A 144,179-nucleotide genomic window follows, 5' to 3' on the forward strand; every position below is an offset into this window, starting at 1 on the left:
TAACTAGAAAGATTTGTATGAACTGATAGAGTGGTGTGGGCAGAACTTAATGTTTATTGATTGTTATGTGTAAATTACTGAATATATACATATATATATATATATATATATAGTAAGAATTCATTACAGATGTAAACCTGATACAATTTGTGGGACTGGGAATTTATTTTAATTGGGAAAGAATTTAGCAGTCCTTTGGGTGATAGGCCTAACTTAACAGGAAGAAGAGATGCACCTGTCTAGAGAGAAGTGAATAAGTTTTTCTGCCTTATTTTAGGAAGACTATTCTCATTTTCCTCTCAATAAAATCGCCAAAGGAAAAAGTTATGTTTATTTTTTTGGTTGCTATTTTTTTGGTTATTTCTTTTTTGGTTGCTGCTAAGGAGATGGAGATGGCATAAATATGATAAGCTATTTGATGAACAAATTTTGTAAGCCAATCTAGGACCTGCATGGAAATAGCATGCCTGGGAGTCAATATGAAAAAAGACAAAGTTGAAGCATATGAAGACACAGACTGAGTGAAGTCTCTACTGAAATCCTTAGCCTCTGGATACAACGACTAAATCCATGATTTCATTATGGAGTCATGAGTTTGGAAGAGTCTGAGAATACTTGGGAGAAAAAGTGGAAGGATGCTGTGATGGTATGGAAATGTGACTGATATTTTTCTTGAATTAATATTCATTTAATATTCATATCCTAATTAAATATTTACTCTTTCAGTGTTATTCATTCCTTGGATCTGTCAGCTCGGTGAGCAATGTCTTAATGAGCAGAAGTTCACAGATTTCAAACTGGGTAGAGGAAAGTAAGCCAAGATCCCAAGGTCTGATCCAGCATGGAAGATGCCTGGTTTGTTATACAAGATTACACAGAAAAGGGTCATGTACCTGCAAGGACCATATCTCTCCTCCCTTCCTCTAGGATGAATTAATAATCTCCTTGGCTTGACCATTTTTATGATTATGCATTAACTGGTGAGTGAATGAATGTAAATTCACCTAAACCACCTCTACCTAGAAAGCCCTAGATTTTGCTTTAGCTACCATTCAGTCATCTCTACTCGGTTCTATACTATTTGTACTGCCACTGCAAAACTGGTCAAATCAAGCAGTAAGCATTTAAGGATCTACTATATGCCAAGTACTGTTCTAAGCACTGGGGTGGGGGAAGTGGGGGATTGTACAAAAAGAGGCAAAAGACAGTCCCAGCCCTCAAGGAGCTTACAATCTAATGGGATACACCAGATGCAAATATACACAAACTATGTACAGGATAAAAAGAAAATAATTAAAAGAGGGAAGGCACTTGGATAAAGAGAGGTTGGGAAAGGCTTCCTGTAGAATAGATGATGGGGCTTTCTCCAAGACTTGAAGGAAGCAAGGAATCTAGTAGACAAAAATAAGGAGGCATGGGGGGCTGTCAAAGAAAACACCCAAAGCCTAGAGATAAATTGTTTTATTAATTTCCATTGTCACCATATTAAAGAGAACATGTCAAGGAGTAGGGCATAAGAAGACTTCCACAGTATGCCCAGAACTCTGATATTTTCTTCCTGTTTTTCTGGGAAGATTCATCAAATCAATACTCTTAGTGCTCTTCTCACCATTCTTGTGAGTCCCTAAACCAAAATTCTCTTTCCTCATGACCTGCCTCATATATTTGCTATTTTTCTATTACAATATAAGCTCCTTGAGGGGAAGGGCTGTTTCACTCATACATTTTATCCCCAGGATCTAGTCCACATTATAAAGATGGAGTATGAAAAGAATGCCTGGAATGGTGTCTGTCACTGTAGAGAGCCTAGAAAGCCTGCTGCCAGGAGAATTGGAGAGGAGAGATTGCAGAGGATATCCAAATGTTCTGTATCTGGGTCCTAAACTGCTAAATATATATATATATATATATATATATATATATATATATATATATATAAATAAGAGGCATGCAAAATGTCTTATCAGTTTCAATTCCAGTATTTTCTTTTTGGATTCATTTGGTGACTCCTGATGAGAAACCATGATGACCTGGAGAGTTTCAAAAGATCAGGAGAGCAACCCAGGGGAATCCAGAAGTGAGCATCCAGCCAGCACAGATAGCCTGGATATCATAAGGGGTAATGAGGAACCCATAGGAGTGACATTCAGGCCCCCAGTTCTGTTGTAGCTCAGTTCCTCATCTGACTATTATGATGCATCTAGACATAAATTTGGTGAGACCAATGTTATATAAAAATAGAGCTAAGTCTGGACCTACTCCTCCAAAGACTCAGTTTATGTAGGAGAGAGTATGCCTTGGAGATATGGGGATAATATTTGTATATTGGTTCTTCTTGTATCTTTAAAGTAAATACTTTTTAACAGATGGTAAGTGGCTAAATGAATTTTTAATTCCCAAGTAATTTTTCATTCATTATTCATTTAGCCAAGGGAGATGCCACAAAGCAGAGAAAACCTTATTGGTAGCACTACTGTGATCATGTTCTTGGGTTTAGAGATGATCTTTCCCCCTGGGCATCCACAAGATCTTTGAGGTTTAGCACAGCCAGACAAACCAAGTCCAGACACAGTGCAGATATCTGAGGGGAAAGAATTCAAATCTTGACTTCACCACTAAAATCACACCCCTCCATCTCAAATTTCCCATATATAGAAGAACTTTTTAGTTATTCATCTCACAGTGCTATTCCAAAGGAAAAGGAAAAAAAAAGGAAAAAAAAATAGTAGCTGCTTGCATCTCTGGAGCACTTTCTAGTTAAAAAAAAAGTTCTCTTACAACAACTCAAAGGTAACCCAAGGAACATAAGCTTTATTGACCTTGTTTTTCAGCAAAGCAAATTGAAACCCAGAGAGTGATGAAGGAATTTGTTGAAAGCAAAAGAGCTTTATGGCTGGGGAAGCTAAGTTGCTCAGTGGTTAGAGAGCCAGGCATGGAGGTGGGATGTCCTGAGTTCAAAGCCTTAGATACCTCCTAGTTGTGTGACCCTGGGCAAGTCACTTGACCCTGAATGCCTAGCCCTTATCTCTCTTCTGCTTTGGAATCAATACACAGTATTGACAACAACACTCCAAAAAAAAAAAATCAGAGCTATATGGCTGAACTGGAACTCAGATCTACATCTTTTGATAATTTAGGGTTTGTTTATTTGGTTTTTAGTTTGTTTTGCTAATTTAATTAAATCCAACAAGTGGCAAGATATACAACTACAGTGGATAGAGCTCTGGGCTCAGAGTTAGGAAGACGCAACTTCTTGATGGAATACTACTGTGCCGAAATGAATAATGAACTAGAGGAATTCCATGTGAACTGGAATGAGCTCCAGGAATTGATGCAGAGTGAAAGGAGCAGAACCAGAAGAATATTGTACACAGAGACTGATACATTGTGGCACATTTGAATGTAATGGATTTCTCTACTAGCAGCAATGCAATGATCCAGGACAATTGTGAGGGACTTATGAGAAAGAACACTATCCACATCCAGATAAAGAACTGTGGGAGTAGAAACACAGAAGAAAAACAACTGCTTGATCATATAGTTTGAAGGGTATATGATTGGGGATGTAGACGCTAAATGATCACTCTTGTGCAAATATTAATAATATGGATATAGGTCTTGATCAATGACACATGTAAAACCCAGTGGAATTGTTCATTGGCTATGGGGGTGGGAGGAAGGGAGGGAAGGAACCCAAATCATGGAATCATGGAAAAATATTCTACGTTAGTTAATTAAATAAAAATTTTCAATTAAAAAAAAAAGAAAGACCAAACTTGTCCTTAGACAAGTACTAGCTGTGTGATCTTGGGCAAATCACTTAACCATTGTCTGCCTCAGTCTCTTCATTTGTAAAATGAGGATAATAATAGCATCTATCTCCCAGGATTGTTTCAAGGACTACATGAGATAATATTTATAAAGCTCTCTGCCCACTTTAAAGTGATTGCTATGATGATAATGAAGATGATGATTGACAATGAAAAACCCCAAAGATGCAAAGAGGAAATGAAAAACAGTTCTGTCCTCAAGGAATCTGTGTTGTTCTGGGGTGACATTAAACTACCCACAATGGTCCAAATTCATACTCATCCAATAAAAATTACATAGGAAATAGAAAAGTTTACTCACGTTAAACTCTCAGACTCTCTGAACCAGCGGAAGGAATCTGTACTTCTCAAGCTACATGAACTAAAGGTCTTCTTTGAGTCTAGCCTATCTTCAGAGTCAGTGTCATCAAAGCTGGTCCTTCTAGCAAGCAGTTTTAGAGAGGACATGATGGCTGTGGAAACAGATTATGATATATGTTTCTGTAGTGCTTTATGATATACAAAGTGCTCTTGGTACAATAAACTTTTGCAGTAGGCAGTACAAATATATTATCCCCATGTTACAGATAACAAAATTGGGGCACAGAAAGGAAATGACTTGCCCAAAGTCACTCAATAAGTGGCAGAACTGAAATTTCTGTATCCCATTGGCTGTACCCCAAGATTAATCTTTATAGGGAGTATCAAGGATCGATGATCTCTTTAATATTCAATGGAATTGGTCAGGGACATGGAATTTGTGAAGCAGATATTCATTACTCAAGTTTTTTTGTATTCTCTGAGTCCATGTTCTCAGGCAACTAGTAACAATTTAGCCCACAAGCCTTACTGATGGCACTCACAATCCAAGGGAACAGAGGGGAAAAACCACTTGACAACTCTGGACCCCAGAAGTCACTTTGATCTGCTGTGAAGTGTTTCATATAACACCGGAATCTTCCTTCTCCTCTGTCTCTTTTCTCCTTCCTCATCCTCAAGTCATCCATTCTACAATTGCTTGAGTATATGGTACAGTCCCTAATAAATGGCAACCTAGGTTCTCAGGGTCTCCATGTTCTCATCTGCTTGCTACAGTCAATCTTAGCGAAGAAAAGAATTTGTTACCTTCCTCAAGGCTATTTGTAGCAAGGGCTATCTTCCTTGCCTACCTGCTCTGCCTTCTTGTCTGTGACAATAAATACCTTTCAACTATTATTTTTTTTTAACTCCAGGGGCTCTCTGGCTGTTGTTCTGGAGATAATTATTAAAAGAGAGGAGCAGTGGAAATAGAGGAGGAGCCTTGTAGAGACAGTCATGAAGCTTTGGTGGATAGGCAGAACCTACTAGGATTGCTCCCACAGGAACTCTTCTTCAAAGGTTTAATAAGATTCAGCTTACCTCATGTATATGTATGTATTCTCCCTCCCAGGCTCCTGGCTACTCCTAACACTTTTCTAGGAACTCAGTCCTGATTGGACTGGGGGAGTCCAGATGCCTGGCCTCTTGCCCAGACTCTAAGTGATCTGGACTGAATCACACTTGTCTGCCTCACAGTGGCCTTCCATCTCTAGGGAGAGAAGAACACTGGGCCACCTCACAATGACCATTGCCCTAGCCAATAGGGCCGTGAGATCCTGGATGAAAAAGATAAACTCAAATAAAGGAAGAAGAATTTCCTGCATAGTAGTCCTTTAATCTTCATCATTTGCCATTCTGCTTCCCCAAGCTTTATAGCAACATGGCCTCATAGGCTTTAAAGACAAAAGAGACCCTAGACATCATCTAATTTGACCCCCATGCATGTGGTGATCTCTGGATACAAGGACAGATGTGATACAGTCCCCATTCCCAAGATGTTAAAGGCATGCACACGTATAACTGTGATGGTTTTGTTGCTTAGTCATTTTTAGTCATGTCCAACTCTTTGTAAACCCATTTGGAGTTTTCATGGCAAAGATAAGGAATAGTTTGCCATTTCCTTCTCCAGGTGATTTTTTAATAGATGAGAAACTGAGGCAAACAAGGTCAGGTGACTTGCACAGAGTCACACAGCTAGGAAGTATCTGGGGCCAGTTTTGAACTCAGGTCTTTCTGACTTCAGGGCCAGTTCTTAATCCACTGTACCATCTAGCTGCCCAACTGTGAAGGCATGCAATTTAATGAAACCAAAACTTTGAGAAGCTTGAGGAAAAATTTCAAATCAAAATCACTTTTACCCAATGTGTCAGAGAAGGCTTCAATCATATGAATTGAGTTTTTAAGGAAAAGCACATCCATGGACTAGAGTATGTTTCAGGTTATTGAAGACAGTGTTAATAAGGACACAGGGCTAGAAGTGGGTAGGAAGAGAATAGGGTTCATTCTCTCTATCTCCTCCAAAGTCAAATACAAAAATCCTTTGTTTGGTTTTTAAAGTCCTTTATAACCTACCCACCCAAGCCCAATCTCCAATCTTTCAGTTTTCTTTTTTTTTCTTTAAACCTTTGCTTTCTATTTTAGAATTGCTTGATTCCAAGGCAGAAGAGTGGCAAGGGCTAGGTAACTGGGGTTAAACGACTTGCCCAGGGTCACACAGAAAGTATTTGAGGCCACATTTGAACCCAGGACCTCCCATCTTTAGGCCTGGCTCTCTATCCACTGAACAACCTAAATGTTCCTTTCCAGTCTCCTTACACCTTATTCCCCATCAAGTACTCTTTGAGCCAGTGACATGGGCCTCCTGGCTATTCCACAAAACACTTGGCTCTGGGCATTTTCTCTTACTGTCCATTCCATTGTGCCTCACCTCTTCATCTCTGCCTCTGGGCTTCCCTGGTTTCCTTTAAGTTTCAACTAAAATCCCATCTTCTACAGGAAGCCTATCCCAACCCCTCTTAATTTGAATACCTTCATTCTAATTATTTCCTGTTTATTCTCTACATGCCTGTTTGTTCACTTACTGTCTCTCTCATTAGACTGGGAGCTTCTGAATGGTAGGGACTGTCTTTTACCTCTTTGTATCCCTGTTGCTTGGCAAAGCACCTCATACATAGTAAGCTCACTAAATGTTTACTGATGACTGACTGAAAGTAGTCTTTCTGGATTAACATTTAGAGTACTTGATGGGGAATAATATGAAACATAGCTAGAAGGGTGGTTTGGGGTCCGGTATATAGGTCCTTGAATATCTGAATTAGGGTGTTTGGAAAGTACTTCATAAGTAGTAAACCACCATAAAAAGGGATATATTGTTTTTATTAAGATTTCTGCTCCCTCTACTCCATGTTTAATAAACACAGAGGTAAACTTGAGAGTTGAGGTCCCAATGCTTTAGGAAACAGAGTCTTTTCCCTTTCTTGGTCTTTTAATGTTTATGACACCAAAACAGCAATTGATATGGGCATTGTACCCCCAGAAGCTCAGGCAAACTATTATCAGTGAAATTCCCTTGCTCCCTTACATCCTCGTGACTCCTAGCCTAAAGCATCTAATGATCCCTATAAGACCCTGAGATGATTGTCCTCCTTTGATCCTCCTTTAGATTTAAGATGGACAGAGAGATGCACCTCCAGGCTACACCTCAATTCTATCAGGCTACATCTAAGCCATCTGTCTGTTCCCTAAAACTAAAGAATCTCTTATGAGGTTCATTCCCTATGTCTTATAAAAATTAAATTAGTGTCTAGTAATAAAAATATTATATTTTAAGAGGTTTATTAAAGATTATTAGAAATGAAGGAATAAAGAAAATACACCATGTGCCCAGGGCAGATTAGCCCATTCAAAGTTTACTTAACACATCATTGCAATGGCCAAGCAGCAGAGAGTGGCAGGTGTTATTGCCAGTTAAATACTAATTGTGATCTCGCCCAGGTGGAGACTCAGGTGAAATTATAGGGAAGTTCCCCCCAAAGGATCATGCAAACACAATCAACTTAAAGATTGCAATAATTTGTGGATAAAAGGAAAAGAGAACAAAACCAATGATTGCTAGGTGCATTGACAAAAAAACCAGTTAGGGGACAGTTCCCTTTGGCATAAGAGTATACAGACAAAACAATTGCATTTAAACCCCACACAGTTCAAATCACCACAACCTAAAGTTCCCTCTGGATCTTCTCATGCAGCTTGTGGTCTGTGGAGGCATCTTCATGGTGTCTTCTCCAGACAGTTCAGTTTCTGGATTTGGAGAGGTATCATGTTTCTTAACCTAAAATTACTCTCAAAAGGAATTGAAACTTTGCAATTTAAAATAATAATCATTTTTACATACCCCCCCTGAAGAGGGTGATTGAAAAACAAGGATCATTTAGGGATGGATGGCTGAGTTATGAGGTATATGAATCAATTGGCAAGAGAAAGAAAAAAACATCAAAAAAATCCAAGTGAAAAAGATAATTTCTGGATGAAAAATAGACTATCAAAGTCTTATGTGTAAAAATTCTAAGTATAGGAAAATAAATCTATAACAGGTCCTTGAATCAGGGCCCAATTAAAATGATATAAGCAATGAAGCATTTACCCATTCAGTAGCCAGGACTACAGAAAGTTGCCACACTATGAAAGACAGAAAAGGGACTAGATTATAGGAGCCAGGTAGGAGCCAAATTTGAGATACTTGTCTATAAGAATTTTCACAAAAGAGTGTGGATATAAGGAAGGCCTATGTCTTAACATATGTCAACCTCAAGTCTCATACTAAGTTTCAGTCCTTTGTATTGGCTTAGAAGTGCATCAATCCTTCCTGGATTGGTTTCTTCTTATTTTTTTGACCTGTATGCTCTTTTGGCACTATTCAGGTTAAGTCTGTGCTCCTTTTTTGTATGTTCTTGTCCTGGAATCTGACAGAATCATTAAGCAAAGCCCCATAAAAAATTTTTTTAATAATTAGTTGCATCATTTTTACAGTCTCAAGCTTTTTGGGTATGTATTGACATTATAGCAAATATATTTTAAACTTGTATTATTGCTAAATCAAAAAGTTAAAGAAAATCTTAATACTGGTGACATGAGCTTCAAATATAAAAAGGAGAGAAAAAAAGGATGAAATAGTATATTGCACATGGAAGAAAAATATGATAATAAAAGAATTTTAAAATTCAAAAATATAGCTTATAATCATTGACACACTGTGTCAGCTAAGGAAATATAGAATACAAGGTTTTTCACCAAAAATGAGATCCATTTCCTCTTCATACCTGGTCATGACCCACTGTGCAAGCAAATGAATTTCACAAGGTAACAGTTTTTCATAAAGAACAGCAGTAGAACATGTAATGAAAATTCAAAAGGTATCAAAATCCCCAAAATTCACAATAGCCCAGTTAATTACAATAGCAAACAAACCCACTAGCATATTTTATATAAGTTGTTGTATGAAATTTAAAGAACCTATGAACTGATGGATATTTGTCACAATTTTTACAGACATAGCAAATCTTTCAACCTTGGCAAACATATTTTTAAACAAAATAAAACTTATTTGGGTCTAGAACGTCATCAAGAAATCTAGATTGTTCTGGTGAAAGTAAAGTGAGCTGAAGAGTTATAAATGAGAGATGCTCCTCTTTTGGGAGTCATCCAGAGGCACAATGCCCTGGGATTAACTTCCTAGCTCTTTTGGTATGAGACTGTGATGTCCCATCCATTCACATTTTTATAAATGTGGGAGGTGGGGATTATAATTATGTTTCACTTCAACTACTAAAATGGACCTTATCTCCTGTTAGAGGCAGGAAAAATGATCAGAGTTGTTGAAAAAAATCTAAAAGTTGTGTCTAAAAGACCCCTTAAAATCAATTTGAGATATTTAGCTCACTAAATTTTCCAAAGGTTGTTATACAATTGTAACCAGTTTTTATGAAGTGCATTCATCCTCTATGTGACAATTTACAAAGTCAAAATAGAAAAGGCTGTTTTTTATATATGGGCTTATTCAATAATATATGTTCAGTATAGTTATAGGGGAAAAGCAACAGAATATAACAGTAGTTAAAACCCAGTACATTAAAACAATTCAGTGTAACAGAATAGTATTGAATGCATTAATATATGAACTTAAAACCAACAAAATTAAATCTTAAACAAAACAATCAGCAAAATGCAATAAAACACAGAGATTTTTATAAAACATTGGAGTCTGAAAAGCCTTAAAAATATAACCTCCATTCTTTTTAAAATTCATTTTGTTGTTGTTGTTTTTATCCATTGAGATACCATTTGTCAGAACTATGGATTTGGTTCCAAGGCAGAAGATTGGTAAGGGGTAGGCAATGGGGGTCAAGTGACTTGCCCAGGGTCACACAACTAGGAAGTGTCTGAGGCCAGATTTGAACACAGGACGTCCTCATTCCCCTCCCACCCTGCCATGTGGAGGCTAATTGTAGCTTAAGGAAAGAAACCCCTGTCTTTACCAGCTGGTTTGTGATTCCGAAGACACATGGGCAGCTACCAGCAGTCTGGGGCTGGAGCTGAACCTGGGGTGGTCTGGGTCGGAGGGGCCGGGGTGGGAGAGTGATCTGGGTCAAGCAGGTCTAGTGGATGGCTGGAGGCAATCCTGGATAGCAGGAGGTGGGAGCAGGCAGGAACAGACAACAGACAGGCAGGGCCGAGACCAGGTGAGTGATCTTGGTCAAAAAGGTCAGGAGGAGCGAGCTGAATCAAGAGAAGCTTGCAAGGGTGGGTGGGTGGAACAAAAAGCCTTTGCAAGAGAAACATTGCTTAAAAAAAATTATCTAGGCTATTTTAAAAAAATTGAGAAGTTCTCATCCAATCTTGTGGTTGCCAAAACTGTAAAAATTAAATTAGTCTCTAGTAATAAAAATTTTATATTTTAAGAGGTTTATTAAAGATTATTAGAAATCAAGGAATAAAGAAAATACACCATGTGCCCAGGGCTGATTAGCCCATTCAAAGTTTACTTAACACATCATTGCAATGGCCAAGCAGCAGAGAGTGGTAGGTGTTACTGTCAGTTAAATACTAATTGTGATCTCACCCAAGTGGAGACTCAGGTGAGATTATAGGGAATTCTGGGAAATACCAAGGGCTTTGGGGATTGAAGTCTGGGGTTCAAATCTCCATTTTTACAGTCTCCAGGCAGACCCCAGTCAGATCACCACACCCCTGACTGAATGCCTATGGGTTTACCACTCTAGAGTCCTGTCCACACCATGTCACAGCATCTGTTGTAAAGAGTATAAAAATCCCCAGAACTGATGTCGTCTGGGGATAGCTTTTCTATCCATGCTGTCCTCCCAAGGAGCATCCTGCCACCTTGCTGTTCCACCTGTACCATCCTCCTGGCCATTCTCAACATTACTCTCTAAATTAATACATTTTTATTTTTATTTTTAAGCTAAGTTTTGGAGTCTTGCATTCTTGTAAAAGGTATGGTGCACCTCTTCACCCCCATAACACAATGATATTGCAACATACTTGAGACAGGTTCAATATTGGACTCACTAGTCTATAAGCATAGAGTCCCTTGTCTTCTTCATCTTTTTAATCAGGACATGTCTGTCTTGTCCTCATGATACTTCTATCCTTCACCATTCTTTTGTAGTGTTCTCCAACCAGGTATGGAAATGCGGAAGACCAGTTAAAAGAAGGATAAAATAATTCTATGATCTCTACCTCACCTCAATGAAGGTGCAACTGATGTTCTAATGGTGTGACTGAAGTTGTTGCTAAAATTCCTGCAGGTTTCCTATCAATTTGTTACTGAGTATAGGTACAGTAGAGTGCTGGTGAATGTTTACCAACCAGATTAAATTTCATTTGCAGAATGTGACAAGGAAATCACTTTTAAAAGACTGATATATATTAATTTAAGGTCGCCAAGGAATTCAGCTATGTAATTCCTTAATGAAAACTCAAGTCAGCCGTCAACCTTTTATGGAGTTTTAATTACAAACAGGAGGAGAAAGGAATTAGAGATAGAGAGATAGAGGGAGAGAGAAAGGGGAGAGAAGGGAATAGGGCTTAAATACCCCTTCTGTTTAGGCTGGGCCAAAAGGCCCAAGCCCTTAGATAGCTGGGGCAATGAAAGGAGATCAGTCCCTATTACTCACGTGACCAAAAATGGAGAAACAGTCTCCGGGGCCCCCACCTTCAGCTTCCTTCAGCGCAAGCTTCTCAGAGCACACCGCAACCACTCCGACAAACTCCTCAACCCCCCTCCTCGAGTCTCCAGACCCCCCTATCCTTAAGGAAACCATCCAAGTTCCCTCCCCTCAGTCCTCACATCTACCAATCACCTGTCCATCAATTTCCCTGTGCCAATGGAGGCTCTAGCTTAACCCAGGACCGCCCAGAGGTCTCTGGCTTTGCACATGTCTGTTGAAGGTCATATTTTCAAATAATTAAATCTTTGATCCTTTGCTACAGCCCTTTCTAAATCCTGTTAACCTGAGTAGGGTAGAGATTGGAATAATTAAATTTTGATCTAGGCTGCAGCCCTTCCTCAATCCTGTTAGGACTGAATAGGGTGGAGATTGATTCCAAGTATCTCCATTGTATCAATTCTAAAATCAATCATGACTCAAAGAAATTCCTGTTCTATGCTTAAGCATAGGTCAAAATCCTTTCCATTGTTCAGCAAAAGGTTTCTGTCCTAAAGTAATCTTAAGAAGTGAGGAGAAGGAACATCCCATGCCAATGGGGTTCACATTCCAATAGTCAAGACCCACTATCAATAGGAAATTTTTCAAGTATGAAATTTCCCAGTGGTTAAATTTCCAACATTTATAAGTCTAAGAAATTTTGAGGTTTACAAGAATTAGTAAGTTCTCCATCACTGTCTTAAATCTTAAGTAATCAATAAAACTAAGAAGTTCTGATGTGTATCTTTGCCAATTTTTGAATTAAGTTATCACACTAAAATTTTAACAAATGGCTCACAAGCTGGTTTGAGCTGGCCCCAGTTAGTCAGTTGATACACTTATTGTTCCCTGTCTAGGGAGAGACAATACAAGGAGAGAAAGTGACCAGAAACAGAAGCTTCTGGGGTCATTGGAATGGTGAGTTGATCAGTTGGGCAGCCAGTCAACATATTCTGTCTCAAAAACAAAGAAAATATGGTAGTATTGATTTGATGACTGAGCCCAGAACAAAGTGGAAAGTTTAGGGAGTGGTGGGGTGGGATGGTATGGGGTAAAGGGACAGAGGGAAAGGAAGAAGGGAAAGGCAGAGAAATGGCAGAGCAGATAACAAGATAGAGGAAGTGGACATCTGGATGGCATACAAAATTGTGATGTAGTGGAAGGGGTACCAGATTTTAACCCAGAGGCCTGGGATTTAATCCTGACTCTAGTTCCTATTATTCATGAGAGTTTCAGTTTTCTCAACTATAAAATGTACCACAAGCTAATAGATTTAGAGCTAAAAAGAAATGCAGAGGCCATCTGGGGAGCTCTCCTCATTTTATATGTAAGCAAACTGATGTCCAGGGAAATTAGTTAACTTGCCCCTTAAGGCACATAGGTAATAAGTGTTAGAGATGGGATTTGAACCCAGGCCCTCTGACTCTAGAACTAGTGCTTTCTACTACATTACACAGTTTATCCTCATAGGATTTTTATGAGAAACCAATGAAAAAGTGCTGGTTAAACACTTGGAAACCTAACAGTGCCATAAGTGGGATTTATCTGCTTTGATATTTTGTTTGTTCATCCCTGTCTTCTTTTCTTTCAAATGTGTTTTCAATCAAAGTGACCACTTCTCTCCACCAAGCCAAATTAAAACTGCTTCATGCCTTAGTCGACAAATCCTCATGAGTTTCTGTAGCCAAAGTACTTTCTTTTCTTAGAGAAATTGGTCTTTAGAGAGAAAACACTTGAACCACTCCCTTTGTCCTTAATTCAGGCCACCATTGAATACTTAACTCAAAGTCTTTTTGAGGTTAGTAAAAAATTGGGAAGATGGCATCATAGAGGCAGCGAAAGTTCAGACCTCTGAAAATTCTTACTTACCGATTATAAACTAAATGCTCCTAAGGGACTGAAAATCAAATCTAACAACAAGCCAGAGCCAAGGAACCTACCTGCTGGACTCAACTTAAAAGGTACACCCCCAAAGCTAGAATTTGAGAACACTAGGGTTTAAGGAGAAGGAAGAAGGAAGGTCCCAGGACCCCGCCCCCACTTAGAGCACTAAGCCTCCAGCGGCAGCTAGAAACTCTGGGCAGGCAAGGGTGCTGATCTGGAGGGAGTAGCTTGCAGGCAAAGCTGCACCAGGCTCAGAGTGTTAAATACAGGTGGTGGGAAATCAGTTAGAGAAGAAGTGCAGAGCACAGAGCAGGCAGCCTAGTTGCAGCAGCAGAGACACTCTATATTACCCCCCCCCCCAAGGTTTTGGCCTCAGGGCACATCCAGCTCAACCCAGCTGGACTTAATCCCATCAAAGATTTCAGAGGGCAGGGAAGCTCAAGCTCCAACATCCCTCCCTCACAGACTGTGCTGAGAGATTTGCTGACTAACCTCCAAGGGTGAAGGCTGACAGAAAAGTCCAAAACCACAAAAAAATGAGAGGAGCAAGAGTGCAGGCAACTGCAAGGAATAAATAAGGGGATAAATATGAGCAAACAACAGAAAAAGAAAAAAGAAATTACAATTGACAGCTTGTATACAGGCAATGAACAAAGAGCAAAAGAAACAGAGGATGAGGGAACACCAAGCCAAAAAAAAAAAAAAAACAGAAACCCCAGCAAATTGGATACAGGCTTTGGAAGAACTCAAACTACAATTCAAAACACAATTAAGAGGGGCTGAAGACCGCTAGGAAAAGAACTTTAAGAGCGAGATAAGTCATCTGGAAACAGAAAGCAGTGTCTTGAAAGCTAAAATTAATCAGCTAGAAAATGAAGCAAAGGAGATGAAAGATGAGGCAAAGAAAATTAAAGATGAGGCAGAAAAGATGAAAGATGACCTCCAAAGAAAATCAGACCAGGAGAAGGATGACTAAAAAGCCAGGGAATAAATCCAGTCTTTAAAATCCAGAATAGAACAACTAGAAGCAAGTGATTTCACAAGGCACCAGGACACTATAAAACAAAATCAAAAGAATGAAAAAAATTGAGGAAAATGTGAAGCACCTCATTCACAAAACAGAAGATTTAGAAAATCATTCCAAGAGAGACAACTAAAGAATCATTTGTCTACCAGAAGACCATGGCAAAAGAAAAAGCCTGGATATCATACTACAGGAAATTATCTAAGAAAACTGCCCCAATATTCTGGAACAAGAGGGAAAAGTGGAAATTGAAAGAATCCACAGATCACTTCCTATACTTAATTCCCAACTGACAACATCCAGGAATGTTATAGCCAAATTCAAGAACTATCTTGAAAAAATATTACAAGCCTTTAAGAAGAAGTCATTCAGATACCATGGAACCACAGTGAGGATAACACAGGATCTGGCTGCATCTACACTGAAGGAACAAAAGGCATGGAATATGATATTCCAGAAAGCAAGGGAACTAGGTCTACAACCAAGAATCAACCACCCAGCAAAACTGACTATTCTTATGGGGAAAAGTATGGTCATTTAACAAAATAGAAGAATTCCAAGCATTTGTAAAGAAAAGACCAGACCTGAACATAAAATCTGATGGCCAAGCACAGAACTCAAGAGAATCATCAAAAGGTAATTAAGAAAGAGGGGAAAAAAGAAAAACAAAACCAAAAAAAAACAAACTAAAAAACTTTTTTTAAGACATCCAATAAGTTAAAATGATATGTATTCCTATAAGAAAAGAGGTCATTGGTAACTCTTAAAAAATGTTATCACCTGGGCAGCTAGAAGAATTACACTTAGAGGGAACAGTGACAAACTGTATAGGATGAAATGCCAAGACATAAATATGTACATAGATATATGTATGCATAAATACATATATATATGTGTATATGCATATATATACAACTAGAGCTAAAAATTAGGTTAATACTAAAAGAAATGGGAAAAGAAACAAAAGAGGGTAAATTTATATGTCACAAAGAAGCTCATGGTGGGAGGGGGGGAGCATCAATACACTGGAAGGATAAAGAGTTTAGAGACAGGAAATACTCAACACTTACATGCATTGAAATTGATCCAAAGAGGGAAGAACAATCCAATCCATTGGGGCAGAGAATAGATTTGTGCCCTATATGGAAGTAGAAGGGTAACAAATGGACTGGTGGGGGGGGAAACAGTACAAGGGAGGGAGAGAGTGGGGGGTAGTTTTAAAAAGACTGCAAAGAAAATAATGGGGGGGAATAAGAAGGGAGGGGTATAGAAAGGGAAGTAAAATAAGGACGGGAATTAGGGAGACTGGTTAAAAACAAAACATTACTATAGAAGGAAATAGTGAAAGAAGAAAAGGCAGGACTAGGAGTGGGAATCAAAATGCTGGGAAATACACAGCTGGTAATCATAACTCTGAATGTAAATGGAATTAACTCACCCATAAAACACAAACAAATAGCAGAGTGGATTAGAAACCAAAACCTAACCATATGCTATCTACAAGAGACACACATGAGGAAGGTAGACATGCATAGGGTAAAAGTAAGAGGATGGAGCTAAATCTATTGGGTATCAACTGATAAAAAGAAGGCAGGAGTCACAATCATGATATCTGACAAAGCCAAAGTAAAAATAGATCTAGTTAAAAGAGATAGGGAAGGTAATTATATCCTGATAAAAGGCAGTATAGACAATGAGGAAATATCAGTTCTCCTCATGTATGTACCAAATGGCATAGCATCCAAATTTCTAAAGGAGAAACTAGTGGAGCTCAAGGATACAATAGATAGAAAAACTATACTAGTAGGGGACCTGAACCTTTCCTCTATTAGCACTAGATAAATCAAACCAAAAAATAAATAAGAAAGAGGTAAGAGAAGTGAATGAAATCTTAGAAAAATTAGTTAGTAGATATGTGGAGAAAAATAAATAGGAACAAAAAGAATACACCTTCTTTTCAGCAGCACATGGTACATTCACAAAGATTGACCATGTACTAGGGCATAAAAACATTGCAAACAAGTGCAAAAGAGCAGAAATATTAAATGCAACCTTCTCAGATCACAATGCAATGAAAATAATAATTAGTAAGGGTACATGGAGAGGCAAATCAAAAGTTAATTAGAAATTAAACAATACGGTTCTCCAGAATCAGTTAGTTAAAGAACAAATTATAGAAACAATTAATAATTTCATTGAAGAAAATGACAATGATGAGACATCCTTTCAAAATCTATGGGATGCAGTCAAAGCAGTACTCAGGTGGAAATTTATATATCCTTGAGTTCATATATTAACAAATTAGAGAGGGCAGAGGTTAATGAATTGGGCATGCAAATTAAAAGACTAGAAAGCAAACAAATTAAAAATCCTCAGATGAAGACTAAATTAGAGATCCTAAAAATCAAAAGAGAAATTAGTAAAATTGAACATCAAAGAACTATTGATTTAATAAATAAGACTAGAAGCTGGTACTTTGAACAAATGAAATAGACAAAGTACTGGTCAATCTCATTTAAAAAAGGAAAGAAGAAAACCAAATTGACAGTATACAAGATGAAAAGGGAGACCTCACCTCTAATGAAGAGGAAATTAAGGCAATCATTAAAAACTATGCCTAATTATATGATAATAAATATGGCAATCTAGGTGATATGGATGAATATTTACAAAAATATAAATTTTCTAGATTAACAGAGGAAGAAATAGACTACCTAAACAACTCTATATCAGAAAAAGAAATTGAACAAGCCATCAAAGAACTCCCTAAGAAAAAATTGGTCAAGCTTACACTCACTTGGCATGGCCTTTCAGAATCCCAGAGCATTCTCAAGGCATAATGATTATAGTAGAACCCTGAGGATGGTGTCCAAATTTCCTCCTTCCTAAAAATAGTAGCTTATGTTTCTAAAGCAATTGAAGGCTTCAGACAATTTCTGCCAACCACAACCCTGAGAAGTAGATAGTGTAAGTATTCTTTTTCTCATCTTAAAGATCAGAAAACTGAGGCTCAAATTGATTATGCAATACATTCAAGATTATCAATAGCAAGGTATAAGGCCTGTTCTTAGCACTCCAGTCATATTAGCAAATATCTACCTAAGAAGGGAAGAGACAGATGGATTCAGTTAATCAGTCTGATACTTTAGTTCAGCTTTGGGGAAGGAACTAGGAATTTGTTTAGCCTAGAGAAAAGGATGTGATTGAACTTTTCAAGTGAGGGAGGAGGTGATAAGGTACACTGGAAGGATTGCTGATCTGTGTTCAGAAGACCTAAATTAAAACCTCTCTTCTTATGTTATATATCCTATCTATACCTTTTGCAAACCACTTCAGCTAATTGGGACTCAGTTTCCTTATCTGTAAGATGAAGCCTTGAGTTTGTCATAATGGCACAAACCTGTAATACTTGCTACTGAGGAGGCGGAGGCTGTGGATTAACTGAGTTTAGGAGTGCTGAATTGCAGTGGGCTAAAATAAATCTCCTGCACCTATAAGATAGTTTGGAACAAGATGGAGGTGGGGTGGAGGACGGGCATTAAGCTGCCTGAGGAGGGGCAAAAAGAAATAGATCAGGCCAAAATGGATCAGTGATGGAGTTGGGGCCATGAATGGCCATTGCAGTCCCAATCTGGACAAGCTAGAGCTTCGAAAACAACAACAACAACCCATAAATAAACAAATAAATGAATGAAATTAAGAGGATGATTTAGATCAGTAATGTCAACTATGAGGCCTATGGGAAGCCTTTGGCCTGCAATACTCCCAGGCTGGCCTGAATAAGATTTAAATGTAATTGGGAAATTTTTAAAAAGTTTATTTTTTTCTCAATTATGTATAAACAGAATTTTTAAACATTGTTTTTTTATAAAAAATTTTGACTTCCAAATTCTCTTCCTTCATCTCCTCCCTATTCCTTGAGACAGCAAGCAATTGACATAGATTATACAAATGCAATTATGGAAAATGAATTATCATATAAGTTTTGTCATGAAAGAAAACATAGACCAAACACACACACACACACACACACACACACACACACACACACACACACACAAATAAAGAAAAGGAAAAATAGCCTGCTTTGATTTATATTCAGACTCTATCAGTTCTCTGGAGGGAGATAGCATTTTCATCCTAAATCCTTCAGAACAGTCCTGGATCATTGATTTGCTGAGAATAGCTAAGTCATTTACCATTGATTATCATACAATATCACTGTTATTATGTACAATGATCTCATGGTTCTGCTCACTTTATGTTCATGTAGGTCTTTCCAGGCTTCTGAAATCATGTGCTCATTATTTCTTATAGCAAAGAATATTCCATCCAAATCATATTCCACAACTTGTTCAGTCATTCCCCAATTGCTAGATATCCCCTCAATTTCTAATTCTTTGCTACCTCAAAAAGAGCTACTATAAATATTTTTGTCCTTTTCCTTTTAAAAAAAATTTCTTTGGCATTCAGACCTACTAGTGGTACTACTAGACTACAAAGGGTATGCATAGATTAATAGAACTTATATCAAACAATTTACTGCCTCAGAGTGTGGCATTTAAAAGAGTTGAAGATATAAATTGTAGTAGATATAAGAGTGGGTGAGTAAATTGTGACCACAGAAAATATGTTTTCACTACAGTGTCTTGTTTTAAATCAAATATAAGGTGGTCGCCAGGGAAATATTCCCAATTATGAATATACCCAAGTCAACTGGGTTTTATAGAGAATTTAATTAATAATACAATGAGGAATCAAAGAAAGAGAGAGAGAGAAAAAGGAAATAAATGAGAAAAGAATAGGCCAGCCCAGGCAGCCCTGGCCAACCCAGGCCTAAGCCCTAAAAGAAAAGATCAGTCAGTCCTTAATCAGTCACCATAAGATCTGTTCAAGCGAGGATTCAGGGGGACAGAGTCTCCCCAGAGGGAGTTCCAGCCAGAGTCAGCCTCCCTTGAGAGACCTCCTTAGAGATTGTCCTTCTCTCAACAACCTCCTTAGAGACTATCTTTTGAGAGCTCCAGAGATCCCTGTTTTTCAGCTTTTCCTTTCCTTATAAAGGGAAATTTTCCTTTGTCACCTGCCCTAAATTCTTACATCTACCAATCACAGTAGACGTTTTTTGAAGGACAGACCATTCTTAGTCCACACCTAAGAAGGTGTGGATTTTTGAGTAATTCACACCAGGAAAGCTCTGAGTAAGTTTCCCAGTTCTTTGTTCCTTGTAAATTCACAAGTTGCCTGACCTTTATAGGTACTTATCAACCTTTTGTATTAGTCTTAAAAATAGGCATGACTTAAGTATGGGTTTAAGTACTTTTCATTGTTCAGCAAGGAGTTTTTTCCCCTAAAGCAGGCTTAAGTACAGGTGGAGTGGAGGTCTCGCATTTCTGATCTAAGTAGAGTTCTCACTGTCCAAATGGGGAATGGTCCCAATAGGGAATTGTCCCAATGGAGAATTCCCCAATGGGGAATTTTTTAACATTCACAAGTCTGAGAAATTTCAAGATTCACAAGAGAGGGATGGGAAAGGGAGAAAAACGGGTTCTTAAAATGGCAGAAAAAATGCCAAAATTTTTTTCTATATGTAACTGAAAAAATGAATATTTTAAAAAAGTACATATAGTTTTATAGAATTGAGAAACATTTAAAAAAATAAAAAATTCAATGGAATATAGAACATGTATTTTTACAAGTCAATATGTAGCTGCAGGGATCCCCATCTATGGTTTAGTAGTTTCCTTTCTAGGTGAATTTGGCACTCCTGGAGTAGATGGCTTTGAAGGACTCGTCCAGTTCTAGATCTCTACTCCTAAGTATTTGAAGGGCTCTCTTGTAAAAGAGATAGATTTGTCTTGCTTGGCTCCAGAGGGTAGAAGTAGGAAGTTGTAAGGAGTTAAATTTTGGTTTGATACAAAGAAGTTCCTGACAGAATTTTCAAAACGTAGGATGGGTTGACTAAGCCTATTAGCAAAAGCTTGAGGTCCACTTTATGAGAATTATTCAATTTCTTATTTTCCTCCCTATTTTGTATCAGATGATCTTAGATGTTCCTTCCAACTCTGAAATTCTGACTTAAAACTAAGCCTTAGCAGCTAAAGCCAGAATTTCAGAGTTGGAAAGGTCATCTGTCCACTACACCATGTTGCCCCTTTACTGTGAACTCAAGGGCAAACACCATGTTTTTATTATTCATTGATTTGCATATGTTCACTAAATGTCCAAATGAACAATTCTATAAATACTTTCCTCAGGTATCCTTTCTCCAAGTTTCACCTGTTCCTCAAAACTCACTATCCTCTTTCTGTCCATTGTGGATTACCCAGCCACATCCTATCACTTGATTCTTCATCCCCATGTCTCACATATCTCCACTTCTCTCCCCTCTCCTTCCCTCTTATCCTGGTGTTTATCTCCAGAAGCCTGGATTCCTGAAGTAGCTGACTAAGTAGTTTCCTAACCCCTAGACCATTTATCCAAGCCATTATGGATCCTCCTTTTATCCTATCACTTTCCTGTTCAAATCAGTGTAAATAATGCTTCATTGCTTGTAGGATAAAGTTCAAGCTTTTCAGCTTGGCATTCAAATCTTAAGGAAACCAGCTACCTTCCAGTCATTCTTCCCACTCATTCATTCCTGTCCTCACTGAGTACTTCATAGAATCAATGATATGGAAAAGATCTTAGAAATAATGAATGAACAAATGATGAGGGGTCAGCTTCTGAATTTACTAGGCATTTAACTATATTCCATGCATCATACTAAGAGTGGGGTATCTAAAGATTAAAAATAGTCACTACTCTCAAAGAACTTACATTCTTAAAAAGGAAGCTAACCCATAAAAGAAATGTTGGCTAATGAAAGGCAAATGAAGCCATAAAGCATCTTAATTAATCTCTTTATTTTTTAGAGGAGGAAAAAGAGAATAAAGGTGACTTATCCAAGGTCATTCTGTGATGAGTTAACAGAACTGGACCTAAAACTCAGGTTTTCTGACTCCTATGTCTGGTCCATCTTGTTGCTTCTCATCAACCATTCTGCAACCTTAGCTTTCAGCTGCAGCTAGGCTAATCTTACCAAATTTAAGCATTGTGTACTGAACCTCTTCAGTAATTTTTCAATTGTGCTGAATTCTTCATGACCCCATTTGGGATTTTTTTGGGTAAAGATACTGGAGTGGCTTGCCATTTCCTTCTCCAGCTCATTTTATAAATGAGGAAACTGAGTCAAACAGGTTGAAGTATCTTGCCCAGGAACACCCAGCTAGTAAATGTCTGAAGCCAGATTTGAACTTGGAAATATGGGTCTTCCTGACTCCAAGTCCAGCATTCTAGCCACTGAACCATCTAGCTGCCTGTGATGTGCCCCTATCCTAGCCTTTGCTTGTATTGTTTGTACGCCTGGAATGACTTTTGCCTAAATTCTGTGCCAATTCCACTACCACTCATCCTCTAGGATTCCTCTCTTTGGTGAAGCATTTTTTGACCACTGTCATCCTTAACCATTTTCCCTGTCTTTGGAATCTTAAAGCTCCTGCCATCTATATCACTCTTTGCAATTTAGCTTATTCTGCCAAGGCAGAACATTTATCCCTGGACATTTAATTTCTTCAATGTGGGGAAAATCTCAGAGTAGAACTTTGTCTTAAATCTTGTTCCTTAGAAGCACTGAAAGGCTAAGTTGTTGGCCCATAGTCACTTCTAGTCAGCATCAGAGGTATTGCTGACTCCAAGGCCGGCCCTCTACCTCCCATGCTACACTGGACATCCAGTATCTAACTACACATATATTCTATCACCCCAACTGAACTATAAACTCCTGGAGGGTAGGGACCATGTCCTGGACTTCACTGCCTCCTTTGATTGGGAGATTAGTTGGTAGATAAGAGAAAATTAGGGATGGCATAGTGACTGCAAAGTATATGGCTGAGGACACGTGAGCTGGCTGGGTGAGTTTAAGCCTAGATCTTAGACTATCTCTTCTTCTTTATTTCCTGGGTATAACAGCAATCCAAGGTTAATATTTTCAGCCTTGAAGGCAGACATCTGAGTCTGAAAGGTTGAGAGCTCCTGGGTCCTGTTGATGCCAGGATTAGATACTAGGTTGATGGATAAGAGAAAATTACTTGGTTTTGGGAAAGCCTTGGATAAAAGCATCCATATCTATCTTTCTCTTCCTTGGAAACAAGATTGATTTCCCAATTCATCTGATAAGTTGGTTCTTCTTTCACTTTAAATTAAATTCCTACTTACTCTATCCATCCATTTCTAGATATCAGGAATCCTGGTGGCATCTTTTAAAGTCCAGTGTAAATGCCACCTCTTCAATGAAGCTTCTTTTCCCCCTTAATTCCATGTCTGGTCCCATAGCATTTTGTAATCTTCTTGAGCACTGGAATACTCATTAATATTACACTGAAACTCAAAGCTAGCAGAGACCTGGGTGGGCATCTACACCAACCCCTACTTGAGCTTATAATAGTAGATTGAATGTTGGAGTTGGAGTCAGTCCACTCAGATTGCACTGCACTCACCTGTTCCTTGTATGACTGTTCAATTAACAATTTTTCAGAGCCTCATTCTAAATTGCTGGTAAGAGTACTTGTGTTGGGGTTTGAATTGGAACATACCTCATGGAGACACATGGGGATGGGCCTCTAGGTCTTGGTAACTTCCAGTGATGTATATGACTCAGCGCTAAAGGGCTTGTCACTTTGCCAAGATAAAACAAATCAGGGGTTGTCTCTTGATTCCTGCCCCTGAAGTGAGGGAGTGTGAATCTTAAAAACTGCTCAGACTGTACTTTAGAAGATTTGGTTAAGCTATTCCCCTATTGTAACAATGGAGGTACTTAATCAGGAATGTATTGAGAACTTTTAAAATTACTCCACCCTGCTCAGACAGTGCCTTAGGGGAAGATAAAGTTGTAAACTCCTGATTGAACAATGAAAGTCCCCAACTCATACTTATAGTAAAGCTAGAACCTTAAGCTAGGTCTATTTTTAGATCTAATACAAAAAGGTGCTAAGTACCTATAAAGGTTAAATTAATCACTAAAAGGTCAAGCAACTTACAAAGCAACTTACAAGCTTAACAAAAGAGGTGTGAAGTTTTAGTCTACCCAGAGAAGGTAGGAACTAAAGAAGATAGAAACTGAGAATGGGCAGTCCTAGGAAAAAGCATCTACTGTGATTGGTACACGTGAAAGTTTGGGGGAGGTGACATAAGAGAAAAATCTCTTTAAAAGGAAGCAAAGGAACAAGTTCAGGGCAATTGAATTCAGTTACAATTTGAATTCAGTTTGGAGGCTAATTTCAGTTTGGAGTGGAAGAACACAGCTTGAAGACGATCTTGTGAGGAGTGATAAAGACTGACTCATTCTCCCTTAAGCTCAACCCTAGGCCTAGGCCCTTTCCTACTACTTGGCTACTCTCTCTCTCTTTCTCTCTCTCTCTCCTTCCCTTAATTCCTTCATTTATATTAATTAAAATCTCCATAAAAACCAGCTGACTTGGATATTTTCATATTTGGGAATTTTCCCAGGATGACCACTTATTTTTTATTTAAATCAAGACACTAAAAATTATCTTTACAGTTTGGCCAAAACCTTTACAGTTTTGGCAATTCACAGTCTTGGAAACTCACATTTTTGTGGTTACAGGAGGCTGTCAAAGTTGTAGCAGAAAGGCTACTCAGTGGATCTTAAAGAGAGTAACTCTGCTCTCTCATGTTCTTGATCTCCATCTCTCGCTTCCTCTCCCTCCCCTCCTGCTTCCATTTCTCCCCATTTTCTTTCTGTCTCCCTTCCCCCTTCTTCCCTTCTCCTTTCCATCCCTCCTCCCTCCCTTTCTCTCTTCCCTCTCCTTTCCCTGTTCTCTCTTTTTCCTTCTCTCCATCTCCCTCTCTCTCTCTCCTCTATCTGAGGGATAGACCAGACTATCTCCCACTCCAGTAACATGGTGGCTGCAAAGTACCTGGCCAAGGGAACATGAACTAGCTAGGTGAGGTTAAGCCTGGGTCTTGGGCTATCTTTTCCTGTTTCTTTCCTAGAAATAGGTGACTGAGCAGCAATCCAAGATGAATATTTTCTGCCTTGAAGACAGACTTTTGAGTCTGAAAGGATGAGAGCTCCTGGATCCTGTTGGTGCCAACAGCACTTCAGATAACACCCTGCCAACTACTTCAGTATTTCTTGGAGTTGGTCCACAAGAGAAGGGTGAGCCCAACCCTGACTGAGCTTGCCAAAAGACATACACCTTGAGGGTATCACTTAAACAGTGCAGATATAAGGTAAATGTGAAATGTTGATTTAGCAGCCCCACAATCTACTTTATGTTTTGAAATTTTAAATCTCAACATCCTAGGAAAGTATTAACAGTACTTATGTTATTGATGCTAGCCCAAGTTTTTGTAAATGGAGCACTGGTGAGTTTCTTGTGTTAACCACTTCTTGTGTGGAGAAAATAAATGGCTGTCCTTTAACCTGATTTTCTTTGTACACTGAGTACCTTTCTTCCTTTTGGGAAGGTCCTAGAAACATGAGCCAAAATGAAATTTTAAGTGATTTTCTCAAGGCCCTGGGGGTAGATGCATAAAGAGTCAAGGGGTTCTACAAACTGATCTTTCTCTCTTCAGATTCACCTCCTACCAGGACTCATTTCAGTTAGCAAACATAAAACCCAGTGCAGAGCCAAGGACCCCATAGCAGGGAGAGGGTGTCAGAGTACCCTTCCCCCTTTCCCTCAAAGTAATGCTATTTCTCTAGTCACACTTCTTATATTGTGGGGGAAATGCTTTGTAAGCCTTAAAGCAGTGATGGCAAACCTTTTAGAGGCTGAATGCCTAAATTGCACCCTCATGCTATATTTGAGCAGCCCCATTACCCCAGACAAGGGAGGGAGGAGGTGCTCCCTTTGGGCTACTGGGCAGAGGGGTGGGTGATGTGAGGAATGTTCTCAGGTATGGTAGAGGAGGGAAAGGGAGCAGCCCCCTCTGGCACAAGTGCCATAGGTTTGTCAACATGGCTTAAAGTGATCTGCAACTGGAAGTTATAATGAATTCTCCTTTGAAGCATGTACTCCTGACAAATGACCAGCCAACTGCTCTTGAAGACTTCTTATGATGAGGGATTCTCTGCTTTGAGGCATCTGATTTCTCTTTTTTAATTGTTTGAGTTATAAGAAAGTTTTCCTTTCTATTGTGGTCAAACCTTTCTTCTTTCTTCTTTTCCTCTGGGTCCAACCAGAATGAACACAATTCTTTTCAGAAATGAGTCTTTCAACTGTGAGAGTAGAATCACACCAGAAAAACAACTGCTTGACCACATGGTTGGATGGGGATATGATTGGCAATGTAGACTCTAAATGATCACCCTAGTACAAATATCAATAATATGGAAATGGGTCTTGATCAATGACACATGTAAAACCCAGTGAATTTGCTCATTAGCTATGGGAGGGGAGGGAAAGAACATGATTCATGTAACCATGGGAAAATATTCTAAAAAAATAAATAAGCTTATAAAAAATAAAGAAATGAGTCGTTCATGTAATTGGAGATAATTATTGTGTCTCCCTCCTCTAACCATGAGTTGTTTTTTTTTTAAATAAACATTATTTTATTTGGTCATTTCCAAACATTATTCATTGGAAACAAAAATCATTTTCTTTTCCTTCCCCCCTCCCACCACCTCTCTCATAGCTGACACATGATTCCATTGGGTATCACATGTGTTCTTGACTCAAACCCATTTCCATGTTGTTGGTATTTGCATTAGAGTGTTCATTTAGAGTCTCTCCTCAGACATGTCCCCTCAACCACTGTAGTCAAGCAGTTGCTTTTCCTCGTTGTTTTTACTCCCACAGTTTATCCTCTGCTTGTTAACCATGAGTTTTATCAGTGTGTGTTGATGATTTTTCTACTAGTAGATTAGCTCCATAAGGGCAAGCACCATGCCTTATTTTTATTTCTTTCCCAGTGATTCACATAGTGCATTGTATGTAGTAAGTGTTAATGATATTGTTGAATTTACCCCAACTCCAAAAGGTTCTCACAAAAAAGACTAGATCTTTTTCTCACTCCTTAGCCCCTGCTCATTTGTAGGTGCTTCCTTTGTCTACTAGGAGTCATTGTGGAACCCTGGCCCACACTGGGTTACAAATCCCTCTCTAAAAAAGGAAAAGAAAAACCCAAAGACAAGCAAATGTTAGTAGTTACTAGACTTTAATGCTAGTAACTTACATGTAATTGAAGAGATGGTCAAAGGTTCTTCTGTGCAAGAGAGGAGAACAAGAACACTATGATAGCTAAATCTGAAATCTTCCCTGGTGCCTAATGAGTAAGTACTCTGCACACACACAGCGAACAATAAATGTGTCTGGAATGAATTCCAGTCTTTGCTATTGTGAGCTGTTTCAGACTCCAACTTTTCCTCCCAAACACTAATAGATATGTCTTTATTCTTCAGATTAGCCTGCTAATCTTAAAAAAATAAGAAATTTTTCACTTAGTCTGTGACTAACTATAGTCAGGAGATATAAGAGGAGAGGACTACCCTTCTCCTCCAACATCCTTTGTCTAAGAGCCCTCAGGCCTTTTTAATTTTCTAGTACCAGCTTCCATCTTCCTTCTCCAGAGCCCTCTGCTATAGCAGGGAGCCCCTCTTCCTTCCTCAAATATTTGTAATATAGTGAAAAGAGCACTGGATTGGTGGTTGGGGATCCTGGGTTACAGTTCCAACTGTGAACAGGGCAAATCCATTCCTATCTCGATGTCTACATTTTCCTCTTTTGCAAAATGAGGGTGCTGGACTAAATAGTCTCTAAGATCCCTTTTCACTCTGAAATCCTAAACTTCTGATGCATAAGATGGGAATGACCTTATCATTGTGTGGCCAGAGACCCAATTTATGGCCTCGGCTAACTCAGGTTCCAGTTTTATGTAGGCCTCTTCCTCTCTCTTGCTTCATTTCAGTTTCTTAATTTTCTTCATTTCAAGATGATTGATTCTCCCTGGCATGTGCCCACTTCTTAAAAGTGCATCTGCTCTGATGCAAAGTCCAAGTGTATTTTAGAGTCTAGAACTCTTGGTTGAGTATAAATATTTCACAATTCAGCTTGTCTTTGAGGAACAAGGTAGATTTAGGTTGTTATTTCCTGAGCTCCAGGGACAAGGAGTCACACTCCAGATAGGCTACATCTAGAGTTTCAATATCACTTTGTATTCAGACAGTTCATGGATGGAAAGTACATGTCAGCCTTGTTGGGTCATCCTTACATGATAGGCAGCAGCTAGTGGAAACCTTTAGCTGAGATTTTCCAACAAGTTAGAAACAAAGCCAAGAGAAAATTACTCATGCCTTGAGGCCCTACTTTGGAGGGCTCCCAAAGTAAGTGAATGCTGAGGGGGAAGAAAAGGAATGGTAATAGGTCATATTTTTAAAGCACTATATAATTTACAAAGTGCTCTCCACATATACATATATACACACATGTATATTGCCTCATTTGAGTCTCTCAATAATCCTCTAAGTAAAAGCAATATCCTCATTTTACAGATGAAGAAACTGAGGCTCAAAGAGTTTAGGTGACTTGCCCAGTCATCAAGAACCCAGGTTTTCCATTTCCAGACCCAGTACTCTTTCTACCATACCACAGTTGGCTTAGTCCTGGAAACAGTGAGTTCACCTTCCACAGGGAGTGGAGGGATGAGGAGAGACAGGGAAGATGTTCCACTTGGAAGCAGATCACTGTACAAAGGAACTGGTGATGTTGGCAAAGGTGTGAGAAACAGGGGGCTGGGTCAGCTCATAGATTGATTGGTAGGTCCCCACCACAAACCCAATGAAGCCTAGGACACTGATCAGTATGTCCTTAATGATGGTGATAGGACTCATGCCCTCTGAGTAAAAGGTGATGATTTCCAGGAGTGGAGGTATGATCAGAGCCAGGGCACTGCTGCTCATGGAGCCCACTAGGGCTATTACCAGGTCTAGCCTGGGGACAAGGATGGCCAAAACACCTGTGAAAGAAAAGACATTCGTGAGCAATCTGAAATGGATGGCATAACTGGTATTTTTGTTGTTGGTGAGCTATTTAGTGATGTCTGACTCTTCATGACTCCATGAACTAACACAGCATGCCAGAATCTTCTGTCTTCCACTGTCTCCCTAAGTATGTCCAAGCTCATGTTTGTTGCTTCTATGATACCATCTATCCATCTCTTTCTCTGCCATCCCCTTCTCTTTTTGCCTTCATTCAGTCCTGAAATCAGGGTCTCTTTCAGTGAGTCATATTTTCTCATCATGGGGCCAAATTATTTAAGCTTCAGCTTCAGTGTTTGACTTTCCAATGAATAGTCTGAAATGATTTCTTTAAGTATTGGTATGATCATGTCCATTTTTCAAGCGTAGAAATGGAGGCAAAGGATTTTAAGCAACATCCTTTAAAAGGTAACCTCATAAAGGAGTGACAGAGCTAAACTTCAAAAGAGGGTCCATAGATCCAGAGTCTTAGCACTACATCAAGAGTTCTTAAGGTCTTTCCTAATAGGTAATTCAGCATAGGCCGCCTTTTAATGGGAGCAACTTTCAATTCTTCAAAAGATCTGTGCTTTTGTCAATGTATTTATGAACTCATAATCACAATTACAAATCAAAATCTCTCTCGAGTGAAAAGTAGAGATTTTCACAAGTTGCTATACTTAGCTGGGCTGGTTTCCTGAGACCTTTCCCTGAGCCCATACTTAAAACTTTTCCATTGTTGGTGTGTTTGTGTGTGCATACAAGATAAATTTTATGACATAAAATTACTCCAAATGACAGTGAGTTGGAGTTCTTGCTCCTGGGGCCTTGCCTTTGGTTGAGGGGAGTCTAGAGAACCCTCTCTAAGGGGGAAGAAATTCATAGGTTCCAGACCTAAGGGAGGTCCCTCTTTTCCCCTAGCCCTGGCCCAGACAGAGATCTCCTCTTGCACCATCATCCCACTGAGGAAGAGTCATTCCAAAGAGATACCTTGACCAAGGTGCCCATCTTCCTGTGCGTCTGGATTACCAGCCTGGGGAGCTTGGGTCAGATGAGAAAGGCTGGGTGCCCTCCAGAAATCTATCCAGGTTGCAGGAGCTGCAAGAGTCTACACTCTGTTGGCCCAACCTTGGAGAACCCAGGGTCATCTTCACATTGAGATAAGGCCCTAGGGGAGGACTTTAGTGGTAGAGTACATTTGAAAGCCTCTGTAAACTTCCAATTGCCATTTAAATCCCAGTGGGTTATCAAAACAAGCTCAGTGAGTCTCTTTCACAACCTTGTCATGAGACATTATAGGAGAGGACATTTCTCTAGCTCTTTCTTTTGTGAAGTGATCTGAATATTTAGAGCTAGGAAAATGGAGATTATTAGCTCTCACAATAAAAAAGAGTGTGCCAGGCACTATATTAAGCACTTTACAAATATTATCTCATTTGATTTTAACAACAAATCTGAAAGGTGGGTGCTGTTACTGCCCCCATTTTGCAATTGAGAAAACTGAGGCAGTTAAGTGACTTACTCAGGGTCATACAGCTAGTAAGTGTCTGAGGTCAAATTTGAACTCAGGTCTTCCTGATGTTAGCCCCATGCTCTGTGCACCATGGTGCCTCCAAGCTGCCACAGGGGTGAAGTGATCTGCCTAAAGTCATAGTAAGTAGCAAAACCAAGAATAAAACCAAAGTGTCCTGACATTTAGTTCAAGGTTCTTTTTACTCTACTTCTAATCACAAGCTTGCTGAGTGGTGCCAGTGAACTTGAGGATTCCTCCTCTCATACCATGGTCTAGACCCTGACCATCTCCCAGTTGTTGGGTGCTCAAGTATCACATCAAAATCAAGTCATACTGATTCTGGAGGATCTGGGCTCAAATCTGATCTCAGATACCTCCTCCCTGGACTAGCCACTTAACCTCAATTGTCTAGCCTTTACCACTTTCTGCCTTGGAACTGATATTTAGTGTCAAGACAGAAGGTAAGAGTTTTTAAAAATAAAAATCAAGTAATCTTGCTTTCTACTCACATGTCACAGAGACCAGGGCTGTGCGGATGAACAAGTCTACTGCCAGATTCCAGCTCTTTGGCACATGGGACACAGCAAAAGGGATGATGATCTCTGCTGGGACGTAGAACTGCAGGGCGTAGGTGAAAAAGATTCCAAGGGAATAGAGCAGCTTGACGGACTGATATAACCTGTTGACAGAACCCAACTAATTGATCAGCTTGTCTGGGAAAATCTACCTAAAATCTTAGCTCTTAGCACCAAAGTAAATGCAAAGTATGGCATAGAAAGAAGGGATTGAACTCAACGTGGTAAATCAGAAGTCACCATGTTGGTTGAAGAAGTTCATGTATGTTTTCTTCTTCTAAACTTTCTACTTCCTTACAAGTCAATACTGGATCACACTGAACCAAGCAGCCAGAAATCTGTGCAAGATTACTGTAATAATGGTCAATAATCGGGCAACTAGGTGGCACAGTGGAGAGAGTGCCAAGCCTGGAGTCAGGAGGACCTGGGTTCAAATTTGACTACAGACATTTCCTGGCTGTGTGATCTGGGAAAAGTCACTTAACCCCAATTGCCTACTCCTTACCCTTCTGTCTTACTTAATAACAGAAAGTAAGGGTTTTTAAAATAGTTTTAAAAAATAGCAAAAGCAACAACTGACTTTTCAGTTGGCAGAGCATTTTACATACACTATCTCATTTGAACCTAACAATAGTTGTGAAGAAGGTATTGCAGTTATCATCATCCCCATTTCAGAGAGGTGGAAACTGGGACTTAAAAGACATTAACTGGCTTATCTGTGTCAGAGGCAGATTTAGTTCCAAGTTGGAGAATTATAGCTGGAAGAGATCTTGGAAAAAATCCAATTCATATCCCCTTCATTCCACAGATGAAGAAACTGAGACCTACGAAATTTAAATGGCTTGCATTTGACACAAATAGTGTCAGGGGCAGGACTGCAGGTCTCTGTAAATGTGGAGACATAGATATGGGCCGTGAGTTGGTCACGCTATCAGGACTAGCAGTCACCTGTGACCACTGACTTTGGGCTAGTTCCCAGAACTGGATCTAAGAAAATGCTCTGAAGCTCCCTGTGTCTATCAGCAAAAGGAACAACTATGTATAATGTTGCAATATAAATGGGCTTGTCATAAGTGAATCAGAGAATTGCCAAATGTTAGAACAGGGCTTCTAAACTTGGGATCTGCGACATGGTTTTTAAAATATTTTGATAACTCTATTTCCATATAGTTGGTTCCCTTCTTAATCTTATGTATTTTATGCATTTAAAAACTACCCCCAAAATAAATAATAATCTTAATATTAACTTTTCTAGACTTTGCATTTTTCCCATCACTGAATACAGTAATCAGTTCATGATAGAAAGAATAACTTCCATGATAGTGTACAAAGTGCTTTATATCCATTATTCCATTTTATACTAAAAACTCTCTCAGGCTGTGTGATCCTGGGCAAGTCACTTAACCCCAACTGCTTAGCCCTTACTGGTCTTCTGCCTTGAAACCAAAATTTAGTATCAATTCTAAGACAGAAGGCAAGATTTAAAAAGACAAAAACAGAAAAGACTATCAGGAAGATAATGGTTATTATCCCCATTTTACAGATGAGGAAAGAAAGGCAGAGAAAGAGGTAAATAATAAAGAGGTAAAGAAAGTAAATGGCTATCAATTTGTGGTAGAGAATTCTTTCTGTTCCATCAGAATTGTCCCTTCCCAAGCCTACATGCATGGATTCCTGCCTCCGCAAACCATAAACGTACCAGCAATTGGGTAAGTTGAGAGTTATGCTAGCTTGTATGTCATCTCCAAATTTCAAGTAGCCCAGGCATCCCAGGCTGATGTAGAGAAGGGTAATTATGGTCATCCCCAAATACAAGATGAATGGGAATTGCTCGCTCTTCTTCATTTTGTTTTCTAGGGGAAGAACCTGTTAGAAAGGAAGCCAAGGAAGGACAAAAAGAGAAGTGTTAGTCACCAGCAAAGAAGATAACGCCATCATCCCCAAAAGGACTTCTTTTCCACTTCTACTCTGTCTTCCCTTTTCTTCCTTGCAACTCTGCTCTGGGCAAACTCATCTTCTTGTTTTGTGAGCCTGCAATGGGTTTTAGCATAGAAAAGCACATTTCAATGCAGTCATTAATTCCATCAAGATGGTTGGTTGTTCCCTCTCTCCAGATTGTCTCTTGTGGGCTAGTCTTCATGAATTGCCCTGGCCAAAAAATGGATCCCCATTTGTGGATCTCTGATGGTGATCCCTTCTGCCAAGAAGCTTCATTGGTCCTTGCGTGACAGATTTAAGAATCCATCCCTAAGCTCCTCCTTGTCAACGTGGAATCTAGAAGTCCCCAAACTTGTGGCCTAGAAAGATTTAGGGATCCTCATTTATTTAGCTCGGAGGTAGAAACCCTAGGTTTGACCTGCTCACATGAGAGTTCCTCCCTGAGGGAAAGTCCTACTTCACAGATCTCAGACTAACAATAGACTTTAAGATGTTAAGTATCTCTTTTGTCCCAATGGTTTCTCCCCTAAGGCCAAAGTCCTTTGCAGTGGCCCAGCCCTGGGCTGGATCTTTCCCTTTTTTGTCCATTGTAAAGCATCAGTCCCTCACTGTTATTCCTGTGTAGGACTCCTCATTTCCCTTTATTCTAATTGTAAAGTCAATCAACTGTCCCTCTCATCCTCAGCCCCCACGTTTCACCTAGAAAGGTATTTAAGCTCCCCAACTTTAATGGCTCTTTGGAATTGTCCAATCTAGCATGGTTGGCTTTCCTAGGGGTCAGTGACCAGAGCGACCAGAGTTCAATCCTCAGGCTCTGTGTAGTCCTGTGGTGTGGCCTACTATTGCACTGAACCCTTTCCCCTTGATTAAAGAGTAATTTTGACTATTTAATAGTTCTGTGTTTTTCCCAGACAACATCCTCAACACTTTTCCAGCTAGCTGGGAACTGTCAGAGCTTGTACCTCACTGGGATTGCTTTTGAGAAGTTGGTTGTACCATTACAACAGGATGTGATGCCACACCTTCTACTAATCAAAATCTTGGGTGGATAACTTAGTAATGGTTAGCAAAAAGGCTTAGAACACAGCCAAAGCACCCAAATGTTGCTAATGAGTAACAAGATAAAAAGTGATGGAGAGCATTTTATTTATTAAGCACTACTATGCTAAGTACTTTACAAATATGATCTCATTTGAACCTCATAACAATCCTGGGAGGTAGGTGCCATTTTTATTTCCATCTTACAGATCAGAAAACCAAGACAAACTGAGGTAAATGAGACTTACCAGAGTCACACAAGTAGAAAGTGCCTGAAGCAGAATTTGAACTCTGACTTCAGGTCCAGTACATTAATCTACTGGCCAATAGCTCCTTCTATTCATATAAATGTTTTTTAAGGTTTGCAAAACACTTTAAAAATATTGTTTCATATGATCCTCACAACATCTCTGGGAGGTAGGTGTTATTTTTATTCCCATCAAACAGATGAGAAAACAGAGGCAACAAGAGGTTGGGTGGCTTATCCAAGGTCATGAAGCTAGTGTCTGTTGCAATATTTGAACTCTGGCTTCAGGTCTAATTCTGAACCACATAGCATGTGACTAAACTGGTAATCTGATTCCTCCCTTTGAAATCTCACTTTTCCGTATAAATAGTCCTTGACTATCCCATAGATCACCCCTGAAGCCTGAGGACCTGATGAATCTGAAAAGGTCAGAAATTAATCTTATCTAAAATATGTATATTCCCCCAGTGCTTAAAAGAAGTGGAACATCATTGAAAAATTTTACTTTGCTAAGGCAATGATCAGAATAGGAAAGTCACAAAAATGTCCATTTCAAATTCAAAGACTTGAATTCAAATCCTTATCCTGCCAATAAATAGAATCTCAATTCCTCTGACTTTTTTTTCTCATTTGTGAAATTGCTATCACATTCATACAATCTACCTCCTAGGGTCATTATAAGGATTAAATGAAATAATATCTGATGAAGGGGCAACTAGGTGAAAGAATGGATAGAGTCCTGGGTCTGGAGTTAGAAAGAACTGAATTCAAGTCTAGTTTAATATACTTTCCTGCTATGTGACCTTGGGCAAGTCACTTAACCTCTGTTTGCCTTAATCCACTGGAAAAGGAAATGGCAAACCACACTGGTATTTTTGCTAAGAAAACCCTACATGGATATAATGGTCCACCAGGTCATGAAGAGTCAGACATCATTTAATGACCAAACAGCAACATGTTAAAGTGCTTTGTGATCTATAAAATACTATTAGGAGGGCAACTAGATGGCTCAGTAGATTGAGAGCCAGGCCTGGAGACAAGAGGTCCTGGATCTAAATTTTGCCTCAGATACTTCCTAGTTATGTGACCCTGGGCAAGTCACTTAACCCCAATTGCCTAGCTCCCCCAGGGCTACTCTGAAAAATCCTAGTCAGCCACTTGGGAAAATGGGGCTACTTATCTCTTATCTCATCTTATCTTAAGAGTCCTATGAGGAGTCATAAAGGAGCCAGGGTGCAGACCTAGAGGCTGTTAAACCCCAAATCCATTCTTATCCTAATAAGTCAGAGGACTATGATGTTGGCTAGCTGTGGGGCCCTGGGGCAGATATCATCCTCTCTTTCTGGATCTCAGTTTCCCTATTATATAAAATGAGGGTTTTAGAGAAGATAGCCTATGGAAGACTAATAACACCTAATACTAAACCCCCTTTCCATTCTAAGATTATCTGATACTAGTTATAGATATATAGTTATACCTGGGGTTGGCAGATAGATGAAGGATTGGACTTCATCTACTTACTACACAGTAGAGTCAAGAAATCAGAAAGGGGTTTTGTGGCCCCGCATTCAATTCTTTTTTTTTTAATTGAAAATTAAATTTAATTAATTAAATGTTCTCCTGGTTCTGCTTCTATCACTCTGCATCAGTTCCTGGAGGTAATTCCAGTTCCCATGGACTTCCTCCACTTTATTATTCCCTTTAGCACAATAGTATTCCATCACCAACATATACCACAATTTGCTCAGCCATTCTCCAATTGAAGGGCATTCCCTCATTTTCCAATTTTTGGCCACCGCAAAGAGAGCAGCTATGAATATTCTTGTACAAGTCTTTTTCCCCATTATCTCTTTGGGGTACAGACCCAGCAGTGCTATGGCTGGATCAAAGGGCAGATAGTCTTTTATCACCCTTTGGGCATAGTTCCAAATTGCCCTCCAGAATGGCTGGATCAATTCACAACTCCACCAGCAATGAATTAGTGTCCCTACTTTGCCACATCCCCTCCAGCATTCATTACTTTCCATAGCTGTTATGTTAGCCAATCTGCTAGGTGTGAGGTGATACCTCAGAGTTGTTTTGATTTGCATCTCTCTGAATTATAAGAGATTTAGAACACTTCTTCATGTGTTTATTAATGGTTTTGATTTCTTTAACTGAAAATTGCCTATTCATGTCCCTTGCCCATTTATCAATTGGGGAATGGCTTGATTTTTTGTACAATTGATTTAGCTCCTTATATATTTGAGTAATTAGACCTCTGTCAGAGTTTTTTTGTTTTAAAGAATTTTCCCCAATGTTTTGCTTCCCTTCTAATTTTGGTTGCATTGGTCTTGTTTGTACAAAACCTTTTTAAATTTAATGTAATAAAAATTATTAATTTCCTGCATTCAGTTCTTGCCTTTGATGTAAACTTGGAGAGTCACTTTGCTCCAAAGGCCTGTTTTCTCATGTGCAAAATGAGAAGGTTAGATTAGATGGCCTTTACTATCTCTTCTAGTTCAAGAACCATGATCTTTCAGTTAAAGCTATCTAGGGAGGGGAATGAATTGTCAAGAGGTTAAAGATCCTCAGGGATCATACCTTGTTCAAGTAAGAGTTAAATTAAATGGTCTTTGAGATTCCTTCCAACTTTCCAATTCAATGACCCAGGTCCAATTTGTTGAAGTGAATCAATATACTACATACAATCATAACTTATTTTGATGTCAGTTTCCTCAGCTGTAAACTAAGAGGCTTGGGCAAAAAAGCACTAAAGACAGAGATTTTTAGTCTTTTTTTGTATCGTGGCAATTTTGGCAATTCATTGAAATTTTGGATGCCTTCTCACTATAGTATTAGTTGGGTTTTTTTAAAACCCTTACCTTCTGTCTTAGTATCAATTTTAAGACAGTAGAGCAATAAGGGCTGGAAATTAGGGTTAAGTGACTTGCCCAGAGTTATACAACTAGGAAGTGTCTGAGGCCAGATTTGAACCCAGGTCTTCCTGACTCTAGACCTAATGCTCTATCTACTGTGCTACCTAGCTGCTCCCACAATCATGTTACAAAGGAAGAAAATACAATGAAATATAATTATCAGGCTATTTAAAAACCAAGTTCATGAATTCTGGGTTAAGAACTGCACGTCTAAGGTCTCTTCCAGTTCTAAATGTATGAAACAACTTGTTTATGAAACCAAATTCAGTTATGTCTTAAGCCAAAATTTCTGTCTCATGATGGCATTAATCTAGCCCTCCTTGAAAGGCCCAGTCAGAACAATAGTACCATAATAGGTACCCCAAGGTCCTCCCTAAGAGTTCATATATGGTCCCAAGAAGTTTTTATCACTTTAAACCTTACCACACCAATGCTCTCAAATGCAAAAATGGCAGTTCCAAAGAACAAAGGGTAGGTCTTCCAGCTACTTATAAGAGGTAGGTTTTGGGGATCTGGGATATCCTGAAAGATAAAAACATGAGGTTAGGGTAAGAAGCCCTATGGTCTCACAGCAGACAAGTCCAGTGAATGGTCCCCTGAAACCTTAAAAGAAGATAGCTAGAGTTAAGTTCATCTCAATATTGTTCTTAAGCAGTTGGTGGTAGTCTCTCCCCTCTTAGTAAGATTTTATAGTTGCTTATCTCTACACATGTTTGTATCCCCCCATAGAATGGATACTCCTTGAGGTTAGAGATTATTGTATTGATTTATTTTTTCCCTATCCCTGGGACTATGGTTTCTAAGTAGAAGGTGCTTGATGAATGTATGTTGAAATAAATAAAATTATTAAATTCCCAGTCACTAGTCTATTGATTTGTGAAGGAAAGGTTAATAACTTTCTCTGGAAAGTATTGTGTTTTCTTTTGTTTTTTAAACAGACATAAATTAGAACTAGCTAGATAGTCCTAAGCAACAGTGCTAACAGAGGAAGAGATTAGAGAAGAAATGGAAGCAAGACAATCTTCTGGAAATCTCATAGAGCTGTGAAAGTAGCTCAAGTCAGAAAGTTTGAATTCAAATCCTGCCTCAGATACTTACTAACTGTGTGACCCTGGAAAAGTTACTTAACCTCTGTTTGCCTTAATTCACTAGAAAAGAAATGAAAAAACCATTCTGGTATCTTTGATAAGAAAATCAATGGACATTATGATCCCTGGGCTCATGAAGAGTCAGGTATGGCTTAATGACTGAACCACAATATGTTGAAATGCTTTGGTGAATTTTAAAGGATTGAGTTCTCATTTGGGGTGTTGTATAAATGGCACTGAACTAGGGTTCAATAAACCTCAATTTAAGTCCTAGCTCTATCATTTACTACCTATGGTCTTTAGGTGAGTTTCTCGGTCAGTCTGAGCAATGGTTTTTATATTTGTGGTGCAGGTGGAAAATTTGCCACACCTGAGCTACATTCCCAGCATCCTTTTAAGTTACATCCTCATTTTATGTACAGAGGCTTGGGAGATAAATTTGGCTGTGACCCACGCTGTGGGGCTCTTTTTGGGGAGCTTGTGCTTTTGGTAAAGTGCTACAGGTGTGAGTCTCTGGCTCTTTCCTCTGTTCACTTGACTGAAAGAATCCTTTTTCTTTTCCCTCTCTTTTGATTATTATTAAAAATTCTATATATTTTTAAATAGAAATATTTATTCATTTTTACTCTATATTGCAAAATGAAAATGAGACTATTACTTGAACAAAGTGTTTTACAAATTATAGAACACTATGGAAGGTACTTATTATTGTGTTAAATATTATTATCACTTCATCCAGAAATAGTGTTGCTTTACAGAGAGGAAAGTGATCAAGCCAGTAGCATTTTCTTAAGTGGGATTGCCTATGGAAATGATGCATAAATGAAACTTCATTTCCAAATTAATTCTACAGGATAATTTAATACCTGCTATCTCTTAATAGATACAGCTAGGTGGTGAAATGGATAGAGTACTGAGTTTGGAATCAGGAAGATTCATCTTCATAGGTTCAAATCCAACCTCAGACACATACTGTCTGGGTGACCCTGGGCAAGTCATTTAACTCTAAGTGCCTCACTTTCCTCATCCATAAAATAAGTTGGAGAAGGAAATGGCAAACAACTCTCGTATCTCTGCAAAGAAAATCTCCACTGGCCTCACAAAGAGTCAGAAATTATTGAAACAACTCAACAGCAACAAATCTCTTAATACCTATTATCTCTAAATTCACTTCAAGCAAAACATTTATTAATGTGCAAAGTATTATGTTAACCCCTGAGAAACAGTCCCTATCTTCACAGAAATAGAGACTTAATATAGATGTCAATAATTATAAGCTATAATGAAGTAAATTTATTTCAAGTCATTTAAAAAGGGAAATTATGTAAAAAGGGAAAGAATAAAGAATATTAAATATTATGTGTGAGGTAGAGGGACATGGAGAAGAGTAAAATTAAGAAGGCCTTGTATAAGGGTCAGAAAAGTAGCTCAATGAATAGAGAGTCAGGCTTGAAGATGGGAGGTCCTGGGTTCAAATATGGCCTCAGATACTTCTTAGTTTATGTGATCATGGGCAAATAATTTAATTCCCATTACCAACCCTTTACTCCTCTTCTCCCTTGGAACCAATACGTAGTATCATTTCTAAGATAGAAGGTAAAGGTATTTTTTTTTTAAAGGAAGGCCTTGCATAGGATGTGAAACCTGAGCCACGCTTTGAAGGAAATTGGGGATTTCATGAGGGAGAGCAAGTACATTCTAGATAGAAGTTCACTTATGGAAAGGGATGGAGGCAAGTGATGATATCACCTACAGGTAAGAGTCAACAGGTTAGTTTGACTAGAACAGTGAGAGAAAGAATATAATATATATTAAATAAAAAAAAAGACTGGACAGAGTATAGATAGCTTGAAATGGGAGAATGAGGTGATGCTTTAGAGTATGGGAGTAATATGGACAGATTACTAACACAGATTACTGTGTAATATCAATTTGGTGGCTTTGTGAAAGATGGATTGGAGAGATGAAAGGCTAGAAGCAAAGAGTCCAAGTGGGAGTCCATGTACAGGCAATAGTCCAGATGTACAATAATGAGGGCCTGAACTAGATCAATCTGTGTAGGTGGAGAGAAGGAAATGGAGAGAAGGTAGAATCAACAAGATGTGGTAATTGGGTAGATATGTAGAGGGACAGAAAGGATGCTTCCAAGTAGAAACCTACGTGGCTAGTAAGAATGGTATCCAACAGAAAGAGGGAAATTTGAAAGAGGTATGGGTTTGAAGGAACATATGTATTCCATTTTGGACATACTGTGTCCCAGGTGCCATATTAGGGGTAATGTCCAGGAGGCAGATGGCCATCTGGGTCTGGAATTCAAGAGAGAATGGGACTGTACATATAGATGTGGAGTGATCTACATAGATAAATTAATCTGTGGTTTCTAATATAGATAGTCTGGTATAGGAAAGAGAGAAGAAGAATCTGATAGGAGAAAAATCAAGAGTAAGGTCACAGAAACTGAAAAACAAGTCAGTGATCAAGAGTAGGGGCTGGTCAATGCTGCGAAAAACTGCAGAGAAATCATGTAAAATAAACCACCGAGTTAAAGCGACCACTGGAGGGAGCAATTTCAGTCCAATAGTAAAGTCAGGAATATGATCTCAGACTCTGAGAAGTGAGTAAGAGATAAGGAAATGGAGGAAATGAATATAGATGGTCAATTCTAGAAGTTGGATGTGAAAGGGATGGGGAAAAAATGTAATGACAGTTTATGGCAAAGTTTTTTGTTTGAAGGCTATTGTTTTTTAAGGATTGGAGAAGAGACCTTGGCATGCTTGTTGGTGGCAGAGGAACCAATGAATAAGTGGAGGTTGAATATAAAAAAGGAAATAATTGAGAGGATGAGGACCTAAAAGAGATGGATGGGGATGAGATCCAGAGTCTAAGTAGAAGGATTTACCATGGCAAGGACAAAAGCCACTTCTTCAGACTGAGCAAATAAAAAGGGGATTTGGAAAGATGAATGAGAGGACTGATGTGTGAAACAGGAGGAAAGAGGAAGCGTAGGACTCGATTTTCTCAGTAAAATGGAAGCCGAGATCCTTTGTTCAGAGAGAGAGAGAGAGAGAAAGAGAGAGAGAGAGAGAAAGAGAGAGAGAGAGAGAGAGAGAGAGAGAGAGAGAGAGAGAGAGAGAGAGAGAGAGAGAGAGAGAGAGAGAGGAAGAGATAATATATAAGGTTTGATTAGAGAGGTTTGCAGTTACTATAGAGAACGTTGAAGTGGAAACTGAAGAAAGATTGGTGGCTTTCTGTGTAGCAGTGAAGATTGAGATTAGATAATAAATTTTTAGTGCACCTAGTTGGCACAGTTGTATGACTTTTTCTTTAGCACTGTTGAGCAAGATGAGTAGGGAAAACAAATAGTAATGGTAACTCAAGGTTGGATTGTCAAGGTAACCCAAGGTTCAGTCTTGTAAGAGTAAGACCAAGGAACAAACAATTTAATGGGAGTTAATAGTGTATGGCAGAATTGGTCAGCAATAGAATTAAGACTATTGTAACAGAGGAATAGAAGTTATGGTGAAAACAAAAATTGGATTTAGGTGGGATAAGGAAAAGAAATTGAAGGAAAGGATTGCTCAGAAAGAGATAACAGAAGTCTGAATCATGGTGGTAGAATCCTAATGGGTATTGGGTCAGATAAAAGGTATTATCATCTCTTTGTCTTAACTATGGTAAAGATACTGGTCACAGCAGTTGAGATTAATGAGATTGGAGGCCAAGGTATCTAAGGAATTATCAATGAGTATATCTAATTCCTCAAATACTGAGAGAAGAGGTTGGGGTGAACAATATTGATCCAGGTACTGAACTCTTTGAGAAAGGAGGAAGATTTTAAGAAGGATTTGGACAGGACATTAGTTATGTTATAAAGGATGAGTGGCTGCTAAGAAAGAGTCTAGTAGAAGAGTGCTGAGTAAGACATTTCCTTCTCTTCATTCTCCTCATCTTCTTCCTCCTCCTTCTCCCAGAATATTCCCTACTGGAGAAGCAGTGTCTTTTGGAGACAAATAGGTTTCAATTAATGCAAGAAGAAAAAGTGTAAGACAAAGAAAATCAGGAGAAAAGGAGAGTTTTTCAAGCAAAAGAGTCCCAGAAGATGCAATGTTAAGACCACATTAAATGTTTCAGATTCTCACAATCATTTTAGCTATTTATTCTAAAAAGTCATTGTACTAGATAAAAGAGCTTCTAAGAGAAGTAAAGAAAAGATTCTTACTGGTACTTTACCAACCTCAGAAGCTAAATTTCCAGGCCAAGTCTCTTAAACCAAAGTTCTGGAGAAGACTGATTTTCCTTTGCAGGTGAGATATATATCATCAAGATACTTGAATGAGTATCAGGAATTTCTGGGTGGTGGGAGAGACAATGTTGGGGAATGTAGGCCATCCTGGTACTACCATAGACCATCTTTTTTCTGATAGGTCACAGATTTTTACCAAAGATCTTCATTATGATGCCGAATCTAGGCCACATTGCTGTGCACAGGAATATGTTGCTAATGGGGCACTTGATATATAGAGGGCATAAAAAACACAACTCTTTTGTTTAATAAAAGAGTTTTATTTAATAAATTATTTTATTTATTGGGCTGGTTACCTACATGCCACAAGGAGACCCTGAAGTATGAATCTCAAACTATTTCAGAGGAAATGGACTCAGAATCTTTGTTGTGGTTTCTTCTATTGAAATTTTGACCCATAATGTCAGGGAAGTAGGGGATGGGAGTGGGAAGGAGAAAACTAAAGTCTATTCTTTCCCTCATAGTTGAATACCCAATGAGAGCTAAAATAATAACCAATTAAAGCTGACACTAACTGACCCAGTAACAAGGAACATAAGAATTTTAGAAGATATCCATCCCTTCCTTCTGCTCTTCTTGCTTTGGTGTAACAAATGATAAAAGGTCCCAGAGAGCCATCTAAAGATTCCAAGTATGCATTGTTCTTTCTGAAATTCCAGATATTCCCCAAATCTTCACTTTGTAAATAATTGGGAAGGTGAGAATGGAGAGAATTTTAATCTGGAAACCTAGGTGTTAAAGGTCCCATTGAAATTAGGATTCTGGTCTGGATACATACCTGAACAATGTATTGGTAGATGACTACCAGACTGACCAACATACTTATGTTGGCCAACATGGAGAAGATGGACAGGAGTCTGAGGTTGCGGACAAACACCAGTAGCACTACAAAGGGCAGAAAGCTGAGCATGTAGAGTCTTGAGTCCATGGTAGGTGTCAAGGTCACAGTCTCATTGGAATAGCAATTAAGGGTAGTTGTATTGGCTGCTTCTATCACCTGATAAGAAGTACAGAAAGTTATACATCTCACCTAAATAATCCTTTGAGCAGACCAATGGCCTGTTTAAAATACCTCCATGGCTCTCCATTATCTATAGGATAAACTTGGCATTCAAGGTCTTTTATTATCTGGCTCCAACCTACTTTTCTGGATTTGCTCCAGGCAAACTAGACTATCTACTATTTTCCAACAATGACGCATGCTAAAAATACCCTACCAGATATGATTGGGGATGCTGACTTTAAATGATCACTCTATTACAAATATTAATAATATGGAAATAGGTCTTGATCAATGACACATGTAAAACCCAGTGAAATTGCTCATTGGCTATGGGGGAGGGATAGGAGGAGGGGAGGGAAAGAACATGAATCATGTAACCATGGAAAAATATTTTAAATGATTAAATAAAATTTCAAAAATAAACAATAAAAATATGTAGAGAAAAAAATAAAAATAAAGATACTCCTATCTCAATACATCTTTTGAAGTCTAGCTCAAATTTCATCTATTGACCTGTCTAGGAGGACTTCTCTAACCTCTTTAGCATATGGAGTTTTTCTGAACTTCTTTATTATTTGTGGTATTCATTGAGTGATTAATTACATATTGCTTTGTGATATTTAATAATGCCTTGAACTGTTTCTGAACTCTTATGTTGTTTTTGACTTTTCATATTAATATGAACTCAGTTGTAAGCTCCTTCAAGTCAAAGATGGCATTTTATGCTTTTCTGTACTGCCCACTGCCATTCAGGAGGGGCTGAGTCAGAAGCAAATGCTTAAATCAAATCAACAAATGTTGTTGTATGTACTAGGTACTATATACTGAAGTATGTACTATGTAAGAAAAACCAAATAGCCCCTGCTCTCAGGGAGTTACTGCACAGAAATCATATTGTGTCCAACTTGTATTCTTAGTAAATTTGTTGATTGGGTTTAGTGACAGGATTTCTGGATTTTAGGTCAAAGGAGGTAGATTTTAATTCTATCACTCCTGGCACATAAGCAATGACTCTGAAGTCAGAGAGTCTGGGTTTAGATCCCTTATCTGATGCTTGCTATTTGTATGACCTGGAGTAAGTTATTACCAGTCCTGGTCATTTTCCCCTTCCATAAAATGAGAGCATAGATGTAGAGTTGGAAGAGTTCTTAGAGGCCAACTCATTTTACAACTGAGGAATTGAATGAAGGCCACCAAGGTTGAGGTCAAAGTCCATTTAGTGACTTGTGCAAGGTCAGTGTCAGAGAGGATTTGAACCCAAGCCCTCTGATTCCACTATCATCCTCTGTACTATGTTGTCTCTCTTGAAACTATAGACCAAGTAAATGCTAAGGTTCTTTTCAGTTCTTAATCCCATCGTTTATCCAACAACAAAAAGTTGTCAAGGAATCAAGTACAACTTAGGTCCTTTTCATATATCTGCTAATTCTTAGGATCATAAGATTTAAGAGCTGAAAGGAAACTTAGAGATCATCTAGTCTAACCCTGACCTTTTGCAGAATCTGATTTCTAGAAAGGTTAAATGTCATCCAAAGAGATGTGGGTATTTCTGAGAACCAAGAACTTATTGTGTGGTTCCTACTTCACCTTCTTCCTATAACCTCTGTCATCTGTGATCCATAAGCAGCGGAGTTTAGGTTGTAGAGGCCATTGGGGAATGAGAACCACAATGATTTTGCAACATCTTGATGAACTGACCCCATAGAAATGCCCCAACTATGTGGTGGCCTAATATTTGAAAGTCTCCAATCCCTTTGTAAGGATGTAGTAAAGCAGATGATCTCATTCACTGTTGTAACAACTAATTGCCAGCCTTGATTAATAGACTGCAGTTTTGTCTAAACGGACTTCTTTCAAGATTGTAAAAGCTTTTGATCTCTTCCTCTAGTTTCCTGCCCTTGAACAGAATTTTCTTATGATAAGAAATCTTGCCACTTGTATTCCAAATACTTCCCTTTCCTCACTTCACAGATCCTCCTCTTTCTCTATCTTTTCCTTTCTGGTGAAATGTTTTACATTTTTATCTTAAGCAGCCACAGAATGCTTATTGGCTATGTACTCTAAGGGAGCTGAGAGGTTAATAGAAGACAAAACCACACCCTAGGACCCTGAATTTGTCATCAGTTGGAGCAGACCCTTTGACACGCAAACAAATGTCCTATCTTTGGCCAATGTTTGTCCCAAGAGAGGTTTAGAAAACTCTATCAAAGTGGCAAAAATGTTGATTACACTATGGTGCCTATACTTCATTAGTCTCTTTGGGTGGCTATGGTGTAAAAAACAACACAAATATCTATTGTTAAAAGACCTAGAACTAAGGGCAGCTAGGTGGATCCTGGTCTGGAGATGGGAGGTCTTGGGTTCAAATGTGATCTTAGACACTTCCTAGCTGTGTGATTCTGGGCAAGTCATTTAACCCCCACCACCTAGCCCTTACTGCTCTTTTGCCTTGGAATCAATACTTAGCATCAATCCCAAGACAAAAGGTAAGGGTTAAAAAAAAAAAGACCCAGGGCTAATCTTCAGCAGTAAGCAGTACAGCTAAGTAGTACTAGTCTGAGCCTCAGTTTTTTTCACTTTAAAAATGGGAATACTATCATTTATGCCATTTCAAATGCTAATTGTGAGCCTCAAATATAATAATGAATGTCAAATGTTTTATTAACCAAAAAAGTTACATAAAACATCAGCTGTAATTGTTATGAAATAACAATGAAGGTTTTGTCTTACTATTCTCAGAACAGTAACTAATACAATTTTAAAGTGACATAAAGTCCTACAAAAATCGAAAGTATTCACACTAAATTTAAGATATTCCCAAAATTGCATTTTAACTAGTGTTCATTTAAGTAAATATGCCAAAAAGCTCCAGTGAACACTTATATGTGGCCTGAAAGCTTTGAGTCTCCCACCCTTGGTTTAGACCTCTTAAGATTCACTCATCCCAACTCTAAAACTGTAGGTCCCAATCAGCCTACTTTTAGCTTTGACATAGGGCCACACACCAAGATCAAATAAGTGCCTTGGATAGTTGTATGGTGTTAACTTGGTAAGAAATCTAAATCTAAGCAGCTCTGTTTCTGTTTCCTCAAAAGCAGAGCAACAAAATCCTACCTGTTTCAAGTTATCAGCCAGAAAGACAAAATAGACACAGCAAAATCCCAATTGAGTGAGAATCAGGAAAAACCCGACAATGTGCCTAGGAAGAAGGGAGAAAAAAAATCAGCTGCATTAAAAAGCTATCATGTCCATTTAGGGCAAAATTCACCCCAATTCCCTCCACTAAAGCTCTCACCTCTCCAGCCTCCATGATAAGATCATATTACTTTATAAACTATAGTTAGGTATCATTAATAAGGAAAATATTCAATAAGAAAAGACCTGCCAAACATACATTTTTAAGGAAATTGAGTCATATATTCTCAGCTTTGAGTAAGATTCCTTATGATCAGGAGCCACTTCTAGCCCACCATCTCTTCAAAAAAGTGGAATCAGTGAGGTCTATATCTCTGTGCTCAGTATGATTTCTGCCAGATGCCAATGGTCATGCATATGCTTGGCTGGAACTGTGACTGCCCGTTGTCAATTGTTAATATAGCTCTAGCTATCAACCCAGGGAAGGAAGGGTAAAGACTTGAGACAGGAAAACAATGGTTCAAACAAACCCATGGTTGATTTATCACTACACCTTGCATGGAAACAGGCCAGGACCAACCCAATGAGCTTTAAGGGAAACCCTAATGCTGAGTATCTGGTAGTGTTAGCTTTCCCAGTTTCAGATGGGGATTATCTCAGAAGGAAGACCATGGGATTCTGGAGGTAAGATGTGATTTCCTTGTCACAGATGGCTATACCCTCAGAAGTCCTATCTATAGCATTTGGCATTCTTACTTTAACTAGCTTTCTGAGTTTTGACCTCTGGAATACCCTATTGATTGGGACAATGAAGAACAGGGATAACTGGGATTCTTACTAATGGGTCCTCTAGTCTGTAGGCTTCTAGAATAGGTTAGGAGACTAACTGGGACTGGTCAGATTGTGAAGAGTAGGAGCAGTCTCTGAGACCTGATCCCAGGATGTACTAACTACATTCTAACTTCAAGTGTGGCCCTAAAATTTCCCCAGGCTCTACTCTTAGGGAATGACACCTAGACATGATAATGGAAACTTTTGGCTAGGTTGCCACTGACAAATAATTCATCGTTTAGTGGCCAATTCATTGGTAATACACTTCTTTGTTATCCACACTATGTCTTCTACCTGAGGAAGAATCCATCAACCATCCCGTAGAATGTCAATATCCCCACATGTGACCAACCATGCTTTGGTTCCACAGTCATAGCTATTCTGGATTCTTGTCTATAAGATCTGCAGAGCTGGTTTACCATGGCAATGTGAACCTTTGAGAACAAAGGGTTACTTTCTGCCCAATGGCAGAGGCACTGGAATATGGTCCTCTTAACCTGTGTCAGAAGAAATGACTATAGAATTTCTGACCCTGGCTATTTCTTCAGGGGTCCTGCATTATTGGAGTCAGGAACTAGATGTCCCCAATGTATCCCGAGACAAGTAGAAACACTCTAGGGCAGCGGTTCTCAACCTCTCAATTTGTAGCAATGAGAATACATAATGCATATCAGGTATTTACATTCTGAATCATAACTGTAGCAAAGTTACAGTTTTGAAGTAGTCACCAAAATCATTTTTTGGTTTGGGGTCACTGTAACATGAGGAACTGTATTACGGGGTCACAGCATTAGAAAAGTTGAGAACCACTGCTCTAGGGGTTCTAAAGGTTCCACTTACCCTACCTATTCCCTCGGAGGCATGGAGGACACTAGAATAAAAAGATGGTGGCAGGAACCCCTAGAGTCTTCCCTAATTCAGAGTTCTAGAAGTACACATAGGGAAAGACCTTGATTTCCAAGAGGGCTGCCATCTTAAAGCTAATGACTTGTCAGAGATTTCATCACTTGCACAATAGGGAGTTGAATTTGGGGAAGATTACATGGTAGGTAGTTGGGGGAGGGGGAGAAGAAATAGACTTGGAGTCACTGTTATCTTGGGTTTGAATCCTTCTCATACTTACCAGATGCGTGACTATCCCCAAGTCACCTAATCTCTCTAAGCCTCATTTCTTGGGGAATAAAGTATGAACAAAGTATTCACTTTGCATTGCCAATTTCTATACATGCTGGAAGAAGAAAATAAGAGAGTACATAAAAAATGCTTGGTCATAAAATACTTAAAGCTCTATACCAAGGGTATAGTTAGGTTTCTCAGTGGATATAGCTAATGGCTCTAAAGTCAGGATGACCTATGTAGAAATCAAGCCTCAGACACTTACTAGCTTTGTGACCCTGGGGAAATTATTTAATTTCTATTTGCCCTTAGTTTCTTCCTCGGCAAAATCCCTCATAGGGTTGTTCTGAGGATCAAATGAGGTAATATTTGTAAAACACACTTTTCACTTTAAAGCACAATGTAAATGCTAACTATTATAAATGTTTTTATCATTATTTTTATTATTTATTCACTGAAGTATTAATCTAAGGCCTCACAAAAGCAGAATAACAAATCATTTCTTGACTCACTACAATAATGATTTTATGCTTTAGAAAGTAGAAGAATCAATAAGAGAAGAAAATTTTCATTTTTTTTATCTGATCCTCACCAACAGTGAAAAACTGGTTGTTTGGTTTGGGAATTTGAAGAGGGAGAAGTCAATTCTGTCTTAGATTTTGTGACAGAGGAGGGGGCAAGAATCTACAATCTGGCATGCATCCCAGAACTTGGGAGAACAGATTTCAAAGGATTCCCAAAAAGGATATATACCATTGCCTAAAATTCTACAGGACAAATAAGCCTAGAAGGGGGGAAGCTCTTAAGAATGAAATTCTGCAGACACCAAGAGAAACAGTTTCAATGGAGAAAGAAAAAGGCAAGCTAAAGAAAGCTATCACTGTAGATATAAAAAGAACTCTCCAATTAACTTTGATTTTAAAGCTACATGAAGAAGTTGGAAGTATTGGCCAGTAATCAATCAGGAAACATTTTTTAAATACTTACCAAATGCCAGGTACTCAGTATTCATAATGATTGAAATAATGCCTACCCTCAAGAGGCTTATATTTCTAACAAGTAATAGGATGAATATAAAAGCAAAATCTAGTCCAGAGTCAGAAGAGGATTAAAATTCAGAGAGGCTCTTGAGAAGACCAAGGACAACAAAAACCAAAAAGTTTTGCTGCTTTTTTTTTAAACTATCACCTTCTATCTTAGAATCAATACTGTGTACTGGTTCCAAGGCAGAAGAGTGGTAAGGGATAGAAAAGGGAGGGTTAAGAGACTTTCCCAGGATCACACACCTAGGAAGTATCTGAGGTCATATCTGAATCCAGGACCTCTCATCTCTAGGCCTGACTCTCAATCTGCTGAGTCACCAAGTTGCCCCAAAGTTTTGCTTTTTTTTTTAAAAAAAGATATATTGGGGGACAGGTAGGTTGCTCAGTGGATAGAGTCAGGCCTGGAGATGGGAGGTCCTAGGTTCAAATCTTATCTCAGTCACTTAGCTGTATGACCCCAGGACAAGTCACTTAAAACAAATTACCCTTATCTTCCTTCTTAGAAGCAATACTTTGTACGGGTTCCGAGGCAGAGGAAAGAAAAGAGTTAGGCAATGGGGATTAAGTGACTTGCCCAGGGTCACATACCTAGGTAGGTAAATTTGATGCTAAATTTGAATCCAGGACTGGCTATCTCTAGGCTTGGCTCTTAATCTACTAAGCCACCTAGCTGGCCTTGCAATTCACTTAAATTTTTTTTCACTATTTGCCTCAGTTTCCCCATCTGGGGGATAAATATGGGAATAATGAGGTAAATATATAAAAATAATATAAAACAATAAAATAATACATATTATAGGGTATATAATAATATGATAAATATTAATAAAAATAATATATTCAAATAAATGGGGTAAAAATGAGGGATAAAATAATATCTTCTACCTCTAAAGATTGAATAAAATAATTATAATAAAGTACTTAGCATGGTGCCTGCCACATAGTAAGTGCTACATAAATATTGACTATTATTATTAGAGAACAATGTCAGAGCCCACAAATTTAACTAGGAAGGAACCATATGCAACCGACATAAAAAACTTTCATAAATCAAGCATTGAATGCCCACTATTTATGAAATCCAAAGTTAGGTGTTAAGAATGATATACAATTTAAAGACATGATTTCAGGGGCAGCTGGATGGCTCAGTGAGTGGATTGAGAGCCAGGCCTAGAGACAGGAGGTCCTGGGTTCAAATTTGAACTCAGATACTTCTTAGCTGTGTGATTGACACTGGACAAGTCCCTTAGCCCCAATTGCCTAGCCATTACCTTTCTTCTGTCTTAGAACCAATACACAATATTGATTCTAAGAGAGAAGATAAAGGTTAGACATGGTCTCTCCCTTTTTGGAGCTTATAATCTAAGAGTTAGAAAACTCTTCTGTAATTCTCTGTGTTACCAATGTTTTCTCCTGTCAGACTTTTCACAAAGAGCTCAATGAGACCCCAAAGAATTTTTCCCCTGTGTAGACAAGGGAACAATGATCCTCAATACCTTCCCCACAGAGCATGTTTCTGGAGCCAAGAGCAGGGGCTGGTTTTTAGGCCATACATTACTGCATCTCCATAGTCCAAAAAGGGCTTCTGCAACCTGGAGGAAAAGAATGGGCAAAATATCAATTGTCGGCTGACATTTCTGTGGCACAGTAAAGTTTACAAAGTTGTTACTTCACAATAAACCTGAAATAAATAGTGGAAGTATAGTTAGTCCCATTTTTATAGATAACCTTTGATTCTCAGTTTCTTTTCTTTTTTTTTCAGTTAAAAAAGAAAAAAAAACTTTACCCTCTATTTTAAAATCTCTATTGAGTGTTTCTTCCAAGGCAGAAAGGTCATAAGAGCTAAATAGTTTGGGTTAAGGGACTTTCCCAGGGTCACATAGCTAGGAGGGAGAGGAAATGAATCATGTAACCATGGAAAAATAGTTTAAAATAAATAAATTAAGGGAAAAAAAAGCTCAATTTGGGGAAATAGTATGGCCTAGGATTAGACCCTTAAGAGTGATGACTAAACTCAAATCTTCTCACCCAAATTCAATGCCTATAAACTACTTGCATTTTATAATTTAACCTTGTTGCAAGACAAGGGCTTGTAAATTCTAATGTGTTACAGAAAACAGGAAAAGAGAGAACAGGAAAGACTTTTTCTATATTCAATTAAACATGCATTAAACAACCATCATGTGTATCTTTGTTACCTAGCAAGCATAAGAAATGATCCCTAATTTCAAAGGGCTTGCAGTCCTATGAGGCAGGGCATGAAATGTATTCAAGAGGATGTCATACAAGGCAGAAAATGAGAAGGGCAAAGTCAAAATCTAGGCAAAATGTTGCCAGAAAAACTTGCTAGTACATAATCACTTTCAGCCAATCATAGTCAGCTTGGTGGCACAGTGGGTAGAGCCCTTAATCTAAAATCATCTGAATTCAAATTCCGATTTCAGGCACATACTTGCTGTATGACCTGGGGAAATCCCTAACCTTTCAGGGTCTCAGGTTCCTTAGTCATAAAATGGAAAGAATAGTAACACCTAGATTTCTTGTGATGATTAAACGTGATAGTATTTGTAAAGCACTTTGCAAACTTTCAAGCACCATATAAATGCTAGTTAAATAGATATTGGCATATTTGAACCTAGACAGGAAATTCACATATGCATAAATTCTCATTTCAACACAAGGAAAGGAGGTATGTAGAAGGACAAGTGTGGCCCTGGAAGAACTAAGAGGCTTCAATAGGAACTGCCAAGCATTGGCCCATTTCCTGTGTGTCATCTCCATAGAATGAGGGCACCAAGTCCTGGGGTGCTCTAGATGAGCTTTCTCTCCTACTCCTAAAGATTCTGAGACCAAATTAGCTCTGAAGTCATTCACTCAAGTGAATCACAATTCATAAGAACAACAACAAAAAAAGCTGGATTTGTGAAATCACAACTCTATTTGCTCTGCTGATATGGAATTCCCAAGATTTTTGTCCAAGGGCAGCTAGGTGGCTCAGTGGATAGAGAGCCAATCCTAGAGATAGGAGGTCCTGGGTTCAAATTTGGCTTCTGATACTTCCTAGCCTTTTGACTCTGGGCAAATCACTTAGCCCCAATTGTCTAATCCTTGCTACTCTTCTGCCTTGGAACTAATATTTATAACCAATTTTAAGGAAAAAAAAGGTAAGGGTTTAAAAAAAAGATTATGATCTAAGTTTCTTGTAATTTCTATTTAACAAATTGGAAAATAATTAGAAGAATTAAGAGATGGAGCTATGTGGCCAAGTGAGTAGAGGGTTGAGATTGGGGGTAGGCCCAAATTTTGCCTTAGACACTAACTATTTAACTCTTGGCAAATCATGTAGGTCTCTAAGCCTCAGTTTCCTCATCTGTAAAATGGGGGTAATATTAGCAACTATCTCTCAAGGCTGCTTTGAGGAGAAAATGAGAAAATATATGCAAAAGTGCTTTGCAAATCTTAAAGTACTATACAAATGGTAGCTGTTATCATTTTTGTCATTGTTATTATAATTAGCTATTTAAGCTCCTTGCAAGTGGAGACATCATCATTTTTAATACTTATATCCTAGTGCCTGACACAGAGTAAGCACTTAATATTTCTCAAATTGATTGTGGTTTGTTTGAGTGAGATTGGGGGAGAAAGGATCAAATGGAAGGAATGAGTTAAGAGAGATAAAGTCAGGTTGAAGATGGGGAATTTAACAGTGGGGCCAGGGGGAGGAGACTGAAGAAAAGGCTATATACTGATGGGCAATAGGGAGTCACTGAAGATGCATAAGTTGAAGAGGGAAGGTCATTAGATTATCACTTAAGAAAAAGTGGCCATGTGGGAGAGATTTTGTAAGAGTCAAAAGGGAAAATTTTGTCAATATATGTGCTATGTGGGGTGTAGGAAAGTGGAGACTCAAGGATGACAAGGGTTATAGGCTTGAGAGAATAGAAGAATGGTGGTGCTTGAAAAAATTAGGGCAGTTTGGAAGAGGTGGATTTCAGGGGAGAAAGATAATAAATTTCCTTTTGCAAATGCTGAGTTGGAGATATCTCTGTGACATTCAGTTTGTCCCAACAAGCAGTGAGCTATCTGGGACTGAAACTCAGGGAGAGACTGGGATGTACATATAGAACTGGGAGTGATCTGAATAGAAATGATTATTAAACCCATGGAAACTGAAAAGGTCTCCAACAAAGTATATATAAAAAGAAGAAAAGGGGATCCTGGACAGAATTTTAAAAGAAAGCTAATGGTCAGTGACTGTGATGATCCAGCAGAAGAGACTTAGACAGACAGGTAGGAAGACAACCCACCAGGAACAGGATCAGGAAATCCCAGAGAAGAGAGTATTCAGAACGGATTTAGTAGACTATTATGTCAAATACAGCAACGAAGTCAAGTAGGAAGAAAACTGAGAAAATACCATTAGATATGGCGATTACGAGATCCTTGGGGTACAGTTAGGTAGCTCAGTGGATAGAGATTCAGGCCTGGAGATGGGAGGTCCTAGGTTCAAAACTGTGGTCTCAGACACTTCCAGGTTGTATTACCTCGGCCAAGGCATTTAATCCCAATTGCCTAGCCCTTACTTCTCTTCTGCCTTGGAACTGAGCTATTGATTCTAAGATGGAAAGTGAGGGTTAAAAAAAATGATCATTGGTAACTTTGGAGAGAGAAGTTTCATTAGAGTGCTAAAGATGCAAGGATTTTGAATGAAAGGTAAGGAAGTGGAAGCAGTAAAGGTAGACAACTTTTTCTAGGAGTTAGGCAGAGAAAGGAAGGAACCTCAAAGATTTTGTGGGAGATGGTAGCAGAGAGAACATCTGGAGCTGGCAGTGGGGAGCCAGGAACAATGTGAAGGAAGGTACAGTTGATGCTAAAGAGGAAAGAGAGGGATTCAGTGTCATCTGGCAAAAGCTAGGTCTCAATGAAGGCTAGTAGATGGAAGGAACATGAGAGAAAGAGGTCCAGGATGAAGCTGTTCATTATGAAATGGGGATTCCAGAGGGCACAGTGGAAGGGGTTGGCAGCATTGTATTTGAATGTGGATGGAATTTAGAGATAGTTGACTGCTAGTGGGGATACTAATTGAGGAATATACTTGGTGAGAGTTCAATAACTATAGCAGTAACAATGAGTGGCAGATGAATAATAATGCTCAGCATAATGAAGTGTTATTGTCAGGCCAAAGTTAAGTGTGTAGGACACTAGTCACCCTGACTAGGGAGCCTCCAGGAAGGATCTTTATAGGAGGAAAACTGCCAAATAGCATGTGGTTCCATTAGAGGAATCATTGGTTATCATAATTGAAAGGCCATTTATTCTAATGTCTCAATTTACAAATAAGAAATCGGTTGAAAAAGAAAAGTAATTTCCTAAAGGTCACATAGTCAGTGAACAGAAGTTCTGGGATTAGAACTCAGGTCTCTTGGTTCCTGGGCCAGAACTCTATATATGCTGATTCATGGATTCTAAATTTTAGGCTGATTAAATCTACTAGTCTGGCACAATTCTAATAGTAATAGCTGGCATTTATACAGAGTTTTTAAGGTTTGAAAAATACTTTACCAATATTTTAATAAAGCTACTATCTCCATCTTTTGAGGTGAAAAAAAAATGAAGATTCAACTACTAAGTATCAAAGGCAACATTTAAACACAGATCTTCTTAGTCCAAGTCCAGTACTTCTGGAGGGCATGTAGGAATAGAATTCCTTCACAGCAACTAGAGATGAAGTAGGCATAGTTTTGAGAGGGTACATTTGGATACTAGACAGGGATCTAATTTTGTGTTTCTGTTTTTAAAAGTTCTTGAAGTAGGTATGGTACATTTTATTCTATTTGAGAGACAGAAGTGAGATTGTTTCAACTAAGCTCTAGAAGAATCATAAATATGTCATGTTAAAATTAAGTAGACAAATGAAACATGGCTACATCAATGCACACAGTACAGAGAGAAGTAAATGTATCTTACCTTTGGCAGAAGTGGTTAGCACACTTCACCAGGATGCCCATACAGTGCACTGCCACAATGCCCATCACCAACAGACTGAGAGGACCCATCTTTAAGGAAGAGTTTGTGGAGGGAAGGGAAAAGAAAAGGTGATAGTTATTAAAACCATAAGAAGAAGGAATGGCTAACCAAATACTACACTGTTATAGCTTCCTTCAGGAAACAACCATCTGGGTGACCCAGTGAAGGGGGAAATGATGAGGATAAAGAGGAAATCCTATGAAATGGACACTAGTAGCAACTCTAGTTAGGTATTATTTCCTTAAGGGAAAAAAGAGTAATGTGTTAATAACACATTAGTGGAGTACTAAAGACAACCTTTGGCTAGAAGAGACTCAGATTCTAGCCCAAATTCTTCTTTTTGTTTATCCTTTATTTTTATTTTTTTTCTAAACCCTTACCTTCTGTCTTGGAGTCAATACTGTTGTGTACTAGGCAATGGGGGTCAAGTGACTTGCCCAGGGTCACACAACTGGGAAGTGTCTGAGGCCATATTTGAACCTAGAACCTCCCATCTCTAGGCCTGGCTCTCAATCCACTGAGCTACCTCGCTGCCCCCTTGTTTTTCATTTATTAAGTATTTATTTTAGACATAACATTAGGTTAAGTATTGACGTGCAAATAGAAAAGGTAATCTAATCTCTGATCTCAACGAGCTAATATTGCAATGAGGGAGACACCACATGGGATGGATTCAAGGCTCACCACCATTCTAATTGCCCTCCTCTGGACATTCTTCACCTTATTAATGTCTTTCCTAAACTGGTGCCCAATATAGAACTTAAAACCATAGATATGCCCTAATTCTTCTAATTCACTGTATGATCTTCTCTTCTCAGGGCTTTAACTCCATCTGGTTAAAAAAAATGGCAGAAGGGAGGAGGAAGTAGACTAGATAACCATGACCTCTATTGTCTCTTTCAGTTCAGATTCAAAGTGTACCACTTTGGGATAGGTAAGGGATCAACCAAATACACCTTGATTTTTTTTTAACCGAGTTTAATAAAGATTTAATGTTCTGTCTTTCTCCCAAGGTACTCTCTCAGTGTTCAGAAGGGTCTTACCTTTTAGAAGTTCAGTTAAGGAATAAACTTTCTCATCTCATTATTTTAAATGAATGAATGACTAAACAGACAAATAAAAGTGATACCACCCCCACTAATTCTTTGCCAGAGTGATGGGGTATTCCTCCCTCCCACAGTATAGACACCTCTTACCAAGAGCCCTGCATTCTTCACTGCCAGGGGCAGTCCCAGGAGACCTGTGCCAATATTTCCTTTCAACAAGTGAATCAAAGTTTGGAACACTCTGTAGAGAAGAAGACAAAGGAGAGTCAGTGTGGAGGGAGGAGTACCCCATGCTCATTTCCCTGGCTGCCATTTCAACACCTGGTTGGACAAAGCAACAGAACTGGTTTAGGTGGTACCAGGGCAATCTTTGAGCTACATTGTCCTCTCCTGGAATATCCGGAATTTATGATAATTATTACATCGACCGTCCCAGAAGCTCTATCCCCACAACTAGAGCAGAGACAGCCAAAGCTCAGAGAAGAACCATCTTATTGCATTTCAACTTGAAATTCATGTGGAAACAACTTGGAGACAGTAGTCACTTGAGATGAAGGTCCCATGGAGAATCACTGGACAATGGAATTGGCCTGAGGTGAATATCCTAGTAAAGAAATTCTCTTGTGTGTGGCCACATATTAATATGTTTGTGGGTGGGCACCTGAGAAGGAGATTGGAAACTGAGAGAAAATGGGTAAAGGAGAGAGAGAGAGAGAGAGAGAGAGAGAGAGAGAGAGAGAGAGAGAGAGAGAGAGAGCTCAACAAAGGAATGAAGACTCAGAGACAAAGAGTTAAAAAATATGGGCTCCATCATGCTTGCTCCTCTGATGGTATTGAGAGAGAGAGCTGCATGTGTTCCCAAACTTTTACTAAAGAATCATGGGAGGTAGCTAATGAACATGTGGCATGGCATAGGATTTAACATTGGTTCAATTGACAATCATGTAATCATAGAGGAGGAGGTTAATCAAACATGTGACTTGTTAAGGAATGTGGTTTAACAATGAAGTAGCTAGTACCCTGTGTCAGCTAACGCCCTGCCCAGGAATTCTTTTGACCTTTGGACTGAAGATTTAGAAATACAATTATCAATAAGTAACAAGACCATGTGTCTGGTCTAGTATATGTAGTACTTAGGTTACAATATCAATACATCAATAATACTTTCAATATGAGAATATTCCTGGGATGCTCCATCTTGGAAGTTGAAGAGGACTGAGTGACTGAAGGTCTGATGGCTAGACCCACTGTGTAAGCTTAAGACAAAATGAATATAGGGAAATATAGCCTCCATATTCTATGCCATTTACTTTCAGAACTTCATAAATAAGCCATCTTTTCCATCCTGCACCCATAAGCAGATTAATCTTTCTAATGCAAAATCCATGTCATTCTCTTGCTCAGACCTTTCAATGGTATAGCATCGCCTAAGGATGAAGTCCAAATTCCTTAATCTGATGATATTCTAGACCTTCAACAATTTAGCACCATTTGACCTCTTTATCATTACACACACACACACACACACACACACACACACACACACACACCTCTTATATATTCCAGCTAAAGTAGTAAATTAAATTGTTTCCAGATGTATCCTATGCTTTAACATTTCTATTCCCAGCATTCTTCATCCCTAGAATGACTTTCTCTCTATCTTATGCCTCTGTCTGCTAGACATCTACCCACCCATCAAGATCCAATCCAAACACTGTATGATCTATGAAGCGTTCTCTGACTCTCCCTCCTATTCCATTGAAGTGGAACTAGAAATGATTTTTCCCTTCAAGACCACATAGTACTTAGGCACAGATTAGGGCAACATATGTTTTATTCCTTTGTGTGTGTGTGTGTGTGTGTGTGTGTGTGTGTGTGTGTGTGTGTGTGAATTCACCTGGTACAATTTATTTGAGGACAGACTGTGTGTACACATTTATACAATGAATTAATCCATGCTGTATATAGAGAAGGATAAAAAAGAGAGCAAGAGAACAGCAAACAACAGATTACTGGACGGTTTGCAGCCTGGTTCTGCCACTTAACTGTATACCTTGGGCAAATCACCTAATCTTATGAGCTTCAGTTTCCTCCTATGTAAAATGGACATACTATTTGTATGCTTATCCCACAGGGTTGTTATGAGGCTTAAATGAGATATAAATGCTGCTCTTCATGAACCTTAAAGACACTATCTGCCATTATTAATAACAAAAGAAATCTCTAATAGTCTTAGAAGGATTGTGAAAAAAGCAGTGATATCTCTAGGTTGTAGGAGACCAGGGTTACTGAGGCCAGAGAGATAGAGTTCTATATTCCTAGGGTTGGCAGGGATCTTAGAAAGCCATGTAGTACATTATCCATTTCTCAGAAGAAGGGGTCTAACCAGTCAGCCTACAGAAATGATCCCCTATGGAGAAGGAGGCGGAGGGTCCAGCTTTTGTAGACACCAAGGAAAGGGCCTTTAGCTCCCATGCCAGTCCAAACAGAGGGTGATTGGAAAATAACAGTGACTTAACGGCTGCTTTTGACATAGTCTTCTGCAAAGAGTGAAAAATCAAGACCCAGCCTCCTGCCCAAAAGTGGCCCAGATACTTGTGAGTGAGTAGAAATGACTTCTGTTGAGCTTTACTCTAACTTCTCTGTAGTTGGTTACAATGCCAGAATGGCAGGAGCCTTGCGAACACAAAAGAACAAGAGAACCAGCTAGCTCTTAGAACAAGGAATGTCAGGGTTGAAAGGGCTCTTGGAGGTCATCTAATTTACATTTCATTTTACAGATGAGAAAACTAAAGCCCAAGAGTTTACATGACTTGTCTATGGTCATCCAGGTAATAAGAGCAAACATTTGCAACTTGATCTTCTCCAATTCTCTCTCTGACTTAAAATTCAGTGTTCTTTCCTCCAGCAACTATTATGCAGCCAAATGGCTAGAAAGAGGGTGGGGTTTGTCAAAAGTTATGGGAGTTGGAGCAGCTAGGTGGCTCGTGCATTGAAAATCAGGCTTAGAGGCAGGGGGTCCTGGGTTCAAATTTGACCTCATATACTTCTTAGATGTGTGATCTTGAGCAAGTTGCTTAACCCTCACTGCTTAGCCCTTACTGCTCTTCTGCCTTGGAATCAATACTGGGTATTGATTCTAAGAGGAAAGGTAAGGGTTTGAAAAACAAGAAAGAAAGAAAAGTTATAGGAATTTTGTTCCTTCTGTATACACACACATGCATATACTTAGATATAAAATATACATTATAATAATATATAATATATATACATATATGATATAATGATATATAACATAATATATAAATATATTTTTTCTATATACTTTTAAATTTCTATTTAGTATATTTATATTTTATATTTAGGATAGATAGATTGATAGATAGATAGATACACACATACATGAAGTGAAAGGAGAAAGGGGAAGATTGGTGGTGTTCCTAGAAAACACATACTAGGAGCTAGGGACTAGGAGCTAGCTAAGCCTAAAACAAAATTTCAACAAATGTGCCCTTACCACTTGGTTAGTTGGAAAATAAATATCCATCATTTCCCTCCTCACCCTTGGGTAAAGGGAAACTGAAATGGGCTTCATGTGTAAATATAGTGTTTCTGAAGGTGAGGTCGAGAACTTTGTTCATGAGCTAAGAAAATTGATTTGGGGGGCAGCTGAGTGGCTCAGTGGATTGAGAGTCAGGCCTAGAGATGGGAGGTCCTAGGTTCAAATCTGACCTCAGACACTTCCTAGCTGTGTGACTCTGGGCAAGTCACTTGACCCCCATTGCCTAGCCCTTATCATTCTTCTGCCTTGGCTCCAAGACAGAAGGTAAGGATTTAAAAAAAAAGAAAGAAAATTGATTTGTTTTGTCAGGATAGAGGGTCCCTTTATCTCAGCAACCCAGAGCCCCTCTTTATACATCTAAATCCTGGAAGAGCTGAGGATCAATTAATTATTCAGTTTATTAGGTGGGAAGGAGAGTATCAAACACAGACCACCCTAAGCAGATGCCCCTTTTCATTTCCATAGGGAGACATGCTAGCCATAAAACCCCTGAATTCTCAAATGTTGGAGATTGGTTTCTTTTGTAAATAAGAAAGGGTAAATGGGTCACTTTTGAAATGTTTATTTAAGAGCCTGAGAGCTCAAAATAAGCTATTTCTCTTTGGAATACTTAATCTTAAACACTGATCCCAGCCCTCTTCAGCAACAGTTGGAAAAAATCCTGACCTAAAGATGGGGAAACCTACAGTCTTATCCTGGCTGACGGGATCATAAGCTTCCTGTGTGACCTCAGGTAAATCTCTGTTCTTTTCCAGCTCTGTTAAGTGAGGGGATGAACTCAAACAGATGACTTCTGTGGCTCATTCCAATGCTACAAATTGATGATTCTAGGTGACCCCTGTTTAAAGCACACTAGCAATCAAGTGTCACTCTGTCCCAGTTGGGAAATAATGAATTTTTTAAAAAAACCTTTACTTTCTGGCTTGTAAGAGAGAGAAAAGACAGGTAATAGCTTTTGCAAAAGTCTGGTGCAGGACTTTATAGAAGAGGGCTGGCGCATGCACAGAACTAAAAGAGAAACATTTCTAAGATAGAAGAGCAAGGACTAGGTAAACGGGGTTAAGTGACTTGCCCAGGGTCACAGATAAGAAGTTTTGAACCCGGGTCCTTCCACCTCCAGACCTGGCATGCTATCCACTGAGCCACCCAGTTGCCCTGGAGAAATACTTCTCTAGGACAGTACAAGATAACTAAATGTAATCTTGAATCAGGGCTCCCGAATGTGCCTAGTGTCCTTGAATTCTTCTATAACCCCAGGGGCTCTCCTTACAGGTTATCTGAATAGGCAAATGATGAAAAAACAAACTTCTATCTATCAGGCATCAACTCAAACTGTCTCCTTACACAGAGATCTGCATTGGACAATCCTTGGAAGAAAATAAAAAAATTCTTTCCCCAAGGAAAATCCTAACCTTTTGCTTCGGATGCATCCAAGACAGTGTCTTGAAGGGAAGAGAGGCTGCCCAGGAGCTTCAGAGAGAAAGCCTGCCCACTGACATTTGGTAGAATCTCTGCAGTTTTTACCTAATGAGAAGGTGGCTGGGAAGTCAGACCATCTGTAAAGTGGCAATTATAATCGTATTTATCTCCCCTTCCTAATGGGGTTATTTGAGCTATTAGTATTAATGCCAGAAATCCCCAGACTCTCTTGGATGCTCTTGTGGTCCCAAATTCACACAACATTTTTCTCTAGATCAAAAGGTTAACCTGGAGTTCATGAACTCATTTCAAATGTCAAATTAATATGTATTTATTAAATGCCTACTATGTGCCAGGCACTGTACTAAGTGCTAGAGATACAACGAGAGGTAATAAGTAAAAACAGTTCTTGTTCTCAAGGAGCTCATACTCTAATGGGGGGAAATGATTACCCAGAGGAGACACTGAGATTAAGGAGATATGGGAAAGGCTTCTTGTAGAATGCGAGACTCCCTGTTTAAACATTATTTTGAGATGAATTCACAGGCTTCCCGGCCGCCAAAGGGGTCTGCATCCCTCTAAAAAAGGATAAGAATCCCTGGTCTAGGTGGTTTCTTAGAGCAGCCTGGCTTTCTGCTCTACATACACTCAGAGCCTTTTAAGGGCCACACAGACAGAAATAAGTGTACAAAGCAGACCAAACGCTCAGGAGTGAGGCATTCTGATCTTAGCTTTGCAACTAACTTAATCTTTCCATACCTCAATTTTTTCACCTGTCAAATGGGGACAATGTGATATACCCCACTTCAACACTGTCTGCAAAGAACCGGAGGACAGCCCAGAGAATCTTGCAAACCCCAGCTAGAACAGCAACCAGGTCAACAAATAAGAAAGAGAGAAACAGCCACTTACGTTATCCCCTTGCCCTTCCGATAAGAGCCTGGGTCTAAGCCGTTGTTCCCACTTTCGGGGGAGCTCCCATCCCCTGAGCCGTAGTTGTGGTATTCTTTGTTCTGGAGCTTCCAGGTGCTGTCTGGAGAGGTGACAGTGAAGGCCACAGAAGCTTTGTTCTTTAGCTCCAGGTCTCCAATGGGATCTTTATTCAAAGTAGCCATGACTGCAGACTCCAGCAGTGGCTCTTAAAGTACTGATAAAGTGTGGGGAAAGAGTCCAGTATGGAGACAAAGAGGTGCTTCGTGCAGATGGACAATCACAGCCCAACTGATTTGTGTCTTCACAGGCTGTCTTCAGGAGCTTAAATAAGGCCCCGCCCAACTCTCCTGGGCTGACTCCTACTCTCCTTTCCTGAAGAGACCAAATGGAAGTGCCTTTTGATTTCAGATTCTTCCCTGGCTCTAAAGAGGAGAAAACAGAATTCCCTAAACCAATTCCTAAACTAAACGGGACTGAAATCCTTCTGCCCCCAAGCCCAGCTTCCTTACTCTTTGGACACATCCCAAATGACTTTGGTAAGACCAAACCTCCACTTTGCTTCTCTGGAAGCAATCAACGAGGATTTACTGGAGCACCTACTATGTGCTGGGCTCTCTTCTAAGACAAATAAAAAAAGAGAGATGGTCTCTGCCTTGAAGGATCTTACATTTATTCTCTGAGGGGATATACAAAATAGATACAAGATAATTGGGAGATGAATGCCAGCGGGCAAGAAAGAAACAAGAGTTTCCAAGAGAGCCCCAAAGGGTCTTCTTCAAGAGATACTTTCTGACTCTCTCACTTGTTAGTGTTTCCACTCCTGGCAATGCTTTGGTGTTTATTTCACAAAACGTCCTATATTTACATATAGGGTATTACCTTCTAGGAGAAGATAAGATTCTTAAAGGCAGAAACTCCTCTTTTTTATCTTTAGCCCTTCCCTCTAGACCTGGGTTTGAGTCCAGATTCATTAAATAATCATCAAGGAGTTAGCATAGCTTTATACTTATCAGACAGCAGATTAGGCCGATAGAGAGCAGTAAGATATTAGAATTTAAAGTAGATCTTGATGGGAAAAGGCAAGAGTTCCTTTAGCACCTTCATGGGAACCCTGCTTTCTTCCTCACTCATCTGATCCACATTATATGTGAGTCGCCTTCCTTCAGATAATTCTTAGGCCAGATTCCATCCACCTTCTTTCCTAAAATCAAAATGAAAAAAAAAAAAGTGATGGGGAAGGTCTGTCTTTCAAGCTTATTACTTCTGCACCATCAAAAAACATAAGAGAATCTTAGGGGGACAGCTAAGTGGCTCAGTGAATTGAGAACCAGGCCAAGAGATGGGGGTGCCTGGGTTCAAATCTGACTATTGATACCTCCTAGCAACACAGCCTGAGCAAGTCACTTAACCCCATTTGCTTAGCCTTTACCTCTCTTCTGCCTTGGAACTTAGTACTGATTCTAAGACAGAAGATAAGGATTTAAAAAAAGAGAGAGAAAATCCTAGTGCCAGAAAAGAATATCCCATTTAGAACTAGCAGGGTCCTTCGAGATAATTTAGTCCAGGGCTTCATTTTAGAGAGAAGGGAAATGAGACCAAGAAAAATTATATGACCTGGCTAGATTTCCACAGTTAGAAAGTAGCAGATTTGGGACTGTAACCTTAGAGTTCTAATGATTCCCTCTCACTGCTCATTCTGTTATACTATGTTGCCTCCAAATACAACATGGAATGCCAAAATTACAATGGACCTCAATTTATAGATGGATGGGGAAACTGAGGCCCAGAGAGACATTGTGGTATGGTGGTAAAGAGTGATGAACTTGAAATTAGAGTACCTGGATTCAACTCCAGTCTCTTGTACTTATATCCTTGCCTAAATCACTCAACCTCTTTGGGCCTCGATCTGTAAAATGAAGGACTTGGACTTGACATTTTCTAAGTTCTCTTCTAGCTTGAAATTCTATGATCCTATGAAGTGATTTATTCAAGACATTGCAGCCCTTTAATGGCAAAATTGGGATTAGAACCTCAGTTGTTAATTCTTAGTCTGCCAGGATTTAGGGAATTTGGGAGAAGAATGTACAAGTTCATATTTTTCCCACCTATAGAAAAATGGGGTTTCTAAAAGCCATAGACACATAAAAGGCACTCGCCAAGTTGGAGACATTGATTGTTAGCTCTAATGATAACCTGTACAGGAGGTACAAGGACTGGTGTTATCATGTAGATTCCCTTTAGCAAATATTTGCAAGTTCTCAAGGCAATTCAGGGGAATAGTCACTACCTGGTATCTATTTTTTAATTAAAAAAAAAAAAAAGCCCTAACCTTCTATCTTAAAAGAGCAGTAAGGGCTGGGCAATATTGGTTAAGTGACTTGTCTAGGGTCACATAGCTAGGAAGCATCTGAGGCCAGATTTGAACCCAAGTTCTCTAGACTCCAGGCCAGACTCTATCCAATGATCTACCTAGCTGTTCTTCTATCTCTTGTCTATTCCAGTATAGGAAAGGCAATAAGACTAACCTCAGAGAGGAAGGGACCTCCAGAGGTACCAGGGTGTAGAGGAAGGAGCATAGCATTTGGAGTCAGAAGTCCAGGTCTCTAAGCCTGACTTTGATACCAGTTGTTTGACATTCAGCCAATTCCTTCCAGTCTCTGAGCTCACTTTCCTCTGCTGTGAAATGGAGACAACTCTGGCACTCAGCTACTTATCACACAGGTAAGATGTGAGAAAGGTGTTTTGTAAACTGCAAAATTCTATATAAACATGAGCCATTTCTGCATTTAATATTCATGAAGAGAGATACTAGGTTTACTAGTGAGGAGGAAGTAGATGATTGCATTATTTGGGGATGCCTGATTCCTGGTCTAACCAAGATAAAATATTCTCCCCAAATACATTCCCGGATATACCACACCCAGAGGTTTACTAATGGCATTTGCCACAGTAATTGCTATCCTCTTGAATTCACTAAGGAGGTGTATGATTTTTCTGTATTTCCAGTAGGCTCCAACATACTTACAGCTTGACAGGGCTGGTTGAGAAGTTTGTTTGTTTTTTCCCCCTCCCGTTTCCTGCCCTCCTGGACTGGTCCCGAGTCCACTGTTTAGGAAAAACAGGAAGACTAAGAGCTCATACAGGGCTATAACTCTGGGCCCCCAACTACAAATTTCATTAGGGTCCCTTCCTGTCAATAGCCATACTCATTCTTCAGTTCCACTTCTGGTTTCAGTTCTGATTCTCTAGACCTGTCCAGGCTTCAGTTTCATTCTCACTGTGGAAGGTCTCTCTGCCCAGGGGTCCCTTCCTTTGATTAGTTAATCCACAGAGATTCCATTTGGAGGAAATGCCTAGGCCACAGTCATTCCTCTCCCAGCTCTGCTCTTGACTCTTCAGACTTCCTCCTCCAACTCTCTTCTCATCTTTTCTTTCTCTCTGTCTCCTTATGCTTCTCTGCTGTCTTTTAAATGTTGTTATCCCCCATTAGAATATAAGCTCCTTGAGAACAGACACTATCTTTGTTTGTTCATATTTGCATTAATTCCCAAATGCTCAGCACAGTGCCAGCACATACTATTAATGCTTCTTGACTTAACTTGAATTGCTTTTTCCAGTCATCTCTCCCTATCCTTCAACTCTCTGGAGTTCTGGAACCCCAATTACTCCCAGACCCTTCCATGTCTGGTTTCCTCTTACTGAAGTCAGTACCCAGTTGGAGCCTGGAAGAGATTTTCTACTTTAATTTCACCCATACCTTATGCTCTGCCCCAGATTATCCAACTGTTTCAGGCCCTCTCAGCAGTGTTCAGTAGTCACAGGTAGCTGGAGAGTCACAGGGCCTGGGATCTGGGAACAAAAGTAGGATGTCTAAAGCGCTTGGCCCTTCACTATGACCTTGAGATTGAGCAGTTGCTCAATGTCTCTGGACAAGGTCAAAAGTACTTCTGTCAACCAAACCTGGGGCCATTTCCTTCTTCCTGTAGACCGGGGTTAAGGGCAGTCCATCTTGCAGCCTTTCCTATATACACCCATTGGAGATATCTCTCAGAATAAGGCTTCAAATGCCACATTGTCAGGACCCACCACGTCTTGTGCCCTATTAGCCTACCCTAGAAGAACCCAAGTCCCCCTCCATGTCACAATATTACCAGCCTTCTTTTCTATTTTATTTTGGAGTTTATAAAATGATCGTTGAAAGGGGGCAATGTAGTCAATTACATTCTTGAAGGGCAGTACCTTGCATAAATACATTGTGAATGATATAGTGAACAAAATTTGACTAGTAAATCTGAACAATGGGACTTGAACAGGAAGGAGCTCTTGGATGGAGAACACTCCTCTCTCTGTGACTGACCTTTTAGAGATGGGTGGAAGCCATGTTACATCAGTAAATTACTCCTACTCACCAGAGAAAAACCACCCTCTGACATCCTCTAACAACAGGTGCCATCTGGGATGGACTGGTCCCACTTCAGTGAATATTCTGCCAAATATTTAAACAAGATGCCTTCCCTCCCTAGGGTTCGACAGACTTGGCTGCTCTATAAACCCCTACATTTGAGAAGAGCACACTTCCTCACTGGATAATGATTAATGCTAGTAAATTTCTACTTATAGTGAAGACAAATCTGCCACCCTGAAAATTCCTCCTTTTGGTACTGGCTCTGCCCTTAGTCCCAGCAAAATAAGCCTAAAACCTTTTCCACATGAAAACACTTCCAATATCAGAAAACATGAATTATATCTCCCCTGAATCCTTTCTTTTTTTCAAGTGAATTATTCCCAATTGCCTCCAACCAAACTTCATTTGAAATAAAACCAATTTTGAGTCTACTCTCTCATCCCCAATATACCTGAGGTGATATATAATGAGATGGAAATAACCATGGATTTTAAGTCAGGAGACCTGGATTCAAATATTGGTACTTGCACTTATTAGATAATGTGACTCTGAACAAGCCCCATCATAGTGAACATAGAGAAAGAGGAAATGGCCCCTGTGCACATGTGTCCACTGATGGTAGCAATTGGGTCTATCCTAACAGGTTAAGGCACTGGACTTGGAGTCAGAAAGTTTTGAGTTCAAACCCTACTTCATCCATTCATTTATTGTGTGACCCTGGGCAAGTCACTTAACTTCTTTGTGTCTCAGTTTCCCCACATGTAAAATGAGAGGATTGACTAAAGTGGCTTTTAAGACTATGACCTTATACTAATATGCTGACAGAATGGCTGATGCAGGGGTTGGAGGCCTAGTCAGTTTAGTTACACCTGAGTTCCTGAAAATGTGATTTGAGGTATAATGCCTTAGTACAAAAGTAAAAAAAAAAACACATGCAAATATCATTTCTCTACTTTAATCTACTCTACAATCCTTTTTAGGCTCCAAGACAATTGGCTGAAATGATGTTTTGAGTGAGACAGAGGAACCCAAGGGACATAGAAAAGGTTTCTTAATGTTTCATAAATTAGATAACTCATTAAAAGCCTAGCTCTTAGATCCATAAGTGTGAAAGAGATTTTTTTTTGTTCTAGCCCTGCTTTCACAAAGATAAAGTATTATTCCTATTTTACAGATGAGGCAACTGAGATTCACAAAAAGTGCACAAGGACATATGGCTGAGAAGAGGGGAAAAGAGGTGGCAAGCCTAGAATTGAGATCTCTTAACCTCCAGTGTAGTTTCCACCTACCACACCCAAAATATACTGCCAATGTCTAAAATCTTTTCCATCCACTGGAGATCACACAAAGAAGGGACAAAAAGTGGCAACAGTCAAGGAATATCCTCCCTCCTAGGCTAATTTTTGTATTTTTCATCTTTAAGAGTTAGGGTTTCTCTGCCCTCCCCCAGCCAGCACCCCAAACAACTGTTCTCTCTCATCTATTAGTTACCCAGCAGAAAGCTTACCTTATACCTTGATTTCACATGAACAATGAACCCAGAAGGTAAAACAGCATCAGAGTGTCTAGACTCTGTTATTATTTTTTTTTATGAGAAGTCCCCATACTCAAAATGAGAACCCAGACCTTACATGGTTCCTATGGGATGTGACTGGTAGTAGCTGATGGTTTTGAATCTCAATTGTTATTTATTATTTATATAACTTTAGGCAAGTCTCTCCCTTTCTTGAGATCTCAGTTTCTCCATCTATAAAATGATAGGGTTGAACAAAATGGCCTTACAGATTTCTTCTAGTACTAATCCAATGGGAATTTTCACTTCTTAATGCTCTTATCAGTTTTAAGTGGAAAGGGTAGCCTGGTTAACCTGGTACGGTCATGGAGTCTTGAGCTCCTGTTTTGGGATTCTGGTTAAATCTTCCTTCAGAGGGAGGGGAAATATCCACTGATATTTTGCTGAGAAGACTAAGGGCATCTCTTGGCTCATGATTACTGTTAGGGGGAAAAGGGGTTAATTTTTAAAGGGTTGGACTTGATTATTTAAGAGTTTGGCCACCAAGAATTTAATTAATTCCAAAGAGATTTTATTTAAAATTTCATTACAAAATGTAGAAAGAGTGAAGTAAGAAATCAGAGAGAGGATAAGGTAAGCCTAAACACTAAGTAATTTACTCCAGCACCTGGCTCAAAAACTAGGCAGGGGAGGGGGCAGCTGGGTAGCGGGGTAGCTGAGTGGATTGAGAATCAGGCCTAGAGACAGGAGATCCTAGGTTCAAATCTGGCCTCAGACATTTCCCAGCTATTTGACCCTGGGCAAATCACTTAACCCCCATTGCCTAGCCCTTACCACTCTTCTGCCTTGGAACCAATATTGGTTCCAAGACAGAAGGTAAGGGTTTTATTAAAAAACAAACAAACAACAAACAAAAAACTAGGCAGGGGAGTTTTGTCCTAAACGGGATAGGCCTCAGCCCTTGTAGCCAAGACCTGGGGAAGTCTCTTCAGAAAAATTCAGCAGTTAAAGGTCAGCTTTTCACTCACCACATGTCCACCCAGTCAGCAGATCCTTCTGCCCCTCTTCACCAGCCTCAACTCGAAAGCATGAAAAATTCCTCCCATCTCCACTTCCAAAAATGAAGACCCCATCTCATAGGAAGTGACATTTTCTCTTGTTCCTAATTCCATATCTACCAATCACAGTTGATGCTCTGTCCTAGGACTGCCCAGTTAGTCAATTCTGATTCATTACCTACTATCTCACATGTGGGTCACAGACCTCCCACTAAATGATTTAAGTGGGATGTTTATACCTTTGGTGAATAGATCCAACATGGGCAGATCTTCCCACTCAACTTTTAAGTATCGTGTTCACATTTGTGATTGAATCTAAAAATCGGCAGGTCTCCATACTTAACTTTTAAATAGGGTATTTACACTTATGGGGATTAAAATCTAAAAACAGACTTGAGTTACAATTTAAATCTTCACAATCAGGGAAGAGCCAAATCCAATTTTCATACTACTTTAAATAGGAGTAGTTAAATCTCAGCATCAGGGAGATGATTTGATTGCCTGAAACAATTGTGGATAAAATTGCCTCTACTTACTTAATTTAACAATTTAACTACTGTAGATAAAGTCCCCTTTTTAGTCCCTTTTGAACTAGACCAAAAAATGGAGAAAGTACATCTTCCCAGCCAACTGAAGAGATATAGAGATACCAGACAATGGAGACCAAATACCAGATATCAATCAGTGTGAGATTGAATTCTGGGCTCACTATAGGACTCTGGGGCCTAAATAACCTATATAATACCCACTGCACAATACACCCAACAAGTCAGTCCCAAAGCACAGTTAAATCATTTGTTAGATTTAACTTCTAAGCTCCTTGGTTTCCTCATCTGTAAAATGAGGAAGTTGGACCCTTAAGATATATGAGTCCTAGATCAGGAACTTAGTAGCTATGTGACCTAGAAAGAAGGTCATTTAAACTCTAAACATCAGTTTTCCTATTTGTAAAAAGCGATAATAACATCTGCCTTGGCTTCTTAATAGGGTAACGAAATCAAATAATATTTTAGAATCATAGAATCTTAGAATTAGAAAGGATCTCAGAAACTGATCCAATGTTTATACACCAACAGTTGGGCATCAATTTTCACTTGATGGCAATCTTAGTATTTTTTCAGATGACACAAAACCACAAGGAATGGCTAATTGACTGTATGATGAAATAAGGGTCCCAAAAGATAGCAATTTACAATAGAGTTTTGGGTTTTTTTTTAAGATCCTCCCCTTCTGTATTAGTATCGATTCTAATATAACATAATGTATTGTCTCTGTTTTTCTCTTTTAATTAGACCTTTTTTAGCTTTAACTTTGTCTGAGATTATTATTGCTACCCCTCATTTTTTTGGTCATTTGAAGCATAATATATTCTACTCCATTCCTCTATTTTTATTCTATGTGTATCTCTCGTTTTATTTTATTTTAATGTTTTTTTTTTACCCTCGCCTTCCATCTTAGAATCAATACTATGTATTGGTTCCAAGGCAGAAGAGCAGTAACAGCTAATAAATGGGGTTTAAGTAACTTGCTCAGGGTCATACAGCTAGGAAGTGTCTGAGGCCAGATTTGAATCTAGGACTTCTCATCTGTAGCCTGGCTCTCAATCCACTGATCCACAAAGCTGGCCCCTGTGTCTCTAGTTTTAAAAAGTATTTCCTATAAACAGCATATTGTTGGATTTTGGTTTTTAATCCATTCTGCTATATGTTTCCATTTTATGGGTGAATTCATATCATTCACATTCAGAGTTATAAGCATAAGTTGTGTATTTCCCTACATTCTATTTTTCTTCTCTGTTTTTCCTTGTCTCTCTTTTTAACTTCTTCATAAATCAAATTTTCCTCTAACTACTTTCTCCTTAATCCATACCCCTTCTTTAATCCCAACTTTATTTCCTCCTATATTCCTCTAAGATTCTCTCTCTTTTCTCCTCCTCTTACCCTCCTAGTTGCTCATTTATTTACCCTTCTATGAGGCCCTCTCTTATCCCTTTTTTACCCTCTTATTTGTTATGATAAATGGCAACTATTATTCCCTCCCTTGTCTTTCCCCTTGCCCTCTTTTTTCTTTTTTCCCCTTCTTTTCATACTTGGAAATTTTTATTTAATTAGTTAATTTAGAGTATTTTTCTATGGTTACAAGAATCATGTTCTTTCCCTCCCCTCCCATGACCCTCCTCCCATTGACAACATGCAATTTCACTGGGTTTTACATTTGTCATTGATCAAGACCTATTTCCATATTATTAATATTAGAAATAGGGTGAATGATCGTTTAGAGTCTACATCCCCAATCATATCCCCATCGACACATGTGATCAAGCAGTTGCTTTTCTTCTGTTTCTATTCCCACAGTTCTTCCTCTGAATGTGGATAGTATTCTTTCTCATAAATCCCTCAAATTGTTCTGGATCATTGCATTGCTACTAGTAGAGAAGTCCATTACTTTGGATTGTTCCACAGTGTACAAAGTCTCTGTGTACAATGTTCTCCTAGTTCTGCTCCTTTCACTCTGCATCAATTCCTGGAGATCATTCCAGTTCACATGGAATTGCTCCAGTTCATGATTCCTTTTGCCCTCTTTTTTCTTAATCTATATGCCTTTTTAAGATTCTCTTTTTTCATTTTTTATCCCTCACCCTCTTATCTTCTTATAACTTAAGAAAAATGTTGCTCTTCTCTATGCATGTATTATTTCCTCCTTTTCCCAGATCTGATAGGAATAAGACACTAGCATTACTATCCTTCCATCCCCTCTTTTCCTTCATTGTAACATTTCTTTCATTTATGACTCTTTTATATGGGATGATTATTCCAATTCATTCCTTTCCATCCAATTTAATTTTATTTTTTTAACTCAAAATCTATTATATTCAATTCAACCTCAAATCTTCTATCTACAAATGCTCCTTCAAACCTCCCAATTAATGATATCATTCTTAAGGTTTCAACATATTATTTTCCCATATGAGAAGTGCTTCATCTTAATAAACCTCATCTTGAATATTTTGTGTTTTGTTCTAGATACTGTATTAATGAACAGAACACTTAATGGTATTGGGAAGAAGGTAAGAGATAGAGAAAACAAATCATTTAATATCTATATTCTAAAAACTATAGGAAGGCTAAGGATATCTCCTGATCCTGGGTACTTGTCTACTCATTCACACATTATTGAAGATGAGTAATATAGATGATGGCATATTTACTGTGTTATAGTGAAAATTTTACCTTTTAAGATTGTTATAATATTAAACAATGGCCGCCAAGGAATTTACTTATGAAATTCCTAAAATGAAACACTCAAGTCAGAATGGGGTTTATGGAGGTTTAATCACAATGGGAGTAGGGACAAGGAGAGGGAGAGAAGGAGAGAGGAGAAAGGGGAAAGGGGTTACTCAACCTCTGACCAAGACAGAGGGAGTTTAGGCCCAAAGGGCCAAGGTGGAAGGAATCAGTCCTTGACTCACGTGACTGATCTGAAGGGAAGCTGTCTGTGGGCCTCCTCCCTGTCCAAGCTCCTCACATGAACTTGCTTCTAGCCCTGTCCACAGGAAGTGAGCGAATTTCTGAGGCTGCTCTCTCCGTCACTTCCTGTGCCTCACAAGTGCCAATGGTGGCTCAAGCTTGGCTTAGGACAGCCCAGGTGGGCAGTTAGTTATTTCTGATTTGTCATTGACTAGCACATGCCTGTGTAGTGTGGGTGTGCACAATTTTGGGTGCTAGACCAAGATGGAGATTTTAAAATTTACAATTGTCCTTAAATATCAAGTTGTCATCTAGAAGAAAGAACCCAAACTGGTTGTAGAGGGGAAAAAATAGGAATACTATTGTGCTATAAAAAATGGCAAGCAGGATGCTTTCAGAAAATCTGGAAAGATTTTTTTAATTGATGCAAAGTGAAGTAAGCAAAACCAGGGGAACATTGTTCACAGTAATAGCAATATTATATATCAGCTGTGAATGACTTAACTATTCCCAGCTATACAAAGATGAAAGACAATTTTGAAGGACTTAGAAAACAGGCTATCCACTTCCAGAGAAAGAACTAATAGATCTGAATAAAAATTGAAGCATTCTCTTTTTCACTCTATTTTTTGTGGGTTTTTTTGGGGGGAAGGTGTCTATATTTCCATGACTAACATGTTTTGCATGACTGCACATATAAAATCTATGTCAAATTGGCTGTCTTCTTAATAGAGAGTTAAGAAGGGAGGGAGGGAAAATTTTTAGAATTCAACATTTTAAAAAAGAATATTAAAAATTGTTTTTTACATGTAATTGAAAAAATATTTTTTAAAAAACAAAGGGAAAAATTAGAACAACTGGGTGGAATTTATAGGAAAACCTTATTTAAAGATGAGCTTGTTAATAATTAGAACTATTGGAAAATTGAATAGGCTTCCTTTTGAGGTAGTGAATTTTCTTTAAGTGAGAGCAGTCAAGCTTATGTTAGATGACCACTTTTCAGGATTACTGTAAAATGAGAATGCCTACATAGGGTGAGAGGTTGGAATAGATGAGCCTTAAGATTTAATAAGAAGCAGCTGTGTCTCCATGGTTATGTAAACCTTAAAATTTCTTAGACTTATGAATGTTGGAAATTTCCCCATTGGGAAATTTCATACTGGAAAAAATTTCCTACTGATAGTAAGAACTCTATTGGAATGTGAAACCCCTTGGCATGGGAGGATCCTTCTCCTCCCTACTTAAGACTACTTTAGGACAGAAACCTTTTGCTAAACAATGGAAAGGGTTTTGACCTATGCTTAAGCATAGAACAGGAAGTTCTTTGAGTCATGATTGATTTTAGAATTGATACAATAGAGATACTTGGAATGACAGAACCAGGTCTTGGAAAATACAATCTCCACCCTACTTAGAGTAACAGGATTTAGGAAGGACTGCAGCAAAGATCAAGATTTAATTATTTGAGAATATGACCTTCAACAGACATGTGCAAAGCCACAGACCTCTGGGCGGTCCTGGGTTAAACTAGAGCCACCATTGGCACAGGGGAGACATCAACAGTGATTGGTAGATGTGAGAACTGAGGGGAGGGAACATAGATGGTTTCCTTAAAGATAGCAGGGTCTGAGGACAGAGGGAGGAGAGTTTTTTTTGCTCTGAGAGATTTTGCTCTGAGGAGGTTTTGCTCTGAGGAGGTTTTGCTTGGGGAGGTTTTGTTCTGAAAGAGTCTGGAGGTGGAGGCCCCTGAGACTGTTTCTCCGTTTTGGTCACGTGAGTGATAGGGACTGATCTCTTTTCTTTGCCTCAGCTTTCTAAGGGCTTGGGCCTTTGGCCCAGCCTAAGGAGAGGGGGTATTTAAGTCCTATTTCCTTCTCTCCCCTTTCTCTTTCTCTCTCTCTCTGTCTCTGTCTCTCTCTCTCTCTCTCTCTCTCTCTCTCTCTCTCTCTCTCTCTCATACCTTTCTTCCTCCTGTTTGTAATTAAAAACTTCATAAAAGATGGACTGCTGACTTGAGTTTTCATTTAGGAATTACATAGCTGAATTCCTTGGCAACCTTAAATTAATATATATCAGTCTTTTAAAGTGATTTCCATGTCGCAGTTAGGAGGAGGAGATTCAGTCAGGAAGACCCAGTTCAAATCTGGCCTCAGATACTTTCTAGCTGTGTAACCTTGGGCATGTCACTTAACCTCTGATTGCATGATGACAGGATCAGTGTGGTCACAAAGAGTAGGACACAAATAACAAACATCCTATAATTTAGGAAGACAAGGTAAGTATTTCATCCCCCATTTTATAGAGGAGGAAATAGGTTCAGAATTGTTCAGTCATATAGCCAGAAAAACTAGGACTTGGGTCTTCTCCCTAGTCAATCCAATGTTCTTTTCACTACCCTGAAGAAAAAAAAAACCAATGAGTTGCTTTGCTGCCCCCACCCCAGGGCCAATCCCAGTTAATAAGTTCTCTGAAGATGGAGAAAAAGGTTTACCAAATTTGTACATCTCCCCCATAGTAACAGGAAATATTTTCAACTCACTTTTTTTTCCTCAACCTCCCTCATCTTCAGCCCTTAACTGAGGATAAAGTTGTTCTTCCACATCTAGGACTGCTGAGTAATAAATGTTGACAACAAGAACTCCTTAAGTCTCTCCTTCTCTTCCTCCCTTCCACTCCAAGGCCATCCATCCTCACATTCACTTCATCACCCAGTTTCTTCTGATGCAGCGTGATTGCAGTCATAAAAGTCTTACAAACCATTACCTGAAAGAAAAACTTAACAGGGCAATTCTCATTCCAAAAAAGAGAAAATTTTGTTGTCTTAAAAACCAGCCACTTCTAATGTTCCCATTATGTTTAGCCAGAGAATGAGGATGGAATGTTAGAAATCCAATTTTAAAGATTATATAAATACTGTATTTAACCACTTAATAAATTCAAAGTGCTGGGGCAGCTGGGTAGCTCAGTGGATTGAGAGCCAGGCCTACAGACGGGAGGTCCTAGGTTCAAATCTGGCCTCAGACACTTCCCAGCTGTGTGACCCTGGGCAAGTCAACTGACCCCCATTGCCTAGCCCCTACCACTCTTCTGCCTTGGAGCCAATGCACAGTATTGGCTCCAAGGCAGAAGGTAAGGGTTTAAAAAAAAATTTAATTAAAAAAAAATTCAAAGTGCTAAATGTTCACTAGGACAATGACAAGGTCATATCCTGTTATGCATTTTCATTGACAATGGGCAAATCATTAATTCACTGCTAAGCAGCTGAAAGGGATATAACTATGCATAAAACATAGTCTGTGCCCTCAAGAAGTTTACTCTTAGTGAAGGAAATTATTGAGTGGACTTTGATCACAAGGATAGAATGGAAACTCTGGTGCCCCCAGTAGTCAGCAGGAAAATCTAGCAATTGAGGTAATGGATCATGAGGTGGAAGGCAGGCCTGGGTTGCCAGGTAAAGGAAAAAGGAGACAGTTGACTCACTAGGTATGAAGTGTGTCAGTGGATGGAGAGAAAGTTTGATAAACTGAGGCAAGACCAGATTTCAGTCTCTGGACTTCTGTGTTGCTGCTGACTAATGAACCCACATGGCTGCTGTGGAACAGTAAGCTAAATTGAGAAGCTAGAAAAGTAATCTGTCTCTCTCATCTTCCTTCCCTTCTGCTGCCTATCAATTAATCATAATAAAATCATAAAATTTGCAGCCAGCCTCAAATTTTTAATCTAACATTCTAGTAAAGGAAATATAATGTATACATAAATATAGCATATAGTAGAATATAAAGCTTAAGAGACTAGATTGTTAGCTTTTTGAGGTTTTCTTGGCAAAGATATTGTAGTGGTAGGCCATTTCCTTCCCCACCTCATTTTAAAGAGGAGGAACTAAAGCAATCAGGGTTAAGTGACTTGCCTAGGGCCACACAGCAAGAAATATCTGAGGCTAGATTTGGACTCAGGAAGAGGAGTCTTCTTGGCTTTGGACCTAGTACTCTATCCACTGTACCACCTAGTTGCTCACCTGGCACATAGGTGGCACTTAAGAAATGTTGATTAAATGATTTTTTAAGAGGGATATAGAGGGGGCAGATGGGTAATTCAGTGAATTGAGAGCCAGGCCTAGAGACAGGAGGTCCTAGGTTCAAATCTGGCCTCAGACACTTCCTAGCTGTGTGATCCTGGGCAAGTCACTTAACCCCCATTGCCTAGCCCTTACCACTCTTCTGCCTTGGAGCCAATACACAGTATTGACTCCAAGACGGAAGGTAAGGGTTTAAAAAAACCTTTTTTTTAATTTTAAAAAATTTTTAAAAGAGGGATATAGAATATCTCAAGATCGGGGGCAGCTGGGTAGCTCAGTTGATTGAGAATCAGGCCTAGAGACGGGATGTCCTAGGTTCAAATCTGGCCTCAGACACTTCCTAGCTGTGTGACCCTGGGCAAGTCACTTGACCCCCATTGCCTAGCCTTTACCACTCTTCTGCCTTGGAGCCAATAAGACAGAAGGTAAGGGTTTAAAAAAAAAAAGAATATCTCAAGATCAAGTGAAGGAGAGAAAATTTTGAGTTAGAGGGATTCAGATATCACAAATTACTTGCCCAAGTCTCAGAACAAGTTAAGAAGAAAAAGTCCTCCTGCTTGTATGACCCTGGGCAAGTCACTTAATCCCCATTGTCTAGCCCTTACCACTCTTATACCTTGGAACTCATACTTAGTATTGATTCTAAGGTGGAAAGTAAAAAAGAAGAAGAGGAACAAGAGGAACAAGAAGAAGAAAAGGAAGAAGAAGAAGAATTACTTCTAAAATTTGTAGATAACATGAAGCTGGGAGTGATAATGAATATCCTATAGTATAGAATCAGGACAGAATTAAGAAGATCTTAATCTAGAAACATGGGCCAAATCTAATAAAGTGAATTTTAATAGAAGTACATGTAAAGTCTTAAACTGTGATTCAAGAAAACCAAATGTACAAGTACAATATACCTTGATAACAATTTTGTGAAAAATATATGGGGATTAGTGGATTTTAAGCTTATCAGGAATCAAGTGTAACACGACAGGCAAAAACTCTAATGCTAACTCTGATTGTATAAAGAGAGGGTAGGAGGATCTAGTGAGGGAAATAATAGTCCCATTGTCCTAGGACCTGTTCAGGCTAGAATCTAGAAACACAAATCAAAAATACTATGTTCTGTTCTGAGTATCACAGACATTGGCAAATTTGAGCACATTTGGAGAAGGGCAACCACAATAGTGACAGAATTAGAGAACATGATATATAAAGATTAGTTGAAGATAATGGGAATGTTTAGCCTAGAAAAAGAAAATCTAAGTGAGACATTTTAGCTATCTTCAAGATTCAAAAGGGTTTTCTTGTAGAAGAGGGATTAGATAGATGCAAAGTTAGAGAAGCCATAAATTCGTCTAGTAATTTTGGAAAACAATTGGAATTATCCCAGAAAAGTTACCAAAGGGGCAGCTAGATGGCTCAGTGGATAGAGAGCCCAGCTGGGAAACAGAAAGTCCTAGGGTTCAAATGTAACCTTAGACAATTCCTAGTTGTGTAATCCTGAGTAAATTACTTAATCCTAATTACCATCCTTTACCACACTTTTGCCTTGGAACTGATTCTTAGTATTAGTATTAGTATCTCTAAGTATACTTAGTATCAATTCTAAGACAGAGGTGTAAGAGTTTTTTTAAAAAGATTTTTTTTTTAAAGAAAAGTTACCTAATTTGCTAAAAGGAATAATGAACTGGAGGAATTCCATGTGAACTGGAACGACCTCCAGGAACTGATGCAGAGTGAAAGGAGAACCAGGAGAACATTATATACAGAGACTGATACACTGTGGTACAATTGAATATAATAGACATCTCTACTAGCAGCAATGCAATGATCCAGGACAATTCTGAGGGACTTATGAGAAAGAACACTATCAAAATTCAGAGAAAGAACTGTTGGAATTGATACACAGAAGAAAATCAAGAGTTTGATCACATGGTTCAATGAGGATATGATTGGGGATGTAGACTCTAAACGATCACCCCAGTGCAAATATCAATAATATGGAAATAGGTCTTGATCAATGTAACATATAAAACCCAGTGGAATTGCTCATTGGCTATGGGAGGGAGGTCGGAGGAGGGGAGGGAAAGAACAAGATTAATGTAAACATAGAAAAATATTCAAAATTAATTAATTAAATAAATAAACTTAAAAAAAAATAAGTTACCAAACTATATATAAACTTTCTGACCTAACAGTACCAGTTCTAAGCATATACTCCAAGAATATTGCCATGGGCAAGGTCCAGTCTCACTCATGACTCCAGGGGTTCCCGACAGGTGGCAAATGGTCAATCAAGAAAATAACAAAGGGAAGACAGTTATATATTTTTTGACCATGGGCATGCTTTGCACCTGATAGCTGCTCTGCCATCCCCAATCCTGGTGTTTATTTTTATACCCATTTTTTTGGCACACAGATACATTACCTAATACACATATCAAAATAGGGATAATTGGAAAAGTGATACATTAACTTTTAACAAATCACTTGATTAATAATCAATATTCTTGTATTGTGATCACAGATTCTTGACAATAAAGATTTCACACAAGAATGATGATTTTGTTACAGGTGACTTAATTTTCTCATTACCCTGTGAGGAGTTTTGAGCTTACAAACAATCAAGGACATTTACTTATTACTTTTAATAAAAAGAAATAATTAGTTAGAAGTTCTTAAAGACAATTCAACAATCATATCATTGAGGTTGAGAGGTACTCAGAACACAATTCAGATTTAATATTAGACTGATCATTTTTCAGGGTTTACTAGGGAGTTTCTCAAGGGGAAGAATCAAGTTACTGAGGCATGATGAAGCTTGGTGTACCTGCATGTTTTGTATGCGTCTTTATGATTGATTTGTATGCTGGCTTCATGAAAATAAGTTTCTGTCAGTGGGAAAGTTCTGGGCTTGACTTGTAACTACAGTTTTACTGGGAATTATGTACCTAAGTAAAAGTTAACCCAAGGTAGTCTTTTGGGAATGGGTTTGAGAGTCTGATCTTTTGGTGATGTTTTGGAGAAATATAGTACAGGTATTTTGCTCTTGTATTATTCCTTCTGAGGTTAGGGGGAATAGCAGTCATGTCAATTCCATAGGTAAGGGATGTTAATGAGAGGAGTCATGCAAGGGAAATTGAGTGGGCAGTCACATCTTGCCAAGGTCCACTCTGTGGCCTCCTTAGCTACCACTTTGTCAAGACATCGTCGCCTGATGGCTCCCAGCAGAATATCTAATACAGAAAGAAGCCATGTATACAAAAATATTTATAGTAAGACTGTTGTAATAAAAACAAAAATAAAACTGGAAACCAAGTAGGGGCCCATCAATTAAAGAACAACTAAACAAATTGGGATATATGAATGTAATGAACTATTGTTGAATCCATAAAGAATAATGAAGACCAAAAATCCAGAGAAACTGGAAAAGAATTGTATAATACACTGTGAAATGAGCAGAACCAAAAGAACAATTTATTTATGTGGTAGGCACAACACTGAATGATGTTAGTAATTTTTGATGCTGCTTGTTAAGAAATTCTTCATGGTTTTATTTTATAATGAGGCATTGGAACATCTGAGCAAACTGATTACTTGGACTGCACATGTATCTGCTGCTTTATCCTTCATTTCTTTGGGTTATGAGAGAGAAAGAGAGAGAGAGAGAGAGAGAGAGAGAGAGAGAGAGAGAGAGCTCTTTGCATTACTTAGTCTTTCTGAGTCATGCACTAGTATAATAGAAAGTTCTTCTGTCAGATGCAGCTAGTCCAAACCTCATGCACAATACACTCGAGTAAAGATGCTGCATGGTAGGGCTGGGGAGAGGAAGTGATATCAAAAAAAAGAAAGAAACAGTGTGTGTGCCTTGGGAAGAGGAGGTTCACCTGAAGTTATGTAGCATTAACTTTAATATATCATTGGTGTAGACCTGTGAGGAAAATAGTGAGAAATGTGAAAGAATTGAGAGTATTAGGACAGCAAGTAGTTAATTGTGAGAATTGAGTGAACCACACTGACTCCATCTCATGACTTAATTATGGGAGCTAGTTTAGTTTCCTTTCTATTCAATTATGGACCTAATCCAAGTTCTGTCTATGAGATAAGTTTATTCAACTGTAGGAATTGAGAAAAATCCTATAGCATTGTTTGAACCTATCCTTTTGTGGCTGGGAAAATGAACTACTGGTACCTGCTGTTTAGAGTCTTTTAGCCAAGGACCTAGGTTATGTTGACCATAAGCACAGTCAGATCCTAAGACTGATGTAAGAAGATTTCCCATAATTATACATCTCAAGCAACCCATATGTCTTATCTGAAAGCTGACCCCATATGATCAATCAAATAATTTTCCATGCTCCTTTGATTGTTTACAGATACTTGAGGAGGAGTGGGATAATTCTTCTGCATTCAGGGAATTGTACCTGTTCACTCTCCCTCTCCCAACATTGGAAAGTCCTTAACTATTCATCTAATTATAAATCAGATTACTTAATGTTGTATTATTTCCTTTTAATTAATTGGCCTTATTTTATTGTTTTTACTGTATAAAAGACTGTCTTCCCCTGTATTCAGGGCCCAGACTGAAACTGAAGAAAGGGCTTGGTCTCAATTTGTTGGACAACTAGCATGCATTGTATAATAAATTGATATGCTAAAAAAATCAAACCTTCGCTTCCTCAGTCATTCATCTTTTGCTGGTTATAGACACAAGCATCATTGATGTTCTTCAATAGAAATATCTGGTAGAATTCCGTGATAAGGTCTTCATCAGCTTTTAGTTGTCCCATGACCATATTGAGTATATAGCTATCAGAGGTGGGCTGGTAGTCCTGAGCTGTGATACTGTTGTATTTTCTAAAATGGAAAGCTAGACAATTTTTCCACTATGTATAAGTGGAATTTTGAACCCTTGGACTTCATCCCCCCAAAATCCTTCAGTATGTCCCAGAATTCCTCTCCTTTCTTAACCACATTGTATGGTCACATTTATATTTAAGTTTGCTGTTAGATAGGTTTTACTCTAGCTTTTTATTTCAAGTTATTAATAAAACCTTTAAAATATAATACTTTAGTTATTGTATATTAATGTTAAAGCCCACATTTATGGTGACCACGAAGGGACACAAATTCTCAAAATTTTTGAGAGCTAGCCTTGCAGTGAAGATAACTTTTTCAGTGATACTAAGTTTGCCTGGTCTCTGCCCATCACAAGGGCCTGGTGGCGGAGTCTCCCTGTGCTCTCCCAGTCTTGCTACTCCTGCCACCCCCATGCACACCTGTCCAGTATGCTGCTCTGCTCCTTCCTCCTGCTGATATCTCTGATTTGAGTCTCTGCACAGAGGGTGAGATTCCCCAATCCTTTTAAACACCACCCCCCTCCACACTACATATGGGTTTTCCAGTCAGCCCTAGCCAATTTTTCAGCAGAAAAAAAATAAAAAGAAATCACATTATTCAGCCCTAATAGTTTTCAAGCAGATTTTTTTTAAAGCTAACTCTGGGCTCCTGTTTTAGAAGGTTGTTATTCAAGGTTTTTTATAGAGAGGGCAGTTGGTCCAAATCAGTGGATTTAAAGTCATAATTTTGGGGAATAAGCCTAATTTTTTCTCTTGACCCACCAAGGAGTACTCTTTATATCATATGCAAATATGCTATTGTTGTCCCTCACAGTTTTGCCCTTAGAGAAGAGAATATGGAAGAATAGCTCTTAAAAGCCCTTTAGCAAAACAAACAAACAAACAAAAAACGCTAAAAAATGTCTCTTTACCTTCCAGCCAGGATCTCCTTTTGTTTAACTTTTATTTAAGGAGTAAACTTGTTACAAAGCATGGTTCACTCTATGAAAGAGCAGAGCATTACCTATCTTAAGCAGCTCAAAGTTTTGAAGTATCTTTTCTGACTACTGTTCCTGGGTGCACTGGTCCTTGCTCTTAGTTTGAATAATCCTAAAATTCAAAGGGTTTAGATGCATCTTCCTACAAACCTTTGGCATTTGGGCCTCCCAACCTCTACAATACATCCAATTTGAGATTTCTCCATACTATATTCAGGGAAGAATTCTCCCTTACTATGAGGAAATTCAGAGCTCTGACAAACAAAATGTAAATTGATGATAAATACTGGGGGAGGGGAAAAACCTTTAAAAGAGATCTGGAAGTTTATTGCTTGCTAACTATTTTGAGTTTATTCTCCACCTTAATAGTGAATAAGTCTATTGAATTCGTGAAAAGGATTTCGACTACACTGCCTGCCTGTACCTTCTCATTTGCTTATATTATTGTATTTACTCATTGGTTTAAGGTTTAATCTTTTTAAGTTCATATATAATTAATCTAATCAATATTTTATTACATGACTCTTTATTTTGTACCTTTGCTGAAGAACAAAATATCATTGTAAAAGCCCATAAACATCTTGCCCAAAGCCTTGTCACTAGATCCATCGAAGATCACATGTTGTCTTAAAAGCCATTTCTGCTTTTTTACCTTTGTTAATTGTCACATAGATGATGATAGATGAATTTCAACAAAATTGTTTACAATTGTATGCAACCTTTGAAGAATTTAATGAGGTAGAGTCTGCGCACCCGATCTTTTTCTGCTTCTCTTTCTGTTTGTCTCTGTCACCACAGCAGTTACCATGAGGGAGATCATGCCCCTCCAGGCCAGGCAATGCCAGATCAGCACAAAGTTCTGGGAGGTGATCAGTGACAAGCATGGTATTGACCCTACCAGAACTTACCATGGGGAGAGCAACCTGCAGCTGGAGAGGATTCATATCTACTATAATGAAGCAACTGGTGGGAAATATGTGCCCCGGGCAGTTCTGGTCGATCTTGAGCCTGGAACAATGGACTCCGTCCGGTCTGGACCTTTCGGACAGATTTTCAGGCCAGACAACTTTGTCTTCGGCCAGAGTGTTGCTGGAAACAACTGGGCAAAAGGCCACTACACAGAAGGTGCGGAACTGGTTGACTCAGTATTGGATGTTGTAAGAAAAGAAGCTGAAAGTTGTGACTGTCTCCCGGGATTCCAGCTGATGCACTCTCTGGGTGTTGGGACTGGGTCTGGAATGGGTACCCTCTTAATCAGCAAGATCCGGGCAGATAGAATCATGAACACTTTCAGCGTTGTATCCTCCCCCAAGGTATTGGACACTGTAGTAGAACCCTACAATGCAACCCTCTCAGTACACCAGCTTGTAGAAAACACAGATGAAACCTATTGTATTGATAATGAAGCCTTCTACAATATCTGTTTTAGAACCCTGAAACTGACCTCTCCCACATATGGTGATCTGAACCACCGGGTGTCAGCAACCATGAGTGGCGTCACCACCTGCTTATGTTTCCCAGGGCAGCTTAACATTGATTTGAGTAAGCTGGCAGTGAACTTGGTCACCTTTCCCCGTCTGCACTTCTTTATGCCTGGCTTTGCTCCACTAACTATCTGTGGTAGCCAGCAGTACCATGCTTTAACCGTGCCAGAGCTTACCCAGCAGATGTTTGATGCAAAGAACATGATGGCTGCTTGTGACCCATGGCATGGGTGCTATCTTACAGTAGCAGCTGTGTTCAGAGGCCATATATCCATGAAGGAGGTAGATGAGCAAATGCTCAATGTTCAAAATAAGAATAGTAGTTACTTTGTTGAATGGATCCCCAACAATGTGAAAACAGCCATTTGTAACATCCCATCCCGGGGCCTGAAAATGTCTGCCACCTTCATTGGTAACAGTACTGCCATCCAAGAGCTCTTTAAGCACATTTCTGAGCAGTTTACAGCCATGTTTCACAGAAAGGCTTTCTTACACTGGTATACTGGAGAGGGCATGGATGAAATGGAATTCACTGAAGCAGAAAGCAACATGAATGACTTGGTTTCTAAGTATCAGCAGTATCAGGATGCCACAGCTGAGGAGGAGGGAAATTTTGAGGAGACTGAAGAGGAGGTGGAATAAAGCTGTGCATCAGTTACTCTGTAAATGATGTTGAAAGTTATATGAACTCTTTTTATTCACTCACAAACTTGTTTTTCTGATGTTTGTGTCTTGCTGCATTCTGCACTTGCCGTTTTCCTGTTCTTTGACATCAAATGCTGTACAGAAAACACTGTTAAAGCATTTTTCATAGTGAAAAAAAAAACAACAACAAAAAGAATTTAATAAGAATTTAAGTTATAATTTTAAGGGGTCTTCAGAAATAATTTTAGATAATTAGTGGTTTCTAAATGGATGATACACATACACACACACACACATATAATATAGAATGTTGTATATAAAAGGTAGAGAACCAAATAGAAGTTTCTGTCAGGGAAAAAAGCTTTATATAAAACAGGAAGCCAAAAGGAGCTCCTGCATGCATACTCTTCAGTTTAATTTACTTCAACCAGAACAATCTAGATTTTTTAGTGATGTTATAGATCCTGAATAGATTTTCCTCAACAATACAGAGGTTTGGTTTTTCTAGACTCTTCTGACAGTAGTAATAGACTTTGTTAAAAATATCTTTGCCAAGATTGAAAGATTTGCTATATCTGTAAAAACTATAACAAATATCCATTAGTTCATAGGTTTTTTAAAAAGTCATACAGCAACTCATGTGAAACAAAATAGTAGGTTTGCTTCCTATTATCATTAACTGAGCTATTGTGAATTTTGGGGACTTTTGTACTTTCTTTGAATGTGCATCATCTATTATATATTACTGTTTTATTCTGAAAATCATTTGCACTTACACAGTGGTTCATGGCCAACTTTAAAAGGAAATGGATCTCATTTTTTGGTGAGAAACCTTTGTATTCTACCTCTCCCTGGCTGGCACAGTGTCTCAGATTGTTATATATTTTTTATTTTTAAAACTTTTTTATTATTGTTTTTTCCTTGTACATGCAATATAGTATTTGAGTTTTACTTTTTCTCTCCTTTTTTTATTTGAAGCACATGTCAACAGTATTGAGAAGGTTTTCTTCAACTTTTTTGATTTTGCAGTAATATAAGTTTACAATACATTTGCTCTAATGTCAATGCATACCTAAAAAGCTTTAGATTATAAAAATGATGCCATTGATTTTTTTAAAAAGTATGGGACTTTGTTGAATAATTATGGATGATTCCAGAAGAAGGAAACACAAAAAGAATAACTGTGCATTGCTAAAGAAGCACAAAATGCACAATTATATGGCAATAAATGTGACAATCTAGGTGATATGGATGAATATTTACAAAAATATAAATTACCTAGATTAACAGAAGAAGAAATAGAATCCCCAAATAACTCCATATCAGAGGAAGAAATTGAACAAGCCATCAAGGAACTCCCTAAGAAAAAATCCCCAGGACCAGATGGATTCACAAATGAATTCTATCAAACTTTCAAAGAACAACTAATCTCAATATCATACAAACTATTTGACAGAATAAGCAAAGAAGGAGTTTGACCAAATTCCTTTTATGACACAAATATGGTACTGATTCCAAAGATAGGCAGGTCAAAAACAGAGAAAGAAAACTATGGACCAATCTCCTTAATGAACATAGATGCAAAAATCTTAACTAGAATACTAGCAAAAAGACTCCAGCAAGTGATTACTAGGGTTATTCATTATGATCAGGTGGGATTTATACTAGGAATGCAAGGATGGTTTAATATTAGGGAAACCATCCACATAGTTGACCATATCAACAATCAAACCAACATAAATCACATGATTATCTCCATAGATGCCAAAAAAACCTTTGACAGAAGACAACACTCATTCCTATTGAAAACTCTAGAAAGTATATGAATAGAAGGGCCTTTACTAAAAATAATAAACAGTATCTATCTAAAACCATCAGCAAACATCATCTGCAAAGGGGATAAACTAGAAACATTCCCAATAAGATCAGGAGTGAAAGCCCAATATCATCTCTATTATGTAACATTGTACTAGAAACACTAGCAGTAGCAATTGGAGGAGAAAAAGAAATTGAAGGTATTAAAATAGACAATGAGGAGACAAAGCTATCACTCTTTGCAGATGATATGATGGTCTACTTAAAGAATCCTAGAAAATCAACTAAAAAGCTAGTAGAAATAATCAACAACTTTAGCAAAGTTGCAGGATACAAAATAAACCCACATAAATCATCAGCATTTCTATATATTTCAAGAATTAGAAAGAGAAATTCCATTTAAAATCACCCTAGACAATATAAAATAGTTAGGAATCTATCTTCCAAGACAAACACAGGAACTGTATAAACACAACTACAAAACACTCTCCACACAATTAAAACTAGATCTGAAAAATTGGAAAAATATTAATTTCTCATGGGTAGGATGAGCTAACATAATAAAAATTACAATCCTACCCAAACTAATTTACTTATTTAGTGCCATACCCATCAAACTACCAAGAAACTTTTTTTTATTGAATTAGAAAAAATCATAACATAAATTCATTTGGAAGAACAAAAGATCAAGAATATCCAGGGAAATAAAAAAAAAATTGTGAAGGAAGGTGGCCTAGCAGTACCAGATCTTAAAATGTACTATAAAACAATGGTCATCAAAACAATATGGTCCTGGCTAAGAGACAGAAAGGAGGATCAGTAGAATAGACTTGTGGTAAATGACTTCAGCAAGACAGTCTACAATAAACCCAAAGATCCTAGCTTTGGGGACAAAAATTCACTATTTGGCCAAAAGTGCTAGAGAAATTTGAGGATGGAATGGGAGAGATTGGGCTTAGATCAACACCTCACACCCTACACCAAGATAAACTCAGAATGGGTAAATGACTTGAATAAAAAGAAGGAAACTATAAGTAAATTAGGTGAACACAGAATAATATACTTATCAGATCTTTGGGAAAGGAAATATTGTAAGACCAAGCAAGAGTTAGAAAAAATGACAAAATGTAAAATAAATAATTTTGATTACATTAAATTAAAAAGGTTTTGTACAAACAAAGCCAATGCAACCAAATTTAGAAGGGAAGTGTGGAGGAGGCATGCATGCAAGACAAAAGCTGGGGATGGATCATCTGTCATTCTAATGAAACCAGGAAAAGCAGTTGGAGCCAAGCCAATTGCTGCACCAAGCCAAAAGGCTTTTGCTGGCTAGCTGAGGTGAAGGAAAGAAGCTAGTTGTATCCTGGGACTTGAGTTAATCAAATTGGAGGTGACCTGGCTGATTGGCAGAAGAAGAAAGAAGGACCGTGGTTCTTATCTCTCTCTCTCTCTGATTGACTCTATTTCATGCTTGTGACAGAATTGCCATTTCCCTCAATATCCTTCTGTCAACATGGAAATCTAGAGATCCCCAGTTTATTTAGTTTGAGTGTAGAAACCCCAGGTTTTGACCTTGTCACAGGACAGGTTTCCCCCTGAGGGAAGGTCCCTCTTCACCAGACAGTGAACTTCCTGGTAGTTTGGGTGGGAACAGTTAATCTCATCCAATATTAAGCATCCCTTTTGTCCCAATGGTTTCTCCCCCTAGGCTAAGGTCCACTACCAAGGTGGCCCAGCCCTGGGTTTGGTCTTTCCCTTTTGTGTCCATTGTAGGGCATCAGCCCCTCACTATTATTCCTGTCTGGAACTCCTCATTTTCCTTTCTCACCATTGTAAAGTCAATCAATTGTCCCTCTAATCCTAAAGCCCCCAGGTCATCTAGAGTGGTATATAGGTTCCCCAAGTTCGTTTGTTCCTTGGAGTCCATCCTGAGTCGTGGCACTCCCAGGGGCTAGTGACCAGGGCATCTTGACTCTGCAGTCTTGGAAAGCAGCTCTGTTGTCCTATTAGTAGTGCTAACCCCTTTTCCCTTGATTAAAGAGTGATTTTTGACTATTTAATAGTTCTGCGTTTTTTCTAGTTGACACTTCGAATCCTCATTGTAGATAATAGGGAAATCCTACTCCTCTTACCTTCTCCTCCATCCTTGTCCTGTCTTCCCCAAATAAACCCCTTATTTGACAAAGAAGATTAAGAATTATTTTCATTGAAATCTCATAGCTCACGCTGAGTAATTTGAGGGAGAAGAAGAAAGGGGGAGGGAAAGCTGAAAGGCTTCTGAAGAGGGAGGAAAAGGAAGGAGGGTAGGCAAAACTTGACCCATTAGTTATCTAATATACCATCAAATATACACCCTTAAAATATATCTATTACAGATAGGCACCCCTGAAAAGACTGAACTTTTAAAATCCCTAAGGAACAGTAGAAAAGATGTTTAAGCAAATACTCTGTGGAGCTGTTGTACTTGCAGCCATTACTGGATTTTGGGTCTACAATATACTCTACAGCAGAAAAACAAACATGATTTTTGATTCTCTGGATTATATTGGCAACACCACCATGTTTATACTCCAGTTGCCATTTCAGACAGAAACTATACTATGGCAGATTTTGACTTAAGTATACATCATTATTCTGGCAGCCATTCAGACTCTGACTTATTTGAAAAGAATCTTTATATTTGTTATCCCCAAAAAGGCAGAACAGATATTTCTGGTAGATAATAACTTAGAAACTGTTATTAAGAACTTGTTTGAGGAATTGATCAAGGAAAAGGGGTTAGACCATATTAAAGACAAGAACAATGGCCAGGCAGATAGTGCACCCAAAGAAAAAGAAAGAAAGGCAAAGAAATCAAAGATCAATGCACAAGGAAAGGAAAGTGACAAGGACACTAAGTCTGATAGTGAACGAGAAAAAATTTGTCCACTGAAGGAAGTCACCAAGCTTTCAAGTACAACTGGTGTATCACAATCCAAAGTGGATAGGCAGTTTACATCTCAGGAACTTGAATCCCTAAAGAAACATTTTCCAAATTTTATCAGAAGCAACAAATTGGGGGAAAAAATCTTCATAACAAAAACCTTTGACAAAGGTCTAATCACTCAAATTAATAAAGAGCTAAATCAATTGTACAAAAAATCAAGCCATTCCCCAATTGATAAATGGGCAAGGGACATGAATAGGCAATTTTCAGTCAAAGAAATCAAAATTATTTATAAGCACATGAAAAAGGTCTTCTAAATCTCTTATAATCAGAGAAATGCAAATCAAAATAACTCTGAGATACCACCTCACACCCAGCAGATTGGCTAATATGACAGCCAAAGAAAGTAATGAATGCTGGAGGGGATGTGGCAGAATTGGAACATTAATGCATTGCTGGTGGAGTTGTGAATTTACCCAACCATTGTGAAGGGCAATTTCAAAGTATGCCCAAAGGGAACTAAAAGACTTTCTGCCTTTTGATCCAGCCTTAGCACTGCTGGATTTATACCCTAAAGAGATAATAAGGAAAATGACTTGTATAAGAATATTCATAGCTGTATGAATATTCATAGCTTTGTAGTGGCAAAAAATTGGAAAATTAGGGGATGCCCTCCAATTGGAGAATGACTGAACAAACTGTGGTATATGTTGGTGATGGAATACTATTGTGCCCAAAGGAATAATGAACTGGAGGAATTCCATGTGAACTGGAATAACCTCCAGGAATTGATGCAGAGTGAAAGGAGCAGAAGCAGGAATACATTATATAGAGAGACTGATACGCTGTGGTACAATCGAATGTAATGGCCTTCTCCATCAGAGGCAATGCAGTGATCCAGAACAATTCAGAGGGAAATATGAGAAAGAACACTAGCCACATTCAGAGGAAAAACTGTGGGAGTAGAAACACAGAAGAAAAACAACTGCTTGATCACAGGGGCCAACAGGGATATGATTGGGAATGTCGACTCTAAATGATCACCCTAGTGCAAACATCAACAATATGGAAATGGGTTTTGATCAAGGACACATGTAAAACCCAGTGAAATTGTACATCGGCTACGGAAAGTGGTGGGGAGAGGGAAGGGAAACAACATGATTCTTGTAACCAAGGGAAAATATTCTAAATTGATTTTTAAATAAAATATATATTTTTTAAAGGAAGCACAAAGCTACCTGCATAGTGCCTATCAAGCACAAGGTCAAAGAGATCAAATCTCAGTGAAATTTTGAGCCAAGACAAGAGCACTTGAACTTGTTTGGGGTTTGAGGTTGTGACTATTTTGACATATGTTGAAGGCAGGTCTTCCTTGTCCCACATTCTACCAAGTATCCCAATTTGGCTACCATTCTGTTTAGTTTAGTCCCTTTTCTGTCTTTCATACTATGGCAAACTTTCTGTAGTCCTGCCTCTGATTTGGTATGTTTAATCATTTTAAATGGGCCCCGATATAGGACGTGTTATGCATTTATTTTTCTTTACTTAGATTTTTTAGACATAAGAATTTGACATTTTGTATTTCATCCACAAGTTATTTTTTCTTTTATTTGGATTTTTAAATTTCTTTTGCCAATTGATTGATATACCTCATAACTCAGCCATGCATCACTGAGTGATCCCTATGTTTGTTATTATCCACCTCAGGAGCAACTATGTTATTGTTGTAAACTTTGATTTGAATTTGAGCAATTTTAGGAAAAGAAACTTGTTACCTCCCAGAATCCAGAAGGCATCATGAAGATACCTGCAGAAACCACATGCTGCACCAGAAGATCCAGAGTGAACTCTGAGACATGGCGAATTTGAACAATGGGGGGTTGAAAGCATTTATTTTGAATGTATACTCATGCCAAAGGGGACTTCACTCTAATTGGCTTTTTGTCAATGTGTCTAACGATCATTGGTTTTGCTCTTTTTCTCTTTTATTTTCCTTTTATCCACAAATTACTTCAATTTATAACTTAGTTATGTTTCTATGATCCTTTTGGGGAGACTGATCTCCCACATAGGATCACAGGGGGAATGTATGAGTGAAATTTTGAATCCTTGGACTTCATCTCCCAGAAGTCCTTCAATATTTCCCAGAATTCCTCTCCTTTCTCCACCATCTTGCATGGTCATTTTTGTATTTAACTTTGCTGTAACTCCTCCCTCTCCCTCTTCTCTCACAAGTTAGGCAGATTTTACTCTAGCTTTTTATTTTAAGTTATCATTAATAAAACCTTTAAAATATAATACTTTAGTTATTGTACATTAATTTTTTAAACCCACAACTATCACTGCTTTGCCTTGGAATTGCTACCCTTTCCATATAAGGGAAGATGCATTAATATATATTGATCCTCAACCTAGAATTATGCACAAAGAGCTATAAAACTGCATACCTGTTGACTCAGCAATGCCACTATTATATGTATTCCAGAGATTAAAGAGAGGGGGAAAGGATCTCTCTGTACAAAAATATCAGTAGCATCTTCTTGAGGTGGCAAAAAACTGAAACTGAATGGAATACTATTGTGCTAAAAGGAATAATGAACTGGAGGAATTCCATGTGACCTGGAATGACCTCCAGGAATTGATGCAGAGTGAAAGGAGCAGAACCACTAGAACATTATACAGAGACAGATACACTGTGGCACAATCGAATGTAATGGACTTCTCTACTAGCAGCAATGCAATGATCCAGGACAATTCTGAGGGGCTTATGAGAAAGAACAATATCCACATCCAGAGAAAGAAGTGTGGGAGCAGAAACACAGAAGAAAAACAACTGCTTGATCACATGGGTCGATGGGGATATGATTGGGGAAGTAGACTCTAAATGATTACCCTAGTGTAAATATCAATAATATGGAAATAGGTCTTGATCAATAACACATGTAAAAGCCAGTGAAATTGCGTGTTGGCTATGGGAGGGGGAGGGAGGAGGCGAGAGAAAGAATGAAACATGTAATCATGAAAAATTTTTCTTAATCAATGAAATTAAATTAAAAAAAGAAACCTGAAACTGAAAGGATGCCCATCAAGTGGACAATGGATGAACAAGTTGGGGTATATGATTGTGATGGAATACTATTAGAATATTGCCATAAGAAATGTCAAACAAGATGATCACAAAAAACCCTGAAAAGGTTTATGTGAAGTGATACAAAGTGAAATGAATGGAATCAGGAGAATGTTTTACATAGTAACAGCAATAAGGTATGATGATCAACTGTGAATGACTTAACTATTATCCATAAAGCAAGGATCCAGTACAACTTCAAGAGACTCATGACAAAAAAGGATATCTACCATCATAGAAGGAACAGAGTCCAAATGCACATTTGAAACATACCACTCTTCACCTTATTGCCTCCATGAATTTTTAGCTAGTGTAAGCAATATATGTCTTGTTTCACAACATAAGAAACACAGAAATATGTATTAAATGATAATATATGTACAACCATATCATATTATCTGATTTCTGTGGGGAGGGGGAAAGGTAGGAGAGAAAGAGAGTATGAGTTGCAAAATGTTGGGAAATGACTATTAAAAATTATATTGCCATGTCATCTGGAAAAAAAAAACCATATATATGCATATATATATGTTGCTTCTACTTGGGTTCTGTCATTTTCAAATAACTGGTAATAATGTTGTACAAAGCTGGATCCAATCTGCTCCCCAATCAGCTTATTTCCCCTTCTGGATTCTCATCTAGAGATAGAAACTAATGGGCTGGCATGATAGCAGTGGCAACAGCAGATGCTAGCATTTTGATTTATGCCATGACCAGTCTTCCTTCTAGAAGGCTGATGATGAAACATATTCTGCTTCAGGAGAAAGATGGTAGCCTACAGGTCCATGAAGGGACTGAGTGGTGACTCTTCTAGAATGTTATTGTATCTTTTCCTTTTTCAATGTTATATATTGCTACTTATATATATATATATATATATAAAGATATATATATATACATATAAAACTATAAATATTACTTTAAATTGTCTTGAGGCAGAGACCCAAGCCAGTTTGGATATCTTTCTTTCCAAGCTAGAAAGGACTTGGATATAAAACAATGTTAAATAAAAATTCTTTCTGGCAGATGGGTGTAATCACAGAATATATTGTCATATTCATTTTTTCTTGAATGGGCAAATGTCTGAGTGGTAAGAGATAAAGAGGAGAAAGAAGAGAGAGCTCTTGTCAGTGGAAGATTGTGGGGTGATGGCTAGAAGTTAGAGAGGAAAATTTAAACTCAACATAAGGAAAATTTTCCAAATAACTAGATATATCCAAAAATACCTCCTAGAGAAGAAGAATGCTCCCTGTTGCTGTAGGTCTTCAGACAGAGACAGGACAATAATTTGTCAAAGATGCCTGAGAGAATTCCTCACTTGCCCAAGGTCACACAGAAATTATGAGCAGAGGTACGATATGAACTAGGTTCTCCTAATGCCAGAGTGTATATTCCTTTCATCATACCAATATGTTGAATGAATATTCAATAAAACATTATTAAATATCTCATCAGACATTATGATGAAATCACATCGTACCACTGATTGTATTGTCAACACTTCCTTGAAAACAGTGGATCTGGGTTTGAATCCTGTTTCAGATACTCACTGGCTATGTGAACCTGGTAAGTCATTTAACTGCTCTGAACTTCAGTTTTCTCCTCTATAAAATGGAAATAATAGTATCTACATCACAGGACTGAAGTAAAGATTTAATGCAATAATGAACTTATGGTAGCATTTCCTAAACCTTGTTTTTCTCCAATAGGTCGTCAATGTTCTAGCAATATTTCCTCCTCCTACCTCTTGCTCTCCTCTCCAGAAACCTCCATACCTGGAATTCTCCATAATGGAAGTCCTCAATCCTCACGTAGCAAGTATAGTTATCCCTGATCACAAATCAGGAATGATACCAATCAGAGGAACCTGAGTCAGACTCTATTCTCCCTTATGATGCTATCAATTGGGGAATGGCTAAACAAGTTATGGAATATGATTAAGATGGAATAATACTGCCCCATAAGAAATGATGAGGTTAACTATTTTTTTTAATGTACAGAACTACATGAAATTATGAGTAAAAAAGCACAACCAAGAGAGCATCATATACAGCAATGGAAATATTGTTTGAAGAATGAATTGTGTGCACACCCACCTCCAGAGAAAGAACTGATGAATAGAAATAATCAAGACATAGTTTTATATATCTATACATATATCTTTTTTTATCAAATGCTGTCTTCTCTAGGAAAAAAGGGAGATACCTGGGAATTTTAATGTAACATACAAATAAATAAATAACAAATTAAAAAAATAAATTAAATACCTGATTCTCATCAACATCTCTTTCTCTCTGAGCCTATTATCAGGGACAACTTGGGTGTCTTGAAACAAAGAATTGGAGGATTGACCAAGAGGTTGGGCCAGGCTAGGAGGGCACCTTTTGTTTGGATGCTGATCTCCATTCTGTTCTTTCTAGGTCTGATAATCAATCCACTCAAGGGCTGAAACCTTACCAACCTATCATTTATCCCACCTCTGTGTCTAGTTGTATCTTTGTCTTTCAGGTAACAGTGGTTTCCAAGTATTCTTGCTCTATCCTCCCTTCCCAGGCCTTCTCATCCTAACCAAAGTTAAACACCTTCCCTCAAGTGATATTTTAAAAAACCAAAAAACACTTTAAAAAAAGGCAAAGAACTTTTGCTTTGGAATTATTGGTCTATTTGTTTCTCCCAAAGAAATACCTCAGGCTCTCAAAAGAAAAAGCAGATGCAATAAACTAGAACAATGAACATATAAATCATTTTGTAAATCTTAAAGTCTTACATCATCATCATCATCATTATTTTCATTCTTCTTTTCTATTCAAAGGAGTTCAGACTGAAACAATTATCTGGGTCAAGTTGTTGTCCTAGTATTGTTTCTTTATGTTTAGTATCTGGCAGACCATCAGTATTATTTATGAAGCTTTCTTTCCATCTTCTCTCCTTCTCCCTTCCCTCTGGTCACATGGGGTAGACTAAATGGCAAGGACATTCAGAAAAGAAAAAGAAAAGATGGAAGAGGAGAAACAAAGGACTTGGATAATCTCTTAAATGGAAAATCAGTAATTAACTTGCTGAGTTACCTATAATATTTCTTTTTTCCCCCAGTAGGGAAGGCTTCATTTGGTAGAAAACTGTGCTGAAGCTTTGACAAAGGAATCCAAGATCTGAAAAGCACAGGGCAGTTGCAATCTAGTCTCAAATCTTCCACCAGCTGTTTTGTACCCTTGAGGAAATCCCTTGATCTTTCCTTATCTATGGAGTAATCTTAGGAGTAGCTCTCTCTCCTACCCTCTCTTCTCTGGGGTTGGACTAGGAATTTATTAACATCCATAAAAGTCTCTGGGGTTTTAAGGAAAGTACAAAGTATGTTTTTAGCCTAAATATTGACCAACTTTTCACTGTTCCTAAAACTTTAGGAACATCTCCCCAGTGCCCAGGACAGGGTCTAGAGGATGTAGGCATATTAAGGGTAAAGGAAAATCACTAAAGAGAAATAAAATGTTTGCAGGTTAATGCTTAGCCCCTGCCAGTCTCTCAGCATGGCCTGCCATTCCTTTTACTTAATCAACAAGCATTTATTTGAGGGCTTACTATGAACTTGGCACTGTATTAAGCACTGAGGATATAAAGAGAGGCAAACACATTTCCTTTCTCTAAGAACTTATCAATTCTTCATGACCTAGTTCCAATCATAAAGGGGAAGAAAGGGTCCAATTCTCAAGTGACTCTTACTATTAAAACTGGGCTTCTAGTTCACATTTGTGTAGTTTTAGAATTTACAAAGAACTTGCCTCACAATACTCCAATTGGATACTGCAGTGCAAGTATCCTAAGGGAATCTCAGAGATCTTGAAATGACTTGCCCAAGAACATGTGGCTAGTTGCAGAGTCTTCGCAAATATGCTGCTGATCTAAGTTGTGAAAGAGACCATTGCTTACAAGGTCAGCCTTGGTACTGGATTGACCAATGGTCTCTCTAAGCTTTATATTATCCAAATACAATATCACCTCAATATTTAAAGAATATGCAATTTCATCTGTACAAGTACTCTCAGGGATATATTGGAACTGGCTCTTGTGGCTAAAAATTGTTAGATTGTCTGTGAGTGTTTATACTTTGGAAATCAGCAAACTATATATCAGGACTTGAATTTTTTTTTAATAGTCTAGACTCAAGAAAGTGGTGGAGAGGGGATATTAAGTGGCTCAGTGGGTTGAGAGCCAGGCCTAGAAATGGGTAATCCTTCATTCAAATCTGGTCTCAGACTCTTCCTAGCTGTGTGACCCTGGGCAAGTCACTTAACCTTCATTGCTTAACCTTTACTGCTCTTCTGCCTTAGAATGAATACTTAGTTCTAATTCTAAGATGGAAGGCAAGGATTCAAAAAAGAAAGTGGTGGTGAAATTGTTAATAATGTAGATGAAAACATGTATAATCCAGACTGAACCTCTCTTAATTTTAGCTAGGCTAATATTTAAATGACACATAAAGAATGGTCCAGGTTACCTGTGCTATATTTCCTACTGACAATCTGCAGGAAACTGTATCCTTCTGTGTATGGTAAGGATTTTTAATCTAGAGTCTATTGATAGATTTAAAGGGACCCATGAACTACAATGGAAAAAAAAATTTCATAGTTATTTTTGTTGTTTTTCAGTCATGTCTGATACTTCATGATCCCATTTAGGGGTTTCTTGGCAAAGATACTGGAGTGGTTTGCCATTTCCTTCTCTAGATCACTTTATAGATGAGGAAACTCAGGGAAACATTGATTTGCTCAGGGTTGCACAGCTAGTAAGTGTGTGAGGACAGATTTGAACTCAGGAAGATGAATCTTCCTGGCTTCAGGTCCAGGATTCTGTCCACTGTATAATCAGAATTTTGCTCCTCAGAACTCTCTTTCCCAGCTTCCCATGTTCCTTCTCACATTATGTGCTAACTTGGGAGGATATATTTTTGTGTAGTTCCTCCTTTTCTTACTCTATTCCCAGAAATGTGACTGTGGTGGTTGGGGGAGTGCCAGGCAGGAGAATTTTACTCAAGCTTTTTTACTCAGGCTTTTACTTTTGTGCATTTATTTCTTCTACTTCAAGTGATTATTAATAAACTTTATAACATATAATACTTGGAGTTATTGGATGTTAATTTAAATCTTACACCATGAAACCATGTAGTTGTCTCTCTATATTTTTACTAACCTCAGTGACATTTAGCATTCCATCAGCTGTTTAAAAGCATTATTCTGAGGAGTCTCTAGGTTTCCCAGATTGCCAAAGGGGTCCATGATACATAAAGGTTAAGAACCTATGGTGTAGTTTCCAGGTTAAGATGGCCCCAGAGTAGAAGCAGGGCTCTTCCTCTCCTCTCCACCAAACAAGACACAGTGCCTCAAAAGGACAATTCCAAAGTCAGAAGAGCAAAGAAATTCCATGATAGGGCATAACATGGAAGGCAGGCAAAGTTAGGGCATTTCCATGCTAAAAGGGGACAACATTACTCCCACTAAGGGGTGAGCTCATTATCCCTTTCCCACTTGACCTATGGTGCCAGAGTCTGAGCAAGCACAGAACAAACATCTAAGTTCTCAGAGGGAGGCTGGCTGATGTCAACACAGACTTACCCCTAAGAGAAACAAGACTTCTGACCCCAGGAAGCTGAGGAAATGTGGAGATAGGGCATAGAGACTGGGCAGAGAGTGGTGGCTCACAGCAGATGCCAAAGAGATCTGAAAAATAGCTTCTAGGCAAAAACCTCTCTGGCCCTCAATACAGAGCCTTGCCTACACTCCACACCCAGACCTCTGTGGGGCAATCTTTAAGTTCTCAGGTGCTGTACTTGCCCCTAAGAGTAGTGAGACTTGGGTCCCCAGGAGACTGAGGAACTCAGAGCTTGGCTGAAGAGACTGTGAAGGGTTGCCTACAGCAGACACTGCTGAGGACTTGAAAAATATCCTCTGGGCAAAAACCTCTCAGGAGTCCAATACAAAGTATGCCCACATTCCTCACTTAGACTTCTGACCAGGAAGGAACAAGGCAATGACCAATAACTCCCAAGAACTACAATCCACAAACACACACCCACACCCAAACACACACACACACACACACACACACACACACACACACACACACACAAAGAAAATTTTAACCCTTGATAATTTTTATGCAGAAAAAAAATTGAGACTAAAGAGGAGACAGCAGAAGATGACAAACAAGTAAACACACTCAACCCTTCCAAAAAAATGGAAATTGTTCACAAGTGCTTGAAGAGTTCAAATCTGAGATTATGAGAAAGATGGAAGAGATTTGGCAAGAAAAGTGGAGAAATAGTTAAAAAAGAAAGTAACAGTTTAAAAGATGGGATCTCCCACTTGGAAATTGAAGCTCAGAAATCAAATGAAATAATAAGCAAATTGAACAACAGAAATGACATGCTGGAAACTATGAAAAGCAGGATAGATCAAACTAAAAGGGAAATCAAAAGATCTTAGCTGAAAACCAATCATTAAAAACTAGAACTGGGCAAATAGAAGCCAATGATCTCACAAGACAGCAAGAATTAATAAAGCAAAGTCAAAAAATGACAGGTTAGAAGGAATCACAAAATATCTCATTGAGAGACACCTTGAAAATCATAGGCCTACCTGAAAACTTGGAAACAAACAGAAACCTTGACACCATACTTCAAGAAATTATCCAAGAAAATTGCCCTGATATTCTTTAACAAGAGGGCAAAATAGACATTGAAAGAGTCCATATATCACCCTCTACACTAAATTTTCAAAAGGCAACAACCAGAAATTTAATTGTCAAATTCAAGAGTTTCCAATCGAAGGAGAAAATATTACAGGAAGCCAGAAAGAGACAATTAAGATATCAAGGAGAACCAATCAGGATTACATAGGATCTGACAGCCTCCACACTAAAAAACCACAAGGCTTGGAATATAATATTTAGAAAGGCACTAAACAGAAAATTTAATATCAAAGTACAAAAACCAAGAGAAATATAAAAAGATAAATAAAAAGAGAGGGATCTAATTTTTTTCTTTAGGGGCTTCAATAAGTCCAAATTGTTTATATTCATATATGGAAAAATGTTATTTGTAACTCTCAAAAATTGTGTTCACTATTATAGTAGTTGGAAGAATTATTCATAGTTAGAGATTGGGGTACTAAGTGGTTTAAAATGATATGCAAAAAAGGGTGGGGAATAGAAGAAGGCATCAAGAGAAACTTGAAGGAATAAGAAAATTAGGATAATTTATACCACACAAAGAGGCACATGGGAGGGGGAGGGGATGAATAAGATTATAAGAAGAAGAGGAAGAGAGTACTAATAGGTAACACTCAAATGTTACTCTCAGTGGAATCAGTTCCAAGACAGAAGAGCATCTAGATCCATTGTAGTAAGGAATTCTATCTTACCATATAGGGAAGTTGAGAGGGGGAAACTAAAGGGGGGAGTGGGGAAAGGAGTTAAAAAAAGGAGAGAAAGAGAAGGGGGAAAGGAATTTAATAGACACTAAAAAAAGGGCAATAAAATGGAGGACTGGAAAGGGAAGATGGGGAAGGAAGTAATACTAGGGAGGGAGAGTGTGGGGGGTAGCTTAAAAATACCTTAAAGAAAACTAAGAGGGGAATAAGACAGGGGGAGGGAGAAAGGAAAGTAAAATAAGGAAGGGGTTTAGGGGGATTGATTAAAAACAGAACTCTGGTGGAGAAGGAAATAGTGAAAGAAGAAAGGGAAGGCAAGGAGAGAAAGTAAAAAGTTGGGGAATACACAGTTGGTAATCATAACTCTGAATGTGAATGAGATGAACTCACCCAGAAAACAGAAGCAAATAGCAGAGTGGATTAGAAACCAAAATCCTACCATATGTTGTCTACAAGAAACACATATGAGGCAGGGAAGGTAGACACACTGGAGCAAAATCTATTGGGCATAAACTGAGAAAAAGAAGGCAGGAGTCTTAATCGTGGTGTCTGACAAAGAGATAGAGAAAGTAATTACATCATGATAAAAGGCAGTATAGACAATGAGGAAAAATCAGCATTTAACATATATGCACCAAATGGTATAGCATCCAAATTTGTAAAGGAGAAATTGGTGGAGAACAAGGAGGAAATAGATAGTAGAATTATACTAGTGGGAGACCTAAACCTTCCTCTATCAGATCTAGATAAATCAAACCAAAAAATAAATAAGAAAGAGGTAAGAGATATGAATGAAATCTTGGAAAAATTAGAGTTGGTAGATATTTGGAGAAAAATAAATAAGGACAAAAAAGAATATACCTTCTTTTCAGCAGCACATGGTACATTCACAAAGATTGACCATGTACTAGGTCATAGAAACATGGCAAACAAGTGCAAAAGAGCAGAAATAATAAATACAACCTTTTCAGATCATAATACAATAAAATAATAATTAGTAAGGGTACATGGAGAGGCAAATAAAAAATTAATGGGAAATTAAATAATATGATTCTTCAAAATAAGTTAAAGAACAAATCATAGAAACAATAATTTCACTGAAGAAAAGGACAATGATGAGACATCCTTTCAAAATCTATGGGATGCAGCCAAAGTAATTTCTTTTGATTATATTATATCTTTAGAGTTACTTCACACTTCTCTGTTAAGTTCACCTTTTGTTAGTTACTTGACCTTTTTGTGATTAATTTAACCTTTATAGTTACTTAACACCTTTTTGTATTAAGATCGAAAAATAGACTTAGCTTAACGTTCTAGCTTCACTATAAGGTGAGAACTAAGTACCTTCATTGTTCAATCAGGAGATTACAACTTTATCTTCCCCTAAAGTAAGGTTTAAGTAGGGTGGAGCAATTTAAAGTTTACACTAGAATAATAGAAGAAATAGAATCCCTAAATAACGCCATATCAGAAAAAGAAATTGAACAAGCCATCAAGGAACTCCCTAAGAAAAAATCCCCAGGACCAGATGGATTCACAAATGAATTCTATCAAACATTCAAAGAACAACTAATCTCAATATCATACAAACTATTTGACAGAATAAGCAAAGAAGGAGTTTGACCAAATTCCTTTTATGACACAAATATGGTACTGATTCCAAAGACAGGCAGGTCAAAAACAGAGAAAGAAAACTATGGACCAATCTCCTTAATGAACATAGATGCAAAAATCTTAACTAGAATACTAGCAAAAAGACTCCAGCAAGTGATTACTAGGGTTATTCATTATGACCAGGTGGGATTTATACTAGGAATGCAAGGATGGTTTAATATTAGGGAAACCATCCACATAGTTGACCATATCAACAATCAAACCAACATAAATCACATGATTATCTCCATAGATGCCAAAAAAACCTTTGACAGAAGACAACACTCATTCCTATTGAAAACTCTAGAAAGTATATGAATAGAAGGGCCTTTACTAAAAATAATAAACAGTATCTATCTAAAACCATCAGCAAACATCATCTGCAAAGGGGATAAACTAGAAACATTCCCAATAAGATCAGGAGTGAAAGCCCAATATCACCTCTATTATGTAACATTGTACTAGAAACACTAGCAGTAGCAATTGGAGGAGAAAAAGAAATTGAAGGTATTAAAATAGACAATGAGGAGACAAAGCTATCACTCTTTGCAGATGATATGATGGTCTACTTAAAGAATCCTAGAAAATCAACTAAAAAGCTAGTAGAAATAATCAACAACTTTAGCAAAGTTGCAGGATACAAAATAAACCCACATAAATCATCAGCATTTCTATATATTTCCAACACATCTCAGCAGCAAGAATTAGAAAGAGAAATTCCATTTAAAATCACCCTAGACAATATAAAATAGTTAGGAATCTATCTTCCAAGACAAACACAGGAACTGTATAAACACAACTACAAAACACTCTCCACACAATTAAAACTAGATCTAAATAATTGGAAAAACATTAATTTCTCATGGGTAGGATGAGCTAACATAATAAAAATTACAATCCTACCCAAACTAATTTACTTATTTAGTGCCATACCCATCAAACTACCAAGAAACTTTTTTTTTTTACTGAATTAGAAAAATCATAACAAAAATTCATTTGGAAGAACAAAAGAACAAGAATATCCAAAGAAATAATGAAAAAAATGTTAAGGAAGGTGGCCTAGCAGTACCAGATCTTAAAATGTACTATAAAACAATGGTCATCAAAACAATATGGTCCTGGCTAAGAGACAGAAAGGAAGATCAGTAGAATAGACTTGTGGTAAATGACTTCAGCAAGACAGTCTACAATAAACCCAAAGATCCTAGCTTTGGGGACAAAAATTCACTATTTGGCCAAAAGTGCTAGAGAAATTTGAGGATGGAATGGGAGAGACTGGGCTTAGATCAACACCTCACACCCTACACCAAGATAAACTCAGAATGGGTAAATGACTTGAATAAAAAGAAGGAAACTATAAGTAAATTAGGTGAACAGTGGATTGAGAGTCAGGCCTAGAGACGGGAGGTCCTAGGTTCAAATCTGGCCTCAGACACTTCCCAGCTGTGTGACCCTGGGCAAGTCACTTGACCCCCATTGCCTAGCCCTTACCACTCTTCTGCCTTGGAGCCAATACTCAGTGTTGACTCCAAGATGGAAGGTAAGGGTTTTTAAAAAAAAAATAATATACTTATCAGATCTTTGGGAAAGGAAAGGTTATAAGACCAAGCAAGAGTTAGAAAAAATGAGAAAATGTAAAATAAATAATTTTGATTACATTAAATTAAAAAGGTTTTGTACAAAGCCAATGCAACCAAAATTAGAAGGGAAGCAACAAACTGGGAAAAAAATCTTCATTAGAAAAACCTCTGACAAAGGTCTAATTGCTCAAATTTATAAGGAGCTAGATCAATTGTACAAAACATCAAGCCATTCCCAATTGATAAAAGGGCAAGGGACATGCATAGACCATTTTCAGATAAAGAAATCAGAACTATTAATAAGGATATGAAAAAAAATGTTCTAAATCTCTTATAATCAGGAAAATGCAAATAAAAACAACTCTGAGATACCACCTCACACCCAGAAAATTGGCTAACATGACAGCATAGGAAAATAATAAATGTTGGAGGGGATGTGGCAAAATTGGGACACTAATGCATTACTGGTAGAGTTGTGAATTGATCCAACTATTCTGGGGGCAATTTCAAACTATGCTCAAAGGTTGCTGAAAGACTATCTGCCCTTTGATCCAGGCACAGTGATACTGGGTTTATACCCCAAAGAAATAATCAGGAAAAAGACTTGTACAACAATATTCATAGCTGTACATTTTGTGGTGGAAAAAAAAATTGGAAAATGAGGGGATGCCCTTCAATTGGGGAATGGCTGAACAAATTGTAGTATCTGTTGGTGATGGAATACTATTGTGGTAAAAGGAATAATGAACTAGATTCCATGTGAACTGGAATGACCTCTAGGAATTGATGCAGAGTGAAAGGAGCAGAACCAGGTGAACATTGTACATAGAAACAGATATACTGTGGCACAATCTAATGTAATGGACTTCTCTACTAGCAATGATCTAGGACAATTCTGAGGGATTTATGAGAAGGAACATCCAGAGAAAGTGTGGGAGTAGAAACAGAAAAACATAAGATCAATCATTTGGTTTGTTGGGCATATGATTAAGGATGTAGACTTTAATTGGTCACTCGACTGCAAATATTAATAATATGGAAATAGGTCTTGATCAATGACACATGTAAAACACAGTGGAATTGCATGTCAGCTATGGGAGGGGGATGGAGGGAGGAGAGGGAAAGAATATGAATCTTGTAACCATAGAAAAATATTCTAAATTAATTAATTAAATAATTTTTTTTAAAAAAAGAAGAGCCTATGGTGCATAGGGACAGAAGCTTTTTGATTATTATTAATTCTTCTATTCTACTTTATTAAAGGCTTTTTGTTTATTATTTAGTATGTCATATCTCATCTATGAGAGAATACACTGAATGGGAACTTGCAACTTAAGAATTGCTTAGATGATGTCCCAAGGAATACTTAGAACCCTTATTAGCTTTAAGGACATAAAGCCCTGGACTACAAATATATTCCTGATTTTCTAAGATTCTGAGCTTTCTTTCAGTTTTCCCTTTACTATTAATTAGTTTCAGTCATAGCTTTCACATTGTGACTCCATTTGCTGTTTTCTTGGCAAAGATACTGGGGTGGTTTGCTATTCCTTCTCCAGTTCATTTCATAGATGAGGAAACTGTTGCAAACAGGGTTAAGCAACTTGCCCAGGGTCACACAGCTAGTAAATTTCTGAATCCAGATTTGAATTTAGGAAGATGAGTCTTCCTGACTTTAAGCCTGGCACTGTATCCATGACACCACTTGGGCTGGCCTTCAGCTTGTCCTCCTCAAAGGTCATTAATCCATCAGTTATCTCTTCCAATTTAGCCACATCTTTACTGCCCTCTGCTGTTTGCTGCTCAGAAGACCACAGAAACATTTCTCAAACCCAGATTTAATACCATTTTTCATAAAATCACAGAATCTCAGAGTTCAAAGAAATTAGAGATAAATTCAGCCATAAATAATACTCCCTATATAAAATGTCACTGACAAATGATCATCCAGCTTCTTTAAGTAGATTAGTCTCTAGAAGATCTCTTGTGAAGGAAATTTTTCTAAGGCAGCCTATTTTACCTTTGGTCTCTTCTAATTATTAACTTGTTTCCCCTTACATTAAACCTAAATCAGACTCTCTGCAACTTAAAAAAATTATTTATTTTTTAATTTTATTTATAATATTTTTTCATGCTTACATGATTTCTGTTCTTTTCCACCTCTCCTCTCTCCCCCTTCCCATAACCAATGATCAAGTCAACTGGGTTTTACTTGTATCATTGGTCAAGAGCTGTTTCTATGTTATTAATATTTGTAATAGAGTGATTGTTTAGAGTCTACATCTCCAATTATATCCCCATTGAATCATGTGATCAATCATATGTTTTCCTTCTGTGTTTCTACTCCCACAGTTCTTTCTCTGGATGTAGATAGCATTCTTTTTCATAAGTCCCTCAGAATTGTCCTGGATCATTGCATTGTTGCTAGTAGAGAAGTCCATTACATTTGATTGTGCCACAGTATATTCATCTCTGTGTACAGTGCTCTCCTGGTTCTACTCTTTTCACTCTGCATCAATTCTTGGAGGTCATTCCAGTTCACATGGAATTCCTCCAGTTCATTATTCTTTTTAGCATAATAGTATTCCATCACCAACAGATACCACAATTTGTTCAGCTATTCCCCAATTAAAGGCATTCCCTTCTTCCACTACTTCAGGACAGCTTTTATGTTCCCCTCTGTGTATATCTTGTCTTTCCTAGGTTCAGTATTCCCAGTTCCTACAATCACACTTCATAGTTCCTTGCCCATCCATGTCAACCTGTTATGAAAGTGACCCAGCTCATCATGGCATCCTCCCTCAGACTATGACACCTTCAACTCCACAGTCTGGTTTCTAAGAGCCATAAAAAAAAATCAGAACTATCTTACATTCTACTCTTGTGTGAGAATGTACATCTAGATTCACAAACCTAGCATTGATGTCCAGCACTCTGGTAGAGAAGAGATAACACAGGGGATGATGATCTTTGAAGCAACATAGAACTATAGAGTTTAGGTGAAGAAGATCCCAAAACAATGGATACAACAACCTAACACAACCAGTTAATAGAATGAGAATGATCTCACTGGGAAAATCCATTCAAGTCCCTGGAATTTGCCTTGGAAATAAAATGACTACATAAGAGAAAGTGGCAAAAATAAATTAATCACAACATAATCTTGGGTCTTAGTCAGAGATAAATTTAAGAGACCTGATCAATATTAGGAGACCTCAATTATCAGCAATTCTACCACTTTGATCTTAGAGAAATTATTTGGGTTCATTTGAGCTAGTGTAGCCCTTTGGCAAATGTGGTATTTGGGGGTAAAGTGAAATGGGTAAAAAACTTAGAATATCTTAGAACAGCAGTATTTTATAAACTTAAGTGAAAATGATTTAAAGTTTTATTTAGGTTTTACTCATTTTGATGGATATAAGAATTTTAATATAATTTAGTCATTTTGATATATTTCTATAACCCTAAACCTTTTCCCCTTAATACTATATGTATCCCTCAATGCTAACTTCTTTTGAGATATGGAAGCAATTCAAATATATGGCTGAGAACAAGTCATATAGTATAAATAAAAGCAAAAAACATGAGTCAGAAAAAAAACCAAAATAAAACTAAACTAATTAAAAGCAATGCATTTCAAACAAAAAAGAAAAGATACATACTGTCAAAATCATTGCATTTAATTTTTCTGATAAAAGTCTATTATGTAAAATGTATTCCCAATGGACACAAGTTTCTAAGAATAAGACTGATCTATAACATAACTGGTCAAGGGATAGGCAGATTTGAAAAGAAGCAACATAAATTCAAAATTACTAATAATCAGAGATGCATACATTAAAACAACTCTGATATATGAACTTACAGCCATCAAATTGGCAAATTTAGGAAAAGAAGGGAAAAAATAAGTGCTAGTGAAGCTGTTGAAAAATAGATCTGCTAATTCCGTATTGCTGTACCTGCAAATTTATTTAACCTTTTTTGGAAAGTAATATGTAATTATCATTTTTTTAAGTTTTAAAAGGTTATTCAACCTTTTTTGGAAAGTAATATGCAATTATTATTTTTTTTAAGTTTTAAAAGGTTTTTAACCTTGGAAAGTCAGATGAAGGGAGATAATTTGGAACTCAAAATGTAAAAAAACAATAAATGTTAAGAATTCCATATAATAGGGGGAAATAAAATATGATTTAAAAAATGTTGTCACCTTTCATTTCCCTCTAATTTTTAAAGTAATTTAAACCTTGGATCATTTGTAATTCATTGTGGTGGCATGGGCATTATATCCCTAAAACTATAGAAGTGTTTCAGGCAATCTATAAGCAGGGAAATTCCTTTGCTCCCTTACATTCTTATGATTTCTAACCTAAAACATCTGATAACTCCTATAAGACCAACCATGAAAGAATTAACCTTCTTGGATCATCCTTTAGATGGATAGAGAGATACACCTCCTTGATATCATCAAGTTGTATCTCAGACATTCATCTGTCCTCTGAACTATGAGGGTCATCCCCTATGTCCTCAGGCAAACCTTCCTCCTGCCAGTGCCTCACTGCTTACCACTCTAGAGTCACATCTTCACTGTGGCACAAAGTCACAGCTTCATTGTTGTAAAAAGTATAAAGACCCCAGAATTAATGTCATTGAGGAATAGTTTTCCATGTATTCTGTTCTACCTAGGAGGAAGTCTTCCACCTATGCTGTCCTCCTGGCAGATTCAACATTACCTTCTAAATTAATAAATTTCTCTTTTTAGTTTTAAGCTAAGTTTTGGAGTCTTGCATCCTTGCAAAAGGTACCCTTCCTGAGCCACGGAGGTTCACCTTAAGCCCCTCACAACAGTGGTATGTAATATAAAATTCTGGGCTGATCCCAATTCTCTATTAAATTTCCCACTCAATTTTCCCAGTAATACTTTTTGAATTATTTCTGTAGTAATTTGAATTCTATAAGTACTCAACAAAGGGAAAAGATCTTAGACTATAAAAGAAAGGAAATTAAAATTCTATATTCAGCAGAAACTATAGAGGAGAATAGAATAATGTGTTGTGAAAGCAAAGGCATTCAAGAGGCAGCCCTAGGTAACATACCCTACCAACTGAGCCAGATCATTAGCGAAATAAATGGATAGTCAATAAAAAAGTATATGAAGCATTCTTATGAAGAAAGCCAGATATAAGTAGATAATTTGCTTTGCAAACAGTCTAAAAAACAGAAATATAAAAAATAAGTATTCAGAAAAAAGAGATGTCACAGGAAAAGAAAATTAAATACCACAGAAGGAAAAAAAGGGGGGAAGCCCCCTAGAAAGTAAAAGACATTTAGGGAGTTAAAAATCACAACAAAATAACAAAAGAACTAGAGAAATTTCTTTCCAAAAGTTCAGAAGATGAGGGTGAAAGTGGAATGTAATTAAAAAACTGATGATGAAGAAACAGCCATAAAACATTGTGGACTAAACCTTGGAACTTCCTGCCTAGAGGTAAATCATTATTTTTTGTAGGACTAAAGAAGAAGGGAAGGATACATAAAAAGAGAGAGGAGAGGAAAAGAATTGAGAGAAATGTGTGATGTACCCTAATTAAGCCATTGGCAAGCAATGAGGGGAAAAAGAACTCCAGTAGTTTGGGGGGGGGGGGGAAGAAGAGATTACAGGCAAATGATTGCTATGGCAAAGGGAGGGATTAAAATAGAGGCAAAGTAAGGTGGTGCAGTGGATAGAATGCTGGGCTCAGAGACAGAAATACCTACCTTGAGTGCATATCTGACCTCAGATACTGGCTATGTGACTCTGAGCAAGTAATTTAATCCTTTTTGCCTCAATTTCCTCATCTGTAAAATGAGCTGGAGAAAGAAATGACAAATCCCTCCAATATCTCTGCCAAGAAATCCCCAAATGGGGTCACAAAGAGTCAGATATGACTGAACAACAACTAAAAAAGGAGAAAATCTTAATTTGGTGGTTGGAAGGGGATCCCACTGAACAATGCTCCCATATGGAAGAGAGATATTCTATAAAGGGAAATGGGTGGTTTTACAATTGTGTAATTGGAAACCTTGTGCCTTTGAACTACATTTCCCAGGAGCCTGCTGACTTCCTGTCATTATGTGCTGATTTAGACAGGGGGATATGTTGGGTGGAGTTCCTGGTCTTGAGTCTTGGCTTCCTGTCAGAGACTGATGGAGCGTGGAGTTTTTGAACAGGTAGATTAGCCATGGGCACGTGATTTTTATTTTGTTACATTTTTTATTCCTTTATCTATAGTGATCATTAATAAATCTCTTAAAATATAACATTTTAAATTTCAATAATTTTAATTTTTCCAATGATGGCAACCACTGAAGTTGGAGAAAGAATTCTCAAATTTTTAAGCCACGTTTCTCCTATCACGGCTTTTCACCTCTTCCCCCTCCCCAAGAACTCTGAGAAAACCCTGAACACTCTTCAGAGCTACTGTCCTACTCCTGCTGTTTTTTTTTTTCCTTTCCCATTTTTTACAATTTTTTTTTTTACTCCTGGCTGCTTTAGTTTGAGTGACTTAGCCAGGGCCTCTTAGTGGAGGAGAGATAGTCCACTTCTCATGCCCATCTGCTTGAGCCAGCATTCCTTGCTGCTGCCTCTGGCATTATTGCTGCCAATACAGCCTCCTGGGTTGTCCCAGCCATGCACTCCTGATCATTCTGATCCCTCTTGCCCCTGCTGCTGGTTGCTGCCATGGTGTCTTTAGAACACACAAGCTTAGAGTCCTTGATACAGCTGTTAAAAACCAGGGTGTGTTTTCCTTAGGCAATAATTAGCCTCCTAATTCCCTGACCATGTGACAGGGGAAGAAAGCTCCTCCCTAGTGTTTTACTCCAAGGGGGAAGGGGAAGGAAGTGGAATGGCAAGTATGGCCCACTCAGTGAAAGAGCAGTACATTATCTATCTCAAATGGCTCCCAATTTCAGGATGCTTTTTCTTCCTACCATTCCTGGGTGTACTGGTCCTTGCAATTATCTTGCCTGAGATTCAGAGGAGAACTTCATCTCCCTACCACCTCTTTCCATTTGGGCCTGCCCAGGCTCTAAAATACATCCAATTTGGGATTCCTCCACACTATGTTCAGTGAGGAATTCTACCTCATTATGGGACATTCCAGAGGTGTGACAAAAGGAACCTAAATGGATAGGGAAGGAACTCTAAAGAGCCTGGAAGTGAAATTTTTAAGCCCTTTCAGACTCCACTGTTTTATGAAAGTCTCTGTATCTTATTGTATTTTGCTGATGGTCTGCTTTAAAACTTAGTTTTGATATTTAAGTTCACAAATTAATCTGATCAATACTATTCTGTTACACTGAATCATTTTAATCTACTATGTTTTAGCTATTAGATATATATTAGATAATATATATTAGGTATATATTAAATATATATAGATATACATTCCCCTATAATAATACTGAACAAAATATCATTGTAAAAGCCCATAAATGCCCTTTTCTTCCATTTTGCCTTTGTTAAATTGTCACATAGATGATGGATGGACTCCATCAAATTGGTTAACAACCTTTGGAGAATTTAATGAGCTAATTATCTCAAATTGATTTTAAGGGGTCTTCAGACATGATTTTAGATATTTTGTTGTTGTTGTTGTTTTTCCTTCAATAGCTCTGACTAATCATTTACCTGACTCTGAGTTATTTGTAATAAAAGGTAAAGGGTCTATTTAGTAGCTGAAGTGAAGTGCAACTATAATTCCCACCTCCACATTTGTAAAAATATAATGGATGAGGCATATCACAGTCTCATAACAGAGGAGGAGGGAAGCTGTTCTTAGGGCATGGTACCCTCTGGATGGCTCCCAAAAGGGAGCACATCCCATTTGTAACTCTTTAGCTTACTCTACTCTTCCACCAGAACAATCTAGATTTATCAGTGATGTACTAGACCCAAATGGGTTTTTTTTTTCCTAGACTCTTCTGCCAAATTTTGAAACACTGGCAGTAATAAATTTTGTTTAAAATATCTTTATCAAGGTTGAAAGAATTGCTACTCTGATCCTAAAAATTAAGGGAGAAATTAATAAAATCAAAAGTGATAGAACTATTGAGCTAATAAACAAGACTAGAAGCTGGTACTTTGAAAAAAAAAGACAAAATAGACAAAGTTCTGGTCAATCTAATTAAAAAAAGGAAACAAGAAAGGCAAATTAACAGCATCAAGGAGGAAAAGGGGGACCTCACCTCCAACGAAGAGGAAATTAAGGCAATCATTAAAAACTACTTTGCCCAACTATATGGCAATAAATATACCAACCTGGGTGATATGGATGAATATCTACAAAAATATAAATTGCCTAGACTAACAGAAGAAGAAATAGATTTCTTAAGTAATCCCATATCAGAAACAGAAATCCAACAGACCATCAAAGAACTTCTTAAGAAAAAATCCCCAGGGCCTGATGGATTCACAAGTGAATTCTATCAAACATTCAAAGAACAATTAACCCCACTACTATACAAACTATTTGACATAATAAGCAAAGAGGGAGTTCTACCAAATTCCTTTTATGACACAAACATGGTACTGATCCCAAAGCCAGGCAGGTTAAAAACAGAGAAACAAAATTATAGACCAATCTCCCTAATGAATATAGATACAAAAATCTTAAATAGGATACTAGCAAAAAGACTCCAGCAAGTGATCAGAAGGATCATTCACCATGATCAAGTAGGATTCATACCAGGGATGCAGGGCTGGTTCAACATTAGGAAAACCATCCACATAATTGACCACATCAACAAGCAAACTAGCAAGAACCACATGATTATCTCAATAGATGCAGAAAAAGCCTTTGATAAAATACAACACCCATTCCTATTAAAAACACTAGAAAGCATAGGAATAGAAGGGTCATTCCTAAAAATAATAAACAGTATATATCTAAAACCAACAGCTAATATCATCTGCAATGGGGATAAACTAGATGCATTCCCAATAAGATCAGGAGTGAAACAAGGATGCCCATTATCACCTCTACTATTTGACATTGTACTAGAAACACTAGCAGTAGCAATTAGAGAAGATAAAGGAATTGAAGGCATCAAAATAGGCAAGGAGGAGACCAAGTTATCACTCTTTGCGGATGACATGATGGTCTACTTAAAGAATCCTAGAGAATCAACCAAAAAGCTAATTGAAATAATCAACAACTTTAGCAAAGTTGCAGGATACAAAATAAACCCACATAAATCATCAGCTTTTCTATATATCTCCAACACAGCTCAGCAGCAAGAACTAGAAAGAGAAATCCCATTCAAAATCACCTTAGACAAAATAAAATACCTAGGAATCTATCTCCCAAGACAAACACAGGAACTATATGAACACAATTACAAAACACTCGCCACACAACTAAAACTAGACTTGAGCAATTGGAAAAACATTAACTGCTCATGGATAGGACGAGCCAATATAATAAAAATGACCATCCTACCCAAACTTATTTATCTATTTAGTGCCATACCCATTGAACTACCAAAATACTTCTTCACTGATTTAGAAAAAACTATAACAAAGTTCATTTGGAAGAACAAAAGATCAAGGATATCCAGGGAAATAATGAAAAAAAACACACATGATGGGGGCCTTGCAGTCCCTGACCTAAAACTATATTACAAAGCAGCAGTCATCAAAACAATTTGGTACTGGCTAAGAAACAGAAAGGAAGATCAGTGGAATAGACTGGGGGAAAGAGACCTCAGCAAGACAGTATACGATAAACCCAAAGATCCCAGCTTTTGGGACAAAAATCCACTATTCGATAAAAACTGCTGGGAAAATTGGAAGACAGTGTGAGAGAGACTAGGAATAGATCAACACCTCACACCCTACACCAAGATAAATTCAAAATGGGTGAGTGACTTAAACATAAAGAAGGAAACCATAAGTAAACTGGGTAAACATAGAATAGTATACATGTCAGACCTTTGGGAGGGGAAAGGCTTTAAAACCAAGCAAGATATAGAAAGAATCACAAAATGTAAAATAAATAATTTTGACTACATCAAACTAAAAAGCTTTTGTACAAACAAAACCAATATAACTAAAATCAGAAGGGAAACAACAAATTGGGAAAAAATCTTCATAGAAACCTCTGACAAAGGTTTAATTACTCATATTTATAATGAGCTAAATCAATTGTCCAAAAAATCAAGCCATTCTCCAATTGATAAATGGGCAAGGGAAATGGATAGGCAGTTCTCAGATAAAGAAATCAAAACTATTAACAAGCACATGAAGAAGTGTTCTACATCTCTTATAATCAGAGAGATGCAAATCAAAACAACTCTGAGGTATCACCTCACACCTAGCAGATTGGCTAACATAACAGCAAAGGAAAGTAATGAATGCTGGAGGGGATGTGGCAAAATAGGGACATTAATTCATTGCTGGTGGAGCTGTGAAATGATCCAACCATTCTGGAGGGCAATTTGGAACTATGCCCAAAGAGCAACAAAAGAATATCTACCCTTTGACCCAGCCATAGCACTGCTGGGTCTGTACCCCAAAGAGATAATGGACACAAAGACTTGTACAAAAATATTCATAGCTGCGCTCTTTGTGGTGGCCCAAAACTGGAAAACGAGGGGATGCCCATCAATTGGGGAATGGCTGAACAAACTGTGGTATATGTTGGTGATGGAATACTATTGTGCAAAAAGGAATAATAAAGTGGAGAAGTTCCATGGAGACTGGAACAACCTCCAGGAAGTGATGCAGAGCGAGAGGAGCAGAACCAGGAGAACATTGTACACAGAGACTAATACACTGTGGTATAATCGAACGTAATGGACTTCTCCATTAGTGGCGGTATAATGTCCCTGAACAACTTGCAGGGATCCAGGAGAAAAAAACACCATTCATAAGGAAAGGATAAACTATGGGAGTGGAAACGCCGAGAAAAAGCAACTGCCTGAATACAGAGGTTGAGGGGACATGACAGAGGATGGACTCTAAATGAACACTCTAATGCAAATACTATCAACAAAGCAATGGGTTCAAATCAAGAAAACATCTAATGCCCAGTGGACTTACGCGTTGGCTATGGGGGGTGGGGGGGGAGGAAAAGAAAATTATCTATGTCTTTAACGAATAATGCTTGGAAATGATCAAATAAAATATATTAAAAAAAAAAAAAAAAGAAGAGTCGTTCCTAAAAATAATAAACAGTATATATCTAAAACCATCAATTAATATCATCTGCAATGGGGATAAACTAGATGCATTCCCATTAAGATCAGGAGTGAAACAAGGATGCCCATTATCACCTCTATTATTTGACATTGTACTAGAAACACTAGCAGTAGCAGAGAAGAAAAAGAAATTGAAGGCATTAAAATTGGCAATGAGGAGACCAAGTTATCACTCTTTGTGGATGACATGATGGTCTACTTAAAGAATCCTAGAGATTCAACCAAAAAGCTAATCGAAAGAATCAACAACTTTAGCAAAGTTGTAGGATACAAACTAAACCCACATAAGCCATCAGCATTTCTATATATTTCCAACACAGCTCAGCAGCAAGAATTAAAAAGAGAAATCCCATTCAAAATTACCTTAGACAAAATAAAATACTTAGGAATCTATCTCCTGAGACAAATATAGGAACTTTATGAACCCAACTACAAAACACTCTCCACACAACTAAAACTAGACTCAAACAATTGTAAAAATATTAACTGCTCATGGGTAGGACAAGCCAATATAATAAAAATGACCATCCTACCCAAACTCATCTATCTATTCAGTGCCATACCCATGGAACTTCCAAAAAATTTTTTTTACTGATCTAGAAAAAAACATAACAAAGTTCATTTGGAAGAGCAAAGGATCAAGGATATCCAGGGAAATAATGAAAAAAAAAATACAAAGGAAGGGGGCCTTGCAGTCCCAGATCTCAGACTATATTATAAAGCAGCGGTCATCAAAACAATTTGGTACTGGCTAAGAGACAGAAAGGAGGATCAGTGGAATAGACTCGGGGTAAGTGACCTCAGCAAGACAGTCTATGACAAACCCAAAGATCCCAGCTTTTGGGACAAAAATCCACTATTTCATAAAAACTGCTGGGAAAATTGGAGGACAGTGTGGGAAAGATTAGGCTTAGATCAACACCTCACACCCTACACCAAGATAAATTCAAAATGGGTGAATGACTTGAACATAAAGAAGGAAACTATAAGAAAATTAGGTGAACACAGAATAGTATACATGTCAGACCTTTGGGGAGGGAGAGGCTTTAAAACCAAGCAAGACTTAGAAACTGAGTCACAAAATACAAAATAAATAATCTGGAATACATCAAATTAAAAAGGTTTTGTACAAGCAAAAACAATGTAACTAAAATCAGAAGGGAAGCAACAAATTGGGAAACAATCTTCATAAAAACCTCTGACAAAGGTCTAATTACTCAAATTTACAAAGAGCTACATCAATTGTACAAAAAATCAAGCCATTCTCCAATTGATAAATGGGCAAGGGACATGAACAGGTAGTTCTCAGCCAAAGAAATCAAAACTATTAATAAGCACATGAAAAAGTGTTCCACATCTCTTATAGTCAGAGAGATGCAAATCAAAACAACCCTGAGGTATCACCTCACACCTAGCAGATTGGCTAACATGACAGCAAAGGAAAGTAATGAATGCTGGAGGGGATGTGGCAAAGTTGGGACATTAATGCATTGCTGGTGGAGTTGTGAATTGATCCAACCATTCTGAAGGGCAATTTGGAACTATGCCCAAAGGACGATAAAAGACTGTCTGGCCTTTGATCCAGCCATAGCACTGCTGGGTTTGTACCCCAAAGAGACAATAAATAAAAAGACAGGTACAAGAGTATTCATAGCTGCACTCTTTGTGGTGGCCAAAAATTGGAAAATGAGGGGATGCTCTTCAATTGGGGAATGGCTGAACAAATTGTGGTATATGTTGGTGATGGAATACTATTGTGCTAAAAGGAATAATAAAGTAGAGGAATTCCATGGAGACTGGAACGACCTCCAGGAAGTGATGCAGAGTGAAAGGAGCAGAACCAGGAAAACATTATACACAGAGACTGATACACTGTGTTACAATCAAAGGTAATGGACTTCTCCATTAGTGTCATTGCAATGTCCCTGAACAATCTGCAGGGATCTAAAAAACACTATCCACAAGCAGAGTATAAACTATGGGAGTAAAAACACCGATGAAAAGCAACTGCTTGACTACAGGTGGGAAGGGGATACGACTGAGGAGAGACTCTAAATGAACACTCTAATGCAAATACCAACAACATGGAAATGGGTTCGAACCAAGAACACATGTGATACCCAGTGGAATCGTGCGTGAGCTATGGGAGAGGTGGTGGGTAGGGGGAGAGGGGGAGAAAAAGAAAATGATCTTTGTTTCCAATGAATAATGTTTGGAAATGACCAAATAAAATAATGTTTAAAGTGAAAAAAAAAAGAATTGCTACATCTGTAAAAATTGTGACAAATATCCATCAGTTCATAGGTTTTGTTTTTTTTTATGTCATGTTTTATAGTTGTTTTCATGTGGTTACTGTGTTTGTCTTGGCAGATAGATTCCTAACTATTTTATATTGTCTAGGGTGATTTTAAATGGAATTTCACTTTCTAATCCTTGCTGCTGAGATGTGTTGGAAATAAATAAAAATGCTGATGATTTATGTGGGTTTATTTTGTATCCTGCAACTTTGCTAAAGTTGTCGATTATTTCTACTAGCTTTTTAGTTGAATCTCTGGGATTCTTTAAGTAGACCATCATATATCATCTGCAAAGAGTGATAGATTGGTCTCTTCATTGCTTATTTTAATACCTTCAATTCCTTTATCTTCTCTAATTGCTACTGCTAGTGTTTCTAGTACAATGTCAAATAGTAGAGGTGATATTGGGCATCCTTGTTTCACTCCTGATCTTATTGGGAATGCTCCTAGTTTATCCCCATTGTAGATGATTTTTTGCTGATGGTTTTAAATATATACTGTTTATTATTTTTAGGAAAGATCTTTCTGTTCCTATACTTTCTAGTGTTTTCTTTAAGAATGAGTGTTGTATTTTGTCAAAGGCTTTTTCTGCATCTATTGAGAAAATCATGTGCTTTTTGTTGGTTTGCTTGTTGATATAGTTAATTATATGGATGATTTCCCTAATTTTAAACCATTATTGCATTCCTGGTATAAATCCCACCTGATCATGATGAATAACCCCAGTGATCACTTGCTGGAGTCTTTTCTCTAGTATCCTATTTAAGATTTTTGCATCTATGTTCATTAAGGAGATTGGACTATAGTTTTCTTTCTCTGTTTTTGACCTGCTTGGCTTTAGAATTAGTACCATATTTGTATCATAAAAGGAATATGGTAGAATTCCTTTGTTTATTCTTTTCTTTTCTTTTCTTTTTTTTAGTTTTTAAATGTTACTTTATTTGGTCTTTTTCATACATTATTAATTGGAAACAGAAATCGTTTTTTTCCTCCCTCCCCCTTCCACCACCCCTCCCCTAGCTGACGCATGATTCCACTGGATATCACATGTGTCCTTGCTCTGAACCCATTTCCTTGTTGTTGGTATTTGCATTAGGGTGCTCATTTATCATCTCTCCTCAATCATATCCCCTCAACCCCTGTAGTCAAGCAGTTGCCTTTCCTCGGTGTTTTTACTCCCACAGTTTGTCCTCTGCTTAAGGATAGTGTTTTTTTTTTCTCATAGATCCCTGCAGATTGTTCAGGGACCTTCCATTGCCATTAATGGAGAAGTTCAATTATGTTCGATTGTACCGCAGCGTCTCAGTCTCTGTGTACAATGTTTTCCTGGTTCTGCTCCTTTCACTCTGCATCACTTCCTGGAGGTTGTTCCAGTCTCCATGGAATTCCTCCACTTTATTATTCCTTTTAGCACAATAGTATTCTATCACCAACATATACCACAATTAGTTCAGCCATTCCCCAACTGAAGGGCATCCCCTCATTTTCCAATTTTTGGCCACCACAAAGAGCGCAGCTATGAATATTCTTGTACAAGTCTTTTTCCTTATTATCTCTTTGGGGTACAAACCCAGCAGTGCTATGGCTGGATCAAAGGCCAGACAGCCTTTTATTGCCCTTTGGACATAGTTCCAAAATGCCCTCCAGAATGGTTGGATCAATTCACAACTCAACCAGCAATGAATTAATGTCCCCACTTTGCCACATCCCCTCCAGCATTCATTACTTTCCATAGCTGTTATGTTGGCCAATCTGCTAGGTGTGAAGTGATATCTCAGAGTTGTTTTGATTTGCATCTCTCTGATTATAAGAGATTTAGAACACTTTTTCATGTGCTTATTAATAGTTTTGATTTCTTTAACTAAAAACTGCCTATTCATGTCCCTTGCCCATTTTTCAATCGGAGAATGGCTTGATTTTTTTGTACAACTGGTTTAGCTCTTTATAAATTTGAGTAATTAGACCTTTGTCAGAGGTTTTTGTTATGAAGATTGTTTCATAATTTGTTGCTTCCCTTCTAATTTTAGCTACATTGGTTTTATTTGTACAAAAACTTTTTAATTAGATGCAGTCAAAATTATTTATTTTACATTTTGTGACTCTTTCTAAGTCTTGCTTGGTTTTAAAATCTTTCCCTTCCCAAAGGTCTGACATGCATGCTATTCTATGTTCACTATAGTATATTCACTATAAGTAAATTTACTTATAGTTTCCTTCTTTATATTCAATTCATTCACCCATTCTGAGTTTATCTTGGTGTAGGGTGTGAGGTGTTGATCGAAATCCAATCTCTCCCATACTGCCTTCTAATTTTCCCAGCAGTTTTTATGAAATAGTGGATTTTTGTCCCAAAAGCTGGGATCTTTGGGTTTGTTATAGACTGTCTTACTGAGGTCATTTACCCTGAGTCTATTCCACTGATCCTCCTTTCTGTCTCTTAGCCAGTACCAAATTGTATTGATGACCATTGCTTTGTAATATAGTTTGAGATATGGGACTGCAAGGCCACCTTCCTTTGTATTTTTTTTTTCATTGTTGCCCTGGATATCCTTGATCCTTTGTTCTTCCAAATGAACTTTGTTATGTTTTTTTCTAATTCAGTAAAAAAGTGTTTTGGATGTTCAATGGGTATGGCACTAAATAGATAGATAAGTTTGGGTAGGATGGTCATTTTTATTATGTTAGCTCGTCCCGCCCATTAGCAATCAATGTTTTTCCAATTGTTTAGATCTAGTTTTAATTGTGTGGGGAGTGTTTTGTAGTTGTATTCATATAATTTCTTTGTTTGTCTTGGCAGATAGATTCCTAAATATTTTATATTGTCATTGGGTGACTTTAAATGGAATTTATCTTTCTAATTCTTGCTGCTGAACTGGGTTGGAGATATATAGAAATGCTGATGATTTATGTGAGTTTATTTTGTATCCTGCAACTTTGCTAAAGTTGTTGATTATTTCGATTAGCTTTTTGGTTGATTCTCTATTTAAGTAAATCATCATATCATCTGCAAAGAGTGACAGCTTGGTCTCCTCATTGCCAATTTTAATACCTTCAATTTCTTTTTCTTCTCTAATTGCTACTGCTAGTATTTCTAGTACAATATTAAATAATATTTCTAGTTTTTCTAGTACAATTTTTGTATTTCTAGTACAATATTAAATAATAAAGGTGATAATGGGCATCCTTGTTTTACTCTTGATCTTATTGGGAAGGTTTTGAGTATAAAGATTAAAATTTAGGAATATGGGGAGACTGAGGCAGGTAGAAATTCGTTTCTCTCTGCAAAGGGTATTATATTTTTAGAGGTTTATTAAAGGTTAAAGATTAAAGAATATACAAGTAAGAAACATGTGCCTAGGCCAGAGGCCTAGACAAAATAACCTCACATCACGCAAGAGACGCGTCTGCTCCAAAACGGAAATCCAAAAAGAGAGCCCAAAAACCTTTGCCACCAGCTTAAATCCTTCCTCAATCTCAGCCCACCTCAGAATTCCCATGAGATTACAAAGCATTTTGGGGAAGTGGAGCAAAGGCTTGTGGGGATTGTAGTCCTGTATTTGAGTCTATTTTTTACATCCCCAGTTTGATCGTTGTTGGGGAGCAAAGTTTCCCCAAAAAGGATCATGAGAACATAATCAACTTAAGCATTACAATAATTTGAGGATAAGAGAAAGAAAAAAAATTAAACCAATAATTGCTGAAACACATTGACAAAAAGCCAGTTAGGGGGCAGTCCCCTTTGGCATAAAAGTATACATACAAATAAATGTTCAATCAACCATACCCAAAGTTCAATTTTGTGCAACTTGTGGTCTGGAAGCATCTTCATGGTGGCTTCTCCAACAGTTCAGTTCTGGATTCAGAAAGGTAGCATCTTCTTTACCTAAAATTCTTCTCAAAAGGAATTTAAACTTTGCAATTTAAATAATAATTTTTTTTTACATTCCCCCATTAAGAGGGTGATTAAAAAACTGGGATCACTTAGGGATGCATGGCTGAGGTATATGAATCAATTGGCAAGAGATATTAAAAAGATATCAGAAAAATCCAAAAGAAAAGAAAAAATTTCTGGATGAAAATATAGACTATCAAAGTCTTATGTGTAAAAATTCCAAGTAAAAAGAAAAGTAAATCTATAACAGGCCCTTCTATCAGGGTCCAATCAAAATGATCTAAGCAATGATGCATTTACCCAGTCAGTAGCCAGGACTCCAGAAAGTTGCCACACTATGAGAGGCAGAAAAGAAAGGGACCAGATTATAGGAGCCAAGTTTTCGGGGATACTCATCTGTGAGTATCTTCAGAACGAGTGTGGACACAAGGAAAGCCTATGTCTAGCAATGATAAACATAGTAACCTTGAGTCTTCACACTAGGTTCAAGACCTTTGTATTGGCCTAGAAGTGCATCAATCCATCCTGGATTGGCTTTTCTTTGGCTCTGTGCAATGGCTCTTGTGTGTATATCTTGTCCTGGAATCAGACAGAATCATTAAGCAAAGTCTCATAATTTATTTAAATAATTAGTGGCATCGTTTTTATAGTCACAAGCTTTTTAGGGCATGCATTAGCAAATGTATTTCAAACTTGTAGCACTGAAAAGTCAAAAAGTTAAAGAAAATCTTAATGCTGGTGACATGTGCTTCAAATATAAAAAGGAGAGAAAAATAATAAAAAAAAACTGAAAAAGTATATTGCACATGCAAGAAAATATAATAATAAAAGAGCTTTAAAAATTCAAAAATATAGCTTATAATCATTGACACTCTGTCAGCTAAGAAAATATAAAATGCAAGGCTTTCTCACAAAAAATGAGATCCATTTCCTCTTAATATCTGGCCATACTCTACTGTGAGTAGAAGGCAAATGAATTGAACAAGGTTAACAATTTTTCATTTTTTAAAAAATACAGTAGTACAAATATGTAGATATCAAAATCCCCAAAATTCTCAATAGCCCAATTAATTACAATAGAAAACAAACACACTTTCCTATTTCACATAAGTTGTATATGAATTGATGGATATTTGTCACAATTTTTACAAACATAGCAATCTTTCAACCTTGGTAATAAACATATTTTTAAACAAAGTAAAACTCATCTTGGGCTAAGAACATAATCAAGAAATCTATACATCATTCTGGTGGAAGTTAAATAGTGAGCTGAAGAGCATAAATAAAGGGGTGCTCCTTTTTTGGAGACTTTTAGGGATACAAATGCCCTGAGATTAACTGCCCAACTTCCATTCACATATTTAGAAATGCGGGAAGGTTGGGGGTTATAAAATGTATTTCACTTCAGCTACTATTGGCCTTACCTCGTGGTAGGGGCAGGCAAAAATAACCAGATTGTTAAAAAAAAAATTCCAAAAATCATATTTAAAAAACCCTTAAAATCAAATCATTTGAGGTATTTAGCACATTAAAATTTTCCAAGGTTGTTAATACAATTATAACCAGTTCTGAAGTCCATCTATCCTCGGCAAAATAGAAAAAAGCTGTTTTTTTCATATATGGGCTTATTCACAATAATATTTGTTCAATAGTTATAGGGGAAAAACAACAGAATTTTCAAAACTCAGTACATTCAAAATAAATTCAATCAACCTTCAGTTCAAGCAGAATAATATTGAATCCAGTAATATATGAACTTAAAATCACAAAGTTAAACCATAACAAAAAATGCAATAGAATTCAGAGATTTTTATAAACCATTGGAGTCTGAAATGCCTTAGAATATAGCCTTTAGTCTCTTCAAAGTTCCTTGGGTTCTTATCCATTTAAATGTCTATTGTCAGAAGGCAGAGTGGTAAGGGCTAGGCAATGGGGTTCAAGGGACCCGTCCAGGGCCCCACAGCTGGGAAGTATCTGAGGCCAGATTTTAACCCAGGACCGAATGTCTTTATGACTGGCTATTAGTTCGCCAAGCTACCCATTTGACTCCCCAAAGTTGAATCTTTGGGCTGAATCTTTCTTCTGGCATGCAGGTGAAATAAATGAAATTACCAGAACAGTCAAAAGGTATCCTTTTAAACAGTCCATTGTTATTAAGTTTCTGTTTGAAAAATCTGTTTCTTCTCCTCTCCCTTTTCTCTCTCCCCTGCCCTGATACCTCCTCCTGCCCCAGTCCATGTGGAGCTCAGGCCGCCCACGTGGAGTCAATACCCCCATCCACTTGGAGGCTTAGCCTAAGGGAAAATTGTCCATTCTCCTTTCCCTCTCCTCTCTCCCCTCCACCCACATGGCCAATACTGTTACCAGCTGGTCGAAATGAGTCCTGAGTGATCTGCTCCAAGGATCTGGGTGATGAGCTGTCTGGGTTAGAGGCCAGATGGGTGAGAGACAGACCGCCGGGTGGGCAGGGCAGGGGCCAGAGCCAGAGCGCAGACAAACAGGGCTGGGAGCTCAGGCACCAGGTGAGAGGCCAGGAGCAGAACCAGGAGAAGCAGGCAGGCAGAATTTAGCAGCCAGGGGCCAGGTGGGAAGCAAACTCAAGAGGTCTGGATCGGGGACTGAACGCCTGCAGGCAAAAGCGGCTGAGCTATCTAATGGCTGGAACTGAACGAGCAGCAGCTTTGCAAGGGTAAAAAACAAAAACTTGGCCAGAGAGATGTGGCTCAAATTAAAAGCTGAACTAAAGATCAGAAAGAAATCAGAAGATTGAGAGTTTTTTCCCCATTAGGTCAAAAACTGTAAAGATTAAAATTTAGGAATATGGGGAGACTGAGGCAGGTAGAAATTAGTTTCGGCAAGGAGTATTATATTTTTTAGAGGTTTATTAAAGGTTAAAGATTAAAGAATATACAAGTAATAAACATGTGCCTAGGCCAGAGGCCTAGACAAAATAACCTCACATCATGCAAGAGACGCGTCTGCTCCAAAACGGAAGTCCAAAAAGAGAGCCCAAAAACCTTTGCCACCAGCTTAAATTCTTCCTTGATCTCGGCCCACCTCAGAATTCCCGTGAGATTACAAAGCATTTTGAGGAAGTGGAGCAAAGGCTTGTGGGGTTTGTAGTCCTGTATTCGAGTCTATTTTTTACATGAGTTTATCCCCATTGCAGATGATGTTTGCTGATGGTTTTAAATATATACTCTTTATTTATTATTTTTAGGAAAGGCCCTTCTATTCCTATACTTTCTAGTGTTTTCAATAGGTATGAGTGTTGTATTTTATCAAAGGCCTTTTCTGCATCTATTTGGATAATCATGTGATTTTTGTCAGTTTGCTTGTTAATATGGTCAATTATATGGATGCTTTTCCTAATATTGAACCATCCTTGCATTCCTGGTATGAATTCTACCTGATCATAGTGGATAACCCTTGTGATGACTTGCTGGAGTCTTTTTGTTAGTATCTTATTTAAGATTTTTGCATCTATATTCATTAGGGAGATTGGTCTATAGTTTTCTTTCTCTGTTTTTAACCTGCCTGGCTTTGGGATCAGTACCATGTTTCCTTTGTTTATTCTGTCAAATAGTTTGTATAATATTTGGATTGGTTGTTCGTTGAATGTTTGATAGAATTCTTTTATGAATCCAACTGGTTCTGGGGAATTTTTCTTAGGGAGTTCTTTGATGGCTTGTTCAATTTCTTTTTCTGATATGGAATTATTTAGGTATTCTATTTCTTCTTCTGTTAAGCTAGTCAATTTATATTTTCTTAAATATTCATCCATATTACCTATATTGCTATATTATTTCCTTATAATTGGGCAAAGTAGTTTTTAATGATTGTCTTAACTTCCTCTTCATTAGAGGTGAGGTCTCCCTTTTCATCTTTGATACTGTTAATTCCATTTTCTTCTTTCCTTTTTTTTGTTAGATTGATCAGTACTTTGTCTATTTTATTTTTTCCCCCCAAAGTACCAGCTTCTAGTCTTATTTATTAATTTGATAGTTCTTTGACTTTTGACTTTTATTAATTTCTCCTTTAATTTTTAGGACCCCTAATTTAGTTTTCATCTGAAGATTTTTAATTTGTTCACTTTCTAGTTTTTTTTTTATTTGCATGCCTGATTTCTTGACCTCTACTCTCCCTAATTTGTTGATATATGCACTCAAGGTATGAATTTCTCCCTAAGAACTACTTGGTGGCATTCCATAGATTTTGAAAGGATGTCTCATCATTGTCCTTTTTTTCAATGAAATTATTAATTGTTTCTATGATTTGTTCTTTAACTGATTTTGGAGAATCATATTATTTAACTTCCAATTAATTTTTGATTTGCCTCTCTATGTACCCTTACTAATTATTATTTTTATTGTATTATGATCTGAAAAGGTTGTATTTATTATTTCTTCTCTTTTGCACTTGTTTGCCATGTTTCTATGTCCTAGTACATGGTCAATCTTTGTGAATGTACCATGTGCTGCTGAAAAGAAAAGATATTCCTTTTTGTCCTTATTTATTTTTCTCCAAATATCTACTAACTCTAATTTTTCCAAGATTTCATTCATATCTCTTACCTCTTTCTTACTTATTTTTTGGTTTGATTTATCTAGATCTGATAGAGGAAGGTTCAGGTCTCCCACTAATATAGTTTTTCTATCTATTTTCATCCTTGAATTCCACTAGTTTCTCGTTTAGAAATTTGGATGCTATGCCATTTGGTGCATACATGTGGAGTACTGATATTTCCTCATTGTCTATACTGCCTTTTATCAGGATGTAATTATTTTCTCTATATCTTTTAGCAAGATCTATTTTTTCTTCGGCTTTTTCAGATACCATAATTGAGACTCCTACCTTCTTTTTCTCAGTTGATGCCCAATAGATTTTGCTCCACCCTTTTACCTTTACCCTATGTGTGCCTACCTGCCTCATATGTGTCAGTTTGGATCACTGAGGTCCAGAGGTTAGCCCCTTCTTTTGGGGAGAGGTATGACCTCCCCAAATCTGAAGTCCCCATCATTATTGTAGAAACTGATCCAGACCTAATTCTATAGTAACATGATTTATTTGGGTTCAAACAGGGTAGGAGTGTTATGGGTATCAATCAGGGAAGATGGGACTATAAGAAGAAAATTGGCCCTCCAAAGTTTAGGGGTTCAAGCCTTTCCCAGCTTTGATCTCTCTTCTTGTCTGCTGCCATTTGATCCCTACTCCTAAGCTAACTATCTCCAAATATAGGAGTCCAGGAAGAAAATGGGAGAGAGAGAAGTAGAGAGGAAGATCCTTGAAAAAGGATCTCTGTGGATGACTTTCTTCAAAGTCCCAGTCCACAATATCCACTGATAGCTTTTGATTATAGTTATTTGGAGTTGAGTGAGAAGTATCCAGGGGTTCAGGAACAGATAGTTGATCTCCAGAGAGACAGCTTCTTCCCAGTCTAGGAGACCTGCTTCTTCCCACCTGCTCCCAGCTGGAAGAAGTGTGAAGTGAGGTGGTCAGTTGCACTTCTCAGCTTCTCATTCTCTTGTGGATCCTTCAGTTTTTTTCTTTTTGCTCCTCACCCACTCTCTGTTCAGCTGTCTCTGTCAAAGACTGCTCTCTGCTCAAAGTGGACTATCTCTCTTCCTATCTTACAGAGTCCACTGACTTCTGTAATAGATGATATTTGGGTACAACTATCTGTTGATAAGTAGTCTTGGGTGCTTTCCTTTGTTTCCATTCATAGGCTTTCATTCTTAGGGACTGTTATTGATTTCTTCTAGGGCTATTCATGTTGCTGCTCATGACTAGGGCTTTTTTAAAAAATCAGATGTCATTGGTATGTATCTTCATCAATGACATAATCATATTGTTATTTCTAGTGAGGTATCTGAAACTATTAGGTAATATCTTCATGGTATACCCTCCCTGTCTTCCTTCCCCCAGTAGAGATTATTTAAGCTGAAGGCTGAGAGATATGGATAACCTGTTTCAGTTCTCAACTATAACTTGATGGTAAAGTCTTTGATAACAAATTCATCCAATGTGAATCTATGCTTCCATGCATTCTATGTGTTTGTGTCAGTCATAGTTATGAAGTTGGAGTTTTCTGCTACAAGCTTAGGAGTGTTCTTGTTGTTGTTGAATTACTTAGTTGTTCTGCTGGAATATTTTCTCTTCTACCTAAGACTAGTCTTCATTCTCATAAGTTCTTGTGTAGTATTGTGTACTATGGAACTCCAACTAATCTTGGTTTCACTCTCACAGCTTGAATGGTATTTGTCATGTTTTTGAGGTTAGAGAATAGATGTGAAGTTGTATTGTTTTGTTCATCTACCCTGTCTTTTGCTTGTGTAGAGTTAGAAATCTTTCCCTCTATGTCATGTTGTTCTGGGAATAAGTTTAGTACATCTGCATATTCCCCTGCATCATTAGGATGTGTGCCTTCATTCTTTCCCACAGTAGTAGTAGTACATTCATGTTTCTGGATGTGTATCTAAGGTGTCTATTGCTACTGAGTCACTGTACATTTCTTTGATACCTTCTGCCAGCTGTATATTTGGATCAGGTTAACTCTTTTTGATTTAAATTATTTCCTATGAAAACTTCATATGAGGCTATATTCTCATATAAGTTTATCTAGCCAGATTCCCTTCTGCCACTTAGAATGTTGACTTCATGTCTGCCATTTGAATCCTTGGTTGTTCTTTCAGTTACTAAGACTTCCATTGCATTCTTCATTTCAAATTCAACTGTCATGTCACTGCCATTACTTTGAATAGAATTATTATTTTCAAATGTAATGCCAGCTTCATTTTCAGTAAATTTTTTGTCTAAATCAGTCATTGCTGGATGGAAAGTTTCAGCTTCAGGATTCAAAGTAGATGCTTTTTTTCTAAGGGTATCTGTGTCATATATCTCTTTGAAGAATTAACTGAGTTTGGTGGGATGTTATACCATTCTGTGAATGATTTCAAAATATTTACATCTCTAGCAACAGTAACCTGTAGGGAATTGAAATTTTGTTTCTCCATATCTTTCACTAACTACTTCTTGAGTTTTTGTGACTTTGTCTCTCTTTTCCTTTTGCACAATCTAATCCCTGAGCCCAACCTACATTGAAAAAAGTTCTCCAAGAATGTTTGGACTTGATTTGCATTTTTTTTCCTGTGTGGTTACTATACAGCCTTTCTCTAAGTCTCTTATCTCTGTTGCTATTTGAGACATGATGTCTTTAACTTCTGCATCTAGCTATATCGTTTGTCTCTGCCTGTCTCTTGATTTATTGAATTTACTATCACTCACAGATACACTTTTATGTATTGAATTTTCACTATTTCTCAACTGTTTTCTCCTGAGTTTAACAGCAACCTCTTTTACACTATCACTTTTATCTCCATGTACCAAACTACATACATTATAGACCTGGCTTCATAATTCTCTCCTAACCATGTCTGAATATTTAGGTTTGGCTCCTGATTTAATAGCCTGTTGCATCTCCTGTAAATCAGTTGCCTGTTGTGTGGATTTTAGCTTACAATGAGAACAGCAAGTGGAATTTTGCTTTCTGTATGTAGTTTGTGTAGTTTTGTTGTTAATACTTCATATTTATTTTTCAGAAAACAGTCTTTTATCAAGTTTCCTTTCTTATGACAGAAAAAGCATTATCTAGCTTCTCTCTGTACTGTTTTTGGTTTATAAGTAGGTTTTGTGTAAGTCCTAACAGTATTTAGTTTCTTTATTTCCTCAATCTCTTTGCCTCTTAAATTTTTCTCGGTCACCTCTAATTTTTCTTGTTAAATCTTGCATTTGTTTATGTTGTTCTGAATGACTTTCATGAAGGTAAGTTGAGGTTTCATGTAATTTGTTCAGACTCACAGTATCATACTTTGGGAAGTAATGTTTAAAAAATTTTTTCAAGTGAGGTGTGTATCCCTTCAAAAACTGTCTTCTCACATAACTAGTAGATTCCTCACTATTTGCCTCTAAACCCATAATTGATTCAGCCATTTCAGAGAGATGATCTATAAATGAAGTTGGGTGTTCCCATGTATTTTGCATGAGTTTGTCAAACTTTGCCCATGCATTAGGCTTTGAGCAACAGAGCTTAATAGCTTTGAGCAAATCTTCCCTACATTTACTTAAGTAGGTCATGCTTGTGGGATTTGCAAAATCAAAGTCTTCCCTTTGCTCCTCTGTGGGCCAACTAGTCAAATTGTTTTCTGACCTGGTCTTCTCAATGAATTAACGATGCTCATGGGGACTAAATAGTTCAGACAAGAGAAATTCTACATCTTGGAAATCTGGATCAAAGATCCTGAAAGCACGTTTGAATTCTTTCTGAGTCTTACAGGGTTGATTGATAAATTTTGGAACTTGTTTTTTCAGGGAATCAAGCTCCTGGGTTGTGAACTGTCTATGCACTTTTGATTGTAACACACCAGCTGTACTCTATAATTTAGTGACATCTTTTAATGGAAAAATTTTTTCAGGTTCACTATCAGACATAGTGTCCTTGTCACTGTCATTTCCCTTTGCATTAACCTTTGTTTTCTTTGCCTTTCTCTCTTTCTCTTTGGGTGAACTATCTGTCTGGCCATTGTTCTTGTCTGGTCTAGGCCCTTTTACTTGATAAATTCCTCAAACATGTTCTTAATAATATTTTCCAAGTTAGTATCTACCACCATTATCTGTGCTGCCTTTGGGGGAATTACAAATCTATAAATATTCTTCAAATAGGTCAGAGTCTGTAAAGCTGCCAAAGAAATAATGTAAACTTGAGTCAAAATCTGCCATAGTATAGTTTCAGTTTGAAATGGCAACTGGAGTATGAACATGGTGGTGTTGCCAATGTAATCCAGAGAATCAAAAATCATGTTGGTCATATAACATCATCATTATAGAGGATGTTATAGACCCAAAATCCAGTAATGGCTACAAGTACAACAGCTCCACAGAGTATTTTCTTAAACATTTTTTTTTCTGTTTCTTAGGGATTGTAAACTTCAGTATTTTAGGGGTGCCAATCTGTAATAGATGATATCATTTTGCCTACCCTCCTCCCTTTTATACTTCCCTTCCTTCCCTCTTCTTCCCTTCAGTTTCCCCTTTCCCTTTCTTACTCAGCCTTCTTCTAAGTTTCTCAGGGTGTACTATGATGTTTCAGAGGAAATACTCTTTTCTTTATCTCAAGTAAGAGTTTATTGGGGAAAACAGGAAGGATAGAGGATAAGGTAAGAGGGGTGGGATTTCCCTATTATCTATAATAAGTGTTAGGTTGGAGGATATTGAGAGAAATGGCAATTCAGTCACTAGCATGAAACAGAGCCAGCCATATATATATATATAAGAACTACTGTCCTTCTTCTTCTGCCTTCAGATCAGCCAGGTCACCTCCAACTTGATTATCCCCAGGCCCCGAGATAAAACCCAGCTTCTTCCTTCAGTCAGCTAGAAAGCCCAAAAACCTCAAAACCAGTCCAGAAAAAATAGTCACCATTGGTTTGGCTCCAAACTACTTTTCTCGGTCATATTCCAAAAAGAACCTTGATTTGACTGACAGCTGACCCATCTCCAGCTTCTGTCCTTTGCATGCATGCCTCTACCACACTTCCTGTTGTTATGTGCTAAAGTAGACAAGGGTATATATTGGGTGGGGTTCTGGTCTCGGGTCTTAGTTTCCTGTCAGCGACTGTGGTGGAGTGGGGTTTTTGAACAGGTAGATTAACCATGGGCACATGGTTTTTATTTTGTTACCTTTTTTATTCTTTTATTTCTAGTTATCATTAATAAATCTTATAAAATATAATATTTTAATTTTTATACAATGGGTATAATTTTCAGGGCTTTGGTGCTTAGCAGGAACAATATCTCTGAGAGAGTATTGAACCTCCATGGATAGCATTCTGCCTCAGGAGAACAGGTATCAGAGCTTTGGGAGACAACTGATATCGAAAGAATTGGGAAGGTAGGGAGTTAGAGTTTTCATGTTAAATGAAACATAGTTGGGGTGTAATGGGGAAAATGATTTTGGAGAGGACAAGGGATAGGAATTGACTGCATAATTATAATAACAGGAAAATTCTTACCTTGGAACAATATTCTGCAAGAACTGATATTCCTAAAATTATAGACACTAACTAAGGAATAAATAAGAATAAAGGCCATGAATCAAAGAATAAAAGTCTAGAACAGACAAAGGGAAGAGAAATAATGAAGAGAGCAAAGAAAAGAAATCCTTTTTAGAAAAAAACCCAGATGAAATTAAATTTAAAACTAGCAAATGTAAATTGAAGGGAATGATAGTAATGAAGATTTCAATGAACTATTTAACTGATGGGAAAAGAGGGAAGAATTAAGTACCTATGATGTAGGCATGGCAAAATTGGAGTCCAAAGAATTGACAGCTCAGATTGACTCCATGGTGAAGAAATAAACTTTATTATAAAAGAATATAGCAATAGGGTAGCTAGCAAAAGAAGAAGCAAACACATAAGGGAGGTAAGTAAGGTAAAGTAATGGGGAGGAGAAAAAAGTGGGGAAGGGTTTTCAAGAATGCTTTAAATCTTGATTAGTTACTAAGGAAGGAGTCACTTGTTTGGGTGGTTATTGTCCTGTTGTCCCCAAGAAACTGATGTCATTTTACCCATGGCCCATTTTGTTCTGCATGACTTTACCCAGGATTCACTTTGTTTGTTTTGCATATTTGGGGAATCAATTACCCATTGTACTCAAAATTACAAAGCTTCCAGCACGAACTTCCTTTGCATATGCTTGGTCTATTTCAGTTGACCATTTTTGTTTCTTTAGTACCCTTTCTACTTCCCTGTGTAACACATCAGAGATTAAGATATCAGAATCAAAATGTGGTAATTATACTCTCACTGATGGAAAAAAGAGATACTTATAGAAACTTTTAAAGATCTTTTCCATTTTTTTTTGTTGTCTTCCTTTCAGTTTCAACTTTTAAAAATTCCTGGAATGATCTAGCTTGTGTAGTTTTTTTGTTTTCACCATAGTTTTTGCTTTTACTTTTCTTTTATGAGGTGATATTACTCATATTTTTCCATCATTCTTTTCTATAATATATATTTTAAAACCCTTTCCTTTAGTCTTAGTATCAATTTTAAGACAGAAAAATGGCAAGGACTAGGCAATTAGGGTTAAGTGACTTGCTATAGGTCACACATTTAGAAAGTGTCTGAAGCAGATTTGAACCCAAGTCCTCCTGATTCTAGGGCTGGTGCTTTGTCTATTGTACTATCTAGCTGCCCACTGTAAAAATTAAAATGAATCTCAATAATAAAATATTATATTTTAGGAGGTTTATTAATGATCATTAGAAATCAAGGAATAAAGAGGACATAAAATAAAGACCATATGCCCATGGCTGACCAATCCATTTAAAATTCCCTTGCTTAGCTTACCACCACCATCAATATCAATGTCACCATGCCAAAGAGAGAGGGGCAGGACCATCCACTCAATATTTATCCCCTACCTACAGGAAGTACATAATGACAGGAAGTCAGTGGGCTCCCAGGAAATGTAGGTTTTTTTTAGGGTAAAAGATTTTCAATTATACATTTTCCCCTGAGATCCATGGAAGAGTAGTCTCTCCAATGTATCTTGTAAACATAACCAACTTTGAAATTACAATAATTTAGAGATAAAAGGAAAAGGGAACAAAACCAATGATTGCTAGGCACATTGACAAAAATCCAGTTAGTGGGCAGTCCCCTTCAGCACAAGAGTATAAATACAAAACAAATGCGTTCAACCCCACATGGTTCAAATCACCACATCCCAAAGTTCACTCTGGATCTTCTGGTGCAGTGTGTGATCTGTGGAGGCATCTTCATGGTGCCTCCTCCAAACAGTTTACTTTCTGGATTTGGAGAGGTCGCATGTTTCTTAACCTGAAATTATTCTCAAAAGAATTTAAACTTTGTACTTTAGAATAATAATAATAATAATAATAATAATAATAATAATAATAATAATAATAATAATAATAATAATAATAATACATTCCCCCCTGAAGAGGGTGTTGAAAAACACAGGGATCACTTAGGGAAAATAAATCTCAATAATAAAATATCATATTTTAGGAGGTTTATTAGTGATCATTAGAAATCAAAGAATATAGAGGATACAAAATAAAGACCACATGCCCATGGATGATCAACCCATTTAAAATCCCTGTGGAAAAAAATAAAATAAAATCCCTGAGCTTAGCTTACCACTGCCACCAAGTTCAATATTATCATGCCAAAGAAAGAGGGGTAGGACCATCCACTCAATATTTATCCCCTGTCTACAGGAAGTACATAATGATAGGAAGTCAGTGGACTCCTGGGAAATGAAGTTCTTTTTTAGGATACCATTTTCAATTATTTTTGCATAGCATTTTAAAAATAAATTTATATTCTAAATTAGTGTTGCTTTTGACTAAGATATCTCTCTGTTCTCCAAGGAGATAAAGGGTTTGATGGTTGAGGTGGTTTCTAGACTCTTTTGTTCTTGTTGTGGTATTTTTTTGAGAGTATAGTTTTTAAAGTTTTTTTAAATCCTTATGTGTGTAACACTTTCTTGAGTGACAATACAGGTTGCTGGTGACCAAAGAGTATACTACCTCCTATGCTACAGGCTAAACAGATGACTGTGATAGCCTGGTCAGTCTTAGTGCCCAGAGCCTGAGAAATCAAGGATGATTGCAGCAGTCACTAGGTATACCTTTTAACACAGCATCTAACATCAGTCTTGTTTCTTACTCTTAAACCAAGTTTTCTTTCTTTTTTTAAAATTTCCATTTTGGTCATATTATGAGAGAATATTCATATAAAGCCCCAAATCCCCAATAAAAACACACACAAATAAAATGAAGTTAATAAATACAATATGCCTTAATCTGCATTCAGACTTCATCAGTTCTTTTTCTGAAAGTGGAAAGCATTTTTCATCATCACTCCTTCAGTGTTGTCTTAGATCTTTGTATTGCTGAAAATACCAAGTCATTCATAGTTATCATTGAATAATATTACTGTTACTGCATACATGTTCTCCTGGTTCTACTCACTTCACTCTGCATCAGTTCATATAAGTCCAGGTATTTTCCTGAAATTATTCTGTTCATCATTTCTTATAACACAATAGTATTCCATCACCAACATGTACCACAATTTGTTCAGCCATTTCCCAATTGATGACCATCCCCTCAATTTCCAATTCTTTGCCACCACAAAAATTGCTGCATAAATATTTTTGTACAATTTGGTCCTTTTCCTTTTTAAAAAAAATCTCTTTGGAATATAGACCTAGCAGTGGTATTATTGAATCAAAGGGTATGCACAGTTTTATGGCCCTTTGGACTAAACCACATTATCTAACACATTCTGCCATCTTCCCCTATGTCTACCTCCTAATCTCCTGTAAAATATGTTGATGCATAATCTTCAATTGTATTCATGATTATCATGAACACTGCAATAGATTATGACCCAAGATCCTATGAAATGACACTTCATATGACAACCAAGGCTGATAATTTCCCTATTTGCTTTTCAAGGCAAGTGAGTGACCCTTCACCTAGCTGAAACATTTTTTTTCTTCTGGTTTCATTTATCTAAAGATGGCTACAATTCAACTTCTCTATCCAGTTGTCCCTGGATAAGTAACTCAAATTTAGAATGCCATTAAATATGTAACTGTCCCCTTTCTAAGCACTGCCAATGACATTGAAGAAACAGAACCACATCACCCAGGACTGAGGCTATTCCATGCTTTTATTTCAGAGGTTATTGCCAAAGAATTCACTAGAAAGTGGCTAACTTGCTACTATTAAGTTTCTTTGTATTTATCTAGGTTTGTCCTTGGAAAACAAGTAAAATCTGTTGCAAAGATTTTAGTTTATCATACTATTATGTAAGATGCTATATAATTTAAATAACAACTTCTCTCCTTTCATTATGGCTTCCTCTTCTATTTTTTTATTTTGGTCATTTGATTTTCTCCTCTTCTTTAAAAACTAAAACAAGTTGGGGGCAGCTGGGTAGCTCAGTGGATTGAGAACCAGGCCTAGAGATGGGAGGTCCTAGGTTCAAATCTGGCCTAAGCCACTTCCTAGCTGTGTGACCCTGGGCAAGTCACTTGACCCCCATTGCCTAGCCCTTACCACTCTTCTGCCTTGGAGCCAACACACAGTATTGACCACAAGACGGAAGGTAAGGGTTTCATTAAAATAAAAAAAAAAAAAACAAGTTGATGATTATCAAGATTATTGTCCTCTAAAGAATTTGATTTCTTGATTTAATTTTATTTTTGTTGACTTAATTCTGTTTTTCTCCTGTTGTATTGATTTTTTCATTTGATTATTTGTCTTTTAATTTATGAGGTTTTATATTGTATGAGAATCATCTTATTCCTCAGAGAATCATTTACTCTTTAAAATTCCCCACTGATTGGTTCAACCATAGAAGTTCAGATGTGTAGGGTTTTGTTCTTCATTAATTTTAGTTCTGTTTTACTTTGTAGATGATAGATTTTTTCTTTATTTCTCCTAGTGAATTTACTATCTTCACTGACTTGTCTTGCAGATAGATCCACTTTCACTTCTAGAATCTATGCTGCTATGATTGAATCTGATATCTTCTCTTCATTTTATTTTATGCTATAATATTTGTTGATTTCACTGGACAAATTATTTTGCTTTGATCATTTCAAACCAACCTTTCCCCCTTTTTGTGATGTAATACATAAGATCACAGGATCTTTGCTTTAGAACTAAAAGGAACCTTAAAGTTGATCTAGTCCAAGAATTTTAACCTGGGGCCCAAAGATTAATGCATACAATATTAATATTTTAATTTTGAGTTAATAGCTATTTCAATATATATAATTTGCAATGAAACCCTATGCATATTTTATTTTATGCACCTTAAAAATTATTCTGAGAAGGGTTCTATCTATTGAATTTACTGGGCTTTACCCAAAGGTATTTGCAACACACACACAATGGTCAAGAATTTCTGATCTAATATAATCAACCATATTTTATCAATGAAGGAATTGATACAAGAGGCCAAGTATTTTAATTCTTCCAATTTTAAAGATGAGGAATTTGAGGTCTAGAGAGATTAGGTGATTTGTAGATCACACAGATTGGAAGTGACAGAACTGAGATTGGAACTCAGATTCTGACTCTGAATCCAGTGCTTTCCCCCATATACAATCACCTAGGTACAACATTATTGAAAGCTGTTATTTGAAATTTTTAAATTGTCTATTTTCACTTCCTTTAGGTGGTTCAGTGAATAGAGTGATATCCTAGGGATTAGAAAGAACTGATTTAAATTCTGCCTCAGATACTAATTGGTTTTGTGATTCTGGGCAAATCTCTTTTCAAAAAAACTACTATTTACTTCAGTTTCCTCATCTGTAAAATGGGGATAATAATAGCTCCTCCCCTCTCAGGGTTATTATGAGGATTAAATGAGATAATATTTATGCAGTACTTTATGAAACATTGTAGAACTGCTACTATGGTTATTATTTATCTGTTATTATTTTTTTCCATCATCAACAATGAATTGTCTAATTCTACAAATTCAGAAAGTCAAAACTGAAAACAAATAAATCTTTGGAGGTTCCATTGGAGGAAAAATGGTGGCTCAAACTAATGGAAGACAGTAAATTTGTGTTTTTGGTAATACCTGTGTGTATTCTAGAAGTTATCCTTCTAGACTGCCATTGTAGGTGGTAAGTGATTTCAAGTGGGGTGGGTCCTGGAGAATAAGTTATTCACAGATTACTGTGAATACCAAACAGTATATATTACCTCCCATGTTGCAAGCTAAATGTCTAATTCAGCATGTAGCATATGACACCCTGATCAGTTTGTCCCCCAGAGGCAGAGAAGCCAAGGATGGCTGCAGTAACCACTATGTGCACCTTTTAACAAGGCACCTAGAACCACTGACCACCCTGTTACAGTCAGAAGGATTTAAAACTAAACTCAAAAGAGAATTAGTAGAGACAACAAAATCCTCATTAGATATTCACAGTTATCCTCTTCACTTCTTCATCCTAATCATTAACATTGTTCTTTGCCAAGCTATTGTCTATTTTATAGCACTAATGCTCTGTAATAATAAACTATGGATGACAATCTAGGTAAAATGGAAGAATATTTCCAAAAAATATAAATTGCCTAGATTAATAAAAGAAGAAATAGAATACTTAAATAATCCCATCTCTGAAAAAGAAACTGAACAAGTCATCAAGGAACTCTATAAAACAAAATCCCCAGGGCCAGATGGATTCACAAGTGAATTCTATCAAACAGAGTAACTAATCACAATACTATGCAAACTATTTGACAAAACAAGCAAAGAAGCAGTTCTACTAAATTCCTTTTATGACACAAATATGGTACTGATTCCAAAGCCAGGCAGGTCAAAAACAGAGAAAGAAAACTTCAGACCAATCTCCTTAATGAATATAGATGAAAAAACCTTAAATAGAATACTAGCAAAAAGACTCCAGCAAGTCATCACAAGGGTTATTCATTATGATCAGGTGGGATTTATACCAGGAATGCAAGGATGGTTTAATATTAGGGAAACCATCCACATAATTGGCCATATCAAAAACCAAACTAGCAGAAATCATATGATTATCTCAATAGATGCAGAAAAAGCCTTTGACAAAATATAACACCCCATTTCTATTGAAAACACTAGAAAGTATAGGAATAAAAGAGCCTTTCCTTAAAATAATAAGTACTATTTACTTAAAACCATCAGCAAGTATTATCTGCAATGGGAATAAGTTAGAAGCCTTCCCAATAAGATCAGGAGTGAAACAAGAAGGCACATTATCATCCCTATTGTTTAATATTGTACTAGAAATGCTAGAAGTAGCAATTAGAGAAGAAAAAGAAATCAAGGGGATTAAAGTAGGCAATGAGGAAGCTTAACTATCATTCTTTGCAGATGATATGATGGCATACTTAGAGAATCTGAGAAAATCAACTTAAAAGCTAGTGGAAATAATAACTTTAGCAAAGCTGCAGGATACAAAATAAACCCACACAAATCATCAGCATTTCTATGTTTCTAACACAACTCAGCAGTAAGAGTTAGAAAGAGAAACTCCACTTGAAAATCACTCTAGGCAATATAAAATATTTGGGGATCTTTTTGCCAAGACAAACTCAGGAATTATATAAACACAACTACAAAACACTTTTCACACAAATAAAACTAGACCTAAACAACTGGAAAAGACATTAATTGTTCATGGGTAGGAAGAGATAATATAATAAAAATAATAATCCTATCTAAATTAATTGACTTGGTATCATACCTATCAAAGTAATAAAAATGTTTTTATAGAATTAGAAAAAAATTAAACAAAGTTTATCTGGAAGAACAAAAGATCAAGAATATAAAGGGAATTAATGGGAAAAAAAGTGAAGGATGGTGGCCTAGCAGTACCAGATCTTAAAGCATGATCATAAAAACCTTATGGTACTGGTTAAGAGATAGAAGGGTGGATCAATGAAATAGACTTTGGATAAATGACCTCAGCAAGCTAGTGTTCAATAAACCCAAAGATCCCAGCTTTGGGGACAAGAACTCAATATTTGATAAAAACTGATGGGAAAATGGAAAACAATATGGAAAAAATTAGGTTTAGATCAACATCTAGCATCCTATACCAAGATAAAGGGACTTACCAGAAAGGCTTAGTGTTTGATCTTTTTTGTTTACTTAGGTCAGTTAGAAAGAAGTCCAAGGGGGCAGCTGGGTGGCTCAGTGGATTGAGAATCAGGCCTAGAGATGGGAGGTCCTAGGTTAAAATCTGACCTCAGACACTTCCCAGCTGTGTGACCCTGGGCAAGTCACTTAACCCCCATTGTATAGCCCTTACCACTCTTCTGCTTTGGAGCCAATATACAGCACTGACTCCAAGACAGAAAGTAAGGGTTTAAAAAAAAAAAAAGAAAGAAAGACGTCCAAGTCAACTCTGAGAGACTTATGCTATCCACATCAAGAGAAAGAACTGTGGGAGTAGAAACGTAGAAGAAAAAGTTGTTTATCACTTGTATATGGGTACAGGATTTGACGTTTTGGTTTTAAAAGATTATTCTATTGCAAAAATGAATAATATGGAAATGGAAATTGAATGCTAATATATGTATAACCAGTGGAATTGTTTGTCAACTTCAGGAGGTCTGTCAACTCCAGGAGGGCAGAAGGGAGGGAGAGAACATAAATCATGTGTGAAAGGAAATTTCAGGAAAAGAAGCTCTCTAACTCCTTGTATCAAGAAAGTGATCTTTTTGGAGAAAGTGCCATAAAGAAACCTACACTGCATCAGAAGATCCAGAATAAACTTTGGGGTGTAATTGATTGGACTGAAGGGGGTTGAACATATCATTTATTCTGAATATGCCCAAGGGGGACTGCCCCCTAATTGGCTTTTTGTCAATGCACCTAGCAAAATTGGTTTTACTCTCTCTCTCTTCTATTTTCCTCTTATCTTCAACTATTACAGTTTCCTCTTAGAAAGTGCAATATTGTATGCACCTTTAGCTAGAAGATCTTTAAAGGTATAAGCTGGTTATGTTAAATGATTCATTGGGGAGACTAGTCTCCCAAAGAATCACAGGGAGAAATTGTGAAGATAGGATTAATTCTTCCCTTGTCTATATTTAGCTAAACAAATCAAGAACTCAAAGCACCCCTACTTAACACTAAGTAAGAGAATTCATCAGTCACTTACTAGAGTCAGTTCACACCTCCAAAGACTACTGCCACCCCACCTCCCACCCCCAAGGAGTGCTAGGCAAATTGAAAGACTGAAATTGGTTCCTGTAAAATGGGAAAGGGATAGGAAGTGATGTGGAAAAAGGATTATAAAAAGTCCTGAACTTCCTGTCCAAGGAACTTGGACTTTGAACTTTGTCCTTTGAACTTCTTCTCCTTTGGAGTTGGTCTTTAGAAATTCTTCATCATTGAGCTGAAATGAAAGAGAAAACTCTTTCCCTGGATCCTGTATCGGCTTGCTGGGTGAGTAGCTGGCCTTTCTTTCCTGGCTTCTGGAGAGATTGGTTCCAGAGAGGCCTTCCTTTCCTAGAGGAGGCAATTATAGTGGAACCCTTGCTGAAGACACCACTGGGAATCCTGGCTCAAGAGACTACCAAGATTGGGACTTGAGAACCCTTGCTGGGTAGTGAGCTGAACTTCTTCAGACAGAAATTATAGGGTATCTAACGAGGCAATACTTCCTACTTCCTACATTTCTCTCTTTTATTTTATTTTATTTTTAAATTTTTTTTAAACCCTTACCTTCCATCTTGGAATCAATACTGTGTATAGGTTCCAAGGCAGAAAAGTGGTAAGGGCTAGGCAATGGGGATTAAGTGACTTGCCCAGGGTCACATAGATAGGAAGGGTCTGAAGCCAGACTTGAACCCAGGACCTCCTGTTTCTGGGCCTGGCTCTCAATTCATTGAGCCACCCAATTGCCCCCTCTCTCTTTTGCTATATCTCTATTAAATTAAATTGTTAAGAGCAGCTAACAGACTTGTGACTTAAGAGTTAATTTTTTAAATTGGTGACCACAATATTACTTTAGAACTTTCATATTTAGCATAAAAACTTAAATTTAAATTCTTACATATGTAACCATGGGAAAAATATTTTAAAACAAACAAACAAATAAATAAGCTATGGTTGTTTGTTTTAATCTCAAAAATGGATTGGGTTCACTCAAAATTACAACCTAAAGATTAAAGTCAAGTTACTAGCTATCACTCTGAAAATAAACTATGGCAATCAGTATAAACTATTGAAAAGAATTTGCAACAAATCAGTTTGCATCATTTTACATGCAAAAGAAAATCCACAGTTAACAGCTTTCATATGCCTATAACTAGTGAGCCTTTCTTTATTTATCCCTTCTTGATTTTTCACCTTTGGACAATTCTTGAAACTATCAAGGCAATTCACTCACCAAACTGATTTTTTTAAATAGCATCTACAATAATCACTTAAGTGCCTACTTTATTATCATTTTAATATGATAAAGATGGTGATGAACTGGCCAAAAATTGATCAGGTTAAGGGTAAGGCTAGCCTGAATGGCTGCTGCTTCAAACCTCAGGTAGCCCAGAACCCCAGAACTAACAGAGAGAGGGCAGTGTGAAGATGGGATTAACTCTCCCCTGCCCATTTTTAGATTTAATCTCCAGAAGCATATACATCCCACTTTATGTTTGAGTGGGGGAGGTCTATAACCCACGTGTGCTAAAAGTAGGTGACAAATCAGAAACAATTGTGCAGTCCTAAGAAAATTCTAAGACTTTGATTGGTCTGTGTAAGGTGGAGGGGGCACAGGAAGTGATGCAAAGAAATGTCTTTAAAAGAAGTTGTAACTTCCTGTGAGGGGTTTCTTCAAGGAGTTCTTTAGAGTTCAGAGTTTGAGTTCGACTTGGAGGCTCATGAAGGATTTGCTTCATGGACCTAAGACCCTGATATTGGTGAGGTAGCTCTTGGACCTTCCTTTAAAACTACCACATGGGTGAGTGAAAAGGCTGACTCCTTTTCCTGGCTTTCTGGAAGAACTAGCCTCCATAGAGGCCCACATCTTGAAAGAGGCTTTGTGGCCTCTTCATCACTAGGCCCTCAGCCAAAGGCCCTCTGGCTGAGGACTAAGTAGCCCTGCCTGGGTTGAGCCAGGGGCTGGAGCAGAACGCTTAGTGAGTGAAGTTAGATATCTTACGCTGTCCTCTTTCACATTTCCTTTACTTTTACTCTCTCTCCTTTTGTAAATAAACTACCATAAAAAGTCATTCTGACTTGAGTAATTAATTTTAGCAACCACATTCTCATATATTTAGTCCAACCTTTAATTTTTAACCCTTTCAGCAGCAATAATGGGCATCCTCATATATAGGATGATTGAAAAGAACTCATTCTCCATTCTATTTTTAAATGGTAGAACCTATTTAATGAGGAAAAAGCTGGGCAAAGAATGAATAAAAGTCATATGTAAGGGAAGAGATTTTTTCTTTCCATACTTTCTTCTCATAAGGAATATTGTAGAGTCTTTGCAACAGAGACTGAGATTAGATCAAATAATAAATTAGCAAACATTATTATACACTGTGGTGCTGGGGATAGAAAGACAATAATGAAAGTCTCTGCCCTGACTTTCACCCCCCAAAGTGCTTACATTCCAGGTGACTGTGTTGTGTGTGAAATTGAATAAAAAGGAAAACTGAAGCCATTTATAAAGAAAGATAACATTTACTATCAGGGGCACACTGTCTGTCAATAAATGGGTACGAAGTTTGCCTCCATTTATCCCTAAGACCTTGAGCAAAAGGATATTTCCCCTTATATAGGTTTTGGGAAATGCAGGATAAAGACTAGAACAGAGTAGGTGACATCATGGGATTGAGGGTAACATAATTGCTTATAGACCTGAGGCATAGAGAACAATAGGATTGATTGGAAATTTGGTAATGAGAGTTAGCAACAATCCCCTTCTCTCATTAAACTAAGAAATATTCATTGTTGGAGTCCACTTGCAAGGTAAAATAATAGACTTGGGGCACACAGATGGCTCAGTGGATTGAGAACCAGGCCTAGAGACTGGAGGTCCTAGGTTTGAACCTGGCCTCAGACACATTCTAGCTGTGTGACCCTGAGCAAGTACATGACCTAGCTTTTACTGCTCTTCTACCTGGGAACCAATACACAGTATCAATTCTAAAATGGAAGGTAAGGGTTTAAAAACAAACAAACATAACAGACTAGCCCTTTTGGACACTAAGTGAGACATTTTTAAAGGATGGCTTGTTGGTATAAAGATATTAGGTCCAAACTTTCTTGTGTGTACTTGTATTCTTTAAAGTCAGTGAAATTCCTTGAGATAGGAGACATGGATTTCTAAACCTAACCAATTACAGCCCATCTGTGTCTCTGAACCAAGTTAAAAGTCCAAAAGCCATGATTTAAGCAGTTATAGGATAAAATCAATTAACTATAAATAGGATCCATAAATAAATGATATAAAATCAATCTTAATCTTTTCAATCTCTAAGTTTCCATTTACCACATGGAGTCTATGATTCTATTATCTCATGTTAAGATATCTTTCATACCCTAATGGTTGATGGCATATTATGCTGAAAGTGTCATAGAGTTTCTATCACCAAATTTGCCAATCTGTTCATAAAAATGGTCATTTTGGTACCCAGGGCATCGTGGACTCTGTCAAGACAGTATGGATAGCCCCTGGTATAACTACCATAGCCTCTAAAGTGTGTTCAGCCTACTCTACCTGCCAGGCATATAACCAACATGCATTTCATGGAAGACTTTGGTGGGCATCCTCTGGCTTACACACCTTTTGAGCACCTACAGATAGATAACAATGACAAAGGCCAGACATTATAAATTTTGTCTAGTCATAGTAGATCAACTGACCAGATGGCCGGAAGCATTTCCTGTGACCCAAGCCACAGTGGCTATTGTTGCTAAGGTGCTTTTAAAAGAAATTATTCCTTGCTTTGGCCTGCCAGCACGAATTGTTTCAGATAGAGGAAGTCCTTTTACTGATTCTGTCTTAAATCAAATATATTCTTGCTTAGGGATAACTCCCAAATTCCATATTCCATATCATCCCCAGAGGTCAGGCCAAGTTGAAAGAATGAATAAAAAACTTAAAACTATGATTGGCAAATTATGCACTGAGACCCATTTAAAATGGCCTGAAATTCTCCCTCTGGCTCTATTTTATCTTAGAAGCAGGCCTAGAGGAGACCTACACATCTCACCATTTAAGATGCTTTTTGGACATCTACCTATACAGGCTAAGCCTTTCTCCCCAGCATATACATCACTATTAGGGGGAGATACTACTATTGCTTCCTATATGCAGGAATTACAGCACAAACTGCATGAACTCCATGAATCTGGAGCTGCAGTACAAGCTGGACCTATAGGCTTTTCAATTAATGACCTGAACACAGGAGACAAGGTGTATATTAAGAATTTCCAATGTATTGGAGCAACTCAGTCTTCCTGGGAAGGACCAGTCCAAATATTGTTAACCTCTCCGACATATATAAAGGTTGGAGAGAAGGACTCTTGGATTCATTGCTCACATGTAAAGACAGCATCTTCTGTTGAGACTGATTGATTCTATCCTA

General features: G+C 37.8%; 3 protein-coding genes and 1 pseudogene across 7 annotated transcripts in view; 1 reads left to right on the top strand and 3 right to left on the bottom strand.

The window, feature by feature from the left end:
* LOC100029463 (proton-coupled amino acid transporter 1-like) overlaps nt 1-5,362 on the bottom strand; it is a 91,894-nt gene extending 86,532 nt beyond the window's left edge. For all 5 annotated transcript variants that reach the window (XM_007473907.2, XM_007473903.2, XM_007473902.2 and 2 more), the window contains exons 1-2: nt 5,208-5,362; nt 4,132-4,282 (exon numbers count right to left, since the gene is read on the bottom strand). In XM_007473907.2, coding sequence (XP_007473969.1) covers nt 4,132-4,277 — 146 coding nt within the window. In that variant the 5' untranslated portion in view covers nt 4,278-4,282; nt 5,208-5,362. The remainder of the gene's footprint in view (nt 1-4,131; nt 4,283-5,207) is intronic.
* A 21,065-nt stretch (nt 5,363-26,427) lies between these two features.
* LOC100029470 (proton-coupled amino acid transporter 1-like) lies at nt 26,428-62,961 on the bottom strand. Its single transcript, XM_001379176.4, has 10 exons — nt 62,533-62,961; nt 56,790-56,880; nt 55,534-55,622; nt 51,063-51,158; nt 46,556-46,640; nt 43,217-43,435; nt 37,471-37,569; nt 32,606-32,772; nt 30,841-31,010; nt 26,428-28,817 (listed from the first exon to the last, which is right to left on the bottom strand). The coding sequence occupies exons 1-10, from the start codon at nt 62,733-62,735 to the stop codon at nt 28,543-28,545; spliced, it is 1,494 nt and encodes a 497-aa protein (XP_001379213.1). The 5' UTR covers nt 62,736-62,961; the 3' UTR covers nt 26,428-28,542.
* Nucleotides 62,962-80,945: 17,984 nt separating this feature from the next.
* On the bottom strand, nt 80,946-110,269 carry LOC100617121 (nuclear transport factor 2-like; annotated as a pseudogene).
* On the top strand, nt 83,687-85,039 carry LOC100024672 (tubulin beta chain-like). The gene has a single exon (XM_016428416.1). The coding sequence runs from the start codon at nt 83,705-83,707 to the stop codon at nt 85,022-85,024; it is 1,320 nt and encodes a 439-aa protein (XP_016283902.1). The 5' UTR covers nt 83,687-83,704; the 3' UTR covers nt 85,025-85,039.
* Nucleotides 110,270-144,179: the final 33,910 nt, after the last annotated feature.

Source organism: Monodelphis domestica, chromosome 1 (assembly GCF_027887165.1).
Source record: "Monodelphis domestica isolate mMonDom1 chromosome 1, mMonDom1.pri, whole genome shotgun sequence".
Taxonomy (NCBI): Eukaryota; Metazoa; Chordata; class Mammalia; order Didelphimorphia; family Didelphidae; genus Monodelphis; species Monodelphis domestica.

Coding starts and splice junctions, on each gene's coding strand:
- LOC100029470 (XM_001379176.4), bottom strand. CDS start 62,735: ATGGCTACTTTGAATAAAGATCCCATTGGAGACCTGGAGCTAAAGAAC. Junction 56,881..62,532: donor CGGAAGGGCAAGGGGATAAC/GTAAGTGGCTGT, acceptor TCTTCTCTACAG/AGTGTTCCAAACTTTGATTC. Junction 51,159..55,533: donor GCTAACCACTTCTGCCAAAG/GTAAGATACATT, acceptor CTTTTCCTCCAG/GTTGCAGAAGCCCTTTTTGG.
- LOC100024672 (XM_016428416.1), top strand. CDS start 83,705: ATGAGGGAGATCATGCCCCTCCAGGCCAGGCAATGCCAGATCAGCACA.